Source organism: Homo sapiens, chromosome 3 (genome assembly GCF_000001405.40).
Source record: "Homo sapiens chromosome 3, GRCh38.p14 Primary Assembly".
Lineage (NCBI taxonomy): Eukaryota > Metazoa > Chordata > Mammalia > Primates > Hominidae > Homo > Homo sapiens.
The window spans coordinates 21,033,257-21,167,787 of record NC_000003.12 but is presented as its reverse complement, the minus strand read 5'-3'; the positions used below and the strand labels follow the sequence as shown (position 1 = coordinate 21,167,787).

The 134,531-nt window shown below is 35.7% G+C and overlaps 1 long non-coding RNA gene across 3 annotated transcripts; it reads right to left on the bottom strand.

Moving 5' to 3' along the window:
• Positions 1-17,672: 17,672 nt before the first annotated feature.
• Positions 17,673-126,540, bottom strand: LOC105376987 (uncharacterized). 3 transcript variants are annotated; one of them, XR_940644.2, is made up of 5 exons: positions 126,431-126,540; positions 125,896-126,036; positions 124,665-124,812; positions 82,357-82,493; positions 17,673-17,711 (listed from the first exon to the last, which is right to left on the bottom strand). It is a non-coding gene; the product is annotated as an uncharacterized LOC105376987 (long non-coding RNA). The 3 variants fall into 3 exon arrangements; XR_001740620.2 differs by lacking the exon at positions 17,673-17,711 and having other exon boundaries at positions 81,923-82,493; XR_001740621.2 differs by lacking the exons at positions 17,673-17,711; positions 82,357-82,493 and adding an exon at positions 118,249-118,466.
• Between the last annotated feature and the right edge of the window lie 7,991 nt (positions 126,541-134,531).

Below are 134,531 nucleotides of genomic sequence, written 5' to 3'. Positions count from 1 at the left end.
TTCATAATCTGGATTCTATTAACAATAAATGCCCAGTTACACTATTATACTTTTACTAATCCATTAAGCTGATGTTCTAAAATGACTTATACTGAAATGTTAGTATAGGATATAATAAAATACCATACTGTAGCTATAACATGTTGGATTTTAATTACTATTCTTATAAAATATGAATTAACATGGTGGCAATTCACTTGAAAACTAATTAACTTGCCTCAGTTATCTTGCTCAATTCCTGCAATAAGCAAATAATCTTTACAAAGTTAACATATTAATAAGAATATGATTATGCATTTTCCCCAATTTAATTTCTATTTAATTACATTACTAAACTTGGTTTGTCTCCCAGCAAAGTATCAATTTTGTAGAGTGTGTCTGTAATAGTCACTTGATCGTCAGTCTTAAAAATAACCCAGTGTCTTATTAATTCTGTGTAAATTATTAAATGCATCTGTGCTCAATGTCCAATGCACCAATTTTCTGCCACTCTGCACCATTGCTACTCTAGATCTTTCACAGAGTTCTTACTGAGTGAAATAAACACTATGGGGAATCATAATTAACCCATGCCCTGGTCTCTGCTCCAATAAATAGACTGGTATGGAAAAGGTAAGAGACTGGCAGGAGAAAGAGATGCCAGAGCAAGAGCAGGTACCACAGTCAGCTTACAGGCCATCAATAAAATAAAATAAGATGCTAATTTGTAAAGCTTGACATTGCATATTTTAAAAACATTGCATGTTTAAAAAAACACCGGTGATATGCCGAGTTGCTTTCATTGTTCAATATTCATGCAAAGTAGCTCAAATTTCTCTGCTAATACAGAAAAGAATGCGCTATGTAGTAGAGGAGAGGAAATCTAGTGTACTTCTGTCAACTAAACAGAGACCTGTCACCTGAACCTTAAGGTGACTATTTGGCACAACTTAGGGGCTTATTATTTTTCTGGTAGGATGACACACATTCATGGGAGTGACCAATATTTCTTGTTATATCCATTTCTGAGAGATTTTTCTAAGATCCCAAATTATGATAATCTCTCAGGTCTCTTTAATCCATGTCCTCGCATTTACCTGCATGTTGAAGTGAGGAGGATGGTACAAGAAGGTACAGAAAGAAACTTCTCAGGTGCATTGCTAACCATGTGCCACTTTTGCCCCTTGTCCTGGGACATTTCTAATTCTACCTCGTGAAAATGAATTCCTGACATTTTATGATCTTTAATGTCTGTCCAAAGTAGTCGTGCAGATGTCCCTGATGATTTTAACAATCCTCAGTTTATATCCCTTTCTGTAGACTGACTTACAGAGACAACTGGAAATGCATCTAAGGTACAGAGATAGGTTTCGGTCTGTTTGTTTTTTAAACAGATTTTTTACTCCATTAGCTAAGAAGGAAAGGAAAAGGAAGTGCAGATGTAGGTTTCTGGCCATTCAAAGCCATCTAACCTTGAAGATATTTGAAAGATTATTAGCGGGGTGAAAGGCAGATTTAGTGGGTTTTTTTTTTTTGAAATCTCAGACAGCTTTAAAATTAATATCAGCCTTTTGGGTAAATATTTATTTTATAATTCAATAACAAGGTCTAATTGAACAGGGTCATAATGAGATAAATTTATAGATAGGAAAAAAATTAGAAATCAGAAAATTATCCCCCCCATCCCACAGTAGTAACAAAAATTCACAGTTTAAAATATGGGTAAAACTTAGTAAATATAATAGTCCTCTTTCAAATTCACATAAAGCCTTAGTTTCTACCAACTATCCTTATCAATACACCAGTATTGTCATGAGCCCAACAGAATCCTTCAAAAAGATAGTCATTATAATCTCCAAACCAAAGCTCAATGAGATTAAGTGATTTAAGCAAGTTTACCTGGCTACTAAATTATGCTCCTAAAATTTGGCTTCAGAATTTTGTACTCCAAGCCCAGTTAGTGTTCCTTCCACTCTCCCCCACAGATGGGTCTTGTCAACGGATTTAGATAAATCACAGCAGAGGCTATAAGTCATTTCTCCCTCACAGGTTGCTTCTGCTGGGAGGCTGTCTCATTAAAATCTGTGTCAGTGTCCAAACCTTTAGGCTTAATACTTTTAAGGTATTTGTGTCCATATATATGTGTGTGTGTGTGTGTGTGTGTGTGTGTGTATGTATGAATGTTTTTATGTATGTATACACATATAGATCAACACACATATAAAAACATGTATGTAAAATAAAACATCATGTACACACGCACGTGCACGCGCGCGCGCGCGCGCACACACACACACACACACACACACATTTGATCTTCCACACAGATTTAGGCCCTTTCCAAATCAAAGGGATTATTGTGGTCCCTTGTTCAGAATCTTAATACTGGCAGGCCTAGGTGGCCTGGGATCTGGAAGTCAGGAAGACAATGCTACTGCTGGAAAATTAGGATTAAGGCCTATGGTGACACAGGAGTAAAGCTCATAACGGAAAAGTTTTTGCTTCAGTTTCTTGCCTTCCCACTAAGAAATTCTGGGATTTGGAGACTATGAAATAGGCTAACATAACCATAAGCATCAACAATGATAAGAATATTTGCCACAAACTACATTCTAGGCAATATACAAAAACATTGACATCTCTGTCCTCAAACAATTCTCTAACATTGGTTCTGTAAGGTCTCATTTATATATTAAAAAAGAAAAAAATAACACTGAGACCTAGAGGGTCTAAATAACTTGTCTAAGATAAAAAATCTTCCTCAGTAAGAGTGATAGGACTTGAAAATATGCTATTTGACTTCAGAACCTGTGCTCTGAATCACTAAGTTACACTGCCTTCACAGTAATGGGGGAGGAACATGAAAAATGAAGTTTGAGGCACATGACTCCTAACGACTTATGAGAAAAAATAATTGCTGTAAAAATACGACTATCCAAAGTACATGAAATCAGCTACATAAATTCTAGACTATAGGTCAGGTTTCTATTTTTTTATTCTGCTAAATTTAAGTCATGCATTCAAAGTCATGGGGGATAGGAATGGAGGGATATCACCTCTAAGGGAATGAAATTGGTTCTTGTGGGAGACAAAAGAATCTTACTCTTTTGAATGTATAAAGCTCAGATATACATACAGTACATCAATAGATATCTAGTATATCTGTGGTATTAATATTTCATGAGAAGTTCATTTAGGAAAACAAATGCTTAAAAAGGATTATTACGAGAAACAAAGATTAAGAAGTATTAATCTAGATAAACAATTTTTAAAATTTAAAACTAGGAGCACTTTGGTAGACTTCAATGGAGACTACATTTTAAATGCCATATGAAAATGGTTAGTAAATTAACCCATCTCCAATAATTTTTGTTACATCACTCTTGTGAAAGTGTCCATATTTTCTTCTGATTCTTGTTCTATAAAAGCATGTTGGGGAACCTAAACTTGACTAAATTTGTTGTAGCAAAGCAGGACATGAAGGTTTGGGTAAAATCCTTCCCAGCACTCCCTTAGTGTTCATCGTATGCTTCACCACATTTCTCAGCCTCTTTCCGGGTAGGTAGGACCAGATGACTAGGGCTGAGGCCAATAGGCTCAGAGCAGAGGTAACGAGTCTTACTGCAAAGCATTCAAGAGCTGGTGGCAATGCTCCAGCTTTTCTCTCTCTCTGCCACAGAAGGGCATATGTTCCAGATGGTGCAGTTACAAGTTGGCAGAGCCTCCATCAGCCTGGGTCCCTGTGGCACAATGTGAAGTGGCCCCTGCCCACCTGCATTAGAAATATAGCTTGGGTAAGAAATCCACTATGGTTGTGTTGTCACTGAAATTCTGGAGTTAATTTGTTACAGTCTGATAGTCTAGACTATCCTGAAACATACAATGCTGGTAACTGGTTTTGAGATGTGGAGTTGATATTGAGGTTTTGGATTTATTAATCCCTGCAATGACTTTACAGCCTTTGTAAAATATACTGTTGTGTAAAGTCGTAGCTTTGTGCACCACAACTAACTGTTTCAAAAATTTCCTAATAGAAAACCCACAGGTCTTTCCCAGAAGCAACTTGTTCTCTTCTGTTATTTCTTAAATATTTCACTGCAATGCCTTCAATGGTGGATCTTAATAATAGAATCAATTCACAAGGTGGGGTCCACAGGATTAAAAAGGAAAACATCATAAAGCAAATATTACTGATGCTTAGGGAATTATTTTTTATTTTTATTAAAATATCCTTGCCTCTAGCATTCCTTTTAAGTCTAGCCTCATTTCTTTTAAATCCTGGGACTGTGGGTCAGTGCTTATTTGCATGCTAATTACCAGCTGAAGGCATTTTATGCTGATCCAAGGTCTTTAACCAATTAATGAACCAAGGAATGATGACCTTTCCTTGGAGGAAAATTGCTTACTTTCATCATCATTACTACTGAACTGCATGCCTGTACCCATTGCCTCACACTTCAGGCTCTTTCCTGAATATGTAAGTAGAGAATTAAGTAGCTGTGATTGGATGCCACTGAGTATCTTATTGCATGTATCTATACTTAGGAAACATGCCAAGCACTGGAGATATGTAACTGACACTAAATGGGCAAAAACAAAGTCTAAAAATGGTCTTCTTGCCATGTCAGAATCTTCTCAGAAGTGATTATACTCTGCCAAAGCTTTTAGATTTGAGATCATCTATATAACCCTTTAATCACACAATTATAGATGATATATTTAGAGACAGTGCAGAAAAATAAGATGGCTATTTCAGTGAAAGAAAAAGAAGTTAGATGGTGTCAAATACTAAATGGATATATAATCAAGATTGAAATCTGGGATGTGTCTAAGGATGCTTAGGCAGAGGACCTAAATATTTGTTTTCCATGCTTTATTATAGTGTTTCACTTAATCACGAGAGTTTTTCAAAATCTGTAGCATTGAAACAGCTGTTTCAAAGAATTGTAATATACATAGATACACACAAACTCCTTGGAGCATGGCAGTTCCTAATTTCAATGGCCAAAGTAGCATATCTATTCTGCTCTTTTTCCTAAGAAGTTAATCTTTGTGACTAGGGATAGAGATCTGGTTCTTAACCTAAAGGGTTATTAGGAAATATATCAATATAAACATCAGCAATGTATTGTTTCTCCGAACCATCCATTTCTTGATAATCTTCACTGAGTCCTCCTAAATTTACCAGCGCTGACAATGGGCTACAACAACACTCTGATACAATTCCTTTACCCAGGTATTGCATTGTTTCACTATATTCTCTGGTTCCTGAATGTAAAGAGTTGCAAAATTACTAGTACGTGTGCAGAGAAACACAGTTTTGTTTGCTTGTTTGTTTTGTAAGTAACTGATCTGATATACTTTAGAACATTGTCTGCCTTTGGGGGAAGGGCATTAAAATTTTTCTATTAATTTAGGTCAGTAACCTCAGACCAATCTAATATTTTAGACTCTGAATAACTCAGTCTCTGCTTGGGTAATCCAACAGATGTGTATTTCAGATTTAAGTCAACCCCCTAACAAAGCTCCTCTCTTTGACCTCCTACCTAGGAACTGAGAGAGGGTGAAGAATGCCTCACCAGCCTCTGCTGAGCTGCCATGTTGCAAAGATTTCTGTTTATTTTGTTCCCTGCTTTTATCTCTGTCATCTAGAACATCAATTATCACAGAGTAGTCACTCAGCAAATATTTGTTGCATGAATGAATTAATGAATTAATACACAGGATTCTCCTTCAAAAACTCCAACCAGTAGAGGCACAATTGTGGTTCCTTTCACTGTATCACAATCTATCCAAGTCCTGGATATTAGCAGGGATACAGGAAAATAATTTTAGGTCTCTCTTCTTTTGCCTCTTTTTATCTGCCTTCTCTCTAATGCCATGAGAGGAGCCTTTCTCAAACTTCCTCTTCCTGCCTGATCACCTTACATAAAACTTTTTGCTACTCTACCTACCAAGTATAGCCCTCCATCAGCTAAAGAGGGGATAATGGAATTTACAAAATTCCATCTTTTCCCACATCTTGTTTTATAATCCAGTGTCATGCTGAACAAGTCTGTATCAGATCAGGCTATCTTCTATTTTAGAAAATAAGCCTGAAGACTCAGTTTCAGGGGAGGAAAGCTGATTATATTAGGAACTGTAGAAGCATTTAAAACGAACAATAAAATAAAGGTCAGGGCCATTTTGAAAGAGAAGTTCACAGTTCATTAGAAACTGACTTAGAGAAAAAAGTGAATGGTGTAAATTTGGCGAGGGATGTCTTCCCACTAGTCACTTCATGCAGTCTGAGTTATCTCCCTTGAGTACGTGCCCAAAGTGGCAAAGTCAATGACTGATTCAATGAAAAGAGAGGAGAATGGTGTACAGGTGATGGGAATTGTGAAAGTAGGATACCCAATGGAGTCCACTAGTTAGAATCTTCTCTTGGCTTGCCTTGTATGGTGTTCCCATTGTATCAAGGGTTATTTTAGTTATTAGCATTACACATCTCCATGTTTTCATCATATCCTCTCTCCTGAAAAAATACCCTAATACACTTTCTGAAGGAAAATAGGAGGTAAAGAATGGTGTGCCAGTTGTTTTGCTTTTAGCTTGCTTGCCTATGACACAAGATGTAGAGTTAATTAGATAATCTATGCTCCAATATGAGCTATGATAAAGGAAGCCATTCAGATTGGTGCTGTAGGTTTCACCCTTGGCTGCTCGTAAGTATCTTCCAGAGAGTTTCTAGAATATACTATTCCTTGTGTCACACCCCTAGAGATTCTGATTTAATTTTTCTGGGTTGCGGCCTACACATTATTTTTTTCTAAAACTCCCCGGGGCTTATAATCAGAAGCTTTGGAGGCAGGATTTGGAACTGCTATTGTAGTGAAATAAACATTTGATTTAGGGCAGTTCTGTCACCAATTGTCTGATCCTAGGCAAGCCACATCACTTTCTGTACCTCAGATTCCTCATCTGAAAAGTGAAATATAATAATGCTAACTCACAAAGTTATTTCAAAAAACACATTTGATGGTGCACAAACATATGTTTGGAAGCTCCTAAGTTCTTTAGAAATGTTAGCTATTCTACACTTAAATCTTAAATGGTAACTTAGACTACCTTAAATGATTTAAATTAGAAAAACATGATGATAATGATGATGATGATGATAATAATAATAAGAAGAAGAAACTACTGCCAACCTCAGGAGTTCTTAGTAAATCTTATATAAAATATACTTTTTTTGTGATCTCAGAGCACTGCATTGATGGAGTTGTTCTGTTTCATACTCTATAAACAGCTCTCCTGAGATCATAGCTAATATAAATGAACTTTATTTACAATTTATTTTTACCTGGGTAACTCTTAATTTTGTGTCTTTCTCATTACATTTATTTCCTGGGTTCAGAATGAAGTTTTAAAACGCTATGGGTTCTCAGAGAAGAGCTTGCAGATGGAATGCAAAATCTGTTTGTTATACCCATTGCTTATTTATGAAGCTAAAGGGCAGCAAGGAGCCATTTGGGTATGCTGTTGTTTGCAACGATAAACTGTTGGAACATGAAGAGGGAGAGAAACTGCCTTAAAGTAGGTTGTGGGGAGAGGCGAGAGGATAGGTTAGATTTGTTGCACAGCCTTCCAGTACAATTTCTTAAGTAGATTGCTGAATGTAAGGAGACCACATGACTGGCAGAAAAGGAGAAAAGCAGAAATAGCTAAGCAAATGAAGAGTGCTTTTCAATTTTACTGAGAACAGGTAATTGGATTCTGCAGTGAGGGCTTGATATACAGGAAATCTTTTAGACATCAGCCTAGAAACACCTATAGGCCATGGCATGATTTTTTACTTATTCTATCTGAGTAGCTTCGCCTCCCGGTCAATGAGCTCTGAATCAACTTAAATTCTTACCCAAGGTCATGAAACTGAAGTTGAGTCCTGGGTAAATCCCACACATACCATAACAGACAGAACCCATAAAATTCCTGGGCAGATTTCTGCCACAGAAACAAAATGGAAGACTTCCAGTGGTTGAGCTAATTATGCTGTGCTTACCTCTCCATGTTGTTGAAAGACATTATCAACACATTCATCCGTTTCAATGAAGCTTTGCCCTGGAGAGTTGTGTGACACTTAAACTCTGACTCAAATCAAGAATCGAGGACCACATATCATACTTTGGTGACCTCATGTTAAGACATCAATTGTTACCAGGATAATATTAGCATGTTTAGATCTTGACACTGCAGGCTTTTCAGTGAACTTGCCCCCCTATTCTGAGGGAATGTCAAGCTAATTTTAGGGCCAGTAAAATATATTTATGTATGAACAATCATAGAAGGAAATGGGCACGTGATGTTGAAACTATGTATGCAATAAATAGCCTCTTTGACTGAATCATCCCAGGAAATAGAGTGTTATTTCTATTCCAAGCCTTTGCTGATCTGCATTTGCTTTAAGCTTCATATTTCAACATTGCTGACATCTAGAAATGCAGTGCATAAGCTGTAGCTCTTACATCTGCCTCATCTCACTTTCCCTCTTCGCCTCAATTTTAAGGCATGTCATACATTTGACTCCACATGTTTCACAGGTTCTTTTGATTATCTTAAGGTTAGACGACCATACTTAGTGTGAGAGAAGGCATTTCAGAAACCTCAATAAATAGGTTTTCAAAAGGAATGCCAATGTTAGAAAATGATGAAGCAAAGATATTACTTCCTGCCAAACATCATGGAGTTTAAATCCTTCTGAAAAGATGATGAAGAGCAGGTCCTTCTGTCTCTCTCTGGATTGCCTTAGTGCCAGCCAGATGCTCAGCGGAGCCAGGCTGTTAGCACATGCCTTGCCAGGGAGTTTTAGAAACATGAGAAACAGCACACAAAGACCTTGTTCCAAAATGATGTTATATGGGAGGAAAAAAATTAGCAAAAACCTCCTGATGTTCAAATAGCATGTATTTTATACACAGCCCAAATTAATAAAATGATGGATTCAAAAAAACATTTTACCTTCTATTTGGGACAACACCAGATTGTATTCTTTATTTTATACCCTCAAGTGTTCCAGAACTTTTTTCAAAGCAATTGGTCAAACAGACCTAGGATGCCACCCTTTCACTTATTGGCTGACATGAAAATGGAGACCGTTTAGATGACTAAATCCATTTACAGTGTCAGACGCAGGAAAGGCTAAAACCAGATGATTATCTTCAATGATCTTTCCATATCTGTGACAACTTGGATTTTAGTCCCAGCTCCGCCACTAATTAAACTAATGGCCTTGGTCAAGTTTGCTCTACTTCATAGGGATTATGCAGGTTTATTAGTTTTCTTTCTTCCATACTCTCTACTCTATAACATTTTATGATTTCCTTCCTTCCTTCCTTCCTTTCCTTCCTTCCTTCCTTCTTTCTTCCCTTCCTTCCTCTCTCCCTCTCTTTTTTTCTTTCTCTTTCCTTCTTTTTTCTTTTCTCCTTCCTTCCTTCCTCCCTTCCTTCCTTTTCTTCCTTTTCTCTCTTCTTTCCTTTCTTTCTCCCCCTATCTGATTTTTTAGTTCTTTCTTTCAATCCCTTCCTTCAGGTTTACTTTCTGCCAGAAACATTTGAGGCAGATCCCTACCCTAACTCAGGCTTTTCATTCACTATATTGGTGGTTCTTAGAGCGTACTCCAGCAACCTCAGCATCAGGCTGCTGCAATGCAGATTCTCAGGCTCTACTAAGATCTGCTGAATCAGAAACTCTTAAAGTGGGACTCAGCAATCTCCATTCTATCAGGACCTCCCACGTGCTTTTGATACCCTCTAATATTTGAGAACTATTGCTTTAGGGCTCTTTCCTCCTTCTGTTTAACAGCCTTCATCTACTAAAGCTATTTGAGTCCAGGTGTAAATTTCTCAGAATTACTTATAAACTTGAAGAGGGTCAAGAGTAGAATCTACAGCCAGGAAAACTTGGAGTAGAACATTGGTTATGCCACTGTGTTCAGTCCAATCTGTGTTACTTGATTCAAGTGATTATTCTCCCTCTCTCAATCTTTAAAGTGGTGATAATAATAATGCCTAATTTATAAACCTGTGTGAGAATTATGTGTGATGCTATTTGTATCTTTAAAATGATACACGAGAACTATTACTCTTGGGTTACACATATATTTTGGTAGGATTATTTAATGTTTTACCTAGAAAATAAAAAGAAGAGCAATGTGAAAATTTGGGATCTACTGAGTCTGGTAGGCAGAATAAAGACCTCTTAAATATATTCATGCCTTAGTAATCCATAACCCATGAGTATGTTATCTCACTTGGCAAAAGGGAATTTGCAAATGCAATTAATAATACAAGTCTTGAGATAAAGATATTATCTCAGGTTATCTGGGTGAGCCAATTTTAGCACACAAGTTCTTAACAGTGGAGAACTCTTCCCACCTGTGTTCAGAGAGGGAGCGATGTGATAATAGAAGAAGGATCACAGAGATTCTACATTACTGACATTGAAGATGGAGGAAGGAGGTTAGTATCCAAGGAATGTGGGGACTATTTAATTTAGCAACTGGAAAAGGCAAGAAAATGAAGTCTTTTTTACCGGCTCCAGAAAGGAAAGTATACCTTGATTTTAGCAGAGCAGCACCTATGTCAGACTTCTGCAGAATTACAGCAAAATAGGTTTACGTTGTTTAAGTTACTATGTTGCTGATAATTTGTCAAGGCAGCAATAGAAAACCAATATATTGGATCACTGGAATTATATTTGTTCAAGTTTTCTTTGATTTACCCTATCAAATAACTACCTAAATTGCCTCTAATGTGTGATTGACTAATCTTGTCCCAAGATCTTCCTCCTGGTTAACAATTTTGACTCCCTTCTATACCAAAATGCCTCCAAGGCTACTTTGAGCTTTATCTCCTCGTCTACTCTATGAAAAGGAACTAATGAGCTTTACATTAATGACAGGAAAAGCAAAGGACTTGGATTATCCATAAAAGAGATAAGCAGCCACTGAATAATTAACTACAATCTAACTGTGGTTAAAGCTTCTTATCTAAACCAAAGATATAGTATATTCTAATATACTTAAGGCTGTATAGCAATATGCTGTCCCTCAAAATTCTTCAAAGTCTTCCTGAAAGATACTCACAATACATGATATTATAACTTCTACATAATTTGTAGAATGTAAAGTATTACTACTACTAATGATGAGTATCATCGTCATAATCACATTTATCATAAAGCAGCTATTTAATAGTTCTAGTGACTAGGGAACAAAAGAGAAAATCAATGATACATTTAGGCAAATAACCTGTCTTTTAAAAACTATTCTTTAAAAAAAATGAGAATAAAACAAGCTAAGGTTAAGTATTATTCTGCTGCTTATTAGTTTTCTGTGATGCTAAGTCAAAAAATAAAACCAATGTTTTGTTACAATCTTTACAGGCTTTTTCGTATGTGCACCAACTTTGTATTATTTTGCTTCACTTCATTGCACTTCTCAGATACTGTGTTTTTTACTAACTGAAAATTTGTGGCAACACTACTGGTGCCATTTTTTCAATAGCATATGCTCACTTCTTGTCTCTGTGTCATATTTTGGTAATTCTAGCAATATTTCAAACTTTTAATATTATGATTACATCTTTCATGGTGATCTGTGATTGGAGATTGTTGATGTTACTATTTCGGGGTGCCACAAACCACTTCCATATAGGATGGAGATCTTAATAAGCATTGGGTACATTCTCACTCCTCTTCTTACTGGCCCTTCTCTGTCTCTCTTCCTTTCCTAGGACCTCCCTATTTCCTGAGACACAACATTGAAATTAGGCCAATTAATAAGCTTACGATGGACTCTAAATGTTCAACTGGAAGGAATAATCACGTATCTTTCGCTTTACATCAAAAGCTAGAAAAGATTAAGCTGAGGGAGGCATGTTGAAGACTGAGACAGGCAGAAAGCTAAGCCTCTTTTGCCAAAGTTAGCCAAGCTGTGAAAGCAAAATAAAAGTTTTAGAAGGAAATTAAAAGTGCTACTTCAGTGAGCACACAAATGACAAGAGAGCAAAACAGTCTTATTGGTGATCTGGAGAAAGTTTTAGTGGTCTGGACAGAAGATCAAATCAACCACAACATTCCCTTAAGACAAAGCCTAATCCAGAGCAAGGACCTAACGCTCTTCAATTCTCTGAAGGTTTAGAGAGGTGAGGAAGCTGCAAAAAAAAAAGTTGAAAGCTAGCAGAAATTGGTTCTTGAGATTCAAGAAAATAAGCTTTCCCTGTAACATAAAAGTTCAAGGTAAAGTAGCAAATGCCCATGTAGAAGCCACAAGTTATCCAGAAGATCTAGCAAAGATAATTGATGAAGGTGACTACACCAAACAAAAGATTTTCAGTGTAGATGAAACAGCTATTTATTGGAAGTAAATGTCATCTGGGACTTTCATAGCTAGGGAGGAGATGTCAATGCTTGGCTTTGAAGCTTCAAAATACAATCTAATTCTCCTGTTATGGGGGAATGCAGCTGGTGACTTTAAGTTGAAGCTAATGCTCACTTACCATTCTGAAAATCCTGGGGCCTTAAAGAATTATGCCAAATCTTCTCTGCAGTGCTCTATAAATAGCTAAGCAAACCCTGGATGACAGCATATCTGTCTACAGCATGGCTTACTGAACACTTTAAGCTTACTGTTGAGACCCACTGCTCAGAACAATGATTCCTTTCAAAACACTACTGCTTACTGGCAATGCATGATATCTCAGGAGCTCTAATGGAAATGAATGAAGCTCTGATGAACATGAAGCTCTGATGAACATGAAGATAAGTATTGTTTTCATGCCTACTAATACATACCCATTCTGTAGCCCATGGGTCAAGAAGTAATCTTTTGTAATACAAAGAATCAATTGATATGGCAAACTTCATTGTTAGCTTATTTTAAGAAATTACTACCTCAAAAACCTTCAACAACCAACACCCTGATCAGCCAGCAGTCATCTACATTGAGGCAAGAGCTTCCACTAGCAAAAAGATTATGCTTCACTGAAGGCCCGTATGATTGCTAGCATTTTTAAACAATCGGATATTTTTACATTAGGTTATGTGCATTTTTAAAGATATAATGCTATTTGACACTTAACAGACTACAATATAGTGTAAACATAACTTTTATATGCCCTGGGAAACCAAAAAAATGTGATTCACTTTATTGCAATATTTGCTTTATTATGGTGTTCTGGAACTGAACCCACAATATCTTTGAGGCATGTCTGTAATTATCTATAAAAAACTTCCAAACAAAACAGTGATTAATATATATAAAAGTTTAAACAAATTATTAGTGTATACTCTAATATTAGGATTTTATGTACTAAGTGTGGGATCTTGCTGTGAAATTCAGCATGTGTAAAATTTCAACTTCAAAAAAATTACATTTTCTTTTATTGACAAGCTCTAATGACTTAATGACTAATTTAAGCAAAGACAAACAAAATTACAAAAAAATCACAACCAAAAGAGATTCTTCTAAATGCTTCTCCTAATTAATATAAAATTAATAGTAATAATAATAGAACACTAATAATCATTTTTCCTGTTTTAGAATCTACATTATTTTGCTTTGGTTATATTTTAGTGTATACTTTTTAGATTCCTTTTTGGCATGGTTTACTCCTGTATGTTTTATGGTCTCTAAGCCATCTGCAGCAACTAAGTAATGGGTAAAAGATGTAAACAGCTGATACCGCTTTTCATTTTTATATTGTATTCAAACTTGTACAATACGTTTGGAGCACACATATTTCAAAGCACACAGATGATAATTTTATGCAATGGCAAATCAATTGATCAATAATATTGACATTGTAATACCTTCATTTACAGGAAGCCACACTGGTCACTCACATTCACTGTATTTAATTCCTCCAGCCCTAAAGCCCCAAATTTTCTGTCTATTAATCTGGGTTACTTTGAGTCTATGTCAAATGTGAACTGGAAAAAAAGTAATAATCTAAATATTCAACCAAACACTCATTGTTTTTCAACCAATATTTAAACTTTAGAATTAAGAATTTGAAATTTTCGAATTATATTTAATAGATAATGAGCTTTATAGTATTCTTTGTGTCTAAATCCAGGCTTTGCATGAAAGAGTCCATGGTGAAGAAAACAGAGATTTCTTGGGTAACATATAATTGATTTCAGGATATTTATTTTTGGAGAATGTTTTCAAAATGATGTACTTAGTAACAAATTAAATATTGTCCACATTTAATTTTGAAAGCACCTTGAAGTTTTCGCAAAACCTATATCCTCTTAATCTTCTAATTAACCAACACATAGAGTGTGATTATTGACATCTAAAATACGGCAGTCAAACATCTAATAATAACATCCCATCCAGTTTGTAATGTATAAGAAGGAGCTTTCCAGCTATAAATAAATATAGAAAAAAACCAAAACAACTAGCTTGAAGCAAAAGTACCAAATGAAACTCCACACAATGATTTCAGGTTTATTTATTCACATCTGTTGCTATTACTGTAAAATGGTTTAAATAGCCATAAAAAAATACAGTGTCCTCTAAGAATGTCCATGCTGGAGCAGCCTGTTTCTCCTTACTAGCACCCATACATGCTGCACCCTCAACCTTGCAGAAAAGCTTTGGCTTTAAATACACATGAATTATTGCTAGTTAGATATCTAACTAACTGAATAATGTGGTTAGCATTGATAAGCCATAACCCAAGAGGTTTATCTTAATATTTTTTTAAAAAAATGATTATTTCTGTGTATGCATGATACATTATCTCTTGTTAATCCTTACCCTATCCTGTTTGTATTTCTTCTACTTTACAGACTATCTCAATAATTTAGAAGTGACTCTGGTTCCACATCACCTGATGAATTATGCCTTAATAAAAACATCCTCAATTTATTAATCAAAGATGACAAATTGAGTTATTTTTTCCTTAATGTTCATTGCCGAGTGTATGTATGTACAGTTATGGTGAAAGGTCAAGTACTCATTGGTAAGAATATAATGAATGACATAGAATGGACCATGAAGTGCACATCTTCTGGATTTCACACGGAAGTGAAAGTTGCTTGATATTAATCAGCAGTTCAAATGCACCAGTTACCTCACTGAAGTATGAAATTGCTAGCCTCGAACTCATTTATACATTCAACGAGTATACATTGAATATCTACCATGGCACCTCTACATTTTGTTAGGTATGGAGATGCGGCAGTGAACAAAGCAGACAAATTCCTTTTTTTTTTTTTTTTTTTTCGGAATAAAGCTGCCAGGGAACATGTATTCAGCTGAGAGCAGGAACATTAAACAAAATGGCTAACTAGAGTAAACAGCCTCTTAAAGGGTGATAAACAATATATAAGTGATACACAGTAAGTATAAAGCAGGATAAAGGAAGATGAAGTGTGAGGAATAAAGGCTAAAATTTAATATTCTACCATATGGAAGCACAAAAATAAAAACTCATCCATTAACTTGCAGGGGATATTAAAAGAAAACAAATATCCCTACCCTGGTGGAGTTTACATTCTAATGTACTGAAGCAGAAAATAAAATTGATATAATCAACTAGTAAATTATATAGCATGTGAGATGACAAGTGTTATAAAAGAGAGAGCCAGAGACAGAGAGATAGAGGTAGACAAAGGGAGGAAAGTGGGATTAGGAATGTGCGTTGGGTGAAAGGATAGAGTCAGTTTGCAATTAAAAAAATGGTGGTCAAGGCAGACTTCACTGAAAATGTGAAAGTAAGGAAAAAATTGAGGAAGTTGAGAAATAGCCATGTAGATATTAGAGAAAGAGCATTCCAGGAAGGGGGAATAGCTAGAACATACAATCCAAAGATGGAGTTTGTAGATTTGTTCAAAAACACCAATGAGACTTGTGTGATTGGAGGATGGTGACAGTTGGGAGAAATTGCAGGAGCTGAAGTCTCAGGTAATGGAGGGGCTGGGGCATGGACAGCTTGGTGGGCTGTTGTTTACTCTCGGAGAGAATGTGAAAGCTATTGATGAGTCCTAGCAGAGAAATTACATAATCTGACATATTTTAAAGAGTGTTTTTTTGGATGTTATGTTCAGAATAGATGGTAGAGAATCACAGATAGAAGGAGGGAGTGTTCAAGGGGCTATTTCAGTACTCCAGACAGAAAATGATGGTGGCTCAGAAAAGGATGGTAGACATGGAGGTGGGAGGAAGTGGTTAGATTTTTTGACTACCAGGCCAATATGTCAAGAGATGAGTAAGATAATGATAGATAAAGTAAAGAAGACCAAAGAAAATAAAATTCAGTACAGAATACTATTTGGCTTTAGCCATTTGTTTTATTTGTATAGGCAAAATGATTACATTTTCTAAATGTTAGGAGACCTCAAATGCATTATTCCCTTGTCCTGAAATTCCTTCTAAAAAGTAGTTAAACAGTTTATTTCTGAAATGAATGATTATTCATAAATTCTTATTTCAGTTGCAGACCTTGCTTACTTTTATATGTCTTTTAGGAGAACTCAAAAAATGTTCAAGAGCATATCTTTTTCTTTTTGATGAATGTTACTGATTATGACTATTGAACTACTGCAAAATGTTGCAGTTTGTGCTTGATTTTCCAGGCAGTTATATTCAAGTTTTAGTTGCAAAAACAAATAAATATATGATGAAGACATAAACCAAGCTGGAATATGCAATCATATACTACTATTAAATAGTATATTCTAGTATATAAGATTAATAAGGCAACATAAACATGATTGTGAGCAGACCACAGAAATATTGTTGTAATATCAGTACATGAAGTCCTTTTGAATAAAGAAAACCTTTGCCATTTATTTATTCTCTAAGATGCTCTATCCAATATAAGAATCATTAGCTAGTGGCTATTGGACACGTGAAATAAAGGTAGTCTGAACTGAATGCATTGCAAGTTTAAAATATACACCAGATATTATGTACTTATTACAAGAAAAGAATGTAAAATCTATCACTAGTATTTATATATGTATTACATGTTAAAATTGTATTGTGAATATGTTCTTTTACATAAAATTTATTATTAAATTAAACTTTCTTTTTTATACTTTAAGTTCTGGAATATATGTGCAGGACATGCAGGTTTGTTACATAGGCATACATGTCCCATGGTGGTTTGCTGCACCCATCAACCCGTCATCAACATTAGGTATTTCTCCTAACGCTAATAGGTATCCCTCCTAATGCAAGGAAGGGAATATCACACACCAGGGCCTGTGGAAGGGTGGGGGACTAGGGGAGGGATAGCATTAGGAGAAATACCTAATGTAGATGACGGGTTGATGGGTGCAGCAAACCACCATGGCACGTGTATACCAATGTAACAAACCTGCACGTTCTGCACATGTATCCCAGAACTTAAAGTAAAATCAAAATAATAATAATATAAAAAAGAAACACAGGAGGTAGGTAGAAACCAACTAGTTGTGGTGATCCTGCTGTCTTTTCATTGGTTATTTCTCTTTTTCTAGAAAATTCTCATTTTATGAGAACACAATATAAAAGCACCAAAAATGACATTTAACATTCATTGAGCATTCAAAATATACCAAACCCACACTTGAAATCAATGCTTCCCATGATAATTCTATTTAATAGTAATAATAAATGGAAAACATCTCAGGTTACAGAAGAAAGCATACCATCAGGGATTGGACAGGCCTTGTTTTGAGTCCTGATAGTTTTTTACCTGCGAAGAAAATAATCTTTAGTATACTTTGTAATCTCTCTAATCAATGGTATAGCTTATTTGGAAATAATGTCCCCACTGTAGAATTTCATGAGAAGGATGAGGGAAAAAAATACACATGAAGTGACTTAGCACATGATAAATGATTTCAATCCTCCTTCAATTTCTGGATCTATATAAAATATACATACATACTCCATTTACCCTGCCTTCATGTAATGCTGATTTGTTATAATTCTATTCATTTTTTCAAGCTTTACTTTAAATATAAATAAATTCTTTTTCAACACAGTGCATTTTCTTCATGTACTCTGAGTGATATATTTTTTCTCAATCAGTGAAAAGAAATTCTACCATTCTGTTGTAAATTAAATTGTTTCTGCAACATATGTCACTCTACTGCAGCCCCTCTTTATTTTGTGTTCTATCAAACTGTTTTGAACCCTTAATGTATGACAAAAACATGTGTCTTAGTCTGTTTTGTGTTGCTGTAACAGAATATCTGAGGCTGGGTAATTTATAAAGAAAAGTAGCTTATTTAGATCATGGTTCTGCAGGCTGGGAAATTCAAGAATGGTGCCAGTGCCTATGCAACTTCTGATGAGGGCTTTTGTGCTGTGTCATAACATGGGGGAAGGTCAAAGGGGAAATGGGCATGTATGAAGAAGCAAAATCCGAGAGGCATCCTGCATTGTAACAACCTACCTATGCAGGAAGGAATCCACTCTCACAAGAACTAATCCAGTCTCACCAGAGCAAGAAGTAACTTCCTAGTATGAGAACAGCATGTCACCAAGTCATTGATTAGGAATCCATCCTAACAGCCCACACACCTTTCTTTAGGCCCACCTCCCGATACCATCACATTGGGGATCAAATTCAACATGAGTTTGGTGGGAACAAACTATCTCTATAACATAGCACTGTGCAAATAAAAGCTTTGGAGCTCACTCAGGTAAATAAGGCAATCACATAATGCTGAACATTAATATGCTAGTTTTATGGTGACGGAAGTGGCCTGTAAGTCAATTAGTAAGGAAATAAATAATAAAATCTATCCCAGCACTTAGGAATAGGTGGACATTTTCTGACTTTATGAAGGCACCATAAACTGATCAATTTTATGAAACGAGCTAAAAGACACTCTTATGGCAGGCAGGTTATGACGTTAGAGTCTTAAAGAGAATAGAAGATAACTGGACAAGATAATTCTGAGGACAAATATCTGCTATAGCTGAACAAATCTCTGCTATAATAGTGTTATGTAGCACTAATTCAGTTGGGGTTCTCATTTTCAAAAACGCGTCTTCCAAACTAGAGAGTGCTGGGTATAGTTTTTTTTTTTTTTTGGTTGACTTGCTGCTGCAAATGAGGTCATAAGGAGGAAACGTAGCTATAAGAAATGTACTCCCAGCTTCAGGATACGAATGCCAGAAAGAACTTCAATCTGAATCAATGCATACAGAGTCATGTAAAATAATGAAATTATATTTTAGTATGACTATGAAGAGTTGCATGACCACCCAACCTCTCAGTAAACCAAGTTATCTTTCTTGTAATATGGAGCTTTGTTTATACTTCTATTTCAGAAACTATTTATTTCAATTAAAACAAAAATTGTAACTTACTTATGTTTTCCTGCAGCAAGTAGCACCAGAAAAAAAGTCCTCAAGAGGTATTTGTTGAGCTGAACTAAACACAGGAAGATAGGCTATAGGAACTCAGATTTTTCTGACCCAAAGGTGAGATATATATACATATATATATATGTGTGTGTGTGTATATATATATACACACCACACATATATATACACACATACATATATATGTGTGTATAAATCTCACCTTTGGGTCAGAAAAGCATATATATATGTGTGTGTGTATATATATATATATATATATATATAGAGAGAGAGAGAGAGAGAGAGAGAGAGAGAGAGAGAGAGTGTCAAACTCTCGCTCTGTGGCCCAGGCTGGAGTGCAGTGGCACCATCTCAACTCACTGCAACTTCCACATCCCGGGTTCAAGCGATTCTCCTACCTCAGCCTCTAGAGTAGCTGGGATTACAGGCACATGCTAATTTTTGTATTTTTTAGTAGAGGTGGGGTTTCACCATGTTGGCTAGGCTAGTCTAAAACTCCTGACCTCAGGCGATCTACTCGCCTCAGCCTCCCAAAGTGCTGGGAGGCATGAGCCTCTGTGCCTGACCTATAATTTCTTTCTATCACAACTTTATACCATATAGAAATATTTGAGTATAAACATCAAAGAGTTATTCTCCAATTTTACTAACTCAGAAAAAAATTTGCCATTATGCCAAGAAGAATTTTTATAAATTACATAAGAACTTTATGACCAAATCTAGTGAGACAATAAGCTACATCCAATAAATTGATTGAGGAACCTTGTTTTAGGGTATACATTTTTAAAAAATATATACATATATAAACATACACACATACAGTTTAGATACAGTGTAATATTTTCTGGAGGAAAATGAAATGACTGATTTCTTTTTAAATTAATGTAACATGCCTATTAAATTATTTGGGAGAGTAAATAAGATATAAAAATATATGTATCCCCCATGTTCACACTACCAAAGACAACCATTGGGCCAAATTCTATCTTCATATTGTTCACTTTCACATTGTGACATTACTAATTCTATTCATGCCCCAATTCTTTGTTTTTTTAAATACTATTTTTTATTTTCTTCATGACTATTCTGTCTAATTTAAGGCGTAATCCTTGTTACTCTATATGACGTATGATATTGGTTTATCTTAAATTTGAAAACTAATGATCCCTAGATCAGGCTCAAACTATTTCTTTCAAAAATTATTCACTGCTTAGCATCTGCAGAAAATTGTATGAGATGTTAGAAATGCAGCATGAAAAAAGCAAATATAGAGTCTTCCATCATGGAGCTTATATTCTTAAAATATACACAATCATTAATTACTTAGGAAGAATGACAGATAATAATGAAGTCATATAACAGGGAACTAACATTCAATTGAACTCTAAAGGGTAAATAGAAGATATCTAGATTAATACGGAAGAGAGGAATCACATTCATGAAGCGTATATGTGAAGGACCTGATGTAGGAAAAAGCAAGTCACAATCAAGACACCAATAGAAGACCAGAGTGGTTCAAAAAGAGAGAGAATGCAGGAATCGTGATCAAAGGTTACATGGGTAGGAAGTAGATAACTCAGAATGAGGACAACATGAACAATGTGAAGTCACCGAGGGATTTTAAGCAGGGAACTCATGTGGCATATCAGATTTTCATCTTCATAGACTCATTCTAACTGTTTTGAGAGGGAGAATTTCATGTCTAGTAATATGACAAACTAGTTAACCATAGAAAAATTCCTCCTGGTTCAGGGAACTAAATTGCTTTATAACTTATTTAAAACTTTTTAAAGCATGTCTGAGCTTATGAGAAAGTAAGAGACTTTCTCCAATGCTAAAATAGAAATGCAAATTCATACGAGAAAATGAAATCGAGAACCCCATTTGTCCTTAAAGATACAGGCCAATTCTTAACACCCTGATGGTGAGTCTTAGAGATCCATGCACAGGTCAGTATATCTAAGCACAGTGGGGAATCATTGGAATACCTACATAAAGACAGAATCCTTGAAGGATGAACTAGAAAAAAAAAATCTACTACATTTGAGGTATACTAACATCTCTTCCCTTTGGATGTGTGGCTACAGATAGAAAAATATTTCTCCCCTGAGAATCCTTAAGATGACCAAAATATGTGACTAAAATCTACACTATCTAAAAAACTCAAGTTGAAATTTGGGTTGTAATTATCCCATAGCTTACCAGAAACATTCTCAGCTCCTCCCAGGAAAATCACACTGAAAAATGTGACTGCAGGCCACCTTCCATAGAACCAAAATTCATAATGAAATATAATCACGAAACACATGGGGAAATAAGCCACTCCAAAATCAACAGGAATAATGAACTGAACAATCAGAAAATCAAATACTGCAGATGTTGGAATTATCAGATGTAGAATATAAAATATCTGTTTTCATATTCTAAATGAATTGAAATACAGAACTAAAAGCAATAAACAAGGGCCTCAATGTGAGCAAATAAATAGACACTTGTTTAACGACAATCTACAAAAAGATAATACATGCAGTGTTGAAAACTAAAAATTTTCCATTAAAATAATAAACAACGATGGTTATGGTGGCTCATGCCTATAATTCTAGCGCTTTTGGAGGCCAAGGGGGGAGGATTACTTGAGCTCAGGAGTTCCAGATCAGCCTGGACAATTTAGTGAGATCTCATCTATACAAAAAAATAAAAAATAAAAAACAGCAGCAGTGGTATGTTCTTGTAGTCCAATTGTAGTCCAAGCTACTCAGACGGCTGAGGCGAAAGGACTGCTTGAGCCCAGGAGGTTCAGTGAGCTATAATGGCACCACTGCACTCTAGCCTGGATCACAGAATGTGACCTTGTCAAAAAAACGACAAAATCGGCAAGCCACCACTATAGCTATTTTCATCCAACATTTTATGGAAGGTACTAGCCTGTACAATAAGAAAAGAAAAAGAAATACACAACTTGAATACTTGGAAAGGAAGAAGCAAGACTGTCATTATTTGCAAATGATGTGCTTGTCAATATAGAAGCCCAAAGGAATCTACAGATAAACTTAAAATAGGCCAGGTGTGGTGGCTCACACCTGTAATCCCAGCACTTTGGGAGGTGGAGGCTGGCGGATCACCTGAGGTCAGGAGTTCGAGACCAGCCTGGCCAACGTGGCGAAACCCCATCTTTACAGAAAGTACAAAAATTAGCTGGATGTGGTGGTGGGCACCTGTAATCCCAGTTACTCAGGAGGCTGAGGCAGGAGAATCGCTTGAACCTGGAAGGGGGAGGTTGCAGTGAGCCAAGATCATGCCACTGCACTCCAGCCTGTGTGACAAGAGTGAGACTCCGTCTAAAAAAAAGAAAAAAAATTTAAAATAATGCAAGAGTTTAGAAACTTTGCTGAATACAAAATTAATATAAAAATCATTTTATCTTTATATATTATCAAACACTAGGAAATGAAATTCAAATATGCCATTTATAATAGTGAAACAAAATCCATATTAAATGAATAAACATAACAAAAATATGCAAGACCTTGAGGTAAAATACATGTAACTTTACTAAGTCATTTAAAACATACGACATTTTGGAGTAAAAACCCAATATAACAAAATTGCTAATTTTCCTCAAATCGATCTATAGATTTGATGAAATTGCAAAGCAAAATGTAATGTATAATTCAAAGAACTGACTCTAAAAGATTTAAGGAATAGCAAAGAGCTAAGAGAAGCCAAAACACTGCTGTAGAGAATGAACAGGTAAGATTTTTTTGATATTAATTAAAATAGTTGTGGTATAAGTATGGAATAGATCAAAGGGACGGAGAGAGCCCAGAAAAAGATTCAAACATGGCAACATGTTTTATAATATGGCTGACAATGCCAATCAGCAGGAAAATGCTAAAATATTCAAAATATAGTGTTGGAACAATTTGTTATGTACATGGAAGGGAAAGTTATAAAATATTTCTAATATATACAGAATTCAATTTCAGCTTCATCAAAGATTTAAATTTAAAAAGTAGATTTTTTAGACTTTTAGAAGAAAATAGAGAATTTGGGGTAGACTTTAAATATTTTAGGATTTCTGTCCAGGCGCAGTGGCTCAAGTCTGTGATCCCAGCACTCTGGGAGGCTGAGGCAGGCGGATCACGAGGTTAGGGGATCGAGACCATCCTGGCTACTACAGTGAAACATTGTCTCTACTAAAAATATAAAAAATTAGTTGGGCATGGTGGCAGGCGCCTGTAGTCCCAGCTACACGGGAGGCTGAGGCAGGAGAATGGCGTGAACCTGAGAGGCAGAGCTTGCAGTGAGCCGAGATGGCGCCACTGCACTCCAGCCTGGGTGACAGAGCAAGACTTCATCTCAAAAAAATATATATATGTATAAATATGTATATTTATATATATATTAATATATATTTTATATATCAATATATATTTATATATTTACATATTTATATATAAATATATATATATAAATATATATTTATATATATTTATATATATATCAATATATATTTATATATATTTATATATTTATATATAAATATATATAAATATATATTTATATATTTATATATAAATATATATTTTTATATATTTATATATATTTATATATTTATATTTAAATATATATTTATATATATTTATATATTTATATTTATATATTTATATTTAAATATATATTTATATATATTTATATATTTATATTTAAATATATATATTTATATATTTATATTTAAATATATATATTTATATATTTATATTTAAATATATATTTTTATATATTTATATTTAAATATATATTTTTATATATTTATATTTAAATATATATTTTTATATATTTATATTTATATATATTTATATATATTTATATATATGTATATATTTATATATTTTATATATATTTATATATATATGTATATATATTTATATATTTTTATATATATTTATATATTTATATATATATTTATACATATATTTATACATATATTTATACATATATTTATATATATATTTATATATATATATAGAGAGAGAGAGAGAGAGAGAGAGAGTAGGATTTCCTAAACAAGAAATAAAAGGCATGAAGTACCCAAAGAAAAAAATTGAGAAAATTTACTACATTAAAATTATGAATGCCTGGCTGTGCACAGCGGCTCACACCTGTAATCTGTGCACTTTGGGAGGCCGAGATGAGTGGATCACTTGAGCCTGGGAGTTCTGAGACCAGCCTGGGCAACATGGCAAAACTGCATCTCTACATAAAAATACAAAATTAGGTGAGTGTGGTGGTGTGCGGCTGTAGTCCCACCTACTCAGGAGGCTGAGGTGGGAGGATGCCTTGTGCCTGGGAGGCAGGGGTTGCAGTGAGCTGAGATCAAGCCACTGCACTCCAGCCTGGGTGACAGGATGAGACCTTGCCCACCCACCAAAAAAAAGAATGTCTGCTAATTAAAGTACAGCATCAAAATAATATAAAGAAGAGCCATTTAATGGGAGAAGACATTTGCAACACATGTACCTGAAACAATATTTCTTTCCAGAATTTAGAAATGATTGCTACACACCAGTAAGATGAGATAGAAATTTAATTTTTCAGATGGGTGAAGGACTTGAAAAACCTCTTCACAAAAGAAAAAATATAAATTTGCCATTAAACATATGGAATAGTGGGCAACCTCATTAGTAATGAGAATAATTCAGAATAATACTCAATAAGTTACCAATTCATAGACACAAAGTTAGCAAAAATTAAAAATTCAGACATTCTTAGTGTTCATAAATATGTAAAGCAATGATAATCCTATATACTGTTGATTGAAAATGTGCTGAATCTGTAATCCATCATTTGTCAAAAAGAAGCTATTACACAACATTTGTTACACTGTTATTTTTAACAGAAGAAAAAACAAAACAAAACTAGAAAGAACTTGAAGTCCTTCAGCAGTAAAGTGAACACAGGACGCGTGGAATAGTCACAAGAGAAAATCATATGCCAATGAAAATCATTTTTAGTAACTTTATCAACAAAAGTTTAACTAACAAAATGCTATTGTTATAGAGTATGATCTCATGATTTTACTTTATATAAAGTTTTTAAAAACGCAGCTGAAAAAATTAGCCAGGTGTGGTAGCGCATGCTTGTAGTCCCAGCTACTTGAGATGCTGAGACTGGAGGATCACTTGAGCCGGGGAGTTTCAGGCTACAGTGAACTATTAATATGTTCATGCCACTGCACTCCAGCCTGGGCAACAGAGCAAGACCCCTTCTCCGAAAAAAAAAAAAAAAATACAGCTGAGCAATTTCTTGTTCAGAGATACAGATATATGTAATCTATTGCAATGGTTATTAACACAACAGTCTAAAAAGTGGTCACTTCTGGCAAGAGTGGTGGCCGAGGAGGACAATTTTGGCAGGGTTACTCAGAGCCGTTCAACGGTGTTCGTAATGGTGTAATGCATGATAGTTACGTTGGTGTTCATTTTATTATTTTTTATAGTATATGCACATATTTGGTACTATTATTATATATTAATTATAATATGTGTTATAATGTGTGTTAAAACTTCTATAGATAAAACATATTTCACAATTTTAAAATATCTTTTTTTACAAAGGAAGAAAGAATACACAGAAATGGATGATATTTGAAATTTTAAAAAATCACTTGATAACCTATTGAAATTTTATAGGAAAAAGATAATGATGTCTTGTTCTGTTGGAGACAGAAAAGAATTAATTACTAAAGAAATATGTAGGGTTTTTAAAAAATTGACAGTGTTTGTTTGTTGTTTTCATATTGTGATTGAGGCTGTGTTTTAATAATAATTTCTAGTTTATTAACTTGTCCAACTTAGTGGATTTTGAAAGCATTTACAAGAATATTGAATAAGTATGTTGGTTTAGGGAGGCATTTTTTACTTATATGCCTCAGATAACTTGGACTAAATACATAATTAGCTCAGTAAATATTTGCCAAATAAATTAGATTAAAGTTTTGGAGAAGATGTAATCTTACTCATCTATAGTTAGAATTGACAATCTTAATTTTAGTAGTTTGAAGTACTTTTGTAGAGTCCATATGTTATACTTATTTGCATGTGCAAACAAATATGCAAATGTATTCTCATACTTGAAGCTTATGCAAGTTACTGATTTATTTCGTCTTATCTCCAAACCTATGCATTTTTACCCTGCTCTGTGATACTCTCAATGGACCTTGTAAATATTCTTCTTTGCAGCTGGAACAATGTTAAGCTTTCTTAGATGGCACTGGAGAGACCCTGCAGGAGGAGGAAATGACTTTATTTCTGGTACTAGTGTCCTTTATTCTTCCTCCTCCTGCAGCACTTGGCTGATGTGCAAGACACTCACTGGCACTTACCTATAAATGACACTGGCACTCATCTGCAAACGAATTTCAATGGTTCCCAGAGTGTTGTTTCCTGGTGAGTTTTAGTGGTGCCTGTAAGAGTAGCTTTTCAGTGGCTCTCACCAGCACCCTACCAGCCAGTTTTCTGCCTTGTAGCCCTAGCCTACAGCACCTCCAGCAAAATTCTCTGCTATTCAGTGTGCAAAAGCCACCTTTTTAAACAAGATTTGAATCTCAACCATGGTTAGGGGTTGGGGTAGGTCTTCCAAATGTATTTCTTTCTTAGTACTTATGTCTTAGCCCTAGAGGTCATGGCTGTTTCCTAAGATCCCTATTCTTGAATTCTTTAGAGTTTTCTTTACCATAGAGTTTTCTTTATCCCTAGAGTTTTCTTTACCCCCAGAGTTTTCATTATCCCACAGTTTCCTTGACCCCTGCTAGTGAAGAAATTAGTAGTTAATTTCTGTGGCCATATAATAAATCTTTGCGTTAAATTTTCCCATTCAATTTACTCAATGGTTTCTATCTCCTGACTGGATCCTGACTGATACTCAAATCAAATCTCTTTTTGTAATGGGTACTCCTATAATCTTCTAAGAACTACCTGACCTATCACTGCTTATGTATTCATTTCAATCCTAATCCTCTCCACTCAAAGGCTAAACTTAGAATTCTATTTAAATAGCATTTGGGTTTTTTTTTTTTTTTTTGCCATTAAGTATTCAGGTTTTTCACCTTTCACATAATGACTATGACAATTTTCTCTATTGGCAGCAGGCAAATTACCTCTGAAGAGTCCTTTGGAGAAACAGAATATCCAAAATTTCCATTAATTCTTTTTTTTTTTAGATTTAAAAGCATCACATTCTCTTTGAACAATGGAAAAAAAAAAACCAAGGGTAAATAAAAAAAAAACCACCCAATACATTTAGACAAATGATATATTTGTGTGCCACACAGAATAAATGGCTTCAATAATCATAAATGAGTGTCCCTGAAATTAAAACTTTTTTTTTCAAATCAGACTTTATTCTAGGAGATAAGTAAACTACTCATCATCGTCTGACTTTGTCTTCATTTACCACTGTTTTTCTGCTCATTGAAAATGAAAGGCCCCTTTTCTTTCACCTAAATGATTAACGGCGCATTCTAATCAAAGCACTTTTTCTGCATAGTTCACTGCAAGTGTGAGAAATATTGTCAGAAACTAAATGAACCTTTTGGAGTTGACTGATTTCTCCCAATTTTTGTGATATTACCTAACATGTAAATGACAATATTTTTTAAAAAGAAAAGAAAAGTAGAAAACTTGCACCAAGTAGTTTTGGATTTCTGCTACACATTTGCAAGGCATCCAAAACACAATCTAAATAAGTTACTTTTAGATTTTTCCTGATAAAATCTCTTGCATTTATAAGGCCTTAACAAAATATATTATAAGGAAATTAAAATTTTTCTCTTTTTTTAATCGCTCCACTTTCTGTTTGGGCCAAATGTGAAGTTAAGTACGTTCTATGTAACCTACTTCTCTTCCAAACTTATTGTACCATTCTGGCAAACAAAATTTTACATATATTAAATCGAATACATGCTACTGTAATTGTTAAACAGAGAATGAGATGTTGAATGTTCCACCAAATTTTTTATGTATAATTTGGAAGATTAAATGTCATTTCAAAAAATTCACAGAATATATACTTATTGACTAATAATTATGAATATATTATCTCTATTTTATATTTACATGCATATATATTATTTGTGTTTATATCAACACATTCAGAAGCTCACACAAACATGTATGCTTATTTTTATTAAGGGTCACTAAAACAGTTTAGAAAAAGTAAAATCCATGGAATTCATGGATGTTAAACATTGGTATTGAAAGCAAATTGAAATCTTAGGATTATGGTATATTGGAGTCCAATTTGTCTATGATGAAGTATGGATGTTTTTCTTTGTTTTGTTTTATTTCTTTTTAAACCAAGACAGATAGTTCTCTCACTAGAGAAAAGTTAATCCCATGGTAGTACAGAATTCAGAAAAGGTTTAGACTTAACTAGACAGTCTGGGTTCAATTTTATGTTTGCCCTATGAATTTGGACCAATTAGCTTAGTAGTTTGGGCCTTACTAGCCCCATCTATAATACAGGCAATACTTGTGTTAGGCCATTCTTGCATTGCTATAAAGAAACTCCTGAAGTTGGGTAATTTACGGAGAAAAGAAGTTGAATTGGCCCAAAGGTCTGCTGGCTTTACAGGAAGCATGGTGCTAACATTTGCTCAGCTTATGGCGAGGCCTCAGGAAGCTTATAATCATGGCAGAAGGCAAACAAGGTGCAGGTGACTTGCATGGCAAAAGTGGAAGCAAGGGCGAGCAAGGAGGGAAGTGCCACACACTTTTAAACAAAGAGATCTTGTGAGAACCCACTCACTATCATGAGGACAGCACCAAGGGGACGGCGCTAAACCGTTCATGGGAAATCACCCCCCATGATCCAATCACCTTCCAACAGGCCCCATCTCGAACACTGGGGATTACATTTCAACATGAGATTTGGAGGGAACATTCAAACTATATCAATACCCACCTCAGACTGTTGGATGGACTAAATTAGGTGATGCATGTAAACCACAGAGTTCAAATCTAATAACAATATAGGTTACTTTCTTTGTCTATTATAGGCTTTTAATCTCATCTCCAGCACTTAGAGAAGCATTTGGTGCAAAAGCAATTGTGGTTTTTGCCATTGAAAGTAATGGCAAAAACCGCAATTACTTTTGCACCAACCTAATATACAATCAAAAAACCTTTCTAAGATGGGATAGAAAGCCCAAGACTTCGGCAATTATAGTATATTTTGCCTTTTAAGGTCCATCTAGGGATGGCTCACACAAATGAAATTATAATCATCAATTTTTGATGATGAATTCTTGTTGCCAAGTAGTGATAAGACCTGATAAATTTAGAATGGACTGAAGAAATGGAGCAAAACATAGGTCACTTTAGAATCTTATAGATTTCCCTGAATATTATTGGAGTACAATAAACATACAGAAAAATGTGCAGCCTGATGGATTTTCATACATTGAGCACCCTCGAATAACCAACACAAAGGCCAGACAGCAAACACTGCAAAAACCCCAGAAGTCCCCATTCATTTCCTTCCAGCCACTGATCCCCGTCCCACCCCAAGGACAAGCACTATCCAGGATTCTAATGGCAGAGATTAGTTTTGAGAATAAGTTCCATTAAAATTTTTTTCAGCTTTCTAGTCATTTAAGACCTTTATTCAACAAATATTTATTTGGTCACTTTTAATGTTCCAGGAATGATACTGGATATACTCTAGTGAATAAGATAACATAGTCTCTTCCCTCATGGAACTTATGATCTAGTAAGTTAGAAAATGGCGAAGTAAAAAAATAAAAATAAAAAAGCAATTCTCGCCCAATAATATGCCTTTATGGAGTCAAAAATCTAGATGTATTTAGATACCTATAAATTTACTTATTGATACCTATAAATTACTAGTGATTTGGCATTCTCCAGATCAGCAGTTGATTATCTTTTTCACAACAGACTTAACACTAAGGCATTATCTCTGTAAATTCTATTTAGAATCCACAGTAAATTTAAAAACTTTTATGAGCAAACAAGCAGGTATTTTAGTAAAATTATAAACTGATTAAGAAAAAGCAGGGAAATGTAGGACCATGATATTTTCTGTAGCTCATCATATTCAGTTATGTTCTATGCAGTACAAGCTGCATCATAAGTTGATAATGTTCTTCAATAAATATTTGAAAGTCACATAAGTCTAGAATATGGTGAATTATACAAAGATAAACAGGTTTTAAGTAAATTACAGAATTTTACATAGCTTTTAATGTTAATATTATTTCTGATTATCCAAGGGTGAAGGGATTATATGTATAATTTTCCAAGCATATTATATTAAATCACAGAAAACATTTCTTCATGAGCCATCTTCTTAAAACAAAATTCTAGGAGAAAGATAATGTAGCATAATGGTTGTAGGGGCAGAAAGATATGATACCTTTCCTCACTCATCACAAATGTCATGGCCAACACTCATATAACAAAAGACAGCTTAACAAGAGAAAACAGCAACATATTTATTTAATCAAGGTTTTATGTGCCATAGGAGCCTTCAGAAAGGCCGTTTAGATTCTTCTTGGCCCCTCTGTGTAGCTTTCTTTTGCTCTGGGTATAGGGTAGAACACTTGTCACGTGAAAGTCTTCAGCACAGAAGGAAGAATTTTAGAGTGACCATTTTAGGTTTTATGGCTTGCTTTGGGAAGAAGAGTTCTAGTTTCTGTGGACCTTGGGCAAGAGGAATTTTGTCTTCTGTGACTTGTCTTGGGAGAAAAAAAGAGGCTGAGACACCTTGCTTCTGAGACTCTTCTAGTATACAGTTCAAAGTACTCAGCATACCAAGGTACTATCATTGGGAGGATTGTGTTCCAAGCCATGACATAGTTAAGAAAGTGTTTTGGTGCATGACATTTCTGTATTTGAGTATCTCACATAAAACAAAGTCTGAACATTTCTGAGCTATAATTCTATCACCTATAAAATAGAATTAATTATATAAAGCACATAGAATGGTCATCAAAATCAATGAGATACCATAAATAACCTGTTTTTGTATATTCCTTGTTGCAGAGGAGACACATGTATGTGTGGATACGTGTGTATGTCTGCGTATGTGTGTCACAATAAACAGATTAAGCAGATAATAACAGATCTTTAAGAAGATGGAATCCAATCCATATTACATGCAAAATAACTTGTTTTAACCCAGGAATTAGCATATTTAGCATGTTTCAGTGGTATAATATTGAGATGTAAAGGATCAAATTGTAGTTGTAGAAATGTTGTCTTAGGCTTTCCTCCCCTGTTTCCTACAGTTCTTATTTTATGCTAAATGACAGGGTATCCTTAAATAGGCTCAAATTATGCCACTCTTGTTCTGAATTTTAAATTACATGACATGATAGAATACAATGTGTATGTATTTCCAAGTGTTTATTTTTCTTTTCTTTTTTTCTAGTTTAATATATCTCTTTTAGGATTAAATGGCATCAAATGTTAAAATGTTACTGGAAAATGGCAGATAATCACAAGGAAATCTGTGGGAGTTGGCAACATTCCTGAATACGAATAATAATCTTTGCTACTTATAAGGCACCTGTCTTCTCAAAAATTCAGTTGCCTTAATGGTGTTCTACCATATCTCTTTGTAGTAAATAGGAGGCAATATTACCTATTTATTGAATTAGACAATAGAAAAGGGGACCGTTTCAGAGGCCTGAGATTTAGGAATGAATGACACAAATAATATTAAAATTCAGGCATTTAAACTGACTCTCACTCTTTTGCTAGGTTGAATAGACCTTATTTCATTCATTGACAGTTAAACTTGAATTCTTTATTACTGCCATCTAAAGAGGGCATGTTAACCCAACAGAGTATTATTATTTCAATGTCAAACATAGTATCATGATAGCAGAACACACTTGCGTTTTCCAGCGTAATTTTTTTTCTTCTTGAGCCTTCAGATAATAGAAAGACAATAAAATACTTATATAACAATACCATATATTTATTTTTGGAAGAACAAATATAACAGATAAAGGAAAGATGGCCTCTTTTGATGGTAAAAATAAATTAAGGGCAATCACTATTTCAGAGAAAGCTGCATGGAATCATTCTGGTGAAGTGGAATTTCAGTAAGTTTGGAAATGGAAGGATATTCAGAGGTTTTCATGCTGAATTGTGACATATTAAGTACAGATGTTATTAGTGGGGTCCTGGTACATGTTTAACAACAGGCTTTCAGGGACATAAAAAGTAATGGTTTATAACATTTCTTAATTTTTGTTTTGCAAATATTCCTATCATGGACAATTTCAAACTGCCAAAATGGAGTTACTGAACAAGGAATTGGAAAAAGATATACAAACTGGTATGATCTGACACCAGCATACCATTGGATGTTGCATTTGGGTAAACCCAAAATAAGATATATCACCAAAATCAAAGGAGTTATATACGAAATAGTTTTATTTATAGAAAGATTCATAAATTACAATTCTATTGGAGTTAGGTAAAAAAAGAAAATGGAAGAATCTAGTCAGGTATAAGAAACAGAGAGAGATGGAGATATGGTAAACTGAAGAAAGTGATAGCTCCTCATTCTCTGTCCATTTTTTATGCAGAAATGTGCACCTAGAAACCAGGTCTTCTGATTTTTACAGAGAAGTAATATATTAAGATAATATAAATGGGCAAACTTATAAGATTCTAAAAAAAAGTTCTATACACAACATGAATACATCTATTTCCTGCATACAGAAATGGACCTTGAGTTTGTGATCAGCTATTAGAGATTCTGGACAAGGCTCCTAAGTGCATTTAACATGTACAAATGCAAGAATAAATATCACTCCTTTAATGCTACTCACTTTCAACAATGACTTCTTGATCTTCCCCTATTCTGCCTTTTTATACTTGCAAGAGAATTCCAGGGCTTATGGCCTATAAAATGCAGTAAGAAAACAAGTGAGTTTACATGGCATGAAGTGCCTTGCATGGTCTATTTATGTGAAGGAATCAAAAGACAAAAGACTTTTGTTCTTCTATCTCAGTCATAAAGCCTCTGATGCTTCAAGAAAAGAGACAAGTGGAGAGAAGTCTTGTGCCTAAATAAAATGTTGCTCAGATGAAAAGAACCCCCTGAAGACCAAACTTTTTTCTGATAACTTGAAACACATGAAACTTTATCTTGCTTTCAAATTGTATTGGCTGTATCTGTTTTTCCTCTCACTTTAAGAAACTGATTCCCTTGCTATTGGTAAATTATGTCCTGCTGTTTTCACTTCAAATCTTCGATGCTACAAAGTTTTCTCCTCACCTTTCCTGCATCCAGTATTCCCTTGTCGTTCTTTTCTTAAACCCTGTGCATGCTTGAAAGTGATCACCCCTTTCACTTTGAAAGGAAAGGAATTTTTCCTTTCCTGAGGATGTAGGCAGAGTTAGGAGTGCCAAATGTCCAAAAATACTTGCAAAAATCTCTTTGATAATAGTCGTATTATATAATAATTATTTGTTTCATTGTCTATCCCTCTACACAGGAATCCTGTTGAGGACTAGGCCATCTACTTTTAAGTTTTAAAGTCTAGCATAGAGGCTGCCATATAGTAAGTGATTAATGCATATTTCTTAAGTGAGTAAAAGTTCCTGTCAACATCCATTTCTTCTTCAGATTTTCATCTTCTCCATTTTCTTTCACTCTCATCCCAGCAAAGCTGATGATGAAAGCAAGAAAATAGGTATCACAAGGCCTACTCCACTATACCCCATGGATACTGACACTTTTTCCCCTCTCCACTTTCTTTTTGATGCCCTGAATGGAAGTATAAGGGGAAGAAATATGGGGAGCAGAAAGGACATAGATGATGGAGTCATTGATAAAGGCCATGTTGACAATTCTGAGAAATTTATAATCACTTATTCTTGGAATAGCAGAGTTATTCTCAACACTGTACCTTATTTTAGCCTTGCAAATATCCTTAGAGATAATAAGAGAAAACATTATGATCCCTGTTTGAAGATGAGAATGCTGAGGAGTGAGTGCATGGCCCAATATGTCCTCCTCATCCTTTTCTACTCATATATTGCCACTGTCAATTTCTTCCAATTTAAAGGCCAGGGGATCTTCTTTCCCCCACTTAAGTCTACTCTGGCTGACAGCCTCCATGTCACCTTTTTGTTTCTTTACCTCTTTTCCTTTGCTGTTGTCTCTATTAGCCAGCTGCACTGCAAATCAAACCCAGTGACAACTTGGTAAGAATAAATGACTAACCTGCTAAGTAATGTCACATGGCTTCTTTTATAAAAAGAATTCTAGGCTGTCTTGACATTCATCTATCAAGACTGGTTAGAGCTAATAAAATCAGGCCTCCCACCATACAGGTGGATGGGCTGGCTAACCCTGTATCTCAAATGATTCATGGTAATTTGTAGTTCCTTGTGATAATTAGAAGTCCTACAAAAGGAAAAAGCTAAAAGCTTTCTCCAAATGATGGATGCTGTCAGGAAACAGCCCTATGTGCCTTTATTTCTTTGTGCCTCTCTAATTAAGTATCTGGAATAGCTTGTTATAAAAGACAATGTGTAGTTTCAAAATGGCAAAGTGGGTCAGAGAGAGGGAGGCTAGCAAGAAACTAGGGATGCCTTGAGTTCCACATCAGCCCTCCACTCTGCTTGTGAGAGCATCCACAGGTGTCCATAAGCAGAGCTTAGGGCAAGACATATAACCTTTAAAGTATTCTGCTCTCCTTGCAGGATGGGGAAGAATAACAAAATCAGCAGAGAAAATCCTTTGCTTCTGGGAAGATAGAATAGACATATTTTTCCCTATTCTTCCTAATAGGTATAACTAAAAATCCTAGATATCATATATAGGTCAAACATAAGAACACTCTGGAAGATAAAGAGAAGAAAGTAGACTGGCTATAGATCTTGAGACTCAAAGCTATCTACGTCACTACTCTTAGTGTTGGAAATTCTAGCCAGTGCAATAAGACAGAAAAAGAAAATGAAAGGCACACAGTTTAGAAAGAAAGAAATAAAACTGCCCCTATTTGAAGAGGACATGATGGTCTATGTAGAATATAATGGAGAATATACAAAAAAAGTTCCTAGAACCAATAAGTGAATTCAACAAGGCCACAGAATATAAGATAAGCTTCTGATGTGTGAGAAATCAACTGTTTTTCCATATGCTAGTAATAAACACATGAATGCAAAATTAAAAAAATACTATTTACAGTCATTCAGAAGAAAATGAAATAGGTATAAATCTAACAAAATAAGGATGCTGAAATGACAATGCCGATGTGAGAAATTTTAAGGTACTTTGATGAATAAAGAAGCATACTGTGCTCATGAATTGGAAAACACCACATAATAAGAATGTTGATTCCTGAAAATTGATACAAATTTACAGCAATTGCTACGAAAATTCCAGCAAGAATTTTGATAAATATGGATAAGCTAATTCTAAAATGTGTATAAGCAAGCCATGTAGCTAGAATAACTAAAACAAATTTAAAAGAAAAATAAAATGGAAGATATTAGTTTTTATGATTTCAAGATTTATTGTATAGCTGACTGCAAATTTTACTGTATAGCAAGACTGCGTGGAACAGAATAGAGAGCACAAAAATAAACATACAAATATGCTCCACTGATTTCTGACAATGTTACAAAAGAAATGTAATAAATGAAGATCCACAGGTTAAAAAAATAAAATATTTTTATGAATTTGGAAATTACTGTTTGGACAATTTGGAATTGTCTTCTGGATTCTTCATAACAATCGATACTTGAACCTATAGGGGTGGATTCTGCCCATACACAGAAACTGAGAGTGAACAGTATTTTTAAAATTATCTTTCAAAAATGACAGTGACCAGTAAATTGAAAATAGAAAAAAAATTCATTTTTCTAAGTTTGAAATAGGACTCTTTGGTTAAAACTAAGTGCTTATATGGATGTATTATTCCTGAAGTACAGATATTTGGTTCATGATTATTAGGGATTATCTACATTAAAAAGGGAGTTAGAGAGCTATATCCTCAAAAATACATCAAGCATTTTTCCATTGCATTCTAACCACTTTTCCTTATGAGAAACAGGGTCTTTTTTCCTCGTCTTAAAGTCATGCAAACTTTAAAAAAATGGAACATAGCAAAAGAGAGACTATTTGAAATCTTGTTATTCTTGTTTTATACCTTAGAGGTGTCCTACAGAAATATAATGAGCCATAAATGAGAGTTTGTCATAATCTGTTTTGTGTTGCTATAACAGAATACCTGAAACTGGGTAATTTACTTTTTTTATTTTTTTATTTTTATTTTTTATTTTCTTATTAAACTTTAAGTTCTAGGGTACATGTGCACAATGTGCAGTTTTGTTACATATGTATACATGTGCCATGTTGGTGTGCTGCACCCATTAACTCGTCATTTACATTAGGTATATCTCCTAAAGCTTTCCCTACCCCTGTCCCCAACCCCACAACAGGCCCTGGTGTGTGATGTTCCCCTTCCTGTGCCCAAGTGTTCTCATTGTTCGATTCCCACCTATGAGTGAGAACACATGGTGTTTGGTTTTTTGTTCTTGCGATAGTTTGCTGAGAATGATGGTTTCCAGCTTCATCCATGTCCCTACAAAGGACATGAACTCATCCTTTTTTATGGCTGCATAGTATTCCATGGTGTATATGTGCCATGTTTTCTTATATGGCTAGCCATATGTAGAAAGCTGAAACTGGATCCCTTCCTTACACCTTATACAAAAATTAATTCAAGATGGATTAAAGACTTAAATGTTAGACCTAAAACCATAAAAACCCTAGAAGAAAACCTAGGCAATACCATTCAGGACATAGGCAAGGGCAAGGACTTCATGTCTAAAACACCAAAAGCAACGGCAACAAAAGCCAAAATTGACAAATGGGATCTAATTAAACTAAGGAGCTTCTGCACAGCAAAAGAAACTACCATCAGAGTGAACAGGCAACCTACAGAATGGGAGAAAATTTTTGCAATCTACTCATCTGACAAAGGGCTAATATCTAGAATCTACAAAGAACTCAAACAAATTTACAAGAAAAAAACAAACAACCCCATCAAAAAGTGGGCAAAGGATATGAACAGACACTTCTCAAAAGAAGACATTTATGCAGCCAACAGACACATGAGACTGGGTAATTTATAAGGGACAGAAATTTATTTCTTACAGTTCAGGAGGTTGAGAAGTCCAAGATCAAGGAGCTGCTATCATGTGAGGCCTTTTTACTGTGTCATCCTACGACAGAGGCAAAAAGGCAATGAAGAGTGAGAGAATAGGAGGGGCCCCAACTGGCTTTTATAACAAAGTCACTCTCAATAATGAACCCACTCCCGAGATAATGGCATTAATCCATTCATGGGGACAGGGTCCTCACGACCTATACTTTTTAAAGTCCCACCTCTCAACATGATTGCACTGGGGATTAACTTTCCAACGTGAAATTTGAGAAACACATTCAAACCATGGCAAAGCCACATGTGTAATTTTAAATTTTCTAGTAGCTATCTTAAAACATTTTAAAAAGTTTAATTTATGTATATGGTGTGAAGAATGAGTCCAGTTTTAGTTTTCTGCATATGGCTAGCCAGATTTCCCAACACCATTGATTAAATGGGGAATCCTTTCCTCATTGCTTATCAGGTTTGTCAAAGATCAGATGTTTGTAGATGTGTGGCGTTATTTCTGAGACCTTTGTTCTGTCCCATCGGTCTATATATCTGTTTTGATACCAGTACCATGCTGTTTTGGTTACTGTAGCCTTGTAGTATAGTTTGAAGTCAGGTAGCGTGATGCCACCAGCTTTGTTCTTTTTGCTTAGGATTGTCTTGGCTGTATGGGCAGTTTTTTGGTTTCATATGAAATTAAAAGTAGATTTTTGTAATTATGTGAAGAAAGTCAATGGTACCTTCATGGGGATAGCATTGAAACTATCAGTTACTTTGGGCAGTATGGCTATTATCACGAGATTGCTTCTTCCTATCCATGATCATGGAATGTTTTTCCCTTTGTTTGTGTCCTCTCTGATTTCCTTGAGCAGTGGTTTGTAATTCTCCTTGAAGAGGTCCTTCATATCCCTTGTAAGTTGGATTCCTAGGTATTTTATTCTTTTTATAGCAATTGTGAATGGGAGTTCACTCATGATTTGGCTCTCTGTTTGTCTATTATTGATGTATAGAAATGCTTGTGATTTTTGCACATTAATTTTGTATCCTGAGACTTTGCTGAAGTTGCTTATCAGCATAAGGAGATTTTGGGCTGAGACAATGGGGTTTTCTAAATATACAATCATGTCATCTATAAACAGAGACAATTTTTCCCTCTCTTCCTATTTGAATACCCTTTATTTCTTTCTCTTACCTGATTGCCCTGGCCAGAACTCCCAATTGTATGTTGAATAAGAGTGGTGAGAGAGGGCATCCTTGTCTTGTGCCAGTTTTCAAAGGGAATGCTTTCAGCTTCTGCCCATTCAGTATGATATTGGCTGTGGGTCTGTCATAAATAGCTCTTATTATTTTGAGATATGTTCCATCAATACCTAGTTCATTGAGAGTTTTTACCATGAAGGGGTGTTGAATTTTATCGAAGGCCTTTTCTGCATCTATTGAGATAATCGTGTGGTTTTTGTCATTCGTTCTGTTCATCTGATGGATTATGTTTATTGTTTATTGATTTGCAACCAGCCTTGCATCCCAGGGATGAAGCTGACTTGTTCGTGGTGGATAAGCTTTTTGATGTGCTGCCGGATTCTGTTTGCCAGTATTTTATTGAGGATTTTTGCATTGATGTTCATCAGGGATATTGGCCTGAAATTTTCTTTTTTTGTGTGTGTGTCTCTGCCAGGTTTTGGTATCAGGATGATTCTGGCCTCATGAAATGAGTTAGGGAGGAGTCCTTCTTTTGCTATTTTTTGCAATACTTTCAGAAGGAATGGTACCAGCTCCTCTTTGTACCTCTGGTAGAATTCAGCTGTGAATCCTTCTGGTGCTGGGCCTTTTTGGTTGGTAGGCTATTAATTACTGCCTCAATTTCAGAACTTGTTATTGGTCAATTCAGGGATTCTACTTCTTCGTGGTTTAGTCTTGGGAGGGTGTATGTGTCCAGGAATTTATCCATTTCTTCTAGATTTTTCAATTTATTTGTGTAGATGTGTTTATAGTATTCTCTGATGGTAGTTTGTATTCTGTGGGATCCATGGTGATATCCCCTTTATCATTTTTTATTATGTCTATTTGATTCTTCTCTCTTTTCTTCTTAGTCTAGCTAGCATTCTATCTATGTTGTTAATCTTTTCAGAAAACAGCTCCTGGATTCATTGATTTTTCGAAGGGTTTTTTTGTATCTCTATCTTCTTCAGTTCTGCTCTGATCTTAGTTATTTCTTATCTTCTGCTAGATTTTTGAATTTGTTTGCTCTTGCTTCTCTAGTTCTTTTAATTGTGATGTTAGGGTGTCAATTTTACATCTTTCCCGCTTTCTCCTGTGAGCATTTGGTGCTATAAATTTCCCTCTAAACACTGCTTTAGCTGTGTCCCAGAGACTCTGGTACATTGTGTCTTTGTTCTCATTGGTTTCACAGAATTTACTTATTTCTGCCTTTATTTCGTTATTTACCCAGTAGTCATTCAGGAGCAGGTTGTTCAGTTTCCACGTGGTTGTGCCGTTTTGAGTGAGTTTCTTAATCCTGAGTTTCAACTTGATTGCCCTGTAGTCTGAGAGACTGTTCGTTATTATTTACTTTCTTTTGCATTTGCTGAGGAGTGTTTTACTTCCAATTATGTGGTCAATTTTAGAAATAGTGTGATGTGGTGCTGAGAAGAATCCATATTCTGTTGATTTGGGGTGGAGAGTTCTGTAGATGTCTATTAGGTCTGCTTGGTCCAGAGCTGAGTTCAAGTCCTGAATTTCCTTAAATTTCTGTCTCGTTGATCTAAAATTAACAGTGGGGTGTTAAAGTCTCCCACTATTATTGTGTGGGTGTCTAAGTCTCTTTGTAGGTCTCTAAGAACTTGCTTTATGAATCTGGGTGCTCCTGTATTGGGTGCATATCTATTCAGCATAGTTAGCTCTTCTTGTGTCATTGATTCCCTTTACCATTATGTAATGTTCTTCTTTGTTGTTTTTGATCTTTGTTGGTTTAGAGTCTGTTTTATCAGAGACTGGGATTGCAACCTCTGCTTTTTTTTTTTTTTTTGCTTGTTTTTGTTTTTGTTTTCCATTTGCCTGGTAAATATTCCTCCATCCCTTTATTTTGAGCTATGTGTGTTTTTGCACATGAGAGTCTCCTGAATACAGCACACTGATGGGTCTTGACTCTTTATCCAATTTGCCAGTCTGTGTCTTTTAATTGGGGCATTTAGCCTGGTTACATTTAAGGTTAATATTGTTATGTGTGAATTTGATCCTGTCATTATAATGCTAGCTGGTTATTGTGCCTGTTAGTTGATATAGTTTCTTCATAGTGTTGATGGTCTTTACATTTTGGTATGTTTTTGCAGTTGCTGGCACCGGTTTTTCTTTTTCATATTTAGTGCTTCCTTCAGGAGGTCTTATAAGGCAGGCCTCATGGTGACAAAATCTCTCAGCATTTGCTTGTCTGTGAAGGATTTTATTTCTTCTTCGCTTATGAGGCTTAGTTTGGCTGGATATGAAATTCTGGTTTGAAAATTTTTTTCTTTAAAGATGTTGAATTTTGGCCCCCACTCTCTTCTGGCTTGTAGGGCTTCTACAGAGAGATCCACTGTTAGTCTGATGGGCTTCCCTTTGTGGGTAACCAGACCTTTCTCTCTGACTGCCCTTAATATTTTGTCCTTCATTTCAGCCTTGGTGAATCTGAAGATTATGTGGCTTGGGGTTGCTCTTCTCAAGGATTATCTTTGTGATGTTCTCTGTATTTCCTGAATTTGAATGTTGGCCTGTCTTGCTAGGTTGGGGAAGTTCTCCTGGATAATATCCTGAAGGGTGTTTTCCAGCTTGCTTCCATTTTCCCCGTCATTTTCAGGTACACTAATCAAACGTAGGTTTGGTGTTGTCACATAGTCCCATACTTCTTGGAAGCTTTGTTTGTTCCTTTTCATTCTTTTTTCTCTAATCTTGTCTTTATGCTTCATTTCATTAAGTTGATCTTCAATTTCTGATATCCTTTCTTCTGCTTGATATATTCGACTACTGATACTTGTGTATGCTTCATCTAGTTCTCATGCTGGGTTTTTCAACTCCATCAGGTTATTTATGTTCTTCTCTAAACTCATTATACTAGTTAGCAATTCCTCTAAGCTTTTGTCAAGGTTCTTAGCTTCCTTGAATTGGGTTCGAACATGCTCCTTTAGTTCAGAGGAGTTTGTTATTACCCACCTTCTGAAGCCTACTTATGTCAACTCGTCAAACTCATTCTCCATCCAGTTTTGTTCCCTTGCTGGCGAGATGTGATCCTTTGGAGGAGAAGGGGCATTCTGGTTTTTGGAACTTTCAGCCTTTTTGCACTGGTTTTTCCTCATCTGTGTGGATTTATCTGTCTTTGGTTTTTGATGCTGATGACCTTCAGATGTGGTTTTTGTGTGGACATCCTTTTTGTTGATATTGATACTATTCCTTTCTCTTTGTTAGTTTTCCTTCTAACGGTTAGGCCTCTCTGCTGCAGGTCTGCTGGAGTTTGCTGGAGGTCCACTCTAGACCCCATTTGCCTGGGTATCACCAGCGAAGGCTGCAGAACAGCAAAGATTGCTGCCTATTTCTTCCTCCGGAAGCTTCGTCCCAGAGAGGCACCTGCCAGATGCCAGCCAGAGCTTTCCTGTATGAGGTGTCTGGTGACCACTGCTGGGAGGTGTTTGTTGACCACGGTCAGGAGGCACAGGGCTCAGTGACCCACTTAAGAAGGCAGTCTTTCTCTTAGCAGAGCTCGAGCACTGTGCTAGGAAATCTGTTGCTCTTTTCAGAGCCAGCACGCAGGAACACTTAATTCTGCTGAAGCTGCACCCACAGCTGCCCCTTCCCTCAGGTGCTCTTTCCCAGGGAGATGGGAGTTTTATCTATAGCCCCTCACTGGGGCTGCTGCCTTTCTTTCAGAGATGCCCTGCCCAGAGAGGAGGAATCTAGAGAGGCAGTCTGGCTACAGTGGCTTTGCCCAGCTGCTGTGGGCTTTGCCCAGTTTGAACTTCCCCATGGCTTTGTTTATACTGTGAGGGGAAAACTGCCTACTCAAGCCTGAATAATAGTGGACCCCCCTCTCCTCACCATGCTCGAGAATCCCAGGACAACTTCAGACTGCTGTGCTGGCAGCAAGAATTTCAAGCCAGTGGGTCTTAGCTTACTGGGCTTTGTGGGGCTGGGGTCTAGCCAAGCTAAACCACTTGGTTCCCTGGGTTCAGCACCCTTTCCAGGGGAGTGAATGATTCTGTTTTGCTGGTGTTCCAGTTGCCACTGGGGTATGAAAAAAAAAAAAAACTCCTGCAGTTAGCTCGGTGCCTGCCCTCATGGCCGGCCAGTTTTATGCTTGAAACCCAGGGCCCTGGTGGTGTAGGCACCTGAGGGAATCTCCTGGTCTGTGGGTTGTGAAGACCATGAGAAATGCATAGTATCTGGAATGCAATGTACCATCCCTCACCGCACAGTCCTTCATGGCTTCCCCTGGCTAGGGGAGGGAGTTCCCTGGCCACTTGCACTTCCCGGGGGAGGCGACGCCCCACCCTGCTTCAGCTTGCCCTCTGTGGACTGCACCCATTGTCTAACCAGTCCTAATGAGATGAGCTTGCTACTGAAGTTGGAAGTGCAGAAATCACCCACCTTCTGCGTTGATCTCACTGGGATCTGCAGACTGGAGCTGTTCCTATTCGGCCATCTTGCCAGCCACCCCTACTTCCTGTGTTTCTTAAAGAGTATGGAATATTTAGAGTAGTGCTTCTCAAAATTTAAAGGTCATGAAAGTTATCTAGGGATTTTCTTAAATCTACACTGATTTGATAGGTCTAGGCAGCATCCTAAGACACTACATTTCTAACAAGGCCCATAGATGATGCCAGTGATGCTGGTCCACAGACCACACTTTGAATAGAAAAAGCTTCAACATTTCCATCAGAGTTACCTGTACATTGATATAAAATTCAATTACTTTGCCTTAGTTACTGAATTAGAATACTTGAACATGAGGCTTGGGAATCTGAATTGTTTGCATAATCTCCAGGTTCTTTGTCATGATACAATTTAAGAATTGTTTGTGTGGCCTAAGACTTAATCATTTCTACCATACCATGCCATCAGGAGGGAATAAAAATGTTAGCCCTTGTATTCAGATGCTGTAAAGTTTTATTTTTTAATTTGTTGAAAGATTTTCCAAACTCATTTTGTGAATCTTTTATACTGATATTTTGAGTTCCAAAGGTGTATGCATTATTAGCTAGTTGGGGCACTGCAGTGTTTTCTATTTATGCTGTTTTTGCTCAGAGTAAGGCTCCTGAACTTTTCCCTACTCCTTCATATTTTACCATCTTCCTTTGGGGAGATAATCCCATAAAAAGATGCATCTGAATGAAAAAAGTTATTCTATCCTTCTTTTCTAACGTGAAAACTAATGTGTTCATGGTGTGTGTGTGTGTGTGTGTGTGTGTGTGTGTGTGTGAAAAATATCTTGGGATTAGACTGATGAAACAGCCATCAATATACAGAGGACAATGGCTCTGTGAAGGTCCCTGTGGAGTATCACAAAGGAAATACAAGCCAGGATATCTAAGGTGGGTGGAAAAGACATACAAATCCAGACTCTTAACAGAGACTCTTAAATAAAAGTCACAGAAAGGACAGAATACACAGGATGTTTATAAATGAAAGAGATGGGTTTTCCGTATCAAAATAGGGTTCTTGAAAGAGCTGTCTTCTGAAGACACAAAAAGCAATTGCAACAAAAGCAAAAATTGACAAATGGGATCTAATTAAATTTAAGAGCTTCTGCACAGCAAAAAACAAACAACAACAACAACAACAAAACACTTATCAACAGAGTAAACAGTCTACAGAATGGGAGACATGTGCATGCTTATGTTCATTGAAGCACTATTCACAATAGCAAAGACATGGGATCAACCTAAATGATCATCAACGATAGACTGGATAAAAAAATGTGGTACACATACATCATGGAATACTATGCAGCCATAAAAAAGAATGAGATCATGTTCTTTGCAGGGACATGGGTAGAGCTGGAAGCCATTATCCTTAATGAGCTAACACAGGTACAGAAAACCAAATACCACATATTCTCACTTATAAGAGGGAGCTAAATGATGAAATAACTGATAGATACTAGGCTTAATACCTGGGTGATGAAATAATTTGTGCAACAAACCCCCATGACACAAGTTTACCTATGTAGCAAACCTGCACTTATAACCTCAAACTTAAAATAAAATTAAAAATATGTATCACATTTTACCCCATAAATATACATGACTATTATTTGTCAACTAAAAATAAATAAATTAGATTTAAGTAAAAATATAAATTTATTGAAAAAACAACATCACAGAAAAAAGTGTTTTGAATAAAAATGGGTAAGTAAAGAAAACAAACATCTTTAAAAACTTTTTTATATTAAACATAGAATCTTACATTCTGATTTTTTTTTATACAAAGAGCTGCCTTCAATAGTGATTTGACAACATTTAATTCAGCTAATGCTTACTGGCTGAGATCATAAATGAATCGTGCTGGACAGCAGAAAAAGGCAGAAAGAGAAAAGGATACAATCATTTCCCTCAGGACATTTGCAATCTAGCAGAAGAGAGTTGTGTGACCTAACAGAGAGTAATGAAATGCATATTCCTGGTAGGAGGAAAGTAAAGGAGTAAAGTAACTTTTCCAGGTCATTTGAAAAAATTCAATAAGAAAATCTTTACACAATAAAATTAATAACTGGAAACAATCCACATATCCATCAACAGGTAAATGAATAAAGAAATAATAGTATATTCATAAAATAGACCATTCTCAGCAATAAAAATGAGCGAATGATTTGTGTAAATCATGAATTAATTTCAAAATTATGTTGAGCGAAAGAAGCCAGATATAAAACAGTGCACATTGTATGACTCAATTTCTATAAAATGTAAGAAAAGGTAAGCGAATCTATGGTGTTAGAAATTATAGCACCAGTAACTTATGTTGGTGTGTATTGACTGGAAAGAGCATGCAGGTATATATATATATGTGTGTGTGTGTGTGTATATATATATGTGTATATATATATATATACACACACACACATATACATACATGTATCTATGTATATATTTGTATATGTACGTTATGTGTATACATAGGTGTATATATATGTGTGTATACATATATATATAGGTATATATGGATACACAGGTATATATGTATATGTATATACATAGGTATACAATATAGGCGTACATATATATGTATATATACACATATGTATACACATATACATACATAGGTGTATGTGTGTGTATGTATATGTGTGTGTGTGTTTGTAATGTTTGAAGAGGCAGACTGAGTTTGTCTTACAGAAGATTAAACAACAAACCTACGGAGATATTAAGACAGCCAGTTACATGGTAGGGGGTTAACTTGTTAATTTGTGAAGAAATAGAAAGGCCATGACATTAAATTTTCATTGATGTGAGAAGCAGCTGAAACCACTATTTCAGAGAAATAGATTAAGGCAATTGTGCACAAGGAATATGGTTCTGATTGTGTAAGATACTTTTATTATTGTTTTTACTGGGTAAAATCTTGTGTGCTGTAGGTAGCAAGATGATTAGAGATGATGTCAAGGAAAGACCTATGAGGGAAAAAAAAGGCATTTTAAGAACTATCTGAAATGGAAGGTTATTTTCTTTTTTCCCTGTAATTCTGAAAAAGAAGCTATCTTTCTGTGAAATGTAGTTGGTGAGAAATGGCAGGCATTGATAGTAAAAAAGACACAAAAAACCAAAAAGGAGGGAGAACACAAAGTTTATTATCTTAAGACCATTTTGTCAATAAGGGAAATGTTTACAAAGAGAAACATTTGGGCAGACAGAAAAATGAAGTCAACATGGGATGTGTTTTGTTTAGGTTTTAAACAGACATGGAAATACAGTGTCTTGGAGTGGAAAGAACTTAAGTTTAGTCAGAAGAGAAATGCTAGAGGCACCTGTCTGTTGGAATGCATTTAAGAGGTAAGGTAACTGAATTTGTGTTAGATAAATTTTTCACATTTCAATTCAGGGAAGTATGATTGAATAATCTACTCAGGAAAACCCCTGGACTTCTAATGGATTTAGGCTATTTTAAATCATATATTATTCTAGTACTCCTACAGTACTCTTCCTGTAATATTCCATCTTGAGGGAATCTCAAGGGAAAGAACATGGGATTTGAAGCCAAACATTATTGGGGGTAAAGCCAAGCTTGAGTAATTGCTTAACCTCTCTTAGCCTGAATTTCCTCATAGATAAAATGGATACATAATAATAGCATCCATACAGGATTTGTTTTTAGAATTAAATACAATGATGTGTGCGAGGTTCCAGGCTAGGAATATCCTATGTGGTATCTTCTCAAATAACGATGATTACAGAATAGATATTATAGAGAATGTGAATGCACTATTAGTTTCGGCATCTCCATTATTCCCAGTATCTAAAATAGGGCATTTAACTGTTTTTTAATGGAATGATGGCATCTTTTTTCTGTTCTGTATCTCATTACCTGAGTGTTACCGCAAACAAACAAACAAAAATGATCCATGTTAAACAGCAGTGGGAGTGCATGGTCAGGTAGCAGTCCCTGCAATTTGTTAAAAGATCCGTAAAATGTAATCAGCAACCATCTAAGTGATTCTTCTGTTTTTAATGAGAAAGCGCGGTCTATAATGGAGTGTTTCTCTTTCTCAGACTCTGGCTGAAAATTTGCTCTTAAATTGAAAATTTGCTTTTAAAATAAAAACCAAAAAGTAAAAGGTACAATTTTCATGAACAAAAGAAAAAGTACCTGTGATATATTTGGTTTTAGCTTTAAGACAAAAATCTCACTTTCTGTTAAAATATCTTGATGTATTATGGACACAGTCCTCAAATTTATATCTGAATCAAATGTCTGAGTTTGCTAATCTCCTCACTGTTTCCTAAATATTGTCTTCCATTCTGCTGAAATAATAAATGGGTAAATAGTCATATGTGAGATACTTGCACCTTTAATATGCCAGCACCTTCTGTCTTAGAGGCATATTGCGCCAGATGGAATGTTTTATAAACCCTATAACAGACAAATGACATTAGATACCCTGGCTAGCACAGTGACACACAGACCTTGATATAACTCAATTTCATCTTTACCTACATCTCAACCATTGCATTTTAAATCAGCAATAGGAGAGTGTAAACTGTTATGTCTGAAATGTCTGAATACAATTATAAATCTGTCCACTATGTTTGTAAAAAATTCAGCCTCTGTTAATTATCTTCATAGCGCTATTTACCCTAATTGTCAAGCCTTACAGTAGCAAAGCAAGATTACTTCATAAAAAAATTCTTATTAAAAGACAGCATCCCTTTTCATGGGTGTTCCAAAGATTATGAGAGGAAGCAATTAAAATATATTTAAATCATTGTTTTGAAATTGCAGTTAAGTAAATGAATTAGTGCAGGGATTTTTAAAAGGAGTGTTTAAAAATTAGTAACTTGAAGATTGAAGAAAAGGTTAATAACTTCTACTATAAACTATTATGCCTTTTTTATTCTTAAAGACAAAATGTGTTTATTTTTAACATGTAAATGGGGAAAGTAACTGTACTCAGGAGAAAACAGAAACTAAATAGAGAGATAGATAATAGGTAGGTTGGTGGATGACTAGATAGATGGGTGGATAGATGGATGGATGGATGAATACATAACACTGCAAAGTCAAAAATTATATTTACTTTTCCAGTTGGAATAATAAAACACATTCTTATATAGCCTGAGTGCTTAATATAAATAAGCACTTCTAGTTTATTTTTGTCCATTTATTTGTATAATTATTATTTTTTTAAGTTCCAGGGGACATGTGCAGGATGTGCAGGTTCGTTATATAGGCAAACGTGTGCCATGGTGGTTTGCTGCACCTATCAACCCATCACCTAGGTATTAAGCCTAGCATGCATTAGCTCTTTCCCTATAGTCACTTCTAGTTTAAAAGCTTTGCTGAGGATGTTGTTTTAGAGAAGAATTAACATCAGAAGTTGCCAACAGTTAAAATATTTTAAAAAACTATTTACTATACAATGGAATTTTGTCCATCCCCGACCATCACAAAGGCCTTCATATCCACTATTGACCAATCAATTAATTTCCAGGACACATCTCTGGAGGTCTGAGTGGAAACACCAAGGATTCACAACATGCCCTCCTTACCTCCTGTGAAGGGGAGCTTCTATATGAATATGTTTCCATTCCCAAAACAAGGCGAAAATTATTTTTCTTCATGATGTAGCTTGCCTTTACAGTCTAGTTTATTATGCAATTTAGTAGAAAGCAAGAAAAACTTAGGAAATGCCTCATGAACTTGTGTATTAAAATCGTTGTCTTGATTGTACACTCCTTAATCTCATGAAGGAGACAATGAAATTTATAGCAGCATGACTAAGTGCAGAAATTGACAACCTTTTCTTTTCAATTGGTGCACTAAAATACAATTTCAATATGCTGGTAATGGTGAGTTAATTAAAACATAAAGCACTAGTAAACTATGTAAATAAGAAATTGAATAAATTATAATCAAATTTCTAAAATCTGTCTTTAAAAAATGGTTATTCAGTAAATGTATAATTAAAAATATGTGATTAACATATACTGTACAAACAAATCTGGCCAATAATTTAGCAAAGTATCTTTTTTAAAATAATTCAATAAATTACAACTTTCCTTTTGCTGAATTAGCTCTTTGAGAAAGAAAAAATATATAGGATTAATTTTTAACTTCAGTTATCCTAATTTAATATGACTACCATTTATAACACAAAAGCTGATCTAATTAGATAGATAGTGGATCTCTTTTTAAAATGTTTCTTTTTATTATGATATTAACATAAATAGTTTTTAGACACTACTAAAACATGAAAAAATCCATAAACTCAACAGCCTAACATAATCATCTATAGCATTTGGTTGTATTTTTTTATCTTTTTTTCTATTCACCTTAAGAAAATGGCATGCAGTCAGCCAGTTTATTCACATTTTTCTTATTTTCTGTTCTATAGTCAGCATTTTGAGTTTATTCTTCTTTGTAATACTCAATTTTAATGGCTGCAGAATATTTGATTTGATTCTGGGAGGCATGGAGCCAGATGACAGAATAGAAGCCTACACTGCTCATCCTCCCCACAGGAACACCTATTTTTAACAACTATCTGCACATAGAAAAGCACCATCACAAGAATCAAAACTCAAGTGAGCAATCACAATACATCTTAATACTGAAAGAGGCATTGAAAAGGGTCAGAGAGACAGTCTTGAATCTACACCATCACCTCTCCCCCATCTTCCCACCCCTGCAGCAGCCACGTGGCATGAAGAATCTGTGCACTTGGAGGAGGGAGAGCACAGAAATGGAAACTTTACATTGAACTCAGTGTTGCCCTGTCGTAGTGTAGAGCAAAGCCAAGCTGGGCTTAGTCACTGCCCGCTCATAGAGGGAGCATTTGTACAAGACTTGGCTAGAGGGGAATCACCTGTCTCAGCAGTTGAAACTTGAATTTCTTGCAAGCCTTGCCACCACAGACCAAAGTGCTCTGGTATTCTAGGCAAACTTGAAAGGCAGTCTAGGACACAAGCACTACAATCCCTAGGCAACTCCTCATGCTGGACTGGGCTCAGATCCAGAAGACTAGGTTGGCACATGACCTAACAAAGACACTAGCTGAGGTGGCTAAGGGAGTGCTTATGACACTCCTCCCACAGGAGTGCACCCTGAAGCAATGAAAGTTACTGCTTCCTTCTGCTTAAGGAAAGGAGAGCAAGAGATAAAGACCTTCTCTTGCATCTTGCATACCAGCTCAGTCACAGTAGGCAGGGCACCAGGCAGAGTCATGAAGCTCTCATTTCAGGCCCTAGCTCATGGACCACATTTCTAGACACATCCTAGGCCAAAAAGGAGCTTGTTGCCTTGCAGGGAAGGGCCTAGTCCTCCAGGATTCATCACCTGCTGACTATAGAGCCCACTGAATAACCAGCAGTGATACCAAGATAGTATTCCGTGAGCCTTGGGCTCTGGAATAAGCTGACTACAGGTATGACCCAGCACATTGCCAGTTATAGCAGCTAGAGTGAAAGACCATCTTCTTAAGAAAAGCAGAATGAAATGTGAAGGGAACTTTGTCTTGCAAGTTGGATAACAGCTCAACCACAGTGGGGTAGAGCAACAAGCAGTCCCTTTGGGTCACCAAGTCCAGGCTTGGCTCTTGGACAGCATTTCTGGACCTTCCCTGGGCCAGAGGGGGGCCTGATGCTCTGGAGGATTAGTCCCAGCCCTTGCAGAATTCACCACAAGCTGACTGAAGTGCTCTTGGCCTTTATGTAAACATTGGCAGTGGCCCGGCAGAACCCCTTTAGACCAGTGATGGTAGTGTCTACAAAGAGAGGCTCCTCTGCCTCTGGAAAGGGGAGGGAATAGTAGGTAGGACTTTGTATTGTGGTTTGAATGCCAGCTTAGCCAGAGTAGAACAGAATATAAGGCAAATTTCTAAAGTTTTTTTTACTTTAATGCCCAGCACCTAGACAGCATCTCTGGACCTGCCTGGGTCCTAGGGTAACTCATCACCCTAAAGGGAAGGACACAACTTTGGCTGGCTTCACCATCTGATGATTGTAGAGGTCTAGGGCCTTGAGCGAACATAGAGGGTAGCCAGGTAGTGGTTACAGTGGGGCTTGGGCAAGCCCCAGTGCAGTGCTGGCTTCAAGTCTGACCTAGTGCAGTCCCTGTGTTGGTGGCCTTAGGGGTGCTTGCATCACCACATCCCCATTTTCAGGCTGTTCAGCATAGATAGAGAGACTTCACTTGTTTGGGAGAAAGTAAGGGACACAACAAAATTTTCTGCCTGGTGAACCAGAGAATTCCTCCAGATCTTATTCAAAACCCACAAAGGGATACATCTATAAGTCTGCAGAAACAACAGCATTACTGGGCTTTGGGCCCAAGTCTATTTGAATACCTGGAAAGTCTTCTCAAGAAGGATAAGCACAAACAAACCCAGACTGTGAAGACAACAAAAAATATGTAACTCTTCACTGCCCAGACACTGTCAAACACCCACAAGCATAAAGACATCCAGAAAAACATGACATCACCAAACAAATGAAATAAGGTACCAGGGACCAATCCTGGAGAAACAGATATGTGATGTTCCACACGAAGAATTCAAAATAGCTGTTTTGAGGAAACAAAGAAATCAAAGATAACACAGAGAAGAAATTCAGAATTTGATCAGATAAATTTAACAAAAATATTGAGATAATTAAAAAGAATCAAGAAGAAATTCTAGAGTTAAAAAATGCAGTTGATATCCTGAAAAATGCATCAGAGTCTCAGTAGCAGAATTAATCAGACAAAAGAAAGATTCATGAGTTTAAGACAGGCTATTTGAAAATACACAGTCAGATGAGACAAAAGAAAATAATAAAAAAATATAAAACATGCCTACAAGATTTAGAACATAGCATCAAAAGGGCAAATTAAGGGTTATTGGCCTTAAAGAGAAGGTAAAGAAAAAGATAAGGGTAGAAAGTTTATTCAAAGGGTTAATATCAGAGAAGTTCCTAAACCTAGAGAAAGATACCAACATTCAAGTGCAAGAAGGTTATAGAACACCAAGCAGATTTATTCCAAAGAATACTTCAAGGCATGTAATAATCAAACTTTCAAAGGTCTAGGATAAAGAAAGGACCCTAAAAACAAGAAGATAAAAGAAACAAATAACACAAAATGGGGCTCCAATACATCTGGCAGCAGACTTTTCAGTGGAAACATTATAGGACAGGAGAGGGTGGCGTGACATGTACTGAAGGAAAAAAAAAAAACAAAAAAAAAACTTTTACCCTAGAGTAGCATATCTGATGAAAATATTCTTCAAGCATGAAGGAGAAATAAAGACCTTCCCAGATAAACAAAAACTAAGGGATTTCATCAATACTCAACCTGTCCCACAAGAAACGCTAAAGCCAGTTCTTTAATGAGCAAGAATAAATTATCTGAAGGTACAAAACCCCCTGATGATAGTAAGCACACATAAAAACTCAGAATATTATAACACTGTAATTGTGGTGTGTGAACTACTCTTAAGTGGAAAGATGAACTGATTAACCAACCCAAAGGAATAACTACAACAAATTTTAACACATAGACAATACAATAAGATATAAAAATAAACAACAAAAAGTTAAAAAGCAGGAGGATGAAGTTAAAATGGGGAGTTTTTATTAGTTTTGTTTTTGCATTCCTGTTTGTTTATGCAATCAGTTTAAGTTGTTGTCTACAGTTTAAAATAATGAGTTAAAAGATATATTTGCAAGCTCCATGGTAACCTTAAACCAAAAAAACATACAATAGATACACAAAAATTAAAAAGCAAGAAACCGAATTATATCCCCAGAGAAAATCATCTTCACTAGAGGAAGACAGGAAGGAAGAAAAGAAGGAATGCCACAAAACAACCAGAAAACAAATAACAAAATGGCATGAGTAAGTCCCTACTTATCAATAATAACATAAACAAAAATAGATTAATTCTTGAATAAAAAGACATCCAGTAGTGGAATAAATGAGAAAAACAAGGCCCAATGATTTGTTGCCTTCAAGAAACACACTTTACCTGTGAAGATAAACAGACTGAAAATAAAGGGAAAGAAAATATTCTATGCCATTGGAAACCAAGAAAAAAAAGCAGGAATAGCTATACTTATATAAGACAAAATATATTTCAAGACAAAAACTGTAGGAAAATACAAAGAAGGTCATTGAACATAAAGGGGTCAATCCAACAACAGTATATAAGGATTGTAAATATATTAACATATGCACCCAACACTGGAGCACTCAGACATATAAAGCCAATATTATTAGAGCAAAAGAAAGAGATAGACCTTAACACAATGATAAGTAGAGACTTCAACACCCACTTTCAGCATTGAACAGATGTCCCAGACAGAAAATCAACAAAGAAACATCGGACTTAATCTGTACTATAGACCATATGGACCTACTAAATATTTACAGAACATTTCATCTGAAGGCTGCATAACACACATTATTTTCCTCAGCACATTGATTATTCTCAAGGATTGACAATAAGTTAGGTCACAAAATAAGTCTTAAAATATTTTTTAATGAAATAATATCAAGCATCTTCTTTAATCACAATTAAATAAAAGTAGATATCAACAAGAAGAGGAATTTAGAAAACTACAGAAACACATGGAAACTTAACAATATGCTCCTGAATGACCATGGGACAATGAGAAAATTAAGAAGAAAATTGAAAAATTATTTGAAACAAACGATAATGGGAACACAACATACCAAAACCTATGGAATACAGTGAAAGCAATACAAAGAGGGAAATTTATAGCTAAAAGTGTCTACATCAACAAAGAAGTAAAACTTCAAATAAGTAACCTATTTATGCATCTTAAAGAAATAGAAAAGTGAGAGCAAACCAAATCCAATGTTAGTAGAAATAAAGAAATACAGATCAGGGCAGAATAAATAAATTTAAATAAAAAACACAATACAAAAAATAAGCAAAAACAGAAAGTTGTTTTTTTTTTTAAAGATAAAATTGACAAACCTTTAGCCAGACTACTGAAGAAAGAAAGGGAGAAAACCTAAATAAATAAAATCACAGATAAAAAAGGAGACATTACAATGGACAGTGCAGAAATTCAAAGGAACATTAGTGGCTACTATGAGCAACTGTATGCCAATGAATTGGGAAATCTACAGGAAATGAATTAATTCCTAGACACATACAATCTACAAATGTTGAACCATGAAGAAATTCACAACCTGAACAGATCAATAACAAGTAACGAGATCAAAGCCATAATAAAAAGTCTCACAGTAAAGAAACGCCCAGGACCCAATGGTTTCATGGCTGAATTTACATAAACATTTAGAGAACTAATACCAATCTTACTCAAACTATTCTGAAAATTGAGGAGGACAGAATATTCCAAACTCATTCTAGAAAGTCAGTGTTACTCTGATACCAAAACCAGACAAAAAAACATAAAAAAAAGAAAACTACAGGCCATTGTCTCTGATGAATATTGATGCAAAAATTCTCAACAAAATACTAGCAAATTAAATTCAACAGTAGATTAAAAAGATCTTTCATTATGACCAAGTGGGATTTATCTCAGAGATGCAAGGATGGCTCAACATATACAAATCAATCAATGTGTTACATCATATCAACAGAATGGAGAAAAAAACTATATGATTACTTCAACTGATGTGGAAAAAGCATTTGATAAGATTCAACATTCTTTCATAATAAAAATCCTCACAAAACAAGGTATAGAAGGAACTTACCTCAACATAATAAAAGCCATATATAACAGACTCACAGCTAGTATACTGAATGGGGAAAAACTGACAGCCTTTCCTCTAAGATCTGGAACATGACGAGGATACCCATTGTCACCACTGTTATTCGATATAGTACTGGAAGTCCTAATTAGAGCAATCAGATGAAAGAAATAAAAGGCAACCACATTGGAAAGGACATCAAATTATCTTTTTTGGCAGATGATATATTATATTTTGAAAAAGCTAAAGACTTCACCAAAACAATTAAACAACTATGAGAATTGACACACAAACTTAGTTAATTTACAGGATACAATATTAAGGTACAAAAATCAGTAGCATTTCTATATGCCAAAAGTGAACAATCTAAAAAGAATACAGAAAAGCAATCCCATTTATAATAGCCACAAATAAAATTAAATACCTAGAAATTAACTTAACCAAAGAAGTGAAAGTTCTCCACAATGAAAACTGTAACACGCTAATGAAATCAATTGAAGGGGTCACCACAAAATGGAAAAGCTATTTCATGTTCACATAATGGAAGAATCAATGGCGTTAAAATGTTCATACCATGCAAAGCAATCAACAGATTCAATGCAATCACTATAAAAACACCAATGACATTCTTTACAGAAATAGAAAAAAAAATCCTAAAAGTAATATGGAAGCACAAAAGACCCAGAATAGACAGAGCTATCATGAGCAAAAAGAACAGAATAGGAAGAATAACATTACCTGACTTCAAAATATATGGCAGAGCTGTAGTAACCAACACAGCATAGTGCTAGCATAAAAACAGACACATAGACCAATGGAACAGAATAGAGAACCCGAAACAAATCCACACATGCACAGTGAACTTATTTTTGATGAAGGTGCCAAGAACATACATTGGGGAAAGGACTATCTTTTCAATAATGGGTGTTGGGAAAACTGGATATTCATATGCAGAAGAATAAAACCAGACATCTATCTCTTGCCATATACAAAACTCCAGTCAAAATGGATTAAAGCCTTAAATCTAAAACATCAACCTATCAAAACTACTAAAACAAAACATTGGGGAAACTCCAGGACATCGATCTGGGCAAAGATTTCCTGAACAATACCCCACAAGCACAGGCAATCAAAGCAAAAATGGACAGATGGGATCACATCAGGTTAAAAAGCTTCTGTCCAGCAAAGGAAACAAGTAACAAATTGAAGAGACAAACTACAAAATGGGAGAAAATATTCGCAAACTACCCATTTGACAAAGGATTAATCACCAGAATATATAAGAAGTTCAAACAACTTTATACAAATAAATAATAATGCAGTTTAAAAATGGGGAAAAGATTTGAACAGACATTTCTCAAAAGACGACCTACAAATTGCCAACAGATGTATGAAATGGTGATCAGCATTATTGATCATCAGAGAAATGCAAATCAAAACTACAATGAGATATTATCTCACCCGAGTTAAAATGGCTTATGTCCAAAAGACAGGCAATAAAAAATGCTAGAGAGGATGTGAAGACAAGGAAACCCTTGTAGATCATTGATGGGAATGTATATTAGCACTACGGAGAAAAGTTAGGAGTCCTCAGAAAAGCAAAAATAGAGCTACTATGTGATTCAGTAATCCCACTGCTGAGTATACACCTAAAAGAAATCAGCATATAAAGGGGATATCTGCACACTTTTTTTGCAGCACTATTCAAAATAACAAAGATTTGGAAGCAAACTAAGTGTTCATCAACAGATGAATGAATAAAGAAAATGTGATACATATACACAATGGAGTACTCTTCAGCCCTAAAGAATGAGATCCTGTCATTTGCAACAACATGGATGGAAATGGAGGTCATCACGTTATGTGAAATGGGCCAGGCACAGAAAAAAAAAATAGTATGTTCTCACTTACTTGTGGTATGTAAAAATAAAAACAATCAAACTCATGTAGATAGAGAATAGAAGGATTGTTACCAGAGCCTATGAAGGGGAGTAGGATGGTGAGACAGGTAGGGATGCTTAGTGCCTAAAAAAATATATATATATATAGTTAGAAGTAATAAGTAATATTGAGTATTTGATAGCACAGCAGGCTGACTATAGTCAAAATAATTTAAATAGACATTTCAAATTAACTAAAAGAGTACAATTAGATGGTAACATCAAAGATAAATGCTTGAGGGGTTGGATACTCCATTTTTTATGATGCAATTATTACATGTTGTATTTCTGTATCAAAATATTTCATGTACCCCATAAATATATACACTTAGTATGTGCCCACAAAAATTAAAAAATAAACTTAAAGTTTATTCTGTACCCTATTCTTTTAAAAAATATTTCATCCTGTGGTTTTAAAACATTCCTTTATTATTGGACATGCGCATTTTCTTATCTGTTGGTTTTGTTGTAATTTGAATAGAATTACCATTTTTGAATGGTTTGTAAGAAGTAGAATTTCTAGCTCAGAGTGCATGAACTTGGAATTTTTCTTAGTTTTCTGTTATGCTTATTTCTTATTAGACCTTGAACAAAAGATACTTAGTCGGCCGGGCGCGGTGGCTCACGCCTGTAATCCCAGCACTTTGGGAGGCCGAGGCGGGTGGATCATGAGGTCAGGAGATCGAGACCATCCTGGCTAACAAGGTGAGACCCCGTCTCTACTAAAAATACAAAAAAAAAAATTAGCCGGGCGCGGTGGCGGGCGCCTGTAGTCCCAGCTACTCGGGAGGCTGAGGCAGGAGAATGGCGTGAACCCGGGAAGCGGAGCTTGCAGTGAGCCGAGATTGCGCCACCGCAGTCCGCAGTCCGGCCTGGGCGACAGAGCGAGACTCCGTCTCAAAAAAAAAAAAAAAAAAAAAGATACTTAGTCCACAGTTTTAAAATGCGTAAGTGAATAAACAACATTATTGTCAAGGTGTTCTTTCCATTTTTGAAATGTTTCCAAATAAGCTTGTGAAAGCTATGGATTCAAAGGAACTAAATTGGACTCCATGGACTTCCTCTTCCTTACTTTGTGGACTGCAGCAAACTGTTTAATTTTTCTTGGCTTTGGTTTTTCCAAGTATACAAAAATACAGTATTAGTATCTACCTTTTGAGACTTTTGAATATTAAACAAGAAAATGCATGAAAAGTACTTTGTATAGTGACTGGCAAATTGCCTCAGTAGTGTTATTCATTCCTTAAAAACTGACATTGATATTGATGATTATATCTCCTTAGTCTCTCAAAAAAATTTCATTAAATTTCATATTTTTAAAAATCTTCAAAAACACATTAATTTAAAATTAATGCTACTCAGCTAAAATGTGCTAAGAGGTCTCAAATGGACTGGACATTTCCCTCCTGGAATTGGTCAATATTTTGGGCATGTTATAAACTCTTTGGGGCAGTTCTCTGTATGATTGATTGAACTGGCCAGGTAGTCGATCTGAATTGACTCTTAGAAGAGTATTTATCAAATAGATGTGCCTCTGAGTGGCGTCTATGGCTGTAGGCATTCACATCTCACATTCCCACATTGACATGAGGATGTAATGTGCTCATCTCAAGCTTTAATTTGGCAAGAAATCTCTGCTTCTTAAAGAAAGGATGTGACAGCTGTCTGAGGAGGCATGCAATGTAAGGGAGGAATTATACAGCTGCAAAGACAGGGCTCTGCTCTGTCATTACCATCATCATCCTTTAATATTTATCAGGGCATCCACACTGTGCTGGGTGCTTTCCAGGATGCGGGCATCACTATGCCACAGAAGAAAGAACCAGATGAAAGATGAAACTAACACCCAGGCTCCATCAAATGGACATGCAATATTTACAAAGATGCTACTTATTTCCGAGGCTTGAGGTTGTACATGCTGGTGGGAAACTTCCCTGCCTGCAATAACGGGCCTTCAAAAGAAGTAAAGGTGAGGTTTGAGAATCTTTTTAAGCAATGACCTTGCTATTGCTTAAAAAGATAGATTGCTATTTTTAGAGTAGGCTTTCTCTCTCTTTCTTATTTTTCTCTGGAGGAGGAGTGGACAGTGTAAATGGATATCTTACTTCTTAAGTATCATATTTAAAGTGCTAAATCACTGAGAACCATTCATTTCTGAGAGGTTACTGTAGAGTAATAGCAAATAGTCTCTACTGAAGTAAAGACTTATATTTTGATGTGAGCCACAATCAATCAGCAATTTTAAATTTGATTGTATATTTTTGCTATAATAATATATTAATGTTTTTTATTGTAAAGCTAATCGGCATTCTTTGGAGAATTTACAGAAAGTACAAAAATGCATAAAGAATATAATAAAAGCTGCTTTCCTATATTCAGCATGTTTAACATTTACTGTACTCTAATTCTTTACAGTCATTTTTCCATTTAGAAAAGGTTTTTTTCTGGAAAATTCTAATTTTCCTTTCATCATTAAAATATAGGTGATCTCTTTATTTTTGATATCTAATTAATAAAAAATTCTTTATGACAGATAACTAGAAATTATATTCCTAGGACAAAAAAAGCTCACCCATGTTACATTTTGATGGATAGCAACAAATTCTTGAAACACACACACACTAAAATCCATTCCCCAAAGAAGTATATGAGAATTGAATCTATTTATGCCCTTATCAAACCTGAATACTAAGTTGTTAACAAATTTTATTATGGTTAAGTGTGATATTTTATTGTTTTTCATAATTTTTGATTCTCTGATAATTAGTTAGTTCAAGAATTGTTTCTTGTGTTTATTGTCCATTTTAGATTCATATTATGCAAATATATTATGTATTTTATCACTTAAAATTTGACTCTGTTTTTCTCATCTATGCTAGCTCTTTATATTTTCTAGTGTTAAAGCAAAAATTACTTCTAAGTTAAACATGTAAGGACAACTTTATCCAAAGCTATTGCAATAGCAGAGATAGAGGTCAGAGTTCAGTCTGAAGTCAACTGTACTAAATCGGAAGGTGGAGACTTTTTAAGTCTTGGAGATTGTGTACAACAAAGGTCATCAGTGTTTGATAATTAGCTTTAATCCTTAAAGCAACTTGTCTCATATCTAAATAAATGAGAAGAGAAAGTTTTACAACTTGGAACAAGGCACCCTCTTTTTCTCTGAAGTTAGGCTCCAATCCACCCATAGAAACTGAGGGATACAAGCACTATCTCCCCTGATAATTATATTCTGAAAAGATGTTTCCGAGTCCTTGAGAAAGGCATTTCTGGATTCTAAAATTGGCAAGAAGCTTTTTAAAAAAGATTTACATATATTTCTAAAGAATTTTTAAAAAGAATTTACAATTTACAAATTTTATAGAGAAAATGCTCTGAGAAAAGGAAGACCAGGGCCTAGAGTCCGAAAGAAGTCTGTTTACAAGTTTAGTATAGCTGGGGGAACATTAAGGCTATCTTGGTCATAGATTACCATTTTCTTGACATATACATTGAAAATACATGTTTTCTCCAGATCTGCCACTTACATTTTAACTTTATTTATGTCCTTTTAAAAATGTATATGCTTTCAGAAGAATTTTAAGTTTGCTTAAGTTATTAAAGTTTCTGTAATCTGCATTGGGTATAAAAGGCTCTCTCTATTTTGAAAACATACTCTCTTCTGTTTTCTAGCACATTAAAAATACATTTTCTCCAAATTTTGTAGCTAAATATCATAATACCATTTATTTAATAGTCCATTTCTTTTTCTCAAGGTGTAAATGCCAGCTCTATTTTATACCATGCTGGGTTTATATAACTGTGGGCCTACTGTTAATCTCACTCCAAAAATCTATTTGTTTATAATTCATGGATGAGGAGTAGACAACTATGCAAAGAACAGAGAGTAGAGTATTGAGAAAACAGAAAATATAAAAGTCCTGAGATGGAAAGACTTCACATTTTAAGAATGAATAGTATTCTTATTGGTATGAATACTATTCATTGTGATTGGTATGGCTAAAGTGTAGTAAGTTAAGAGAAGGACAGTTCAAGATGAAATTAAGAAGCCTGGGTAAAGGAGGGAAGAACTAGGATGGCTAATTACATGCAGCCAGGAAGAGCTTCTCCCACTGAGGGACCAGAACATTAAGAATACCATCACACTCTGAGCACCTCTTTAGAAGGAAGGCATTGAGAGTGGACAGAGAGAGGACACGGAACCCAGGCTGAAGGGGAAGGAAGTTGGGAACCATGCACAGGGTTGCCAAGCACCAGGACTTGCTCGTGACCTCAAGTGGGTCCTGGGGAAGGTTTGAGTTAAATAGACATGGAGTAGCTCACTGTCACCACAGACCTCCAGAAACCTACCTGCAGGAGACCCCACAGCCTCCACGGACATTTGAGCTGTCAGGGAGAATAGCTTGAAGAGTCGGCAGGGACAGTACTCCAGCCTGCATAAAGCCCAGAGGGTCTGGCTCAGGAAAGTCTACAGTGGAGCACAGCCAGAGATACTCAACCCCCAAGGCTCACCATGCTCCTCTAGCTGGCTTTGGCCTTTGATGACACTTGGACCTGAAGAGAACAGGGCTATCCTGCCCATGGGATGTGGCCAGTCTGACTTGAGTGCCCCTCTCTATGTCAGTCTCTACCTGGGTTACTGCCTGGCCACACCCGCTTGCAGTGCAACTTCAAATGCCTAACCAGGGCACATCACAGAAGCTACTGCCATAGCTCCTTTGGTGACAGATCCTGCCTAACCACCAGAGAGCTTTGGCAGATAGGACCCCACCAGCATGTACCCAACTGCAGCCTCCTCCCACAACTTTGTCAGTGTGTACTTGCCTGCAGTCTCCCACAACTGCTTAGCTGGCATGCCCATGTGGACATTGCTGTTCCACCAACACAGGCACTCATGTGTGTGCATGAACTTTGCTGCAACCATTCTGCCCCTGTGGGCATGCGTGTGGGTAGGCCCCACTGCCACCACTCTGACAAAGCACTTTTGCCAACATTACCCTATTAGAGTGTTGCTGCCAATGGATTGAGAACACATTGGCCCCTCCATGCAGGAGGTGCTTAAGTTTGAGGTACCAGAGAACAAAGCCATGGGACTGGTCCTGGTCCCCCCAAAATAGGACATGCAGCCCAGGAGTGCTGAGCTGAGACTTGGTTCACTAAAATCATCTAGAAATGAAACCAGTCAACTGCAGTCAACTTATACCATATTCAAACCCTCAAGAGCAGCAAATAATGTAAAAGCAAAAAGGCCCAATGAAAGGACAGCAACTTCAAAAATTATACAAACATCAGGCCACAAAGATGAGAAAGAACCAGTGTTAGAATTCTGGCAATTCTAAAAGCCAGCATCTTCCTACCTCCAAATAACCGCACCCGTTCCTCAGCAATGGTTCTTGGCCAAACTGAAAAGGGTAAAATGACAGACATAGGATTCAGAATGTAGATGGCAATGGAGATAATCAATATTAGGAAGAAAGATGAAACAAAATCCAAGGAATTTAAGGAATCAAGTAATATGATTCAAGAGCTAAAAGACAAAATAGCTATTTTAGGAAAGAGCCAAACTGATCTGATAAGGCTGAAAAACTCACTACCAGAATCTTATAATATAATTGAAGTATAAACAGCAGAATAGACTAAGCTGAGGAAAGAATCTCAGAGCTTGAAGACTGATTCTTTGACTCAACACAGTGAAACAAAAAATTAAAAAAAAAATTTTTTAAAGTAACAAACCTCTAAGAAATATGGGATTATGTAAAGAAACCAAACCTATAACCAATTGTTGTCCTTGAAAGAGAGAGAGAGAACAAGCAACTTGGAAAACACATTTCAGGCTATTGTCCATGAAAACATCCCAACCTTGCTAGAGAGGTCAAAATCAAATTCAGAAATTCAGAGAGCTCCTATAAAATACTATATGAGAAGACTGTCACAAAGGCATATTGTCATCAGATTCTCCAATGTCAAAATGAAAGAAAAATTGTTAAAGGCAGCTAGAGAGAAGTGGCAAGTCACCTATGAAGGGAAGCCTATCAGGCTAACGGCAAACCTTTCAGCAGAAACCCTACGAGCCAGAAAAGATTGAGGGCCTATATTCACCATTCTTAAAGAAAAGAATTTCCAAACAAGAACTTCATTTCCAGCCAAACTAATCTTCATTCACAATGGAGAAATAAGTTTATTTAAGATAAAGTAAATGCTAAGGAAATTGATTACCGCTAGACCTGCCTTACAAGAAGCCCTCAAGGAAGTCCAAAAGATGGAAACAAAAGACCATTACCAGCTACCAAAAAACACACTTCACTACATAGGCCATTGACACTATAGAGCAACTGTACAATCAAGTGTACATAACAACTAGCTAACACTATGAAGACAGGATCAAATCTGCACATATCTCTATTAACCTTAATTGTAAATGGGCTAAATGCTACACTTAAAAGCACAGAGTGGCAAGTCAGAAAAAGAAGAAAGATGAAACTGTATGCTGTCCGTATGAGACCCACCTCACATGCAATGACACCCGTAGGCTCAAGTAAAGAGATGGTGAAAGATCTATCAAGCGAATAGATAACAAAAAAGAGCAATGGTTGCTATTCTTATTTCAGACAAAACAGACTTTAAATCAACAAAATTAGAAAGGATAAAGAGGGGCATTACATACTGATAAATGATTCAATTCAACAAGAACCCTTGACTATATGTACGCAGCATCAAAGCACCAAGATTCATAAGACAAGTTCTTGAAGACTTATGAAGAGATTTAGATAACCACACAGAAATAATGGGAAACTTCAACATCCCACTGACAGTATTAGACAGATTATTAAGGTAGAAAACTAACAAAGATATTTGGGACCTAAACTCAACACATGACCAAATAGACCTAACAGACATCTACAGAGCACTCCACCCAACAACAGAATAAACATTCTTCTCATCTTCACATGGCACATACTCTAATATCAACTACATGCTCAGCCATAAAGCAATTCTCAACAATTTTTTAGAAGAGATAATACTAACCACACTGTTGGACCACACTGCAATAAAAATGAAAGTCAATTCCAAGAAGATGTCTCAAAATGATACAATTACATGGAAATTAAATAATCTGCTCCTGAATAACTTTTGGGTAAACAATGAAATTAAGGCAGAAATCAAGAAATTCTTTGAAACTAATAAAAATAAAGATAAAACATATCAAATTCTTTGGGACACAGCTAAACCAGTATTAAGAGGGAAGTTTATAGTGCTAAAGGTCCGCAAGAAAAAGTTAGAAAGATCTCAAATTAACAAACTAACATCGCACCTACAGGAACTAGGAAAACAAGAGCAAACCAACCACAAAGCTAGCAGAAGAAAAGAAATAACCCAAATTAGCACTGAACTGAAGGAAATCCAGATGCAACAAATCACATAAAAGTTCAACAAATTAAAAAATTTGTTCTTTGAAAGAATAAATAAGATTGATAGATCATTAGTTAAACTAATATAGAAAAGATCCAAATAAACACTGTAAGAAATGACAAAGGGGATGTTACCAGTAACCCCACAGAAATATAAAAAATCCTCATAGACTATTGCAAACACTTCTATGTATAAAAACTAGAAAACCTAGAAAGAATGGATAAATTCCTGGAAACAAAACCTCCCAAGATTAAACCAGAAAAAAATTAAAATCCTGAACAAATCAATAATGAATACCAAAATTAACTCAGTAATTAAAAAACCTGACAACCAGAAAATGCCCTGGACCAGATGGATTCACAGCCAAGTTCTATCATATGTATAAAGAAGAGTGGGTAAGAATCTTACTGAAACTATTCCAAAATATTGAGGAGGAAGGACTCCTCCCTAACTCATTCTAGGACACCAGCATCATTCTGTACCAAAACCTATCAGAGATACAATGAAAAAAAAAGGCTTCAGGCCAATGTCCCTGATGAACATAGATTCAACAATACTCAATAATCAACGATACTCAATAAAAGACTAGCTAACCAAATCCAGCAGCACATCAAAAACCTAATCCATCATGATCAAGTAGGCTTTATTCTTGGGATGCAAGTTTGGTTCCATATAGGTAAATCAATAAATGTGATGCATCACATAAATAGAAATAAAAATAAAAACCACATGTTCATCTTAATAGATGCCAAAAAGGCTTTCGTTAAAATTCAACATCCTTTCATGTTAAAAACCCTCAACAAAACAAGGCATCAAAGGAATATACTTGAAAATAATAAAATCCACATATGAAAACCCAACAGCCAACATTATACCGAACAGGCAAAATCTAGAAGCATTCCCCTTAAGAACCAGAACAAGACAAGGATGCTCACTCTCACAACTCCTGTTCAACATAGTACTGGAAGTCCTATCCAGATCAATCAGTCAAGAGAGGGTAATTAAAGGCATTCAAATAGGAAGAGAGAAAGTCAAACTATTTATCTTTACAGACATTATAATTTTATACCTAGAAAACCCCACACAATCTCTGCCCAAATCCTCCTACATCTAATAAACAATTTTAGCAAATCTTCAGTATACAAAATTAATATAAAAAATCAGTAGCATTTCTATACACTAATAATCTCTAAGTGGAGAGCCAAATCAAGAATACAATCCTATTCACAATAACCACAAAAAGAGTAAAATGCCTATGGATACAGCTAACCAGGAAGTGAGAGGCCTCTACAATGAGAATTATAAAACAATGCGAAAGAAATCACAGATGTCACAAACAAATGGGGAAAAAAATCCATGTTCATGGATAGGAAGAACAAATATTGTTAAAATGGCCACACAGCCCAAAGCAATGTATAGATTTAATGCTATTCCAATAAAATGACCACCAACATTTTTCACAGGATTTTGTTAAAACTATTCTAAAATTCATATGGATCCACTGAGGAGCCCAAATAGCCAATGCAGTCCTAAGCAAAAAGAACAAAGCCAGAGTTATCACACTACCTGACTTTAAACTATATTACAAGGCTACAGTAACCAAAACAGCATGGTACTGGTACAAAAACAGACACATAGACCAATGGAAAAACATGAAGAACTGAGAAATAAAGCTACACACATAAAATGCATATGTGATCTTTGACAAAGTCAACATGAACAAGCAAGAGGGAATAGACTCCCTATTCAATAAATGGTGCTGGGATAGCTGGCTAGTCATATGCTGTAGATTGAAACTGGACCCTCTCTTTACACCATATACAATAATCAAATCAAGATAGATTAAAGACTGAAATGTAAAACCTAAAATTATAAAAACCCTAGAAGAAAACTTAGGAAATATTACTCTGGACAGAGGCCTTGGCAAAGATTTCATGACAAAGACTCCAAAAGCAATTGCAACAAAAAAATTGGCAAGTGGTACCTAGTTAAACTACAGAGCTTCTGCACAATAAAAGAAACTATCAATACAGTAAACAGAGAGCCTAAGGAATGGGAGAAAATATTTGCAAACTATGCATCTGACAAAGGACTAATATCCTGAATCTATAAGAACTTAAATCAAAAAGCAAAACACCAACATCATCATTTAAAAGATGGGCAAAGGACATGAACAGATGCTTCCCAAAAAGAAGACATACACAACGGCTAAGAAACACATGTAAAAATGCTAAACATCACTAATCATTAGAGAAATGCAAGTCAAAACCACTGTGAGATACCATCTCACACCAGTCAGAATGGCTATTTATTAAAACAGATGCTTGCAAGACTTCAGAGAAAAGGGAATGCTTACGCATTGCTGATGGGAATGTAAATTAGTTCAGCCACCATGGAATGCAGTTTGGACATTTCTCAAAACTTAAAGCAGAATTACCATTTGACCTAGCAACCCCATTACTGGATATATTCCAAAGGAATATAAATTATTCTACCATAAAGATACATGCTTGTCTATGTTCATCACGATAGCAAAGATATGAAATCAATGTAGATGTCCATCGTAAGTGAACTGGCTAAAGAAACGTGGTACATATACACCATGGACTACTATGTGGTCATAAAAAAGAACAAAATCATATCCTATGCAGCAATATGGATGCAGCTTTAGGCCATTTCCTTAAGCAAATAAACGTAGGAGCAGAAAACCAAATACTGCATGTTCTCACTTATAAGTGGAAGACAAATATTGAGTTTCTATGGACACAAAGAAGGAAACAATAGATACCAGGACCCACTTGAGGGTGGAAGGAGTGAGAGGGTGAGGATCAAAAAACTACCTATTGGGTACTATGCTTACCTGGGTGACAAAATCATTTGTATACCAAACCTGAGTGACACACAATTTGCCATTGCAACAAATCTACTTATGTACCCCCTGAACCTAATATCAAAGTTGGAAGGAAACAAAGAAAGAGAAGATGGTGGCACAGATTTTGCAGGACCCTGTAGTCACTGCCAGCTGGTAGTCTCACTGCTTGGTGAAACTCATCAGTAGTGTAGGTGGAAAAATCTCTGGTCACTGCTCCTCTGGAGAAGACTGAATATAGATAAGTTCTTTCCCTTCTTCAGGCCACGCATGACTTCTTACTTTCTTAGACCAAACAGTCATGTCTGCAATAGGTGAACTTCTTTAGGATGATCAGGCCAATTTCTGAAAAGTATAGTTTGCAGGAAAGGAGGTGGGAAATCTACCTAAATTACTTGATTCCTATGAGTTAGGCTTGACCTAATGAATGAGATTTACCGGAGAGATGACCTCCTGGTGATCAACTGAAGAAGCTCAGGGGCTTCTTTGAGAATTAGGGATGAGGCAAGCCATCTATGCTCAGGTTTTTGTAGGGCCCACTAAAAGTTTTTACTGGTGGCATAAAATAAATTATTATAGGGTGCATCAAGAAAATGGCATGTCCCTTTGCTGTCTTCGTTGAGTCTTATAGTGGGACAAGATGTACATGATGTGAGAGAAGACATCGCAGATTTGGGAGAAACTGAGAAACCAAGGAGAGGGTATATTTGATAACCCAATAAGGACTAACAAAAGGAAAAAGAAAGCGCTGCAAAAAGTAGGGTGAAATGGGAAAAAGAGACAAGAATCACATGTAAGCAAATGTGGCATGATTTATTGGGAGCAGAACCATCCCTAGAAAAAAATAAACAAGCAACCTAATGCTACATTAGAAGCTTTATGGAGGAAACTACACCCGAACAGCAGTTTCAGCTTTTTCCTTCTGCTCCTCCAGCTGAAGAGAAAGACAACTCTGCCTCTCCTTCTAATGGCCCAGCCTACCTTCAGTGGATTTTACCCTGGCCCTTCAAGATTAGGAGCTGGGCCAAGGTTGACCCCATGTTTGAGCAATAGGGAAGAAACTGATACCCTATATTGAGTTCACCATTTACTAGTTCCCCTCAAATTAGGAGAAGACTTGCCACAGTAGATTCTGAGGTGGAATGTACTTTAACCCATGAAAATTCAGGAAGACACCCTGGTCAATGGGCTGCCATTAATGGTTATGGGGGACAAACAATCCAAGTAAACAGCCCTTTAATACATCTAGGTATTAGAGGATCTCCCCCAGCCTTATATTTGGTGTTTATTTCCCCTATCCTAGAAAACATTTTAGGCATGGATATTCTGCTAAGAAAGACTTTTCAAACTTCAGTGGGATAATGCAGATTGAAATACCTATAGTAAAGCCTGTTGTCAGGGGAAAGGCAAAATGGGAATGCATTTAACTCCCTGCCCCTAGGTGGGCTGTCAACATTAAACAATACAAATTGACTGAGGAGTATGCTGAAATAAGTGTAACTACTGAGGAACTGGCAGAGGTGCATATTATCTGCCCAGCTCAAAGCCAGTTTAACAGTCCTGTCTAGCCTGTATACAAACTAGGTGATACCTGAAAGATGACCATGGATTACTGGAAATTGAATAAGGTAACCCTGTCCATGCGTTCTGCAGTTTCCAGTTTTACTCAGGTAGTCAACCACATAGTGTCAGCGCTGCAGATGGCATGCTGCCTTAGATTTTGCTGATGCCTGGCTGGCTGTGGTGGTTCACACCTCTAATCCCAGCACTTTGGGAGGCTGAGGTGGGTGGATCACCTAAGGTCAGGAATGTGAGACCAGCCTGTCCAACGAGGGCAGCCTGTCCAACATGGTGAAAACCTATCTCCGCTAAAACTACAAAAATTTGCTGGGCATGGTGGCTCGTGCCTGTAATCCCAGCTACTCAGGAGGCTGAGGCAGGAAAATTGCTTGAACCCATCTTGTCTTTCTTGCATTTATTATATTGATGACATTACCTTAGACTTTGAGTTATAAGAAAGTCTTACAGCACTGTGTGCTCATCTGTGGAATGGGAATGGGTTATCAACCCTCAAGATCCAGAGCTCAGGGTCTCAGTGAGAATTTTGGGGGTTACATAGCCAGATAAGACTCATTTGGTACCAGGTACAGTACCAAACTGACAAAGTCCGACAATTTTTAACTCTGAAAATGGTAATGGAAATCCAAATATCTTTGTGTCTTTTGGATTATTGGAGAGCATTTATCCCCACTTAGCCCAATGTTTGAGACCACTATATAGACTTATAAATGGGGCATATTGGGCCTGGACACATTACAGCAGGAAGCTTTGAACAGGATAAAGTGCTAACATGACAGGCAGAAACCTCAAGAACACTTTTAGAGGATATAGCGTTGGATGTTACTGCTACTCCTCAAGATATGAGTTGGACCTTGTGACAACCAAAGTATGGTAAATTACTCCTTTAAGGATTTTGATCACAATTATAGAAAAGAGCTGAAACCAGACACTCTCTCATTGAATAAGTACTAGCTGTATATAATATTTTACAGTAAGTAAGACTGTTAACAAAGACTCTTCTTGTAACTGTGAGAATGGATCTACCAATCAAGGGATGGATACAAGGATTGTTTAAATGACTCCCTTCTGCTATAGTCCAGACATTTTCTTTGAATAAATAACATGTCTATTTGCAACAACAAAATATCTGGCAATTAGTCCATTAAGCCTAGAATTGCTTGCTATATTAGGCCCTGTTATATATGAGTAACCAAAGGACACTCCTTTACCCCCTTCTATTCCAGAGCCTGACACAGTAGGAGAAAGAGTGTTACTCACGCTGGACAACACAGATGGTTCTAGCAGGGGAACTTCCTATACTTGAACCACTGTTGCTTTACAATCACAAACTGATACAATATGGTTTGATACAGGTACACATTAGAGTTGTCAGTGGGCTGAGTTGTGAGCTTCTAGGTTGGTAATCAGATGTGAGCCCTGGCCCCTAGCCCTTTGCACTGATCGCTCATGTGGAAGTGGCTAGCCCAATGGGAATTAGAAAAGTGGATGATTATGCACAAACCCATATCAGGCATGAACATGTGGCAAGACATATGGAAGAAGGAGCAACACCCTGCAGCTGATTTAACTGTATATCATGTGGTCACACACAAAGATTCAGTTCCAGAAAATATAGAAAGCTGATACCCTTAAAAAATTAGGAGCATTGTGCCAGTCCAGGCCACTGAACTAGCAACCTGGGTACCTAACAAAAGTGGTCTTAGAAGTGCAAGAGTAGGCTGGGAGATAGCCAAGGGTGCAGAATTGCCCTTAAATTATACGGACCTCTTAACAGCTGTTACTGTTTATTATATCTTGTTTGTGTTCATGACATATACCATATCGAGCAGGACACATTCATAGGTTTTTTACATTGTAACAGATTGGCAAGTGGATTATATAGAACATCTCCTTGTAAGCCAAGAAAAGAAATATGTGTTAACCTGCATGGACACTGCTATTGGACTGCTGCAAGGTTTCCTTGTAAGTAAGCTAATCAAGCCAGTACTACTAAGGGTTCAGAGGCTCCAAGTACTATGTATAGATATCCTCAGCACATTGACAGTGACCAAAGAGTCAATTTTCCTAGACACGATGTGCAGGACTGGGCCAGGGAACACAATACAGCATGGCATTTTCCTCTCCTATACAACCGCCAAGCAGTGGGATTAACTGAAAGGAAAAAATCATGGTCTGCTGAAAACACAAATTCAAACTTTACTGGGGGAACCTACATTGCACAGGTGGATGAATGTGTTACCTGCAGCCATTATTTCTTTAAATTCAGCCAAAGTGGGGACACATCCCCCAAATGACAGGTTGAAACAACTGTCCCTGAACCTATGTTTGCACATAGGTAACTGAGACAACTACTTTGCTCCCAGACCTGATTGACAATCAGCGTGTTTTTCACATGAAAACACCAATGGACATACTACCAGGAAAGGGAAGACTCCACTGGGACTTGGGATGGCAAATATCTTCAGGCTGGATAGGCTATTTCCTGCTGGAGACTGGGGAATATCCTAAAGAGTTAGAATGGTACTTGTTGATTCTATTAATACTGGACCCACAATCACCCACTATAAATGGTCAGGAGAAATACATGGCATGGTGGTGGCATCTCTAATATGGTGTACTCCCAACCAAATTACTTTGACAACCACTGCTGTCCCATGATGCCCTGGGCAACATATTTGGTATACAACCCTCTTACAAAAGTCAAGAACTGCTTTTTTACTAACTGCTGTAGATGAATCAACTGGTGTCATCTGATGAATCAACTGGAGAATTTCCCTTGCAAGAACCCCGTTTCTCTTTTAAACTTAAGTTATTATGTTTTGTTGCTGCTATCACCAGCTGTCACCTTTGAAGCCAATCTTTTCCTACAATGGACCCAAGACTATTCTATCGGCTTACAGAAAACACTTGTTGCATGTGTGGCCTTATGCCACTCACCAACGTTTCTGGCCTGCTGTGGTGGTTATCTCCCTTCCAAGGATGAGATTAGATAGAATATCACAAATATGTTACTGCTTCCCCAAATTGCATGGAGGTATTGAATACAAGGATGATGAGAGATAAAATAACCCAATGGCCCATTAATACTACTCTTTCTGAAAGAGGACACAGGAAGAGTTTCTCTATCAATAAAACCAGCTCACTCACTCTCCACTTGCAATACTCTAGTAAATTTGCCTGGCTATTCTAGGAACAAAAGAATCATTCTAAAAATGCTTTACCAAATAGCATGAGGAATATGGTACGGATACCAAGAGACAAATGTTCACATACTAAAATATTACGAAGTAATGACTGCCATGGTATAGAATGGGCACTGCACCCAGGAATTTATTGGTTATCTCAAAATGGAACTTCCTGGATGTATGGCACCAATTTATGGCCTTGGTTACACCCCAGATGATTAAAAAGATGTCCTTTTGGTTACACATGGGCATGAGATCAAGTAGTTCACACCCTTACAAAGCCTGCAAATCTGCCTTATTTGAAATACCACTGGGCCCCATTTATTTTTGGTCTGATCATTTGACCTATATTTTTCTTCCTCAACTGGACATTAAAGATGTTATTTGGCATGTGGAAGCTGTAACACAATTATACAAAGAAAGCTTTGAACAATAGCCACATGGGAATCTCTCTTTTAAACATGGAAGTCCCTCTTATGAGAAAGGCCGTCCTGCAAAATGGCATGGTTTTAGGCATACTACCGCACAAGGAGGGACTTGGGCAATCATAAAAACTGAATGCTGTGCTTATATTCCTGATGAGTTATATATCACTAAATGAATGACTGACATGAATACCCAAATAACTGATCTCTCAGACTGAACCTCCACTTTGATTGGTTTCGTAGCTGGTTTGGTTTGCTTCCTGGGATACCTAGTGGCAGAAGCCGTTTCTTCGTTTAGGTGTTATATTGATATGTTGCTTACTGTCTTGTCTTTGCCTTTACTGTTGCTGTGGCATCTGTCTCCAATGGAGACAATGCACTACTGCTGAAGCCATGAAGTATGAAGAAACCTCCCTCTAGGCCCAGGGACTATCCCAGAAGAGGTGGGCATGTGGGATTGCAAGGATCAGTTTTGAGGAGTGGAGTGGAGGAAAACAGACTGTTGCATGGACACAGTGATGCCATCTTGAAGCAAAGCCACCATAATGACTGATATCTGACTCAAGCATACCAAGGTGTTCTGCACAAGGTCTTTCAGCAATGCGTGAAGCATAGATAACTCCTCATAAAGATGCTTATCTAACATCGCCAGTGGTCACAAGTTTTCAGTAAGAAAGTCCTATAAGTAACCAGCTTCACATGTCTTTACCATAAAGGCTTGCTATATAAAAGATACTTTCTAGAGGGTAGGTGTAAAGATCTGCTGTTTCACAACCACCCAAGACATTGCTTCTGTACATAAGTCCCTATTCAATAATTTCTCTCTGAGAAACTAATTATCTCAGATCCCTTGGCCTTTGAGGATAGGTTTACATATTCTTACTCACCATGCAACAGTAATAGTATTTTCCTTCTTTCGAAATGACTTTCAATACTAATATAATTAGTGATCATTTAAAGATTAATGTTTGCATCGTAAGTTGCATGAGCACATCCAAACAACCCTATAAAGCCCCACAGTTGTTAGTGCTTTTGGGGGGATGGGGGATATATTCTCACAAGCCAATGTTTAAATCATTGCAGAAATATAATGTTAATAATACCCTACACTTTGAAATGTACACATGTATGATCACATACACAATCACATTTGAGTCTCACAACTTCCTTAGGAGATAGTTTCAATTGTTATTATCCCCATCTTACAGTTAAAGAAAGCAGGTTCAGAAATAAGAAATCACTTTCTGAATGATGTATAGGAACAGAAGATAGATCTGAAACCCAGTTTTTCTAATTCTGCAATTGTAAGTTTTTCAATTACACTGTTATTCCTTCCTCTTTTTATTTAACTAGGAGGCAGAAAATATTGTCACTACGTTCTTTACATTTTTTTTCAGGGCAAGCATTAGGAAAATGAACAATTAGGTCACTATTATAGAGCCAAAAAACACTGTTACTTCCTAGTCAAGAAGGCAGAAAGATTGTGCTAACAGAACCTTGAACTAATGAATAACCTTTTATCATGAATTATAATGTAACACCTGTAACATTTAGCTGTAACAATATTTTAATTTAGTAGAATTTCCTGTGATAATGTTAGCACACATATGTGAAAATCAAGCAGAAAGAAACATTGAGAGGATCTTAGTGAAGATCATTACACAAATGACCTACACTCTCAGAATATTTATAAGTAAAGAAAGAATTATTCTAGTTTCTCATTCAAATAAAATGTAAGACAATTTCTTGGCCCAAAGTAAATAAGAAGCTGCTGATGTCTAAACTGAACAGATTTTCAGACTCCCCATGTTCATTTTTTTCCTTGTAATTCCTCTTCTCCATTTATCTTATTTCCCTTGACAGGTTCTATCAAGACATATGAGCTTTTTCTAGAAATATGTATTTGAAAGAGGTATTTACTGTGTTTTCAGGATGATATTAGTTCTTTGGGGAAAAAATGGGAAACTTTAAAATCATAAGCTGTATTTCCAAGCAACAAGTGTTACCCCTTACTGTGTCATCCTAATGCATATTAATTTAAAATATAAAATATCCTAAGGTTTTGTAGTCATTGGTTAATGTATATGAAATAATGATGTGTCCTTTTGAGTACTGCAATTCAAGAACTTCCAGAGAACACTGAACATAGAAACCTCTTTCCCTTGTTATAATAAGAGGATAGACTTTATGCTTTCAATGTATAGTTCCTTCCACCCAAAATTCGTCAGAACCATGGGTCATTTGATTTTCTTATAGCAATTTAGGGAGAATATCACTTGGCACATATTTAGTAATGCATGGGGATTCCAAATATGTATTTTGGGGGGAAATATGTCTTTCTGAGTTGAGTATACCATTTTCAACATGCAAACCCATTCTGACAAACTAAGCTGGGTAAATTGGCCATGTCAGTTTAGCTTGGCTGCCCTTGTATCAAATTCAGAACAATGTCATAATAATGCTATATTTCATTTCTACAATCTCTATGCACTATAAAGGAAGGTGCTAAACAAGATTAATAACACCCAAAAAGTTAGTGTAGGATAAACCCACAAATAATTTAGTTATTCCATGTGGATTCATAATATAACCTTTATTGTGAAAATCACAACACAATTAAACAAATCTCAAACATGCATGTATGATTGTGTGTGTGTGTGTGTGTGTGTGTGTAAATAAGAGTAAAGGAGTTGACTAGAATACAAATCTGTCTTACAGCTAGGAGGATCCATTTCTCTTTTACTTCAGGAAAGATAGGTCTCCCTTGATTCTTTATGTTTTCTGTTTACCAGATTAGGATTCTAGATGAGCTAAAGTCCTTGTTTTAATTAAGTCAAGGAGACAGTCATAGTATTTCTTTTAAAATAAACTACAGTCCACTTTCTACATGAAAGGAATCAGGAAGGTGGAAGACCAAAAGAATAGAAAAGTAAAGGGAATAGGAAAATGTGTTGGATCACACCACTGATTGCTACAAAAAATTAATTTGTTTTTTGTTGTGAACCTTTTCATCAGGAGAACCTCCATCATGCACAACATGATGTTTCCAACGAATGTCCTCAAGGCAACAGGAAGAAAAATTCATTCTAGATCTAAGCAAATGCTAACCCTGCAATTGAACAGGAGCAATCAATACAGGTCCAAACAATAACATTTAAACAAATAAGAAAGACCTTAGATCAAGAGGGGACATAATTAAAAGGCAACCTCTTGAGAAAAGAGAGTTTTGAGGTTAAAAAAATTCAGCCTCAATAGAAAGAAACATATTGAGCATGTAATCATATTTCAAAATAATTCATCTTTAAAGAAAAATACTAGACCTTGTCTTTTACTCATTCAGAATGGGATATTGAACCTGAGTAAACAGAAGATAGAAAGAGCTGTTTTACAGGATTTTCATTACAACTGTTTTGATTGTCTTTGTTCATGTTAACTTGTGAGATCTCAGGGTACAGATGATTTTTATCTTTATCTTTTTTCAGAGAAGAAAATGGAAATTCAGAGACATACGATGAAATGTACTCAGGTGGTAGAGTTAGAGAGAAACTGGTTTTATAAGTCCTTGTCAAACATGATTTTCTACAAAATATTGTATGCTTTAAAGAAGCTAATAACAATGTAACAATATTTTAAGGAGACAATTTCTCTTAAATATGATGTGATTTCTAAATTTTGGTGCCTTGTTTTGAAATTTGAGGTGGAATTATTTTTTAGGAACGTATGGATCTTCCTGAGGAGTCTATTTTAGAAGTTTTCTTAAATTATTTTTTAAATTGTATTTTTGATACAATTTTAGACATTAAAAGAGTTGCAAAAATAGTACAAAGAATTCCTTATACCCTTTATCCAGATTCTCCATGTGTTAACATCTTATATAACTACAGTTCATTGAAAAATCAGGGATTAACCTTGATACAATAATAATACTTAAATCTACAGACCAGTTTCTCCAACTGACCAATAAATGTCCTTGTAGTGACCCAGGATCCAATGCAGGGTCAGAGGATGCATTTTGTTGTCATGGCTTCTTACTTTCGTTCAATCTGGAAGGGTTCCTCTGTTGACCATTTGTCTTTCACAACCTTGACACTTTTAAAGACTACTGGAGAGGTAATATGTAAAAATGTTTCTTAGTTTGACTTAGTTTGATGTTTTCTTATGATTGTGCATTTTTGTAAGAGTACCACAGAAGCAATGCTGTGCCTTCTCAGCACATCCTGCTTGTCCCAGGCTCGGGATATCTGTATGTTTCATTTTTGGTGAAGTTAAGGTGATGCCTAAAAGTTTCTCCACTTTAAAAGTTACTACATTTTGGTTTATGATTAATAAGTAACATATAGGGAGCTACTTAAAAACCGTATAAATATCTTTTTTTTCATAAGGCCTTTGCCTAACATCCATAGTTAACTCTTGGCTGAAACAATTATTCCATTTCTTTCATTCCTTCTAGATTTATTAGTTGGAATTCTACTTTAAGGAAGACCCGTCTGTAACCTACTATTTATTTTTATTTAAACTATGTAATCAATAGTAATTCATGGCTTCCTGTTTTATTTTATGGGTAATAATCTAACAGTATCATTATTTTCCTTCTCAAATTGTTCTTCTGAAACCATTTTGAAAATCAATCTGTCAGAAATGTCAGAAAAACAGATTACAAAGGTAATTTGGTATGAGTTGATAAGGTCTCTTTCAGAGTTAAGGTTTTATGCTATGGGTGTGTTCACACATAGGAATGTGCCTGAAATACAATTTGCTACCTTTCCTTTCTTTGTCCCAGTTGTATTAATGAATCAGAGATCATTACTGGGTTTGAAAGATGTTTTTCTGAGCTGTAGTCTGGTGATCTGTCCTTAGGCCAAATCCTTTGTTAAAAAATATTTATTTATGTTTTATTTATACACCATACCTGTACATATTTCCACAGTACATGTGATAATTTGATACATTCATACAGTCAAAACAAGGAAACTGAAAAATCTTTTACCTTAAATATTTATCTTTTATTTATGCCAGGAACATTCAAATTATTCTTTTCTAGTTGTTTTCAAATATATAATTAAATAATACTAACTACAGTTATCCTACTAATCTATCCAACGCCAGGTCTTATTTTTTCTCAGTGCATATTTATACCTATTAATCAACCTCTCTTCATCTTCCCTTTGCCTTTCTCAGACTATGGTAACCACCAACCTACTCCTTGTCTTCTAGAGACCCACTTTTTTAGTTCCCACGTATAAGTGGGAATGTGCTTAGATTATTTCACTTAACTAGTGATCTCCAGTTCCATCCACATTGCTGCAAATAACAGAATTTCATTTTTTATACCTGAATAATATTCCATTGTGTGTACATACACCAGATTTTCTTTATCCACTCACCCATTAATGGATACTTAGGTTGATTCCATATTTTGACTATTGTGAATAGTGCTAAACATGGGAGTGCAGATACCTCTTTGATACAGTGATTTCCTTTCTCTTGGATATATACTCAGTAGTGAAATTTCTGCATTGTATTATAGCACTATTTTTAGATTTTTTTGTTTAGTTTTAATTTTTTTGAGGAACATCTATACTGTTTTCCATAATAGCTGTACCATTTTACATTGCCACCAACAGTGTGTGATATTAATTCCCCTTTCTCCATGTCCTCACCAGCATCTGTTATCCTCTGCCTTTTTGATAAAAAGGCATTATAACTAAGCGAGAAGATACCTCATTGTGATTTTGACTTGCATTCCTCTTACGCTTAATGATGCTGAGCATTTCTTCATATGTGGCCATTTATATACCTTATTTTGAGAAATGTTTATTCACATCTTTTGCTCATTTTTAAATTGGATTACTTACTTTTTTGTTATTTAGTTGTTTGAGCTCCTTATATATTCTGGTTATTAATCCCTTGTTAGATGGCTAATTTCTAAAGACTCACATTCTGTGGGTTGTCTCTTCAGTTTGTTGATTGTTTCCTTTGCTGTGCAGATTTTTAGCTGAATGTAATTTCATTTGTTTATTTTTGTTTTTGTTGTGTGTGTTTTTGAGGTCTTACACAAAATAATCTTTGATCAGACCAATGTCCTGGAACACTCCCCCAAAGTTTTTTTCTAGTACTTTCACAGTTTGAGGTCTTAGATTTAATTCTTTCATCCATTTTGATGTGATTTTTGTATTTGGTGAGAGATAGTGATACAGTTTCATTTTTTCTCATTTGGTTATCTAGTTTTCTTAACATCATTTATTGAAAAGAATGTACTTTCCCCATTGTATGTTCTTGGTGCCTTTGTTGAAAATGAGTTGGCTTTAAATTCATGCATTTATATTCTATTCCACTTGTCTATGTGTCTATTTTTATTCCAGTACCATGCTGATTTGGTGACTATAGCATTTTAGTATATTTTGAAGTTAGGTGTAGTGTGATGCCTCCAGCTTTGTTTTTTTTGCTTAGGATTGCTTTGGCACTCTAGGGTCTTTTGTGGGCCTATATAAATTTTAGCATTACTTTTTCTCTTTCTGGGAATAGTGTCACTGGCGTTTTGATAGGGATTGCACTGAATCTGTAATTGCTTTGGGTACTATTGTCATTTTAACAATATTAATTCTTCCAATCCACAAGCCTGGAACATTCTTTCATTTTTTTTGTGTGATCTCTTCAATTTCTTTCATTAGTGTTTTATAGTTTTCCTTGTATAGATCTTTTACTTTTTGGTTAAATTGATTCCTATACATTTTATATTCTTTGTAGCCGTTGTACATGAGACGGCTTTCTTGCTTTTTTTTCACATTGTTTGCTGGTGGTATATATACATGCTACTGATGTCTGTATGTTGATTTTGTATCCTGTAATTTTAAATTAATGTATCAGTTCTAAGAGTATTTTAGTGGAGTCTAGCTTTTTCACACTACAATATTGTTTGCATACAAAGCTAATTTGACTTCTTCCTTTACAATTTGGATGCCTTATTGCTTCCTCTTGACTAATTGCTCTAGCCAGGACTTCCAGTACTATGTTGAATAAAAGTAGTAAAAGTGGGAATTCTTGCCTTGTTCCAGATAATTGAGGAAACACTTTCATTTTTTTCCTATTGGGTATAAGGTTGACTGTGGGTTTGTTATATATGACTTTTATTGATTTGAGTATGTTCTCTCTATACTTAGTTGATTGAGGGTTTTTCTCATAAAGGGATGCTGAATTTTATTGAATGCTTTTTCAGCATCTGTTGAAATGATCATATGATTTCTGTTCTTGTGATTTATCATGTTTAGTGATTTGCATATCCTGAACCATTCTTGCATCCCTGAGAAGAATCTCACTGGATCATGGTGAATATCTTTTTAATATGTTGTTAAATTTGGTTTACTAGTGTTTTGTTGAGGATGTTTGCACCTGTGTTCATCAGTGATATTGGCATGTAGTTTCCTTTGTGTGTGTGTGTGTGTCCTTGTCTGGTTTTGGTATCAGGGTAATCTGGCTTCATAGAATGATTTTGGAAGTATTCCCTCCCCTTCAATTTTTTTGAAGAGCTTGAATGGTATTGGTATTAGTTATTTAAATTTTTGGTGGAATTCAGTAGGAAAGCCATCAGGTCCTGGGCTTTTCTTGGATGTGAGACTTTTTATTACTGCTTCAATCTCATTACTTGTTATTGGTTTGTTCAGGTTTTCTATTTCTTTATGGTTAAATCTTGGTAGGTTGTATGTGTCCAAGAATTTATCCATTTCCTCTAAGTATTTCCATTTGTTGATATATAGTTGTTCATAATAGTTTCTAATAATTCTTTGTATTTTTGTGGTCTTAGCTGTTATATACTTTTTTTGTTTCTGATTTTATTTATTTGAATCTTCTCTCCTTTTTTCTTACTTTAGCTAAAATCCAATCCTTTATCTCTGTCTTTCCTTAGGGGCATTTCTCCCTTCAGAAACTGATATGGTTTGGCTCTTTGTCCCCACCAAAATCTCATCTCGAATTGTAATCCCCACATGTTGAGGGAGGGACCTGGTGAGAGGTGACTGGATCATGGGGACAGTTTCCCTGACGCTGTTCTCATGATAGTGACAGATTAAGTGTTTGGCAATTCCCACCTCACTCTCTCTCCTACTACCTTGCTTCCCCTTCACCTTCCTCCACGATTATAAGCTTCCTGAGGCCTCCCCAGCTATGCAGAACTGTGAGTCAATTAAACCTCTTTTCTTCATAAATTACTCAGTCTCAGGTAGTATCTTTAAAGCAGTGTGAAAACAGACTAATACAGGCACTCATGATGCTTCCTGTGTGTGGAGGTATGGACAAGTGTCCATCTGCTTGTGGTTCTTTCATTTATGTGTGTCCTCAGGAACTAACTTATTCTCATGTTTGAGTTCTGAAATATTGCTGGAGATAATCTTGGTGCAGCATATTTATTTTTGGTTTTCTGGCTTCATAGATGAAGCCAGCTTGCAACTATGCTGCCCTTTTGGAACTAGAAGTCTCTGGGCCAAATCTTTGGGCTCAGCTAGACTCTTCCCTTGATCTGCTTTCTACCCTGCCTATCACTAGATCTCTTCACATACCTCTTCCTTATATTTAACGAAAAACCCCAAACCAAAGAAAAACCTTTTAAGTTTCTTCTTTATCAAAGGTATTCTTAAGTTGATAAATATTAAATTCATCCAAATATTATTAATTTTAAAAATTAATAATAATATCACTCCTCACTCATGTGGCTTTCACAGCGTACAGGCTCTCTTATTTAGGCTTTACGGAAATTGAAACCACGATTTAAATGTAAATGGTATGTTTGGTAAATTCAGATAACACAGGTAGAGATGTGATAAAAAGGAAGGAAGACAGCCAACAAAAGGTGAGCTACTAAGCCAACTGATGTGCTTTGGCTATGTCCCTCCCCCAAATCTCATCTTGAATTGTAGTTCCCATAATCCTCACGTGTTGTGGAAGGGACCAGGTGGAGATAATTGAATTATGGGGGTGGTTTTCCCCATCCTGTTCTCATGATAGTGAATTAGGGATCGGATGGTTTTATAAGGTGTTTCCCCTGCCCTTCGCTCTGCACTCTTCCTTGCCTGCTACCATGTAAGATGTACCTTTGCTCCTCCTTCACCTTCTGCCATGACTGTGAGGCCTCCCCATCCACGTGGAACTGTGAGTCCATTAAACCTCTTTTTCTTTATGAATTACTCAGTCTTGGGTATGTTCTTATTAGCAGCATAAGAATGGGCTAATATACCAACTAACATGGTACATAACTTGAGCTAGATCCTGCTTGGAAACTCTGGAAATTGATCACCAAGCTTGATAGCACGATTCATAAAAACCATGCACCATAATCATCTGACTTGAAGTATAAGGAAACTGGAATATTTATATACAAATCATTGGAGAACCATTGGTGGAGAATTGCTCACAGAAGTGTTAGTTCCTCAGCACTCCACCTGTTCAGTGTGTGCATACACACATACAGCAATGGAATCTTCCACAGTTCCAGCAAAAAGATCCCTCAGGTGCACAGCTTTAGATACTAGAAGTTGGATGTTGGCCAAAGGACACTGAGATACTTGTATCCAAGTTCTGTTGCATAGTTTATTCAGTGCTAAAAGAGAATCATGCCGAGTAGCCAGAGTAGCTGTAATTTTTGTCTTATGAATTAAGTGAGGTTTGGAAAACCCAAGTGACAAACTGAAAGTCACATAGTATAACATATGTACATGAAGGTTATTGTTAGACAATTAGAGAGCATAGGGAAAAATACAGTCTGTGCTTCCATTTGCCAGAGATTAGAATTGTTAGTATCAGATGGACCCTTAGAAGAGAGAAACTTGCTGCTCAGCTTTCCAAAGTGAACCCTGGGACCTCTCTGCCACATGAAGTCTTTAGACTTACTTCAAATTGCAAAACGGGATGAACCATTCCCATTTCTCAATGATTTACATTTGGCTGCTCTGCTCAATTGGTACCACTGAATAATGACCCATATTTCATTTCTTGCTGACTTACCTGCACATTAGGCAGTTTCTATTAAAGTCCTAATGTACCAAAGCAAGGTAAATGGATGATCAGGAGGTTGTTCCATACAGCTCAAAGTTTCCATAGAGTCATCCACCTGGAGACATAGTCCAGCTAATTCTTTGAATCTAAAAAATAAGAAATACCTGTGTTAATTCAACACTAAAGATAAAGCAAGTGTTCCATATTTTGCATAGAGATAAACGCAGTTACAGACCTAAGAAACAATAACAGAACTAGTGAGGAGTCAAAATGCTCTGATAAGGTATCAATAATTTATTCATTCAGCCTTTCAGTCATATTTTTTCTATTGAATCTCTGTTATGTGCTTGACTTTGTGCTAAGTATCAATGCTACAAAAATAAGTATCACAGCCGGGCGCAGTGGCTCACGCCTGTAATCCCAGCACTTTGCGAAGCCGAGGCGGGCGGATCACGAGGTCAGGAGATCGAGACCATCCTGACTAACACGGTGAAACCCCATCTCTACTAAAAATACAAAAAATTAGCTGGGCGTGGTGGCTCGCGCTTGTAGTCCCAGCTACTCGGGAGGCTGAGGCAGGAGAATGGCGTAAACCCGGGAGGCGGAGCTTGCAGTGAGCCGAGACTGCGCCACTGCACTCCAGCCTGGGTGACAGAGCGAGACTCCGTCTCAAAAAAAAAAAAAAAAAAAAAAATGTATCACAATCTCTGTTTTTATGGAACTCATGCTCATAGATAAGTGTGGATTCACAAACTTTATTGGAAGCTGGAAACATTTATGATGCAATACAATGTAGTCTACAATAGAATACACAATGATAAAAAATGAAGGTGAAATAACAGACTGGGAGCAGATTGTGAAGAGCCTTGAATGTGATGACAGGGCTGTGATGATAAGAATTCACTGAACTTTACTTTCGAACAGTAGAATGACTCAAGTAGCAATAGCAAGAAAATGAAGAAAATAATTTACCACAAAGAAAACTATGTAACCTGCTTCTTGAGTATTATTCTCCATTTTAAAGAAATGGAGAAAGAAAGTTATTAAAAACAACCTCTTAGGACTATATCAGCCACTGATCACGATTTTTGAATATCTTTGCCTTGCTTATTTTCTTTTCTTTTTTAGACAGTGTCTTGCTCTGTCGCTCAGGCTGGAGTGCAGTGGTGCAATCTCAGCTCACTGCAAGCTCCTCAGCCTCCCAGGTTCACGCCATTCTCCTGCCTCAGCCTCCCGAGTAGCTGGGACTACAGGCAAATGCCACCACGCCTGGCTAAATTTTTTGTATTTTTAGTAGAGACAGGGTTTCACCGTGTTGGCCAGGATGGTCTGGATCTCCTGACCTCTTGATCCACCCGCCTCGGGCCTCCCAAAGTGCTGGGATTACAGGCTTGTAATCCCGGCCTGCCTTGCTTATTTTCTTAGAGGTGACATCCATTGCTTACTGATATTTTATCCATGGCTCTGGCCCACCTTCAGAGGGCATTCAAGAAATTCATGGAAAAATGTGGGAAATGTTATAAGATATAGATACTTCTATGGGTTTGACTTCAGAAATTTTTTCAAAGGAGATTTATGAGTATATATCTCAAGAAAATTATTTTATTCTATTGGCTCTGTGCTTAAAATAAAAATATGAGATGAAAATGGCTTAGAAGTATAACACCAACAGAAAATTATTATTGAGGTTTTGTTATGAGATACAATTATGAATAACATGAGTAGACTCATTACTATCTTCACCTGAGAACTGGAGAGATGGTGAAACAGAGCTGCATCATGAAAAGAGCATGAAGCCCCTGACATTGATAAGCAAATTAAGTTTCAGGATATAGAATCATGTACAAAAATCAGTAGCATTGTTATACACCGATAGCACTCTAGCTGACAAACAAATCCGGAACACAATCTCATTTATAATAACTACAAAGAAAATTAAATACATAGGAATCCATCTAACCAAGGAGGTGAATGACCTCTACCAGGAGAACTGCAAAATACTGTTGAAAGAGATCAGAGCCAACACAAATAAACAGAAAATATTCCATGCACGTGGAATAGAAGAGTCGATATAGTTAAAATGGTCATATTGCCCAAAGCAATTTATAGTTCAATGCTATTCCTATTAAAAGACCAACGTCACTTTTCACAGAATTAGAAAAATCTATTCTGAAAGTCACTGGGAACCAAAAAAGTGCCTGAATAGCCAAAGCAATCCTAAACAAAAAGAACGAAACTAGAGACATCATACTACTTGACTCCAAACTATATTACAAGGCTACAGTAATAAAAATAGTATAGTACTGGTACAAACATAGACACATAGAACAGTGGAACAGAATAGAGAACCCAGAAATAAACCTGCATGCCTAAAACCTTCTGATCTTTTGCAAAATCAACAACAAAAAAAGCAATGGGAAAAGTACTTCCTATTCAATAAATGGTGTTGGGAAGAATGGAAATGGACCTCTACTTTTCACTATCTATGAAAATTATCTGAAGATGGGTTAAAGATTTAAATGTAAAACCTAACACTATAAAAATGTTAGAAAACCTAGGAAATACCCTTCTCAACATAGGCTTTGGCAAAGAAGTTATGGCTAAATCTCCAAAAGTAATTGCAACAAAACCAAAAATTGACAAGTGGGATCTAATTAAACTAAAGAGCTCCTGCACAGCAAAAGAAATTGCTAACAGAGTAAACAGACAGCCTACAGAATGGAAGAAAATATTTGCACACTATGAATGTGACAACGATCTAATAGCCTGAATCTACAAGGCACTTAAATCAACAAGCAAAAAACAAACAATCCAATTAGAAAATGGGCAAAGGACATAAACAGATACTTCTCAAAAGAATACATACAGCTTGCCAACAAACATATGAAAAAATGTTCAACATCCCTAATCATTAGAGAAATGCAAATCAAAACCACAGTGAGATACCATCTCACAGCAGTCAGAATGGCTATTATTAAAAAGTCAAGACACAACAGATGTGTGATACTGCAGAGGAAAGGGAATGCTTATACATTGAGGGTGGGAGTGAAAATGAGTTTAGCCACTGTGGAGAGCAATTTGGAAATATCTCACAGAACTTAAAAATAGAATTATCATTTGACCCAACGATCCCACTCCTGGGTATGTACCCAGATGAAAATAATTCATTCTGTCTTAAAGACATATGCACCTGTATGCTCACTGTAGCCCTATTCACAAGAGCAAAAACGTGGAATCAACCTAAATGCCCATCAGCAGTAGGTTGAATAAAGAAGATGTCATACATATACACCATGGAATACTATGTAGCCATATAAAACAACAAAATCATGTCCTTTGCAGAAACATGATGGAGCTGGAGGCCATTATCCTAAACAACCTAACACAAGAACCGCAAACCAAGTACTGCATGTTCTCACTTATAAGTAGAAGCTAAACATTGAATACACTTGATTGTAAAGATGAGAACAATAGACACCGGGGATCATTATATGGGAGGGAGGAAGGGGGGCATGGACTGAAGAACCACCTGTCGGGTCCTATGCTTATGTCCTGGGTGACAGGATTGTTGGGACCCCAAGGTTCAGCATCACACAATTTACCTTTATAACAACCTGCATGTGTACCCTTTAATCCATAATAAAAGTTGAATTTTTTTTAAAAAAAGAAAACAGCATGGGATTTGTGGAAGAGATAGATGTAAATGTCAAATTAACAACGGCAAAAGTGCCTAACCCTGCCTGATCTTAATTCTTCATTTGTAAACTGGAGATAATATAGTCATCTTTTTATTGCCCTCAATATTTACCTTGCTGTATTCAAGTATGTATCTATTCTTGGGCATTTATGACACATGTCTATGTTTATTGAATTTCTGTCTCCCCCATTAAAATACAATTTCTACCCATGCAGGAATATTATTAGTCTTGGGTACTGTGAGAAGTAGAATAATGGTCCCCCAAAGATGTCCATCTTCTAATCCTCAGAAGCATTGAATATATTACATTATATGGCAAATGAAACTTAATGTACCAAATTGAATTAAGTTTGCTATCAGCTAACCTTAATTTAGGGACATGATTCAGATTATCCAGGTAATTAAATAGAGAGATGGCAGTGTGAGGACTCAGCTGGGTACTGCTGACTTTGAAGATCAAGGAATGGGTCTACAGGCCAGGGAATGTGTGGGTAACTTCTAGGAGCAGGAAAGAGCAAGAAAATCAATTCTCCCCTAGAACCTTCATTAGGAACACAGATCTGCTGACATGTTGGGTTTAACCAGCTGAGACCCATTTCAGACTCTGACTTCCAGAAATGAACAATAATAAATTTGTATTGTTTTAAGCCATTAAGTTTGTAGCAATTTTTTAAACCAGCAGTGGAGAACTAATATGAACTGAAACACAGCAAAGACTAAATGTCTGGGCGAGTGTGTGCAGGTATATTTTATAAAAGAATAAAAACACAATCACTTAAAATACTAATGCCACAATTTAAGAGGGCACAGAGAGCTACAAGTAAGAGTAAAACACATATACACATGCACAAAGGCCAAGTAGATATGAAAGAGTTTTAATGCAAAATTATTTAGTTAAATTATATCTAATATTTTATACACTGCATATAGAAAGATACATACTATTCTACAGAAAACATTTGAGTGCTAGGGTTTAGAAATACAAAACTGTATATAACATCTTTTTGAGGAAAAAGGGTTTAGAAGGCCTTCTTATTGCTACAGTCATGTTGCTTTTTAATTATTACTTGCTGTATTTCTAAACTATTCTGCTGTTTAGTATTACATGAAGCCCTAGACAACATCACTGAGAGAAATTCATTTTCCAAGATGTATAGTAATTCTGATCAATGCCATCTTTATATCATTATTTTCTCTCCCAGTCACTGCCATCCTCTTCTCTCTGTTTTCCCTCATGTCATCATCACATTTTAGTATTCAATGCATTTAGGATTGAATAATAAATACTAACCACCAAGACACTCAATAATATTATTTCATCACACATTTAAGGCTAAGCACTGCAAGACAAAATGGATAGAAAATAATTAAACATAGGCACAAGGTGAGACCAGGACATCTTTTCATGACACAAAATAATAGATTATTCAATGAATGATGGAGATATATTAAAAATATAGTTCAGCTGGTTTGAAGGGGCTCTAACTGGCCAAATCTGGGACAACTGGAACATACAAATAAAAATGCAAACTAATAAATACGGAATTATTGATGGTGCTAAACTCACACATAAATGCTAAAATTAGTGAGTAAACTTTCATTAAAAAAATACCTATAATCTCATGGTACATCCCCACAAATTAGTTACTAATTACAAAGAAAAAAATATACAGGCATACCTCATTTTACTGCATTTCATTTTTAAAATTGTACTTTGTAGATATTGCATTTTTCACAAATTGAAGGTTTATGGCAACTATGTTGGCAAATCTGTTGGTACCATTTCCAACAGTATGTACTCACTTTGTGTCTCTATGTACATTTTGGTAATTCTCACAATATTTCAAAGTTTTTCATTATTATATTTGTTATGGTGATCTGTGATCAGTAATCTTCAAGGTTACTATTGTAATTGTTTTGGGATGCTAAGAAATGCACCCATATGAGACGGCAAAATTAATCAATAAATGTTGTGACAATAAATGTTCTGACTGCTTCACTGATTGTCTGTTTCTCTGTCTCTCTCCTACTTTTTGGGCCTCCCTATTCCCTGAAATACAACCATATTGAAATTAAGCTAGTTAATAACCCTAAAACGGCATCTAAGTGTTCAAGTGTTAAAGTTCAAGGCACACGTCTTGCACTTTAAAAGCTAAAAATAATTCAGCTTAGTGAGGAAGACATGTTGAAAACCACCATAGGCTGAAAGCTAGGCATCTAGATGTCACCAAACAGATAGCCAAGTTGTGAATGAAAAAACATTCTTCAAGGAAATTAAAAGTGCTATTTCCATAAACACTCAAATGATAAGAAAGTAAAACGGCCTTATCGCTGATATGAAGAAAGTTTTACTGCTCCGGGACAGATCAAACCGGCCACAACATTCCCTTAGGCCAAAGCCTATTCCAAAGCAAGGACCTAACTCTTTTCAAGTCTATGAAGGCTGAGAGAGGTGAGAAAGTTGCAGAAGAAAAGTTTGAAGCTATCAGAAATTGATTCATGATGTTTAAGGAAAGAAGCCATCTCTCTAACATAAAAGTACAAAGTGAAGCAGCAAGTGTTGATGAAAAAGCTGCTTCAAGTTATCCAGAAGAGGTAGATGAGACAATTGTTGAAGGTACTACACTAAACAAGATATTTTTGATGCAGATAAAACAGCCTTCTATTCTAAGAGGATGTCATCTAAGACTTGCATAGCTGGAGAGAAGAAATTGATGCCTGGGTTTCATGCAAAGCTTCAAAGTATAGGCTGACTGTCTTTCTAGGGGCTAATGCAACTGGTGACTAAGTTGAAGCCAATGCTTATTGACCATTTCACAAATTCTAGGGCACTTGACAATTATGCTACATCTACTCTGCCTGTGTTCTCTAAATGAAACAACAAAGCCAGGATCACAGCACATCTGTTTACATCATGGCTTACTAAATATTTCAACCCATTGTTGAGAACCACTGCTCAGAAAAAAAAAATTCCTTTCAAAACATTGCTGCTTATTGACAATGGACATAGTCACCCAAGAGTTCTGATGGAGAGGTACAAGCAGATTACTGTTGTATTTATGCCCACTAACATGTCAATTCTGCAGCCCATGGATCCAGAAGTAATTCTGACTTTCAAGTCTTATTATTTAAGAAATACATTTCATAAGGCTATAGCTGCTATAGATAGTGATTCCTTTATGGATCTAGGAAAAGTAAATTGAAAACATTCTGGAAAGCCTTTATCATTCTAGATGCCTTAAATAACATTTGTGATTCATAAAAGGACTTCAAAATATTAACATTAAGAGTATTATTCCAACCCTTATGGAATATTTTCAAGGGTTCAAAACTTCAGTGGAGGAAATCACTGCAGGTGATTATAGCAAGAGAAGTAGAACTGGAAGTAATAGCAAAAGAAGTAGAATTAGAAGTAAAGCCTGAAGATGCTATTGAATTGCTACAATTTCATGGCAGATATTGAAAGGATGAGGTGTTACTACTTATAAATATGCAAAGAAATTGTTCTCTTGCATTGGAATCTGTTTCTGGTGAATATGCTATAAACAGGGTTGAAATGACAATGAAGATCTTAGAATATTATATAAACCTGCTTAATTAAACAGTGGCAGTGGTTAAGATACTGACTCCTATTTTGAAAGAGGTTCTACTGTGGGTAAAATGCTATCAAACAGCATACCATGCCACAGAGAAATGTTTTATGAAAGGAAGAGTCAACTGAAGTTGCAAACTTCAGTGTTGTCTTACTTTAAGAAATTGCCACAGCCACCCAGTCTTCAATAACCACCACTCTGATCAGTCAGCCAGAATCAACATCAAGGCAAGAACCTCCACCAGCAAAAAAAACTATGACTTGCTGAAGGCTCAGATGATTATTAGTATTCTTTATCAATACAGTATTTTTAATTTAAATATTTACATAGTTTTTTAGGCATAGTGCTATTGCACACTTAATAGACTACAAGATAGTGTAACGATAACATTTATATACACTGGAAAGCAAAACATTTGTGTGACTCATTTTGTTGCATTATTCACCTTATTGTGGTGGTCTGCAATTGAGCCTGAGATATTTCTAGGGTGTCTATAATGTTATGGTGGAGAAATCTAGCAAAACCACCCTAAACAATAAACTAAATGTATTATCGCTAAATTTGGGGAAAAAATATCATGTGCCTCCTGATAGGCTGCACTGAGAAGGAAATAACATCATTTCTGAGGTATTCCTGCCCAAAATATATAAAACCTGAATAATATCATGGAGATATATTAGATAAACCCAAACTGAAAGAAATGCTATAGAAAAACTGGCCTGCATTCTTTCAAAATATTAGACCAAAGAAATTTTTCAAATGAAAGGAATCTAAGAAGAGATGACAAACAAATGCAACATGATTCTGAATTGAGTCCTGAATCAAGGAACAAGAAGCATAAAGGGTATTATTAAGCAATTGACAAAATTTGAATAGGACTGGGGATCAATTAATATTAAATCAATATTAACTGTCCTGATTTACATAATTGCAATATGAGTGAATAAAAGATTATCTTTATTCTTAGGCAATACATACCAAAATGTTTCTAGATAAACGGTTATAGATAAATATGCATTTGCACCTTAGTCTCAAATGGGATGAAATTTAAAAATAGGCGAATGTAGGTGATATACAATGGTTCCTTATTTTATTCTTGCAACTTTTTTGTTTATTTAAAATTACATCAAAATTTTAAGTTATACGTAATAGCAATTAGTTCAGGTTTTATGCCTTCCAGAGAAGCTGACAATGCCAGGTATTGATGAAGACATAGAAACACTGGAGGCAGTACTTAAATTGCTACAACTGCATTGAAGAAAAAGTGATAGTATGTCTAGTGACTTCATGATCTTTATACCTGTGGTAGGCTGAATGCTATCCCATTAATGATTTCTACATTCTAATCTGTTGAACATGTGAATGTGTTACTTTAAATGGCAGAAGGATCTTTGAAACATGATTAAGTTAAAGATTTTAAGCTGGAGAGATAATCCTGAATTATGTAAATGGGCCCAATGTCATGTAAGAGTCTCTCTAAAGGGTGGTAGGAGAGTCAGAGTCAAAGAAGGAGATGTGATAACGTAAGTAAATGGTCAGTATCAGAGAGACTTGAAGATCCTACATACTGGCTTTGAAGATGGAGAAGTGGGCCAGGAACCAAGGAACACAGGCAGCCTGCAGAAACTGGACAACGTAAGCAAACAGATCCTTCCCTCAAGCCTCTGGAGTAAGCGTGGCCCAGCAGTCCCCTTGATTTTGGCCCAGTGAAACCCACTTCAGACCGTGGCCTGCAGAACTCTAAGATAACAAATTTGCACTATTCAAAGCTACTAATTTTGTGGTAATTTGTTACAACAGCAATAGGAAACTAATGTAACAGCGTATGGCCAGTATTTCTATTTCTAGGTATAGGGTTTACAGAAACTCTCATTTGTGTGGCCAAAACATTTAGACATAGTTTGTAATAGAAATATTGGCACCATTGAATGTCCACCAATGGGGAAATAGATAGTCTAGTCATCTGATGAAACACCAAAAGACTGAATCAGGAAATATGTCGACATAGATAAATCACAAAAATACAATGTTGAGTGAAACAAAATAAAGATTTGCTCTTTGAAATGTAGGTTCAAAAGGATATCATATATGTAAATTCTTAAAACATTAAAAACATTATTCTCTATTAAGGATGCTTGTATATACAAAAATGTATTTTTATAACATGAAATCATATATGCACAGCATACGCATCCAGTGAAGTGTCACATCTGAAAGAAGGGTAGTGAAATTGAGGAAAAAATATCCAGGAGATTCAACCAAATAAATGTAACAATTAGTAAGACTTGCTTAATGAATATGTCCAGTGAGGAGAGAGAAGTCAGTTAGACTTTGGTATTTTTAACTCAAAAAAGTGAATATTTGTTGATAACTAAGCAAGAGTGGGAATAAAGCAGAGCATGTTTAGGGGGAGAACATAATTGTGTTTATTTCAGCCTCTAAAGTTTGAGCATTTTCTCTAAGATATTTACAAAGGGTGATAATAGGGCTGTATAAAAGTTGCTGGAACTTTCTTGAACAAAAGCTTGGACTCCAGAAAATACGTGGGGTGTCAGAAAAGAAGACAATAGAGTGTTTGCTGCTATTGTTGTTGTTTGGCTATAGCACAGCTTACATGCAAGGGAGGGGGATTAAAACGCTCTCAGAATGTAATTTGGGTATCAAGTATTTTAAGGGTCGTAAACTCTAAGCCTGAGACCTATGATCCTGGAACCAGGAATTTTTCACTATCACACAAATTTTAGGGTATTATGTTAATCTGCACCATAAGACATTTCTAAATGTTCAACTTGCTGAGAAAATGGTTAAAATTGCTTTCAGGTACAATATTTTATTTAAAATTTTTTTATTCTTTTCTTTTCTTTTTTGCCTTAGAACACTACAGAAAAATGTGTTCATAAACTTCAAGACCTTTTAAGATATCAAACAGATTTTTAAAGTCAATGAATAATAATGAAAATGACCTAAGAGGCTTTCTGCTCTATCTTTCTGCCAGCATATTGTTGTTCATATTAATATACTTTGCTGCATGTTATCTACTTTGGCTTAAAAATCCACTAGGGATAAAACTATTGAAGTAATTTGCAATTTCTTCCCTTGTCAAGTCATCACTGTGGGTCAGATCAATTTCTGTTATTTTCATAGTAAATTCTGCTTTCTCTTAAATTTAGCTTATATAGATCTTGGCTTAGCTCCTAAAAGAGAAAGTGATTTCTTCCTATCCTTAAGGCATATTTATTTCATCTTTCTGTATACTTTCTAGATAGTTCATTATCAAATTATATGATACTATACAAACCCAGCAATGTAAATATTTCTTTATAAATTAGTCTTCTTGTGACTCCCTCCTACCATACCCATTATGTTGCACAAGAAGAGCCTAGGATATCACCAAGATGTTGCCTTCTCTGTTTCTTCTCATTTATTGGTATTTGGTTCAAAAAATAGTGCTGGCCACCTACTTATATAATATAAAAATAACAGTTACTTAAGAAAGAATTTAAAAATTTTTTTAACTGCCAAACAAAAATTATGGTGACACCGGTTTGAATCTGTGTTCCTACCCAAATCTCACATCAAATTGTAATCTCCAGTGTTGGAAATGGAGCCCAGGGGGAGGTGATTAGATCACGAGGACTGTTTCCCATGATTGGTTTATCACCATCCTCTTGGTATTGTCCTCATGGTACTGAGTGAATTCTCACAAAATTAGGTTGTTTAAAAGTGTGTAGCACCACCTCCACCCTCTCTCTTGCTCCTGCTCCTGCCAGGTAAGATACCTGTTTCTCCTTTGCCTTCTGCTATAATTGGAAGCTTCCTGGGACCTCCCCAGTAGCAGAAGCTTCTATGTTTCCTGTATAGCCTGCAAAACCATGAGCCAATTAAACCTCTTTTCTTATTACCCAACCTAAGGTATTTATTTATAGCAATGGGAGAATGGCCTAATATATATGGCTTTTTCAATCTTCATTTTAAAAGCATGTTTAGGATTTGTGTGTGTGTGTTTGTGTGTGTGTGAATGTGGAAGAATCATCTTTGTAGGTTAGGACTCTAGTTGCCTGGGAAAAACAATGTTGGCCAGAGGCAGTTATTGTACATACTGTGTTTAAGTCACCAGTATTTTTATTTACAAAGAAAATCCTACCTAATTTGGGGTGTATTTAGGGTTTACTAGTCCTTTACACAAATCAATTTAAAAGCAAAATGGGATTCTTATAGGAAAAAAGAGAAATGTGAAGGAGAAGGTCAAACTAGATAAGAAACGGAAGAAGTATTTGTGATCATCTTTAGAGCATTGTTTCTCTAAGACTTGATTCCAACTAGTTTCCCATTGTCATAGCAATGCACTATTTATGAGCTGAATCCCAATTTATCTATCCTTGCTCATGCCTCTGGCATGTTTTTATCTCTAATGTATAGCATCTTTCAATATATTATCATTCCATGAGTGTCTTTGTTATTTTCCCTTCCAGGTCTTTTCTAATGGAATGCTACCCATGTTAAATACAACCCTGTTTGTCTTCCAAAAGAATCTTGGTGTTGTTTCACCAAGTGAAACTACAAAGAATAAAAACTAGCCCAGTATGCTTAGATTCTTTTAAATTAAAATGTCCTGATCCATATACTGAGAAATGTAAAAGAATCCAAATTAAAAATATGTGAATTATCCTTTCCCTCCATTAATGTGCCAATTCCATCATCAGAAGCAATTATGTAGGTTTCGTTTACATGTTCCTTATTAACCTATGTATGTCTCATTCGTGCCTAATTATGCAGTGGATATTTGGAGGATTTCTTCAGTGATTTTTTTCTAATATTTAACTGATTATTAAAAATTAAAATTTAGCAGATGTTAACATTTCAATTCTAAGTAATTTAGGTCAACATTAGTTGTAAATATTAATACACAAATACCTCAAACATGTTGCAGGTCCAGTTCAAGACCACCACAATAAAATGAATATCACAATAAAGCAAGTCACACAAATTTTTTGGTTTCACAGTGGATATAAAAGTTATGTTTACACTATACTGTAGACTATTAACTATGTAAAAGCATTATGTCTAAAAAAATACCTATCTTAATTAAAAATACTTTATTGCTGAAAAATGCTGATGATCATCTGAGCCTTCCATGAGTCATGATATTTTTGCTGGTAGAGAATCTTGCCTTGATGTTGATGGCTGGCTTCTAACTTATCAGAGTGGTGGTTGCTGAAAGCTGAAGTGGCTATGGCAATTTCTTAAAATAAGGCTAATAAATTTTGCTACATGGAATGACTCTCCCTTTCACAAAAGATTTTTCTATGGCATGTGATGCTGTTTGATAGCATTTTACTCAGAGTAGAGCTTTTTTCAAAATTGAAGTCAATCTCATATCCTGCTGCTGCTTTGTCAACTAGGTTTATATCATATTCTAAGTTTTTCATTGTCATTTCAACAATGTTCACAGCATTTCACCAGGAGTAGATTTCATCTAAAGAAATCACTTCCTATGTTGATCCACAGAAGCAACTCCTCATCTGTTCAAGTTTTATTATGAGATTGCAGCAATTCACTCACATCTTTAGGCTCTATTTCTAATTCTAGTTCTGTTCTGTTGCTATTTCCACCATATTTGCAGTGACTTCCTCCCCTGAAGTTTTGAACCCCTGAAAGTCTTCCATGAGGGTTGGAAACAACTTCTTCCACATACCTCTTAATGTTGATATCTAAACATCCTTCATGGATCACAAATGTTCTTTACGTAATCTAGAATAACAAATCCTTTCTAAAAAGTTTTCAATTTACTTTTTCTAGATTCATAAAGGAATAACTGTCTATGGCAGCTATAGCCTTACTAAATGTTATTTTTTAAAAAATAATACTTGAAAGTCAAAATTATTTCTGGATCCATGGGCTGCAGAATGGGTGTGTATTAGTAGGCATGAAAACAGCAGTAATCTCCTCGTACATCTCCATCAGAACTCTTGGGTGAACTAATGCATTGACAATGAGCAGTAATGTTTTGAAAGAAATTCTTTTTTCTGAGCAGTGAGTCTCAATGGTTGGTAAAAAATATTTAGTAAACCATTATGTAAACAGGTATACTGTGATCCTGGCTTTGTTTCATTTAGAGAATACAGGCAAAGTAGGCTTGGCATAACTGTTAAGATCTCTAGGATTTTGGAATGTTTGATAAGCGTTGAACTTCAACTTAAAGTTACAAGTTGCACTAGCCCCCAGGAAGAGAATCATTCTAAACTTTGAAGTTTTGCATCAAACCCAGGTATCAATTTCTCCTCTCTAGCTATGCAAGTCCTAGATGGCATCTGCTTTGAGTAGAAGGCTGTTTCATCTACATTGAACATATCTTGAATAGTGTAGTCAGCTTCAACAATTGCCGAGCTAGGTCCTCTCAATAATTTGCTGCAGCAAATTATTGAGACACCAGTATTCACTGCATCACCTTGCACTTTTATGTTATAGAGATGGCTTCTTTTCTTAAAACTCATGAACAAATTTCTTCTAGCTTCCAACTTTTCTTCTATGGCTTTCTCACTTCTCTCAGTCTTCATAGAATTGAAAAGAGTTTTTTTTTGTTTTGTTTTGTTTTTTTTTAAGAATTGAAAAGAGTTAAAAATCCTTGCTCTGGATTAGGCTTTGGCTTAAGGGAATGTTGTGGTTAGTTTGGTCTTCTGTCCTGATCAGTACAACTTTCTTCATATCAGTAATAAGGAAGTTTTGCTTTCTTATTATTTGTGTGTTTACTGGAGTAGCACTTTTAATTTTCTTCAGCATGTTTTCTGTTCATTCCCAAATTCACTAGCTGTTTGGTGACATCCAGACACCTAGCTTTTGGCATATGTTGGTTTTCAACATGGCCTTCCTCATTAAGCTGAATCATTTCTAGCTTTTGATTTAAAGTGCAAGACATGTGACTCTTCCTTTCACCTGAACACTTACATGCCATTGGAGGGTTATTAACTGGCTTAATTTCAATATGATTGTATCTCAGGAAATAGGGAGGTCCAAAGAGGATGAGAGGGATGAGGGAACAGTCAACCAGTAGAGCAGTCAAAACACACTCTATCTTTATGGATTAAATTTGCTGTCTCATATGGATGCATTTCTTAGTACCCCGAAACAATTACAATAGTAATCTCAAAGATTACTGATCACAGATCATCATAACAGATATAACAATTAAAATGATTGAAACAATATGTTGAGACTTGCCAACATGTGACACAGAAACATGAAGTGAGCCCATGCTGTTGGAAAAAAATGGCACCAAAGACTTACTTGATGCATTTTATCCACAAACCTCAATTTGTAAAAAAGCATATCTGTAAAACACAGTAAAGTGAATAGCAATCAAATCAGGTATGCCAGTATATATTAATGGAAATGTAACAGCCAATGTCATTTATTTCATTTTGAAGTATTTTTTCAAATAGTTGACAAAAACCATGCTACACTATTGATATAGTTTTGTTGTGTCCCCACCCAAATCTCACCTTGAATTGTAATAATCCCACTTGTCAAGGGCAGGGCCAGGTGCAGATAATTGAATTATGGGGGGGGGTTCCCCAATACTGTTCTCATGGCAGTGAATAAATTTCTTGAGATCTGGTGGTTTTATAAATGGGAGTTCCCCTGCACAAGCTCTCTTGCCCGCCACCATGTAAGACATGCCTTTGTTTCTCCTTTGCCTTCCACCATGCTTGTGAGGCCTCCCCAGCCACATGGAACTGTGAGTCCATTAAACCTCTTTCTTTTATAAATTACCCAGTCTCTAGTGTGTCTTTATTAGCAGCGTAAGAACAGACTAATACAACTATTATACCTGTCTGTCACTTTTTGTCAGCATCACTCTCTGAACTACATGGACATAAGAAACTTTGCTCTGTAATACAAATTATGGTAAAGTGGTGTTAGAGTAGCTATCAATTTTCACTTACATTCATATTTCTATAGATACACATAATAGATTTACAGTAAACTTTATTTTCTTTTTTATCTCTCTTTGTATGGGATTTAATAAAATACAAGTTTTGTAAATCTTCTGCGTATGTGTTCATTGCATATGCTGATTATGGGAGACCAGTATAAAAAATCTCCACGTAGCATTTAAGCTCCTTGATAATATAAAATATCAATATAGCAATCCTGAGAACAACCGTATGGATAATAAACAGTTTATGACTTTTAGGTTTGTACATAAGACAAGCCAAACTTTGCAGGTATGTAGGTTGCATGTTTTTAGTAAGAAAGCTGAACATGAAGTATCAGTACATACTTTGCTGAGAATTAGCATATGCTTATTTTTTTCGTGTGTGTTCCCACAAAAACAATAGAAGAACACCTGTCTGTGAGTGTCAGGATTAAAGAAAGAAATGTTTAGAGTCCTTAACTTCTTCCCTAAGAGAAATATTTAAAGAAATTAGAAAATTTTCTCCCCTTAGAACAATCATAAAGTTCTTCCTATAGTAGATTCATTGTAGATTCTGAAAATCAAGATGAATCTGCCCACAAACCTAAGCCTGTTCTGCCTCACCTCCAGGACTCAAGACTGTTCAAATCATTAAATAATTTCACATTTGACAGAAGGCATAGCAGCGTGGAAAGAGTCAAATAATATTAGCTATTATGATTTATAAAGATAAAATAAATACAGACCTACAGAGAACTTAAGGACCTTTTTCCCTGTGAGGAGAAGAAATATTACAACATTTAAACATATTATTTATGTAACTTGGGTAAATATTATTTATTTAATTTGTTATATACAATATATATAATTTTGAAGCTATATAATGCATATCCTAAATCAATGAACAGATATATATTATCTACTGTGTAAAGAACTGTGTGATAGGCATTATGGGATAGTCCATGTGGTAGACAGAATTCTAAGACAGTTCTCAAGATTCCTGCCCCCCTGGTGTGTGTATACATATATATATCTCATATCATCCTTTTCCCTGAATGTGAGCAGAAGACATGGATATGATGCGATATCACTCCAGGGATTTTTCAGGTATAATGATGTTAAAAATAAGTTAACCTTATTTAATCAAAGTCAATTTACTGGGTCAACAGGAAAGGAGAAATTAACAGAAGGAAATAGAAAGGAGATGGCAATGTTTCTATTGGCATAGAAATAGCACAAGCTATTCCAAGCCTAGGAAATTCAAAGGGAGCTAAAAGGGTAGCTCATGGAGAAGAAAATACAGTGGTCCTCACTGGGCCTTCATGGGCTCTGGGAACACCGGCAGCAGGTTTAGTTTAGGAATTTTCTTAGAGTGACTCTAGAGATAGGACAAAAGTCTGTGCACATTGATTTTGATTAAAAAGCTCATTTGGTCCTTTCTTGCCCCCCTTGATATCTTCGTCAGACGCTTCCACAACCAACTGCCTAAATATATTTATATTACTACTCGGCTCTGTCCCTAACACATTCTTGCTTTATTTTATCTCTGTACCTTTGCAAACACTGTTTAGCTCATTTTTACTCTTTCCCAGTCAGTCTGAATTAACCTCTTCGTCTGTATTTATAAGAAGCTTCCAGGCCGGGCGCGGTGGCTCACGCCTGTAATCCCAGCACTTTGGGAGGCCGAGGCGGGCGGATCACGAGGTCAGGAGATCGAGACCATCCTGGCTAACCTGGTGAAACCCCGTCTCTACTAAAAATACAAAAAAATTAGCCGGGCATGGTAGCGGACGCCTGTAGTCCCAGCTGCTTGGGAGGCTGAGACAGGAGAATGACATGAACCTGGGAGGCGGAGCTTGCAGTGAGCCGAGATCGCGCCACTGCACTCCAGCCTGGGCGAGAGAGAGATTCCGACTCAAAAAAAAAAAAAAAAAAAAAAAAAAGCTTCCATCAGATACAGCGAATCTCTTTGTCATAGCACTAAGCCACTGTTTTGTGATTATCTATTACCTTATCTGTCTCCCTCACTCTACTATGGACTCATTGAATTTACGTAACAGGTCTTTAATCTCTGTACCTTTAGTTTACCAGACATTGTCTGACACATATTAAGGGAATATTACTTTTTTTTTTTTTTGAGACGGAGTCTCGCCCTGTCGCCCAGGCTGGAGTGCAATGGCACAATCTCGCCTCACTGAAACCTCTACCTCCCAGGTTCAAGCGATTCTGCCTCAGCCTCCCGAGTACCTGGGATTACAGGCGCCTGCCACCACGGCCGGCTAACTTTTTGTATCTTTAGCAGAGACGGGGTTTCACCATGTTGGCCAGGCTGGTCTCGAACTCCTGACCTTGTGATCCACCCTCCTCGGCCTTTCAAAGTGCTGGGATTACAGGCGTAAGCCACCGTGCCTGGCCTAAGTGAATACTGCATTTATGAGTGAATTGATATAAAACACATGCTTCACAGTCCGAGTAACCACAAACATCAGTTTTTAAAAACAATTTGAATAGTTACACAGTCTTCATTCTGTCAGCTTCACTTCCTTAGGGTTAAAAGACACAGATATTTTATGAAGATCATTAAAATAGCTGGTGGTGCAATTCAACGGAGGTCTTGGGAAAAAGAAAGTCAGAACCACACAGAAGTGCCGCAATTGGAAGCAGGGTCAATATGGTGTGACAAGACCAAATGAGGATAAAGGAAATTGCAGCAAAGGCTATACTAAGAGATTTGCCAAAAATTGTGCATATGGATTTTTTTCTTTTGGTCTAATTTTGCTATTTCTCTAGTATGCAAATGTCAAGCATAAAGCACTATGAATGGTGCATGGAAACATCAGCAGATCTCTCTAAATGTAATCCTGCTGCTAGAACAGACTTTATTTTGATATATGACAATACCTTCTGATCTTTTTCCCCTTGTTCTTCATTATGGAGTACATTTCCAGGATAATAGGATGTCTCTCTTTCAGTAGCACATCTGTTCCTGTTCCATTGTCTTCACTTGAAATCATAATTTGCTCTTTGGGAATGTACAATTGGTGGCAAGTAGAGATGATTATGATGTAATAAACAGAAATGATGACTTCAGGTGGGTAATAATAGTTAAGAAACCAAAGATTTTGCTTCCAAGTAAATTCTCCTGCTGATTAAAATGAGAAAAAAGGAAGCCAAAGTATGTGTAATGCCTGAGCAGAATGGCCTTAGAATTGAATGACTACTCAATCAGATCTTCTCTCATTTGAGGTTGTCTATTTCTTATGGTTTGTGTCACAGCTGTTGTGACTAAATACATTTATTATTTTCATATACATATATTTTAAATCACCTCCAGGTTATTGTTGCCTTGTGTGAAGGTAGAAACTTTCTTTCGAATTGACTTGGAATGGCTTTTGGCTGAAACACTTTGTTTTGTGACATTAGATTACTTAGTTATTTTGAGCTTCAATGCCTTCCTCAGTAAAACTTCAAAAAAAATATAATCTTCTTTGTTCTTAAATTTTAGATAATATTTTTAAAACACTTACCAGAGTGTCTGACCCATGAAAGTCTTCAATATATGGCAGTTGTGATAGTTATCCTTCTGTGAAAAATCATCCCAATCGTCATATGTTAGCTGTCTTTAGTATTTAGTATTAAGCCGCATCTTCTCCAGTGTTGGTTTCAGGCCCCATAGCTCTGATTCCACATTTTCCCTTTCAGCTCTGGTAATCTAACTTCCATTTTCCTACCTGCTTATACTCATCTGACCAAAGATTGGCTTCTGCCCAACTGAATTTCCACAAAACAGCATTTCAAACGCTTAAAAAACTGATAGGTCCTTCTTAAATAAAAAAAAATTCTTATGGAGCACTAGTTTTGACTTCAATTATGTTTATTATTAAGCTGCTGCTGCTGCTTCTTTTTTTTTTTTTTTTTTTTTAGTCAGAGTCTTACTCTGTGGCCCAAGCTGGAGTGCAGTGGTGCAATCGCGGCTCACTGCAACCTCCGCCTCCAGGGCTCAAGCGATTCTCGTGCCCAGCCTCCTGAGTAGCTGGGACTACAGACTCACGCCACCATGCCCAGCTAATTTTTTGTATTTTAGTAGAGACGGGGTTTCACCATGTTGCCCAGGGTGGTCTTCAACTCCTGATTTCAGGAGATCCACCCGCCTCGGCTTCCCAAAGGGTTGGGATTACAGGCGTGAGCCACTACGCCTGGCCTATTATGCTTCTTAAATAAATAAATACACACACAAAATTAAGTATAGATTATTTGTGTTTAAAAATTCTTTATACTTATAAATAACAACAAAATGAACAAATTAATGACAAAAATTCTACCAAATTAAAAAAAGAAAACTAAATGTAAACATTATCCTGAGTCTTCTAAAACCCACACATTAATTTTAGCTCTCTGTGTGTGTGTGTGTGTGTGTGTGTGTGCGCGCGCGCGCACGCACGCGCACATACGCAGGCGTGCATCTGTGTGCTTTGTTTGCTTTAATCTTAGGGAAATGGAATTATAACATGTATACTCTTTTGTGACTGGCTTCTTTTCCTGATCATTATGTTTGTGATACCTACTCATTTGTCTCTAGGATGAATAAATTCTTACCATTTTGCCTTCTCCTGTGTTATTAGCTCAATAATTAATTTCTCAGAAATGGATATATTACTGGTCTTTTTGGTGGATATTGTAAGATACCATGGGCTTGCCTTTCAGGAATGATGGACTTATTCTCCCAGCTGCTGATAGTGCTGTCAGCAGAAAGCCCTAGCTGACAACCCACGTGAGGGCTGCTTAGCTGAAGAAAGCTGAATGCTCTTTTATTGGAGTGGTTTGGATAGAATGACTGACCCAGGGCTCTAAAGACTCATTCCCCTTATCCTAACTCAGTACAACACTGAAGGGTTATTCTAGCTCCAGAATTCTCTGCGGCATCAGCAGAGGTCTCCATCGAGGCTATGTAGCAGCCCAATTCTCCCTCTGTCTACTCCTGCTTCCTTCCTTTCCAAGAATATTCCCCAATCAACTTAGTGCATGCCAAACTCATTCTTAGAGTCTGCTTCCTTCAGAATCCAAAGTGTGACAGCCATGATCAGGTAACCCGAGACAGTCAGAGAAATTCTTCTGGTTTGCATGCATTTAGATGCTTCCATATGATCTAGTTATCTAAATTAATTAACCTATAAAAATTAAAGAGAAGTCATCTCTCAATAAGATAAATAGAGCATTAAGCTGATTGATTGCAAATACTAATAGAAATTTACTCTAGGCAAGGATAGAAGAGGCAGGACATAACAGACAATTTTCCTTTCTGGAAAAAGGAGAAAGTGTCTTGCATCCACTTTTGGTAGACCTGGACTCAACTATTTGTAGCTTTAATGCTAGCCCCTGTACATACTATATTTGAAATTATGTAAAGTATCCATTTTAATACACTGTAAATATGATTTGAGATAACGTATTTGTGTAACTATACACAAAGACACATTTCTTAAATCTAGAAAACCACAAACAAAAATAACTTCTTTTTCTAAGTAAAGATGTTTACTATATATGCTAATTTCAGTCTTCCTCCGGGACTAAAAGATTTGTTTATACTTAAACAGCATTTATACTCATTTATACTAACTTCAAAAAGTAAAGGCACTGCCAAAAGATGAAGTATGTATTGATTTTAAAACCACCAAGTATACCAAATCAGAATGAATTTAGTGACAAAATATTGCTGTAGTTGGATGGATCATTAACCCCTTAAATGCACTGAATGTAAAGTAGGCAGAGAATGGAAGAATAACTAAAAAGTATCCAGAACACTGCCTAGAAGAGAGTAAATATCCAAACAACAGTAGTTTTATTTCTCCATTCCTACTGCTTATTATACTATTACACAAATAAACATGTATATAAGCAAACACACATGCACACCTATACATATACACATACACACAACGCACACACACATCCTAGTCTTTTCAGGCTTTTGTGACCCTTGGCTATTACCGCACATAACCATTTTATTTTGTATTTCATATAATAATTTACAAACAAAAATAATATGTCTCATAATTCAGTTAATATCATCAAACAATTAAACTTATGGTGATATTTTTGCATCATTATTATAAAAACTAAAGAATTAGATCAAGATAGTTTATAACAGAAACAATAGTCCAATTCTTGCTTTTTTCTATTAAAAACCTGGATATATTTCCTAATCAAGCCTAGCATACAAAATTACATTAATAGAAGAATCAAAATGTATTGTGTTATTTACCTAATTGTGATTCTCAACAGACTCTTTGTTTTCAGAATATTTTAGTGAATTTCCATTATTTCTTATAAATATCTAGCTTCATAATTTCCACAGATTTGACAGGAAGGTGACAAATACCAAATTGATCCTCACCATTTTGCCTGGTTTAATAGTATTGTGTAGATGAGATTAACATTAACATATAATAATATATAAAGTTAGTTCACAGGGTGTGTTTAAATTGGCGCATACAGCTATAAGTGATGGGTTAAAAATAAAGTTAAGAATTATCTTCTAATTGTAGAATAAAGTGGTGATATTTAGTTTCTGCAGATTCCTTCAAGAAGAGGGTTGCATTGTTCTGTTGCATTCAGAGAGGGTTTAGAATCCAAAAATAAATGATTTTTCTTGGAATTACATTAGACACAAAATGCACAGCTCACCCGGCACCCGCACCATTTTACTGAAGGATAGTGTTCTGACTCTTCTTTCTTTGAGCCCCTTGTATGTCACAAAGCTTCAGCCATCCCATAAAGAAAGAACTTAAGCAACTGCCTCAAGAATTTTTGTCAGTTTCTACATAAATTTAATTCAAGTTCATATCAAATTAGCATTTATGAAACCTTTTTCCTCTGCTCGGTGAAAACCACTTTTTAAAAAAACACTTCTGGGAAAACATAGATGTTTAAGCAAATGTAGACACACAGTGTATTAGAATTCAATACAAAGTCTAGCCGAGAGACAAGAGCCAGCTGGCTCCCTGATGGTCCCAAACGCAGCAGGAAAGATCCACTCCTCCATGCAATTCCCACTGTCAGTTCCTCTCAAGTAAAAAAGCAGCTCATTTTATTGAGTTATATTTTGGAACTCTAATTAGACCATTTAACTCGTGGGACAGACAATTGTGCACTAAAAGGGCATACACATAGACATGGATGTCATCCTTTCCAGTGTATTCTCCCTCTCTCTTTCCTCTGGGTTCCTGGATGTCAAAACAGGAAGCCATTCTGGGGCCTCCTCTGAGGGAAGTTTTAGATAGTTCTGGAGCTGCATTTTGGCTTTTCTGCTTATGCTGCAACGTCAGTAGAACAGCTTAGATCATCTGTCTTGAAATGTTTCAGTTTCTCACAGTGTACTGTGGCTCAATAATCAATTAGCTTCTAAAAGCTGGCCTATGGGAAAATTTAGACACAAGCAGAGGGAAATACCTTTGAAGGCTATGGGTTAGATCACTTTTCCAGAATGCTGTGCATTGTAGTTATGGGCACAAGTCCAGCTAACAATAAAATCAGCCTTTAATTTCCCTTTGTGAGTGTGCTTGTTTACAAATTTTCCTTAGGATCTTCAATGGAAGGTATGAATCCATTTTGGGCAGTATTTAGGGTCCTAGGTCTTCAGATTATAACAGAGTATTAATATCGTTACCGAATGTCTGAAATTATATTACACTTGTCAAGAAAAAAGTCCTAGGAACAGGAGATTCTCATGGCAATTTTTAGGGCAATGTAGTTAATATCTAGGATGATGCTTCTGTCTTTGTCTTCCACTGTCATGGCAGTTTGAAATCCATTTGTCTCATAAAGTACAATAAGAAGATGAAAGAAGACATCCTAACCTGTATTGAGCAGTGTTAAACCACTGAAATCTGGAAACTGTTTATTGCAACAACTAGTGTTAATCACCTTAATTAATGCATTCCTGGGAGGAAATTCTTCATAAGTGCTTTCACATAGGAAGAGCTAAATAACCTTCATCTCTTACTTCACATTTCTTCTCCAACATTATACATACCCTTATGAGAGACCTTTAAAGTTTCACATATTTCAATCCTTCATTCAATCTCTGCTCCATTTCTACAATTTTTATAATAAAAAGTTTGCTAATTTGGCATTATCTTCCATATATTTTTTGAAGTGAAGTAACATATCTCTGGCCGTGGCCTTCATCCAGATGTAAGTGTATCTATTACCCTACTATCAAGTATTATTTTAGATATATGATTAAATATACCTGCAGTGTTCATATATGGTATGTTCACATAATGTATATGTATAATATTATATATATATATTGCTCCAAGCAGTAACTTCAGTAAAATTTGTCATGGACTAGAGATAGATATTTCTATGTTGATCTTTAGAGATAATGCTGTTTTCTTCATGATTATAACTTTAAAATATTTGTCAATGACAATATTGAATAAAACTTAGGCTTGGACAACTGGGTGGAAATTTACTGACAATTTACTGAATGGCTCGAAATTTCCATGTGTAAAATGGAAAGGATATTTGCTCAGATATTTCACTGCACAATCATTCAATCATTCATTCACTCAACAACTATATTTATTGAGTGCATATTATGTGACATTATTATTCTAAACTAGTTATTCAGTAATTAAAAGGAGGAAAAGACTGCTTTCAAAAGGTATAGGTATTTGTGAAGGCATTTTGAGAGGTGTTAACTCTACTTAAATATAAATACATACCATTTTGAAAGTTATGAGCTTCACCATAGGGAAATTCATGTTCTTTGATTTAGAAACTATACTCCTAGGGATATTTGTCCAAGGACATTTAGGAGAAGGAAAAAGAACATGGACAACTATTTATTGAACTCTTACTACATTCTAGTTAGTACTTCCCAATAAAACGTTCTGTAACGTTGTAAGTGTTCTTTACCTGCTGTAGAATATGGTAGCCACATGTGACCATTGAGTATTTGAAATGTAGTATGCAACCGAGGATTTAAATCTTTAATTTTATTTAATTTTTATTAACTCAAACTTAAATTTAAGTAGCCATGTGTGGTATCATATTGGACTGCACAGTGAGACACATGTTAAGCAATTTACAGAAATTACATTCCTTAATTATTATTATGATCTTTCTATTAATTTTATTCTACAGATATGAAAACTGTAGGAAATTAAATAACCTGCAAAGGTCACCAACTTTGAAAGTGGTATATTGAAATTTGAGGCCAGGTAGTGTGATGCTGTAGCTCGTGTTCTGCTAGGCTACTTCTCTATGCATATTGACTTCCAATGATAGGAAAATTGTTGCATACACTTGAACCTAACATGAGGTAAAAACCTATGATACTATTGAGTGAAAATTGTTACAACAATTTGCAGAAGGAAATGCCTTTATGACAAATTAAAATAGAAGAATGCAAAAGAATATAGACTTTAAAAGTATAATTATATGCAAATAATATGAGCAAGTTGATAGTAATATACAAATTTGAACATAAATTCTTTTTCAGTGATAAAATTATGGATAAATCTCAAGAGTCTTTAGTGCTGTCTTTTACTAGGTTTAATTTTGTTTTTGTTGATTGTTCTTCGGATTAAATATAACAATGATATATGTGGAAGATGGTGGAGAAGTTCCTTTAACTGTTTTTCAAATTAGTACAGTAATAAAATAGAATGAGAATTTAGAAACAGTGTTGCATGGCTACCCTGCTACCCTATAGCTTTCACTCTTTTTCTTGCTAACAGATCCCGAATTTTTTTTGAAAAAGAAAACACCCAATTTCATAGAATTAAAACAGAATTAAACATCCTTTATCTAAGCTACTTATGACTATTTCATTCTTCTTTGCCATGTCCCCACTTTCTCAGCCTCCCTTGCAGCCACAGATGACCATATGATGTGATTTTAGCTAAGTAGAGATAAAGAGAGGCTACTTGAGAGATCTGAAAAGGATTTTACTCCTTAACAAAGGAACGCCCCTTTTCTATTTGCATCCACTTTTTGTTTGGAATATGATATTGTGGTGTCCTTTGTAGAGGCTAGCTCCTATTTTGTACCTATGAGAGGAGGACTAGAGGTAAGCAAAAATGCCCACAACCCTGACATAATTGAGATTTTTTTAAAGGAGTACCTTCATAACTCATATGTGGTTTAAATTTTTTCTTTTTTAAAGTCACTTTATGTTCTATTACCTAGAACGTAAAACTTTCCAAATGTATTCAAAGTCCCTTGCCTCACAAGCTGTGGGTTTCCATTGTGTAGAAGATGCAAAAAGTTGGGAGACTGGGTGTTGGCTCACCTCCACATTATAGGCTTTCCATGAATCTCTGTAAAATACAGAGCCTCCGTGTACTCCATCAGATTATGACTGAAAAGACCTGCTAACCAGCACAGTTGAAATCTAGAAAGCAACAGGACTCCAAAGATCCATAAATGCCTATTTTTAAATTCTGCTTCATTAACATGAATATATTAAAGTTCCTGAAGTCTTTCTACAGATGATATTTGGTCTGGCATTTCTGTAAGTGGAAGAGATTATCTTTTGCTTACAATTTGTCACTTCTTACTGGACTGTAGATTACAGCACTTTAGAAGCCTAACCCTTTTAAGTTAGGCTTTCTTCCAGCATTTACAAACGTTCTTTCAGCAGATCGACAAAAATAGCAGCAGCAGTGAAGCAATTAGATGTAATCCCAAACATCTGCATTTCAAGCCAGATCCTTAAATGTTTTTCCCTATTTTAGTTACACACCGATTCAAAACTCTCATTTAAGGTCCCAACAAACTGAAAAGAGTAGGAAATCTTTCAAATAATATACATTTAAATTCAGCTCTAAATACTGCCATCCAATTCTCACGGCAAGTATTGGCTATCAATACTGGTTAAACTTCCTGCAATAGAGTTATTTTGTGCCTGATTCAGTGTCACAAAATAACTATGAGTTGGTTTTCTGTTTAATTTAGGAAACATTTTACAATGACCTGTGAGTCCTAGGTGCTCTCAAAAGTTGGAGATAAAGATAAATATGGTACAATCCCTTCCCTCAAATATCTCATAGTTTAAGGATAGTTTACAATCTTCTTTGATCCTACTTATTCTATTTTATCATGGATACCTAAAATTGTATGCCTTAGTATAAGGTCTATGATTAAATACTGGTGGAGGAAGGTGCTACATACTTAAGACCTATGGTAAAACATGTTTTCATTGCTTGTACTATTAAACAAATGAACAATCCATAGAAAGTTGGTTAACTTTCAAAGCGGTAAGTGGAGAATTTTCTCACCTAAGTCAGTAGAATATAGATCTAAATTAATAACAATAATAATGAGAAGACAGCTTAAGTTTTGTTACATTACACAATGTGTTGGAATTTTACATGTATCTATAATGTCATTTTCTTTGGCTAAACAGCCATAGCATCTTGCCTCTGTCTGATCAAATAAAACTGTTTTTGATTGACAGCTAACTTTCTTCAAATAGCTGTTTTTAAGAAAGGAAGCTATTTATGTTACACTAGTTGTGTTTGGTACTGATTTCTAGGATGTTGGTCTTCTGAGGATCTTTCTTGAGCTAGTTTTAAAGAGCTCACAAATGTGCATAATCTCTCGCTCTCGTGCTCTCTCAATCTGTCTCCCCAACCCCCATCGAAAAAAAAAGAAAGAAAAAGAGGAAAGAAAGAAAGAAGAAAAGAAAGAAAGAAGAAAGAAAGAAAGAAAGAAAGAAAGAAAGAAAGAAAGAAAGAAAGAAAGAAAGAAAAAAGAAAGAAAGAAAGAAAGAAAGAAAAAGAAAGGCTACAGTTCTCTGTTTCACAAAGGTTAATAACAACTCTAAAATAGAGATTTGAGGCTGGACACAGTGGCTCAAGCCTGAAATCCCAGCACCTTGGGAGGCCGAGGCGGGCAAATCACTTGAGGCCGGGAGTTCAAGCCAGTCTGGCCAAAACAGCAAAATCCTGTCTCTACTAAAAATACTATATCTATAAATATTAGCAGGGCTTGGTGGCGCACGCCTGTAATCCCAGCCACTTGGGAGGCTGAGGCACGAGTCACATTTATCATCACAAGAGTGACACTCCATCTTTTTTGCCATGTAATCTACACTAACTGTGGAAGTGAACTCTCATATTTAATTGATTAAAAGCAAGTCACAGTTCTCACCCATACTCCAGAGGTGGGGAATACCCAAAGCCATGCACACTGGGAATAGGAAATCGCCAGGTATCATCTTCAGATCCATCTGCCACAGAGTCTCCTTATCTTTGTAGGGACATTGAAATTCAAATAAAACACATATAGACAATACATTTTTTTTTTAGTCAGTGAACTCTAAAATTTCTTCAGAGTTCATTATATCTTGCTGGCTCTTTATACTTTAGAAGTAGTTGTTTACCTCTGAATTATAAAAAATATATTCACTTAATATGATCAAAACTTTATGTAGTTAGTATGGAAATTGTGAATTATAGTGATTAATTGAACATTCACGAACCCACCACCCAACTTAACAACCAAAATACTACCAAATTCCAGTGAAAATCATATGCTACTATTGCCTAGTTATATCCCCTTACGTTCCCTCAGAGGCAATTTCTATCTAAAATTTTACGTTTGTTATTCCATAATTTATTTAAACAACTTTACCCCATAAGCTCTTTCTAAATAGAATATCATTTATGCTTATTTTTAAGCTTTACAAAAATTGTATCATATACATACCATATAGACATTCAGACTCTATTTGAATTAATTATTTTCACTCAACTAATTTCCAGCATTGTCAACCCTAGCTCTATAACTTACACTGGGAGAAAAATCTTGCTCAGGAGTATCAGAGTCTCAAACAAGAAGTTTCTCAGTAAATGTATTCTTACTAGCAAAAAGCAAAACATAACAAAACATACATACATGTACACAAACACAAAGCACAAAACAAGTAAACAAGAAACTACTGGATGCAACCCAAATGTCTATGTTTTTCTTTTATTTTTATCTTTGCTATTTTCATGCTTGAATTTCCATTTTTTTCTTCCTTAAAATGCATGGCACTATACCATATTGTATTAGCATGAATTTAGAAAAGTAAAACAGATGTCAAATGTCTTCAATTATATATAGAATGTTCAAGAGAACACTTCAAGTTATGAGACTGCAACTGACAACCCTATGGACTAGGATTGCAAAACAAGGAAGATAAAGCAATTTCTGGCTGGATGGTAGGATAATTGATACACTTACATTTGGAAGAAGGTCATGGCCAGAGATATGTTACTTCACTTCAAAAAAAGCCTATTGCAAGAAAACATTTATTTTAAAAAATCCCCTTACAAGGAGACAACACAAAGTTCCACACAGACGCTGCATCCTCAAAGTCTACCATCTCTGGGTGTGGAGTGACACTTTCTTCATCTTACTGGGGTAGCACATCACAGCCTTGAGATCATAGAATAATATTGCTCGTTATCTTACCCTCCACACCAATGTGTAATGCTGCAATAGGATAACTACAACACGCACCCTTATTTTGAAAAGGGAAGAATAGAAGACATACAGCAGTTGCTGGAACATAAGTCTAAATCCCACTAGGTAGACATAAGAAACTCCGACTCTGAGGAATGGGAAGATAATCCCTTAATTAGGCTCTGATTCTGCTCTCTGAGAAGTTCTTATTTGTCTATTGTCCCCTAGCTCTGCCCTCCTCATTTTTCATTTTCTTTCTTAACCATGATCTGCACTGGGCTTTGTAGAGTAGCTCATCTCTAGAATTTTGTGGTTTATTCTAGAACCACAAAATTCTCAACTCACTTTCTGTTCTTAGAGAGTCAGAGTCCCAAAGTCATTTTAAAAATCTTAAAAAGCCAAAGAGAACCTGGGAAATCTAGATGAGCACATGTATATTTGTTGAACAATTGCTCCAGGTATATGGAATTTATGGTCTAGGATAGAATGTGAAAATGTGGACAAATAGCTACAATACAAAGCATAATTAACTTAGTGTCACAATTGATAGCTACACACAGCAACATGAGCATTCAAGGAAAAGGGGAAATCAATCCAAATGGAACTACTGAGTTCAGTAGATTGGCCCATAATACTCTATCCTGGCTTCCTATCTCTTACCTCCCGCCACAAATTCTGCACCAGAACAATCTCAGTTTCTCACTTAGCGCTGTTTGCTCTTTTATTTCCCCTTCTGTGCCTTTCAGAGGCTACTTCTGCTTAGAATTTTCTCTTCCATTGAGCACTTGTTCAATTTTCATTAATGTTGTAAAACTCATTCAAGTAAAAATTCCTCAATGAAATCATCTCTGATTGACCAGGAGAGATCTAGCTGTCCTCTCTTTTGTTCCTCCATGGAATTTTACTTGCTCTTGTTTTGCCCTAAGAATTAAGCACGTCAAATGGCACATCAAGGGAGCTAACGTATACCTTTGAACATTGCCCTCAGGCATTTATTCTTAGGCATATTTTGGCCTTATTTATTTTATATTGTTATAATTATACTCTAAATACAGTTGCATATCCAAGCATCTTTTACAGTTAACCTTGATACAATAAGGCTTTAATTACATAATTCTAAAATATTATATCATATTCCAATGAGAGCCTGCACCAGTTGACTTCTCCACATCTTTTTGGCTAAACACAATTGTTTTCTATTTTTCATAAATAACAGACCAACATGTGTTTTGGGATCCCCTAAGGGCAGGTAATCATGAATCTCATTGACTTATTTTATGTCATAAGAGGGATACTAAACTATTCCTTATTTTCTCACTAGCATTACTGGATAGAAATTTTCTTCTGGGTTACTAAATGACCTCTAAGAGTTGAGAATGTACTTTTCCCCAAGAATAAGCCATGTTATCTGTTTCAGTTATGAATAGCTGCATAATAATAAACCATCTCAGAACTTAATGGCTAAAAATAATTTTATAATTTCTCATGATTCTAAGGATTGGCTAAAGCCAGCTGGGTAGTTCTGCACCATGTGATGTCAGCTACAGCTGCATCATCTGGGATTTATTTGAGCTGGAACATCCAAAATGGCTTTCTCACATGGCTGACAGATGACATGTTCTTTTGGCTTGGAGCTTAACTGAGGCTGTTGACCAGAACTTACACTCAGTCTCTCCCTGTAACTTTGGTTTCTGAGAAGCAGATGGATTTTGAGAGGTAGTATCCAAAGAGTAATTGTTCTAAGAGTGAACAAGCAGAAGCTGATAGAGATTTTAGAGGCTAAACTTGGAATTAGCACAATGTGATCTCTACCATGTTCTACTGTTTGAGTAGTCACATGGCAAAAAAAAATAAAAAAAAATCAAAGGAAGGGCAGATTAATTATTTTTCTTTACACAACTGTGGCAAAGAATTTGATAGTCATCTTTAAGCCACCACATACCCAGTGATCAGATATTTCAAGTTTCATGAGAAAATGTTTAACCCACTTAATTTCATTGAAAGACCTCAACATTCTGATTTGCCTGAGAATCTCCTGTTGCTATGAGTTTTTTATTGACAAGTGTAATATAATTTCAGACATTCAGTATGATTGCTCTAAATGTAATTAAACTTAAATAAATCTGTGGTGGAAAAATTGCATAATGTATTTCTCTAGGCAAGTGCACTCTATATATTTTTCTATATGTGCTTCACTATTTTCTCTTCCCTATTTCACCATTATTTGTTTCTATTTCTGCATCAAGAGATTAGCATTTCCAATGGTTATTCCCTGAAAACATACTAAGAAAATGTGGAACCAGTGATCCCGGTGCCTATGGCTGGGCTCAATAAGTCAGACTGAAATGATGGCAAGCTTGGCAACATTGCCTACTATTTCTCTTGTCACATTTACAGGCCAGTCACTGGTTAAGAAAGAAGGAAGTTCAAGGTTACATTCTGACATGGAATGATGGAGAGATCAAGACAGAAACAGCCTTTAAGAGGGAGAAAGGATGTTTAATAGATGGTCTTTATGAGTCATTCTTTTGCGGAGTACATGCTGCTCCGGAGTACATGGAGTTCATGCTGCTCCATCTAAAAATACGAACTGTTTGAGTTTGTGACCTTGTTAAAAATATAAATTTAATTAGGTTTACAGATCTTTGTAGCTCATAAAGCTCATAATGACCACTCAAGTTTTGCTAGCTCCAGATTCTTGTTTCAAATTATGCTGAAGTTAATAACAACAATCCCTGCTCTCAAAACTGAGAGAGACCTGAGAGATTCCATGTCATTGCCTGAAGTTCACACATCACAGTTATTGCTGGAGGCTGACACTCATTATCCACCCCGAAACTCTAAGGAGTGTATCTGTGCTTTTCAAAGGTGCCTTTTTCAATAGAGACAGACAGAGGATGTAAGATGAGCAGCTATGTTAAAAATGTAAAGTCTGCACCAACCCTTCATTTCCCCATCTTAGACATTTTGTTGGAAACTATCATCCAACTCTGTTCGCAAAGGATGTTTCCCAAGGCTCAACTGCCCTCAGTTAGACAGACAGGAAGTTCAATCAAAATCTATGCTGAAGAATTTGAGACAGTATATATTTTTTCTATTCATAAAACTTCAATTGCTACTCACATATATAAGAAACATATTGATAAACTTCAGGTGCATATTCAGATAGTTATCAGAAATTTTCTTACTTTGATATTACATAGGCAACTCAAAATTTAGCATGTCCAAGAATGAAATAATTTTCTTTCCTCAAAAGTTTCTATCACAATTAATGGCACCACTATCCATCCCCCATTCAAGTCAGAAACTGAGGCATACTGTCTCAAATTTAACCCCTAGGCTTTGGGGATTTTACCAAATAAATATAGCCCAAGTCTAGAATTTCCTACAATTCGTTCTGTAAAACAATAATTTCACAAAATGCCCCAGTGGAAATAAATTCTTTATTTTTATTTTTTTAACTTTAATTTTAGGTTCAGGGGTACGTGTGAAGGTTAATCAGGTAAATTGCATGTCACAGGGGTTTGGTGTACAGATTATTTCACCACACAGGTAATAAGCATAGTACCTAGTGGGTAGTTTTTCAATCCTCACCCTCCTCACTTCCTCCACCCTGGAGTAGGCCTGGTTTCTGTTGTTACCTTCTTTGTGTCCATATGTTCTCAATGTTTAGCTCCCAGTTATAAGTGAGAACATGTAATATTTGGTTTTCTGTCCTAGTATTAGTTCACTTAGGGTAATGGCCTCCAAGTTGCTGCAAAGGACATGATCTCATTCTTTTTTATGGCTATGTAGTATTCCATGGCATATATGCACCAAATTTTCTTTATTCAGCCTACTCTTTATAGGCATTTAGGTTGATTCCATGTCTTTGCTATTGTGAATAGTGCTGCAATGGATATACATGTGCATGTGTATTTATGATAGAAGACCTTATATTCCTTTGGGATATACCCAATAATGGATTGCTGGGTTGAATGGTAATTCTGCTTTGAGTTCTTTGAGAAATCACCAAATTGCTTTCCACAATGGTTGAACTAATTTACATTCCCACCAGAAGTGTATAAGGGTTTTTCTTTGCAACCTCACTAGTGTCTGTTATTTATTGACTTTTTAAGAGCAGCCATTCTGACTGGTGTGAGACAGTATCGAATTGTAGTTTTAATTTGCATTTCTCTAATGATTAGTGATGTTGCACATTTTTTCACATGCTGGCTGACCGCATATATGTCTTTTTTTGAAAAGTGTCTGTTCATGTCCTTTGCTCACTTTTTAATGGGGTTGTTTTTTTTTTCCTTGTGTATTTGTTTAAAGTCCTCATAGATGTTGGATATTAGACCTTTGTCAGATGCATAGTTTGCAAATATTTTCTCCCATTCTGTAGATTGTCTGTTTACTCTTTTGATAGTTTATTTTGCTGTGCAGAAGCTCTTTAGTTTATTTAGGTCCCAGTTGTCAATTTTTGTTTTTATTGCAATTGCATTTGGTTTCTTCACCATGAGATCTTTGCCAGATCCTATGTCCAGAATTATACTTCCTAGGTTATCCTCCAGGTTGTTCATAGTTTTAGGATTTAAATTTAAGTCTTTAATCCATTTGAGTTAATTTTTGTATATTATGTAAGGAAAGGGTCCAGTTTCAATCTTCTGCACGTGGCTATTCAGTTATCCCAGCACCATTTCTTGAATAGGGAGTTTATTAAGTCAATTTGGTCAAGCGTTGAATTCAGATCCTGAATATCTGTTAATTTTCTGCCTTGATGATCTGTCTAATACTGTTGGTGGGGTGTTAAAGTCTCCCCTTATTATTGTATGGAAATCTAAGTCTCTTTCTAGGTCTCTAATAACTTGCTTTATGTATCTGGGTGCTCCTGTTTTGGGTGTATTTACAGTAGTCAGGTGTTCTGGTGTTCTTGTTTTACCATTATGTAATGTCCATTATACCACATGTTTCTGTCTGTACATCATTTTCTACACTATTCCTTTTACCCGAAATGCCCTCATCACAATGTTCTCATATTCAAGCTTTAAGATTTAGTTTACACAGAATATCCTTGGAAACCTCAACCACCAACAGAGTTCATTACTTCCCCGCAAATTACATTTTATAATTTATGTTTCTGTGCTTCATTCATATTTGCATTCTAAGCTCAGCCAAACACCAAACATATAAGTGGCTAATAAATGTTAATTAAATAAATGATCTAAATTTAACTTTAATAAACATTTACCATAATATCCTGTGTTCTGCATCTTGATAGTTGTGGCAAAGCCAGTACAAAGGAAAGCATAACAGGTTCTACTATGCAGAAGCTTCCAATTAATACTATAGTAAGATACTTCTGATAGGCCAGTGAAACATAGTTACATAATGAGGTAAAAAAATATGTGCTAGATATGGTTATAAAAAACATATTCTAGCTTGGGATTGGTGGGGGTAATGGTGTACGCAGGCAGTTTCTGGATATAATAAGCAGATCTATAAAAATGTCTGTATTTTGACAAGTAGTACAGGAAATGACATTACAGAAAATATGTATATATGTATATTCATACATACTGTAGGTCTAGGTGTTATCGATAGGTTCTTGGAAACTGACTTTAAGCAAAACAATGTATAACGAAACATTTTTTTCTCATCAACATTATAATTGAACTGTGTTGAATGAAACAAAGTCATTTGAGGACCTTCTGTACATTGTTTTGCTTGAAGTAGCAGTTTCCAAGAACCTATTGGTGACATTAAATGAGGACTTAAGTCTAGGTATATAAATTTGGACAAGGACCGACCTGCAAATGGAGCAGTATATGTTATTCAGGAGAATAACGTTTACGTGAGTGGTATTGAAGTGTTGGATGTGGATAGGGAGAAGGGAGAGAATAAAATATGGCAGAAGCTAAGGTCAGAAAACTAGTTACCAGCTCCATAGTGAAGAATTCCCAACAGCTAAGTGAATTATTTAGACATGGTTCTCTCTTTATCTGGGCCTTACAAAGATGACTCCCCATCCTAAACTCACACAGGCCCCACAGAGGAATAGTAGATGATAAGATCAAGGTCTTACAGACTTTATCCTGCAGCTGGGTCTAGATTTGACAAAGAAGAGTAGATGGTGGAGGGCTCAGAACACAGAACATGTGGCAGAAAGACCAAGTAGGTTTTTGAAAATGTTGAAGTAATTTAGTTAGAATTTTAAGTAGAAAAGGAACACTGGAAAAACAATTGTGGGGAACTCCGGCTTTATCAAAAATAAGAACTGTATATTTATGAAACATGTTCTTTTCTTCACGCATTCTTTCCCTGTGTTCTTGGCATTTCTACTGAGATATTTTTGCTTTTATGTTAATTACTGGGTGTCAGTGTATGGCTGCTCTGTGACACAGCATTGGACAATGCAATCAAAGGCTTTCAAAGTCACTTGTTTTGTAGAACAAGGTTTTTTCCTAGTTTCAATGGGAGTTACATTTACTATCACAAGAAGTGTAGAGACCAACAAGTCCTTGTAAAATCCTGCAGGAATTTCTGTATAAATAAAAATGTAGACTCAAAGAACTTATTTCTTTACATTTGCTAAAGCAGATACGTACAGTCCTGAGCATATCGCTCACAGCTATTTTCTAGTCGGAGGTAAAACCAAAAGGAAAAAACAGTGTTATTTATACTCTTTTGATTCATAGAGAAAATTGTTTCTCTTTGGAGCTCAAGAAGGAAAACCTCCAGTTTTTGAAAAACTCTATGTGATGAACACACATGTACACGCTTATATACAGAAATTGTGAAAATGCATTTTAATTCATCCACAGGTTTCACTGCTAAATATTCATAAAACCTTCTGGGTCAAATTTACCAGTGTGGATGCCTGAGTTATTTCTGCTAGATAAAATCAAGTCAAACTGTCATTTTGCATTATAAACAGAAGATCGAAGATGCACAATTTAACATCTGCATGCAAAGTAAGCAGTTGGGCCAGCACAAACAGTTGCTGTAATGTGGACAAATGAATTTGAATCCACACACTCTCTTCATGCATTATTCAGATGGCTTTATGTGTAAGTTTGGGTTTTTAAATATGAAAAAAGCAAATAGTTTGATCAAGCCCAAGTATGTTAAGTGAGGACCCTCAAAATGAAGCAAATTTGTTAATAAAATGTAACATAATGGAAATCTGGACACAGGAAACATCTGGCACGGAATTTTGGCAGATAATTAAATAATTGAATACCTACGACAGCCAGTTAAATGTCATAATCAGTGGATAATTTATTCAAGACATAATCTTATTCATGCCTTTCTTATGTACAAAAGGACGTGTTGCCAGATGTGCACGAGGTATAATTTCAGTTCTGCTTTTACAATGGAATTTGACTTCTATTAGTCTACCTTGGCAAGATGTAGCCCTTTAACTGGCGGCTTTCAGAAAACAGCAATTTGGAGACAGCTTTCGCATTGAGACCTTTAAAAGATAATTATTTTTATTCAATTAGAATAGAGTTGGTGGTGAAGAAGAAAATAATTGTGCTCATGTATTTTCAAAAGAAACCTACTTATTAATAGTCATTTTAAATCTGAAAAGAGATTTTTTTAGACTTTATCATATATTAAGAAATTGGAAAACAGTATACAAAACTGGAAAAAACTAGAGATACAGTCACACATTTAAACATTCTTTCATTGCCTTTTCAAGTAAGATTTAGTGTCTGCACACTTTAGACACAGGCCACCTTATTACAGGTCTCTGTGTAGCTCTCCTGGAAATCTTTAAATTTGAGGGAAAGAAAGTGCATCTTCAGTGCCCGACATTGATCTACGGCATGGAAAAGAGTTGTCATAGAAAATCACCTTGATTTTCACAGAATTTATGTGAATCATAAATTTTTGTTGAAATAGGCCATTGACAATTGGATAGTTTGGTCTGCAGCATAACACATCTATCCTACTTTGTATACAACTTTTTTGATTCCTCAGGAATTCAGTGTAAACTTACTTACTCCCACTGCTCTAAAAAAGAAACTGAAACTTAAAATTTTTCACACTCTCATATAGAAGCATCAGTCAACAATCAAAAACTAAACCAAAAAAAACTAATTACCAGTTTTGTCATTGACCAAAAAATATATTACATGTTAACCCTATTCAGGAAATGCAGCTTTTAGATGGATGAATTGCCCACCCAAACGAAACTGGATTTCACTTTATAAAGAATATGAGGATAGTGGTATTGGAAAAACAGTTTCAATCTTTGCTACCACTCCCAACCATATTGATAGAGATGGAAAAAACTAGACTCAAGAAGGCTGATTAATTTGTTCAAGTACTGGAATCAAAATTTGAACACAGGTCTCTATAACTCTAGTCTTTCACTGCAGCTTTCTCAGGGTAGGTAAATCCTCCACAAGATTTACAGTTGAAAAGATATTAACATTTGTGGCAGAAAAGGGTTGGTGTTCACCAAAGATTTATGCTCTTTTTCCTGAGCAGCCAGTGATACATTTTCCATCCTCCCTTGCATCTGATGCCTGCGTGAATGTTCTTGCAAATGAAACATAAGTAAAAATGATGTGTACTGCTTCCCAGATTAAGATAATTAAGGAGTGTATGTACCTTCTCTATCCTTGCTCTTTGTCTATTCAACGCTAATGTTTTAAAGGACTATCATGGAGACAATATGTTCCAGAAGGCATAGTCTGCTGGGTGTGTGAATGACTTTGTGGAATAGAAACCCCACCCTCAAATCCCCCATGCCGGAGTCCTTGCTGAAAATAAGCCTGAATTTGGCATACTATCTGAGAGAGAAGTAGATTTGGGGTTTAGAAACTGAAATTTGGAATTTATCTATTATTGAAGTTAGCAGACTAATAACATAATAAAGAAAAGAAATGAAGAGACTCCTGTGGAAATCAGGCCTCAATAAGAGAAAAGGAATTTGAGGGGAAGAGGAACATTTCTTTACTCTCCAGATAGGTCATTTACTATTCCTATTCTAAGCCTGGTCCTTGTGGAGACAGGACAAATCTTACTGAAAAGGAAAAGAAGAAGGTCAGAACAAAGTGAGGAGAAAAACAAAAACAACAACAACAAACCACAGAGTCAATTAAAAGAAGTTCACATTTTAATGTATGAAAAATAATAGAGTATGAGAATAAAGTTAACTAGCAGAGCTTCCTTGGTAACTTTGAAAGCAGATATATTCCTAACTGCCCACTTAAAGTCTGAAATTATTTCAATTTTATTTAACCAAGAGTCAAAATAGTCAATAAGAAGTCCCAATTGCCCTCAGACTGCACTGTTCAATCATATAGCTATTGAGCACTTTTAGTGTAATTAGTTCAAATTGAATGTGTGTAAGTATAAAATATACATGGGATATCAAAGACTTTGTACCAAAAAAGTACAAAATATCTCATTAATAATGTTTATATTATTGTAAGTTAGAATATTAGATTGAATAAAATGCACTAATAAAATTAATTTTACCTTTTTTTTCTATTTTAAAAAATGCGGCTACTAGGAAGTTTAAATTACATAGAGGCCTCACATTATATTTGTGTTGGACAACATAGTGTTGAGAGATTCACAGGGTGTTTCATCTGTTCCTGCAGAGTAGGGGCTGGGGGTCAGATATATGATGACAAACACTTGTTCAGAGAGGCAACTTTGTCGAGAAAGTAGGAAAGGAAAAGAAAGGTCAAATTGTCCTAATAGAATTTAAAGCAAGTTATTTATTAAATGAATGTACAAATGAATAGAGAGTACCTTTTCAAAAATACAGTTCAATGACTATCCATAAAAGGCAAAGAAAGCAATCAGACTCTCCCCATCAAATTTTTAAAAAACCACTTTGTTACATTCCGTAACCAACATTCTGTGAGCCTTAGAGCAATTTAAAGTCATTATGCCTCAGTTTCCTAGTATTTAAAACAGTGAATATTACGTTTGCTTTGTTTACACCATTATGACAATCAAATTTGAAAACATGCATTAAAGCCCTTTAAGAAAGCATATAAGTGCGCTTCCGTGGTGAGAAAGAAAATATCTGCAAATAAGGGGATTTGATATCTGAACTGAGAAAATATAGCTCTTTCTAGGTAATGTTTGAGCTGACAAGTGAGTACATTTGAATGATTTAATGGACACTTAAAAGTTTCTTTTCATTCTAAATCATATGAAGGATTCAATTAGACTTTCATCTTAAAACAGTAATGCAATTACTTCTATGATCAAACAACATTTTTAAAAAGTGACAACATACACTTTTAGCTTCAAATTTGTTCTCTGTCCCTTCAAGCTTATTCTATCACTATATAAAACTAAGCAATGTAATACAGAACAATTCTCAATAGCCAGGTAACTTATATTTGATGTAGGCCTGATATTTTAAAACTTATAACAGTACAACATTGCATGAAAAATTATATATGCAATAAACATATAATATATGCATATTCATATATATATGAATTTTTGAATGGGAAACATATTTTAGGTCTTAGAGAATATACCTCACAAGTTTTTGGGAAAGAACAATGTCTTTACTTCTATATCTACAAGGCTGATCTCAGATTTTGAGTTCTAGTTATGTCTACTTTTACAGCCTATTTAATTATACCCCTAGTCACTGGCATTTTATGTTTTCATTTAATATAAATAGTTGCATTTCTGCTTACTATATGTTTCTTTTATTCTGTCATTCTTTGCATAAGTGTAATACAACTATTGTATGGGTATGAATGTGTCATTTTCCCCATACAGTCTTCAAAACTTTAAATTATTTTTTAAAATTAATTTTTAAAATTAATTTGTTATTTCGATAGGTTAAATTAGCATTTCATTCAGATTTTGAGTTGCATTTGTTTAATTATCAGAGTCTAAACCTATTATTGGCCACTAAGCATGCTTATTTTTTGCCTTTGTCTATTGTAATGTGTGTCTATCATTTTATTATTTATCTTAAATACATTTTATATGGAAAAGGTATTAACTCTTTTCCATCCCATAGACATCAAATACTTTTCCATATATGTCCCTATTTTGTAACTTGTTTTAATCATGTCCTTACTCATATTGGAGTTATACTGCTGGTACGGGACTCCTCATCATTTAATTTAATAGTACATATTTTACTTCATTGGCTTTGTATGCCAGGCTATGTAATGCAGTAGTCTAAAGGGGGCTTGGGTGATAAAATTCTTGGGTTCAAACCCCATCCCTAATATCCAACTGCTGTATGATCTCATGTGTGTTGCTTAACTCCTTCTGGTTTTAATTTTCTAATTTTAAAAGTGAAGGTAAGTAATGCTGATGCCTTCATAAGAGGGCTATTTAAAGATTAAACATGATAATACAGGTAAAACTAGGATAATGTCTTAAGCACAGTAATTAGTCATCAAGCGATAACTGTTATTGTTATAAGAAACTGAATTATCATGGATATAAGAGTCAGTTTTCCATCTCTCCATTTTGTTACATTTGTTATATCTGAGGTTTAAAGTCATGGGCTATGAATCATTGAAAAACACAAAGGAAGAACACCAGATTGTTCTTTACTCAGATCCAGATTATCTTACGATTTTGTAGAAATGTTACATAACTTTATGTATGCAGAAAAATAATTTAAACTTCTTGAGGTCTGGGATTGGATTTTCTGCTCTCTATGCCCCAGAAACCTTGCACAGTATTAGGAAACATTAGAGGTGACCCATGATAACAAAACACTAATAGGAACCAGCTTCATTTCTGAGGATTGGCACAGTAATGGCAGGTCCATGAAAGTAATGTCTCCTTTTATTGCTGCTTTTCTTTAGGTTCTAAGAGAAAAGAATTAACTAGTACATTTTTGACCATATCTGAGGACTTCCTGGTGTGTGAGAAGTTATTTTCTTAGTGGAACATAACTTTTCTTTTATGTTAAGTTTGAAATTCTCCATGTTGGGCTTCCAAAATAGCAATTATTCTCAAAAAGATGGATGGCCATTCAATTAAGTCTTAGCAGGAGTATAATGCTTTGCCATTGTGTGCCATTGATGCCCTTTTATCACCTACAATATCTCCCAAGTACTTTGTCTACAAAAGGACTAAGCAGCTGTGCACAATGGGAAAAGCTTGAACTCTGATATCAGATAAGCCTGCAATTGATTTTGAGCTCAGTCATTTGCTAACTGTGTGACATTAGAAAATACTTACATTCTCTGACCTCTAGTTTTATCTTATAAAAAAGGGAATCAGGATACCCACCTTACTGGGTTGATAAGAGAATTAAAGATAATGCATGGCAAGAATGTAGCATGCAGTAGGTGCTAACTGAATGATAGTTAATATCAATATAAAGACTAAAATTTTCATACACTCATTTCCCTCAACTGTTTCCAGGAAAGTAGTTACCATATGAGAGAACAGTCTGACATATTTTTGTGGCTCCCAATGGCATCACTAAATCCAATGATTAGTAATGAAGAGAATGAGATACTTTAGTCAAAAATTTAATCAGGCCTGCACTAAATTTTATCTATGGCACTGATTTTAGGTAACTATTTAAACTTTCCAAGTACCATTTTTCCATCTAAAAATGAAAATAATAGAAGTATCTCATAAAGTTGTTTTGTCTAACATGATGTTATAGGTAAAGTTTTGCAGAGTATTAGAGCATAGTGAATGCTCAAGACATCTTTGACATCTTCTAAACCAATTGTTTATATGATGTAAGAATGCCCTCAACAACCACCATAATGAGGAGTTATTTACTCTCTTTGAAGACTTTCAGTTCTCCCTAACTTGAGTTTTTAAAAGATAACCTAATATTACACTTAATAAAAGCAATGGCTCTCAAAGTCAACCTTCTTGTTTTGACATCTAGGCCAGGTAATTCATTTTCTCAGTCTCAGCTTTCTCATCTGTAAAATGGGAGTGACTAATGGTACCAACCCCTTTTAGGTGTTAAAATAATTAAATAATACATTAAAAGCCCTTCCACATTTCCAATCACATGAGTGTTCAATAAAGACATACTTACTTTAAGTTGGAGACCAAGTTATTGGAATTTCCTTTTATATGTCTACCTGTCTCCTTTTGTATGTCTAAACATTTTAAAAAAATGTTTGGGTTGTCAGTGGCATTTGAACCAGATCTACTCCATCTGGAATAGGTGCTCAGTAAAATAAGACTGAGACCTACTGGGCTGCAGTCCCAAAAGGTTAGGCATTCTAACTCACAGGATAAGACAGGAGGTCAGCCACAAGATACAGGTCACAAAGACCTTGCTGATAGAACAGCAGGAGGTAAAGAAAATGGCCAAATCCCACCAAAACCAAGATTGTGAAGAAAGTGACCCCTGGTCATCCTCACTGCTCATTATACTCTAATTGTAATGAATTTGCATACTAAAAGACACTCCTACCAGCACCATGACAGTTTATAAACGTCAGGAAGTTACCCTATATGGTCTGAAAATGGGAGGAACTCTCAGTTCCAGGAATCACCCACCCCTTTCCCAGAAAACTCATGAATAATCCATTTTTGTTTGTTTAGCATATAATCAAGAAATAACCATAAAAATAGCCAACCAGCAGCCCTTGGGGCTGCTCTGCCTATGGAGTAACCATTCTTTTATTCCTTTAATTCTTAATAAACTTGCTTTCACTTTACTCCGTGGACTTACCCTGAAATCTTTCTTGCACGAGATTTAAGGACCTTCTCTTGGGGTCAGAATTAGGACTCCTTTCTGGTAACAGGGTGACATCAGTGAAAATGGTGAATTTAAAGACTTCTGAAAGGCTGTCACTCCATTAAATCAGCAACAAAAATCCCTGAAAAAAAAAAAACGGTCAGAATCAACTTTTCAAAACTTTGGAAATTAATCAAAGCTTTGCAGCAACCCAAGTCATATTGAGTCAAAAAAATGAATGAGTATCCATAAGACCAGTGAGATTTCTGATGTTTTAACTTACACTAGTCCCATCTCCAACTTCCCAGCTCAGTGGTAGTCTTGAGTATATCAGCTCATATTGCTGGTAATACAGGGAGAAATATCAAACTCATCATTTGAACTCACTCAAACTCACCTCCTGCCAAACACCTCTCCATTGTGGATGGAGTGGGTCACAGAACTTTCTCAAGTGTTTTAACATCTCTAATGGGTCAAAGTAGACATCACAGAGGAAATTAGAAATACTTGAGTTGAATGAAAAGTAAAACACAACAAAATAGATAGAATGTAACAAAACAGTGCTAAGAGGTTAATCTATAGCTGTAAACACCTACATTAGCAAAGAAGAAAGATCTCAAATAAATAAACCTAAACCTCTACCTTAAGAAACTAGATAAGACAGGCTGAACGCGGCGGCTCCCGCCTGTAATCCCATCACTTTGGGAGGCCGAGGTGGGCGGATCACCTGAGGTCAGGATTTCCAGACCAGCCAGCCAACATGGTGAAATCCTATCCCTACTAAAAGTACAACAATTAGCTGGGCATGGTGGCAGGTGCCTGTAATCCCAGCTACTCAGGAGACTGAGGTGAGAGAATCGCTTGAGTCTGGGAGGCCGAGGTTGCAGTGAGCCGAGATCTGCCATTGCACTCCAGCCTGGGTGACAAGAGTGAGACTCCGTCTCAAAAAACAAACAAAAGGAAACTAGATTAGACAAGCAAATTGTATTCAAAATGAGAAAAAGAAAGGAAATAATAAAGACTATTATAGAGAAAAAAATCCGTAAACTTGGTGAAAATATTTAAATGGCATATTTATTTTTGGCACAGTATGAGCAAAACAAGTGGTTGACTGAATGTGATTTAATCTTCCACTTTTCACCTGTTTTAGCACCATCCAGAGACATCCACAATGAATGTAAAGCAACAGGATTAAACAGGTCATAAAGGACAATAAAAGTCTTACTTTTTTCCTCAGCTGGAATGTATTTTGCCTGTAAGTACGAGTCACTTGCATTTCAGACTTAAGCACACTTGCATCACAGTCTGGGATAAATGGCTTATAATAGATGTGCACTGGCATATGTTCCTTGTCCATCTTCATTGCCTTGTGGGAAAGGATTAGGAAAATATTGTTGATAAGTTACTTCTTTCAGATTATTTAAAATAGTTTCACAAGAGTAATTGCTACTATTATAGTTTCTTAGGTGTTCTTATGTAAATTTTAAATTCATACTAATAATGTATCATAAAGTTTCTTTCATGTGTATATTTTCACCTTATTAAGTACCCTTAACTGCACGATCTCACTTAGTGATGTCACAACATTGGACTTTCACAAAGTATGCAAAAAAACTTCTACAAACTACTCTGTGTAACTATTATGAGCCACAGATGCAGAGAACAAATATATGCCATCTCTTTATTCTTTAATTAATAATTCTTTAATTAATCATGCAAATTCATCTTGACTTATTAGCAGGAATCTCATCAGTTCTCACCAAGCCTTATTTCCGTCTGCCCTTTAACTGTTCAGGGATCCCAGAGGTTATCTCATTCCAAAGGTAAATCAGCTTCCTCCTGACATCAGGAGTAGAACAATCTGGAGCCTGGTGAAAGTAATACTGCTGTCATTATTGAAGCAGAATCCTGCACAGTCCTTCAGAAATTTGTCTACCTGATAATACAAGGTCCATATACCTACACAGCTCCTAATGTGGTGCCACTTATAGGCTCCAAATTGTAACTTTTTTAGTTCACACGCACCTATGTAGTTAGTATTGCCCAAAACAAATCTCTTGCTGGATATTTGGATTTAGAGCACTTACTAGAGTTGTCAGACTTAAACTTCTTTCCCCCTAGCAACTCAGGTTACTCAAGCTTAGATTTTCTGCTTCCCAAAGGTGATGTTATTCCAAGAATCTCATTAAACTTACCTGCTACCAATACTGGTTGAAGGTCAAGTAAATCTGCCTAACACTAAAATTAAAAAAATAAAGAAAACCTATTCTTGAGAGTGCTCATGTTCTTGGTTACATATTTTAAGAAGGTAGAAACTAGCATATGGGCCAACACAATACCATTTATAAAATGACTATGGATTAAAATGTTATTTACACAGCACCTGCAATAATTTTAAATAAAATAATATTTTTATCTGAAATGAGTGAAGGGAAATGTACTGTCTGTTTGCTTCCAAGTAGATGCTGGGATTCTTAGACAAAGTCCCCCTTCTGTTTCCTAGTTAGCAATTTGACATACCAGAAATCACAGGAGCTGTGGCCTTACTTATGTCACAAAGGGGACCATGAAGAGCTGGTCTCCATACCCCAGGCCATTTAAAAGGTTCCTAAATAAGTAGTTCTGTTACAGATAAACTGAAATCTCAATGCACAGACCTAAGAAACGGCGATATTTTAAAGATCTCTTTAAAAAATGAGCCCTTTATTAAAAATTTATGCCTTGGCAGGTACTGTCTACCCTCTAGAAATACATCATCCAAGAACTTAAAAACTATCAAGAACAAGCTTTCCATTCAAGGTTTTGCATTTATAGGTTTTAAACATATCTCTCATACTTTGTTGTCTCCTCCCCAAATTTATTCGTTCAAAATAAATGAGCTTAGAATAAACTATATATGCAGAAATATAAAGATAAAATGGACTTGCCCTTAAGAAATTCACATTTTAGTAGATATGTCAACAAAGGACTAGAAAGCTATATAACAAGTTCTTTAATGGAACTATGAACAGAGTGCAAAAAAAACTCACAGAGAGTGGCTAACTACCTGCAAGAATGTGTCAGAGCAGAGATAGGAATTGAGCTGGTTCTCAGAAAGGTGTGGGCATGGCTGGGCTCCCCATCTGCCACTCTACTAATTATCAGGATTGATTTGTTAGGTTGTGTGCAGTTCAGCACTGTCCCCTTCTTCCCACAGCACAAATCTCCCCAGTAAACACTAGAGGCTTTTCTGTAGAAGAGAATAACATTCTTAAATAAAGGGAGATGGTTTTTGAAATGATTTTAGATGAATACCTATGTTTCTACATTAGAAAATTCTCTGAATATTCATTTGAAAGTCATATTGAATGATTCCTCAGGTGATGAAGAAACAGATGGCCATTCTACGTAGAGAGAAATATATATGTATTTCTCTTAAAGATGACACAGAGAGGTAATAAAGGACAAAATGATTCCACTGGGCTTGGTAATAGAGAGCCCACTATAACCTAATATAAAGGGAAAGAGACAGAGTTAAGGGTGAAGGACACTGATTGTAGGCGAAGTGTAGAAAGACAGGTTGTCAGGTCCTTCGGTGACAATGGGAGCGAAAGAGGTTTTATTTAAGGGAGATATGCAGTTAAGTTCGATTTTTGCAGAGATAATCATCCGGTAGGAGATAGATAACAGTAAGAAAGAATAGTGATGAGATCAGTTAGGAAAGGGTTGCCATGAGGCAAGGGAAAATAGGGACATTGGCCAGATAGTAGCAATATTAACATAAAAAGGCAACTGGATTCAAAACTCTGTGGACTGGATGACACAGGATTTGGCAACTGATTCACTGATGTGGGGAGATATCCCAGACAAACTGGTGGCTATTAATCCAGGGTACTAAGTGAAAGATAAAGAATGGACTGTGAGGGATGATGGGACCATAGTGTCGGACACAGAAAGTGTTAAGTTTTAGGGGCAAGAGTGAGACCTGACGGTACACAGTAGGAAACTGAAAATATGAACCTGGAACTTTATGTAAAATCTGGAACTAGAAATCCAAACGTAAGAAGGCACCAGTATTGACAGGTAGCCACAGTCATGGTTGTTTAAGAGAAAACATAGAAAAGGAATTTAGAATGAGACAAGTAGAAGACCCAGGACAAAACGTGGGGAACAACATTTACCTGGTGGCAGAGAAAGAAAATCCAATGAAGGGAATGAAAGATATCTAGTTAGAGATATAAGAAAATATAACTTCCCTTTAAAATGATTTTATTCATGGATTAAATCATTCTATAGCATTTATTATACACCTACTCTATGCCAGTTACTTATGAGGGCTGGAAATAAAATTATGCATAAAGAAAACATATTTACTGATCACATAGAGTTTACATATGTGTCCGCAAGAGAATGATGAGTTCACATTTGGAGAGTCTTCAGTTGTGTAAAAAATAGAAAGGTCTCTATAAAAATATATAACGACAGGACAAAAAAATCTATTTCTTAAGAGACAGATGAAGAGGAAAAAATGAGGAAGAACTTCATAAACGAAAGAGTACAGATATAGAGGAAGAACCAGGAGAAACTGGTCCCCATAATATGAAGGGATTAAAGCCCTTTGTGAAATAGTGTGTTAATGAAAACACATTATCAGTGGGAATTGCTCAAGTGGGGGTTATTGGTAACTTTAGAAAGCAGCTATGATAAAGAGAAAGCAAAAATGTAGATTATTGAGTTGAAGGAGAATAGAGAATATGGCCATTGGACATACATATTTGTTTCCACACCTTTCTGAATTTACATTTAAAAGGTTTTTGAAGAGGCATAAACCCACAGAGAATGAGAGAATATGTGAGAATGATAGCACCAATATTTGGTGACTAGAAAAATTCAGATGAGTGGTAGTAATTGAGCTTATCAGAGAGAGTTGACACCAAACCTGCTGGATGCATATTAGTTTAAAAACTGATGTGCTCCCTAGATTTGACTACCACTCCATTTAAAAAAAAAAAAAAGCAAGAGAAAGAGACATGTTGAACAATACAACATAGGGGTGTCCCTGAAAAATAAAGAATGTGGATAATTCTGTAAGAAAATTGATCTTGTTTCCTCAGTAAACAAATATCAGTAAATAAAATAAATGTAGAAGAAATTATTATAGATTAAGGGATAATTAACAGATATGTGTGGAATTTGTCTGGATTCAGACTTGGACAAAATTTCAAACTCACTTAGGAGATGATTATGGAAATTTGAACACTGAATAGGTATTTTGTGATTTTTAAAAAATTTTGTAGATGTGTAATTGCTACTGTGTTAATGTTTCTATAAGAGTTTATCTTTTACAGTAACATAGTGAAGTGTTTCTGAGTGAATGAGTTTGTGATTTCCTTTAAAGTACTCCAATAGTTTTGGTGGTGGAGCAGGGATTTGGAGAATATAGATGAAAAAAGATTGGTTATATATTGATGATTGTTCAAACAGGGTGCTTTGGATGGGGTATTTGATATTTTTCTCTCTACGGTTGTGATTGATATTTTCATAACAAGAGATCTTCAGAAAGAATCAAATAAAATTATCTGAAATATACTGATAAAAATTGAGAGACGATAAATTAATTGGGTTTTACTCTTTCTTCAAAAAGATCACTGTAAATATATTGGAGAAGCTTAATAATGGAAGGAACAAAAACAGTGGCAAAGTATAGGGTTGTTTATTTATTCATTTACATAATATTCACTGACATTCAGGCAATGTGCTAGATAGGAAGAATTAGAAACTATAATTTAAAAAAAAGCAGGAGAAAGAGACATGTTGAACATTAGGAAACACTGAGAGTGTGAAACATTAACAAACACCAATGTAGAATCTAGAACTGTTCTATCTAATACGGTAGCCACTAGTCATATTTGGCTATTGAACATCTGAATGTGGCTAGCAAAAAACTTAACATTTCATTTTATTTAATTTTAATTTATTCAAATTTTAAAACCTAAGCAGTATAAAATACATTTGTGTTACACAACTTTATTATTTTGATAGAGCTATATTTCACTTTAACTATTGCATCATGTGAGATATTATTATTGTATTTTACTGCACATGTTGGGAACACTAATCATTTCTAGTATTACACATAAGCTGTTCACCAATCTAGTTGGTGTCTATGGATTGATTCAGTTTGAATGATATTTCACTATGTACTGATTTAAGATTGTAGTATTTTTATTTGAGTATTTTATGCAAACAGCAGCAGTTACAACAGTACCTATGTAAATTGTAATTGATAAATGGATTAAAATATGTATTATTATTTTATAATTAATTTAAGCAAATCGCTTTTCTAGTTTGAAAAATAGATATGGTAATTAAAATTTAATGCACTGAAAAGCACATTTTCATGATAAAAACTCTCAACATATTTGGTATAGGGGTAGTATAACTCAACATAATAAAGGCCATGTATGACAGGCCACAGCTAACATTATACTCAATGGTAAAAGCCTGAAAGCTCTTTCTCTAAGATCAGGAACAAGACCAGGATGCCCACTCCTCTCACTTTTATGCAACATAATACAGCAAGTTTTAGCCACAGCAATTAGGCAAGAGAAAGATTTAAAGGCATCTAAATCAGAAGAAAATAATTAAATTGTCTCTGCAGACAATATAATCTTACCATCTAGAACTCTAAAGACACTAACTAAATCTATTAGAACTAATTTAAAGTCTGGAAAGTTGCAGGATACAAAAATTAACATACAAAAATCAGTAGAGTTTCCATACACTAACAATGAACTTTCCAAAAAAGAAATCAGAAAAATCAACTTACAATAGCTAAAAAAAACCCCAAAACAAAACAAACAAAACAAACATAAAATACTGAGGAATAAGGGCCAGGTGCAGTGGCTCACGCCTGTAATCCCAGCACTTTGGGAGGCCAAGGTTCGCGGATCCAGAGGTCAGGGGATCGAGACCATCCTGGCTAACATGGTGAAACCCCATCTCTACTAAAAAAATACAAAAAATTAGCCAAGTGTGGTGGCGGGCGCCTGTAGTCCCAGCTACTTGGGAGGCTGAGGCAGGAGAATGGTGTGAACCCAGGAGGTGGAGGTTGCAGTGAGCTGAGATCGCACCACTGCACTCCAGCCTGGGTGACAGAGCAAGACTCCATCTCAAAAAAATAAATAAATAAAAATAAATAAATAAATACTTAGGAATAAATTTTACCAAGAAGGCGAAGAGTCTACACACCAAAACTATACAACTTTGATGAAAGAAACTGAAGAAGACACAAATATAGACAGAAAAATATTCTATGTCCATGGATTGTTAAAATATTTCACTATGTAATGAGATCTACAGATTGATTCTCTCTCAAAATTCCAGTAGCATTTTTCACAGAAATAGGAAGAAAATCCTAAAATTCACACGGAACCACAAGACACTAATAGCCAAAGCAATCTTTAACAAAAAGAACAAAGCTAGAGGCATCATACTACCTGACTTTAAAATCTACTACAAAGCTATAGTCTTTGGAACAGCATTGTATTGGCCTAAAAACAGATATCTACACCAATGGAACAGAATATAGAGCCTAGAAATAAATTCATCCATTTACCATCAATTGATTTTTGACAAAGATGCCAAAATTACACAATGCAGAAAGGGGAGTCTCTTCAACAAGTGGTGTTGGCAGAACTGGATATGTATATGTATATGTAGAATAAAATTGGGGTCAGGCACGGTGGCTCACACTTGTAATCTCAGCACTTTGGGAGGCCAAGGCGGGTGGATCACCTGAGGTCAGGAGTTCGAGACCAGCCTGGCCAACCTGGTGAAACCCCATCTCTACTAAAAATACAAAAATTATCTGGGTGTGGTGGCGGGTGCCTGTAATCCCAGCTACTCAGGAGGCTGAGCCAGGAGAATCACTTGAACCCAGGAGGCCAAGGTTGCAGTGAGCCAAGATTGCGCCATTACAATCCAGCCTGGCGACAGAGAGGGAGAAGAAGAAAATTGGATCTTTATCTCACACCATGTATAAAAATAAACTCAAATTGGATAAAAGATTTAAAGCATAAGACCTGAAACTGTATAACTACTAAAATAAAACAAAGTGAAGAAAAATGGACACATAAGATTACATTAAAACAAAGGTACTATACAATTTAAAAAATCAACGGAGTGAAGAGACAATCTACTGTATGAAAAAAATATTTGCAAACCACATATATAATAGAGTTAATATGCAAAATGTGAAGAGTTCTCAAAGATCTTAAAATATAGCTACGACTCAATCCAGCAACCCCACTACTGGGTATATACTCAAAGGAAAATTGTTCATTCAATCAAAAACACACACGCATCTGTAGGTTTATTGCAGTGCTATTCACAATATCAAGGACCTGGAATCCACCTAGGTGCCCATCAGCAGTGGATTGGGTAAAGAAAACGTGGTACATATACACCAGGGAATACTATACAGCCATAAATAAAAACAAAGCCATATCCTTTCCAGCAACATGGTTGGAGCTGGAAGGCATTATTTTAAGTGAACTAACGTAAAAACAGGAAACCAAATACTGCATGTTCTCACCTGTAAGTGGGAGCTATATATTGAATACACATGAACATAAAAATGGGAACAATAGACCCCAGGGACCACTAGACAAGGGAACGAGGGAGGGGTGCATGCCTTGAAGATCTACGTGTTGGGTAATATTCTCACTGCCTGAGTAATGGGATCATTGTAACTCCAAGCCTCAGAATCAGGAATTTACTCATGCAACAAACCTGCAGGTGTAGTCTTTAACCTATAATAAAAGTTGAAATTATAAAAATAAATTTACAGATAAATAATCAACGTTAATAATATATGTATCTATGTATACACAAAAAAAATAAAGATCTTAAAGAATTCAATAGCAAGGAAAATAATCTAATTAAAATACTGGCAAAGGATCTTAATAGATGTTTCTCAAGACATACAAATGGCCAATGGTATATGAAAAATGCTTAAAACCACTAATCGTCAGGGAATTCAAATCAAAACTACAATGAGACATTACCTCACACCTTTCAGAATGGCTGTTATCAGAAAAACAAAAGATAACAAGTATTAGGATGTAGAGGAAAGGGAATTCTTGTACATTGTTTGTGGAAATGTAAATTAGTACAGCTATTATGGAAAACTGTTAGGAAGAGTTGTAAAAAAATTAAAAAACAGAATTACCACATGATCTAGACATTTCATTTCTTGGTATATAGCCAAAGAAAGAAAATCCATCTGTAGAGACAGCTGTACTCCATTGTCCATTGTGGCATATTCTAGAATCAACCTAAGTGTCTATCAATGGATGAACGGATAGTGAAAACGTTTTATTTATACATACATATATACGCATATGCACTATTATTCAGCCTTAAAAAGAAGAAAATTCTGTCATTTATGATAACATGGATGAATCTAGGAGATCTATTGTGCAACACAGTGATTAAAGTTAACAGCAATGTGCTTACACTTGAAAATTCTAACAGAATGGATTTTATTTGCCTCAAATAAATGATGTTTGTGAGGTACTGCATATGTTAATTAAGTTGATCTAGCCATTCCAGAATGTATATGTATTTCAAAACATCTTATTTACACCAAATATACACAATTTTTATCTGTCAATTAAAAAAATAAGATGAAAAAATACTAAAGCCCTGCACAATTCTAAAATAACAAAACCTACTGGGGGAAGGGGTTAGTTTATCTAGTTTTAAAATTTAAAGCTATTATCTAATTAATAATTTTGTCTTTTAGGAAGGATGTTATGTGAAGTGTAATGTCATCAAAATATTGTTAAAGTCCACGTAATGGCACATCATGAGCATTTA